This window comes from Bos indicus, chromosome 3, assembly GCF_029378745.1.
Source record: "Bos indicus isolate NIAB-ARS_2022 breed Sahiwal x Tharparkar chromosome 3, NIAB-ARS_B.indTharparkar_mat_pri_1.0, whole genome shotgun sequence".
In the NCBI taxonomy this organism is placed as follows: domain Eukaryota; kingdom Metazoa; phylum Chordata; class Mammalia; order Artiodactyla; family Bovidae; genus Bos; species Bos indicus.
The window spans coordinates 117,713,553-117,849,819 of record NC_091762.1 but is presented as its reverse complement, the minus strand read 5'-3'; the positions used below and the strand labels follow the sequence as shown (position 1 = coordinate 117,849,819).

Sequence of the window (136,267 nt, the reverse complement as noted above, 5' to 3'; positions counted from 1 at the left end):
GGAGCTTATCCTTGACGTCAACGTAGGTGAAGACACAAAAGGCTCTGGGTGTGTGCAAGGTGCAGCTGGGCCTGGATTTGCTCGGCATTTGTGTAGGTTTATTCAGGAGGGGGCAGGGAGTCGTCAAGGCGTCAATATCAGACAAACGGGAGGGGCCATTCTCAGCAAGGAGTGTGCAGCGCGCAGCTGGCCTGCCAGGACTTATGTGGGAAGGACTGTCCTGATCAGCTTGGCGTTGCCCGGCTTTGCATCTGTGTCCGAGGAAGTTGCACACACACTTTGCCGAGGGCAGGGGAAATCCTCAATGTGCGTTTGGCTTCCGGAACTAGCAGCTTAGTCTGCTTCAGGCCACCAGATCATGACTCTTCCTTCCTTCGCCCAGGAAGAAGAATGTACACGTGGAGGGAGATTCCACAGGCCCCTCTGCCCTTCCAAACCCAACCAACCTTGCTTCCCACGTCGGACCCTGCAATTGTAGAGCCGGGTGCAGTTGAGCTGCCTTGGAGCCTGCCTGTGTTTCAGGTCCCACCAGAAAGCCTTGGCCCTCTACCTTGTCTGAGAGGAAGTTCTACTCTCCTGACACTTAAAATTTTATTTTTTGGCTGTGCCATAAAGCCTGTGGGATCTGAGTCCCTGACCAGGCATAGAACTTGAGCCCCATGCATTGGAAGCCAGGAGTCCTAACCACCGGATCACCAGGTAAGTCACTCTCCTGACACTTTATAGACAGAAGGCTGGGGGCTTCTTCACAAGCCCTAAACAGTGCTTACTGAAGAGCAAATTGCCGCAGCCAAGGTGCTCAGAGTACAGAGCTCTCTCCCAGAGCCTGCTATACCGGGCTCATGTCTTTGTGGCTTCTGCCTTCGGTAAACCCTCCTTTTCCAAACGCCACTCTTCAAGTGCTGCCTCCTCCACGGAACCTCTGCGCATAACTCTTGCCCCGGTTAATTTCTGATCCACACTTCCCAGTTTAGTATTTAATCAAGTTCCCTTTTCAGGAGATGGTCCTTTCTCCCGAATGACGCGATTTGAGGGCAGGGACAACATCATTTATTTCTTTTTTGTACATCCCCTGAGTAACAAGGACCCTATTTGCTGAACCAAAAACTTGCGACGCATAATCTGAAAAGTAAGAAAAGGCCATCTGTCCTGACAGATCTGGGCTAGAATCGACCTCGCTTGCCTGGGTGGGCGTGCACCCGAAGCTCCAGCAGAGCCGCCCAGTCTGCAGCAAGCTATGAATGGATACGGAGTAAATGAATGAAAGGGAGTGAATGAAGAGGTTTGCGGGGGGTGGGGGGATGTCTCTGGCCGTGGCTAGAGGTGACGGTCTCTGGGGGTGGGCTTCAGCGAGGATTCGGCTCCGGGGGAGGGCCTGGCAGGGATGCCCTGAAGCCCCTCCCCGACCCGCGCCCAGCCCGCCCCTCGCCCCGCAGTGGTACGCGCCACTCCGAGCTCCCCGGGCCCGTGGATGCCCTTCGTCTTGAATGGAAGTCGCCGAGGCCGGAAGTGGAAGGGACCACTCCAGAGGACGAGGCGGGGGGGGCCACGGGCCCGCCGCGTCTTCATTGAGTAACCGAATCGGGGAACATGGAGTTCCATGTGCGTCTTATGTAAAGAGAGCGACGGACGCTGCGGCCAATGGACGCACAGCACTCCCAGGCCCCGCCCCCCAAGTATGCAGATGAGGCGGCACCGCCGCCAATGGCGGGCGCTGGGGGCGGGCGCGGAGAGCGGTCACGTTTTCCACTATGTGACAGCGGCGAGTCCGCGCCGGCGGCGGCGGCAGCGAGAGGCCCTGCCGAATACGCGCTGCTTTCGGCCGCAGCGGCGGCGGGGTCGGCGGGCCGCGCGCGGATCGTCCAGCGGACTGGTTAGGACGCGGCTCCGGTGAGTGCGCGCGACGCGGCGGGCGTGGCGGGCCGGCCTGGGCGCAGACCGGCTTCTGGCCGCCTAGCTCTCTGGTTACGTAACCGCCGGCGGGACAGCCCTGGCCCCTGCCTCGGGGGGCGGGTGGTGGCCTGGGGTCTCCGTGGGCCGGCTCCGGGCGACGGCAGAGGATCCTCTAGTCCACAGAGATGCAATCGGAGGGTCTGCTGGGCTATTTCACTCATCCTGAAACCGGCCTGGGGCGGGGGGGGGGGGGTCGTTATTCCCATTTGGCAGATCCAGAAACTGAGATCCAGAGAGGTCAGGCCCATGTCTGAGGTCACAGAGCTACTGAGGGGCTGTACAGCGAGCTGTCCTTCTTAGACGATTTTCTTTTAGGAACCCTTCCTCTTTTCCCCTTCTTTCCCCCATCCCCCAAGGAGGGAAGGCTGAGGAAGGCCAAGGCAACCAAGGGTCAGTGCCACAGCCTCTGGGAAGATGGAAGGCCCCTTGGGGAGCTGGCTTCCTGCTCTTGCGGACACAGAGCCAGGTCTCCAGCTCAGGAAAGGCCACTGGTGGCCACTGGTCTAGGAGCCCTAGCTGGACAGCCCATGGGTCCCCTCGAATAGGTGAGCAGAAGGACAAGACGGATGCTGGACCTGAGCACAGATGCTCATCCCCTTTGCCCACCCTGGACTCTGTGTGTTTATTCCCTCTCCTAGGTCGGTAGAAGAAGGGGGAGGGTCCTGTTTTGTGATACAGCCATCACATTATCCTTCTGGGCTGGACTTTGGCTGGCAAGTCCTGGATAGGAACCAGTGTGTGTGGGTGGGGGGTGGGGTGGGGCCTGCTTACCCCTCCAGGAAGGCCAGGGTAAGCGATGACAACTCGGTTGCCAGGGCTTCTGTAACCTACACAGAAGAAACCAGTTGGGAAAGCTGATTCACACTCACAGAAAAACAGAGCCAGAAGGTACCCTGGAAATCATCCAGGGTAACCCCTTAGCTTGGCAGATGAGGAAACTGAGGCCCAACTGTCTGCTGGGCGCAAAGCATGGCAGGGCCAAGCCCAGGCTCAGGGTGCCTGCAGGGTCTTTCCATCATCCTGAGGGTCTTTAGCCGGATCAGGATGAACTTCAGAAGTTCTTCGAAGGCCTGGGATTGGGTGTTGCCGAATCTTGAGTGAACTGGAATTTGGAGGGCAAGGGCCCTCAGGTCCCCCAAACATTAAGAACCCCAGCTCCATGGCAGAAGCCCCTCCACGAATACCTCTCATCACCCACATCCAATACAGCAGGGCCACTGACCTCCTGTCTTGCTGCAAACGGAGTCGCCCAGCCCCTCCCCCAGCCGGGGTTTGTGGTCCTGGGCTGGTGTGGCTAAGGAGGGAAAAGCTCTACCTGAAGGCTTTTCTTCAAAACTGAGTTTTAAATTCAAGGCTAATCACTTTTTGTCACGAAGAAAGTGATTTTTTTTTTCCTCACAAAAAGTGATTAGTGGGTCGGGAAGATCCCCTGGAGAAGGAAAAAGCAACCCCCTCCAGTTTTCTTGCCTGGGAAATCCCACGGACAAAGGAGCCTGAAAGGCTACAGTCCATCAGGTGGCAAAAGAGTCCGCCACGACTCAGCGACTAAACGACAATCACTTTCTGTAAGGCATCTGAGTAAAATGAGGAAAGGGACTCCTGTTTCTTCAGTGGAAGCAACGTGATATGCCAACAGGGATGGTGCCGTGGGTGTTGGCAGTTATCTGTCGCTGTCGTCTCGCTGTGATTCACACTGGCTCAGAACGGACGCAGCCCGGGCTTGCAGCGGGGGCTGGGCGCTGGGGGGAGCGGGGGGCTGTTGCCTGCCCGGCCCTGGGCTGCTGCTTGGTGACCCAGTGCCCGCCACACCCCCGCCTCAAGGGCTCGTCTGTGAGGCTGGGCTCAGGGTAGGTGATCTCTGAGGTCTGTTTCCATCTCTAGCTTTTTTTGTTTTTTCCGTTCTTATTGGAGTATAGTTGCTTGGCAGTGTGTTCATTTCTGCCCTACAGCAAAGTGGATCAGCTGTTGTTGTGTACTCATTGAGTCGTGTCTGACTCTACATATACATATGTCCCCTCTTTCTGAGACCTCCGTCCCCTCTCGGTCACCACAGAACATTTTAGCGGCTTTCCCTCTGCTGTACAGTAGGTTCTCTTTAGTGATCTAGAGACAGCTGTACGTAGCGGTGTATATACGTCAGTCCCTCATCCCTAGCCTTTCGGATTCTGTTCCTCTGCAGACGATTCCCACGGGAGACAGGAGACAGGGAACATGACCCACCTGAGGGCACGTGGTGTTCGTCTGTGAGGCTTAGAAGGGAACAGGGAAAGTTCCTCTCATTTGCACTATTTCTCACCCACACTGAACTTTCAGAAAAATAACTGGTGGGCACGCCTCTGTTTTTAAATGATGATGTAATAACCTCACGGGGCCTCAACAAATCTCAGGCTCTGGCAGGTCCCTGAGTCGCTGGCGGGACCGCTCAGCGTTCTGTCCAGAGAAAGCGAGTCACTGAGAACGACCGCATTCGGCAAAACTGCCTAGAAACGCACCCTGCCGACAGCTCTGCAGACGCTCTGCGCCCTGCGGAAGGCGGGCTGCCTGCCAACCGCGGAGAACCCCGGAGGGGGCCCGGACCCGACCTCTGAGCTCTCCGTAGGCACCTCTGCAACAAGCTGGTTACTGTATTTCCAAGTCTAGAGCGGAGCAGAAGCAGTCAGTGAACAGGCGAGCGGTGCAGGTCACGGACAGGGCCAAGGCCACTGTGTTATCAGAGGCGGGCAGTTCCGAAGATGGAGGGGGCTCCGGGCTGAGTGCTGGGTCTCCCCAGCCCCTGAAGGCCTTGAGAGTCCTCGCCCCCTTCCTGAGAAGAATCGGAACAGCTGGGCTGGTCCCGGGCACCCAGACACTGAAGCCAGCCTTAAGCAAAAAAAGCAACAGAGGCTTTTGCGTTTGTTTTAAATCTTGTGCTTCTTAAAGGTGGTGCAGCTAAGAATGCCTGAGGGGTCTTAGGGAGGAGAACACGCCTCTCCCCAGCCACCTTCTCTTCCATATTTGGATGGCTGCAGTCACATTTTCCTCGGTTACCAGCGGTTTCCATGGAGAGTGCCAGTGTTTATTCAGCAGGACAAACATTTTCTCCAGATTACAGCAGCCTGGCCTGAGGGAATTGGCTCCTGCCAGGAAGTAGCAACCGGGTTATAATATTTGGGGCTGTAAAATACGAGGGCTTTCAGAAACAAAGTACAGGCTGTGAGGTCCCTGTTACGTAAAGTTCAGAAACAGGGGGAGTGAACCAGGCTGTGAGAACTCAGGCTCGTGGGGACCTGGGGTGGAAGTAGGGAGCAGGGGTGGGGATGGGGACCACCCGGGGCCCCTAGGGGCCAGCAGCATCTGCCTCTGGGGCTGGGGCTCAATTTGTGGACACACAGCAAGGTGTCACCATCGGCAGGTGTCTCATCTTCCATTTCAGCTGGTCTTCGGTAATTGAGCCTGCCCTGATTTCTGGTCTCTGCTTTCCACAGAGAAGGGCACGTCCCCCTCAGACCAGGGGTGGTGCGCGCAGGAAGCGTTTACCGTCCTGGCAGCGCTGGGGCTCAGGCTATGTTTTCGTTCCCCGTTTCTTTCTACTGTTTATTGTGGAAGCTGTGAGTGTGTGTGCAAGCAGAGAGGACGGGGAACGAAGGCCCCATCCAGCGTCGGCAGGTTTCTGCTCTCTTCCACCTCCCTGCCAGCTTCCTCCCAGTCCCGAGTGCCGCAAAGCCAGCCCAGACGGTGATCTCACCGTGGACGGCACTTTCTAAGTGTTCCTCTGTCCTGGCCAAGCAGCCCCGGCTACTGAAGACGTGGCCAGGGGCCCGGGTCAAGGGCGTGAGCGCAGCAACTTGCCTTCCGTCTGGCTGTTCCCCAGAGCAGCTCCCACGTGTGGACGTCTCAGAAGTGGCCGTGGCAGGTCTCTGGCAGCAGGCGCCCGCCTGCCTTCCCCTTAGCCCCTCTGCAGCCAGGCGGTCCCTTTCTGCCCCAGGCCCCTGGACTCATGAGGAACGCCACCCCCCCCCCCCGCCCGCCCTGGTGGAAACACAGGCTTCCCGGGGCTCCCACGGAGCCCTGGCACGCTGGCGAGGGCGGGCGCTCAGTGGACGATTGTGGAAGGCAGGAGGCAAAGTCTGCTTTGACAGGCACGTTGGTTTTGCCAACTTGGCAAAATGAGGTCAGTCAGTTAGAGCTGTCGGTGCTGAGCGACGCTTTTTCTGGAATAATGAGGCTCAGACGGTTGGTCTGTTGTCTCCCGTTTCTGCCATGCTTGCCCTACACTCTCAGGGCCTGGGACCCGTGAAAACCAGGGCTTCTCCGAGGATCTGGGTGACAAGCCCCGGGCGTGTGGAAGCACCGTGTGCAGGCCTCCTCCACGGGGCAGCCAGAGACAGCACTCTTGACAACGAGCTATCTCCTTTTTAAAAAAAAAAAAAATTGTTTTCCTCTTACCCTGTCTCTTTTCCTCTAGTGATTGGCTGTGCTATGCTGTGCTTAGTCGCTCAGTTGTGTCCGACTCTTCACAACCCCACGGACTGTAGCCCGCCAGGCTCCTCTGTCCATGGGATTCTCTGGGGAAGAATACTGGAGTGTGTTTCCTTGCCCTCCTCCAGGGGATCTTCCCAACCCAGGGATCAAACCCCAGTCTCCTGCATTTCAGGCGGACTCTTTACCGTCTGAGCCACCAGGGAAGCCCCTAGGGACCGTAAAAGCCAGCCCTTGCTGGAGGCTCGCTGCGTTCCATACACTGAACCACTGTCCTTCAAGCCTCTAAGCAGCCAGTGGGTGGTGGGTGCTGCTGTGGCCCACTTTACAGACGGAGAAGCAGGGCCGCAGGATGTGCAGGAACTTGCCCAGGACCGAGGTCAGGAAGTGGAGGAACCTGCCAGAGGTCCCACTGTCCAGGGTCTGCTCACTTAGCCCTCCACTGCCGCCCCCTCCCCTTCAGAATTGACTCAGCAGAAAGGCCCCACCCCGCTGCTTATCTGGGGAGGGCTGTGGGGGAGACAGGTAGTGTTCAGGGAACCCTGGGAAGCAAGCAAAGCACGGAGAAGCCCCTAACAGGTGTCCCAGCTCCCACCTTGCTCTGCCCTGTAACCCTGCTGGCACGTGAGTCAGACCTTGTTGCACAGGCCCCTACAGCACTTTCCATCTCACGCAGAAAGCAGCCACGGCCTGGCTCTGACCGCACGTCAGCCACCTGCCTTCCACCTGGCCCTCTGCCCCAGACGCATCCATCCTCCTCAGACCCACCAGCCTCAGGACCTTTGCACTTGCCACCCCCCTGGCCCATCCTCTCAGTCTCTTCAGTCTGTCTTGGTTTGGGTTCTCTTAAAAGAGCGTGCAGGCTAAGGCTTAAATGCTGGCCCTGTACTGGGAGGTGTAATCCCAGGGCAGCTGAGGTGAGGGAGTGGGGAGTGCAGAAGAGACGACTGTGACACAGAGACACACACGCACGTGCATGCGCGCGCGCACACACACACACACACACACACACACACACGACGACACCCTGCTTCACAGACACCCAGCTGGCCACTCAGCCCCTTGGGGTCTCATTGAAAAAACTATCCAAAAAAAGATGAAGGAAGGCTGCAGAGAAAAGGACAGTCTGTTCTAGGGAGGGATGGAGAGGCAGCACCGCCCTGGGGGGCAGTGGTCCCAGCTCACCCAGGGGGCCCACGCCCCCTTGGATCCAGCTGCCTCACCCAGCCCTTCGGCTACAGCAGCGGGGGAAGCCGGGGCTCACCCCGTGGTGACCTTGGCGCTTCATCCAAGGTCACACGTGTCCAGCAGAGACTTCTCGTGTGTGGGCCCCCGCAGTGACCAGGCAGGAGCGAGGCCTGCAGGCTTGGGGAGTGCGGCCGCAGGGCTCTGAGTGAGCACGACCGGGGGGCGCAAGTGCAAGGTCGCGCGTCACCTGTCTGTGGGCCTTCCCTGGCCCCCCTTCCTGATTCACACCCAGCTGCTCCCACCCCTGGAGCCCTGCTCTGCTTCTGTCTCAGCTTCCCTCATCTGCACTGCACGCCGTTCCCTCACTGACGGTCTCTTTTCCGCACTAGAAGGTGAGCTCCACGAGGGCAAGAAGGCGGTCCCGTTCTCTGCGCTCACGGGCCCCAGCACTGTAGGCAGAGACGGCTGAGATCAGCCCCGCAGAGCGCCAGCTGTCCTCCTTACGGCGGCTCCTGTTGTTCTGTGGCCATCCGTTTGTGCCCTGGGGTCTTCCCACAGCAGTGCGCCTGGCTTCCGTCTTTTTACTGAGTGCACAGTCTCCCCTCAGCGTAAACGTCCCGGGGCTTGTGCCCTCACACCGTGCGCCAGGCCCTGGGCTGCAGCTGGGAGGGTCTCGAAGCTCCCACGACCCGGCCATCTCGGTGACCCCGGGGGAAAGGCCAGACAGGGGACGCCCAGCCCACGGGGCCGGGAGAAGGCGGAGCTGCTGGTGCGGGCCGCTGGGCCAGCTGCCGGCTGGGTGCTGCAGCAGACGCCAGGCCCCGAGGTCGGAGCCCAGCCTGGGCCCGGGGGGCGGCTGCAGGGAGGTCGGGCCCCGCCGCGCTGGCGACCCCCGTGCAGAGCAGAGCCGTGCTCTGCGCCCCGGGCAGAGAGGAGCTCAGCTGGCCCGCATGGACTGCAGTAGGGCCCGCTGAGGCTGGGCCCAGCCAGGTGGGCCGGGTGGACACGATGCCAGTAGCCTCCTTGCTGGTGGTCCTTTCCGGGTCTTTCTTCCTACATGCCCCACACTCACACGTCTCTGTGTGGACGGAGCAGCTTCCCAGGGGTGAGGAGGGGCCAGGCTGTAAGCGTGGCTGGAGGTGCCCAGAGCCCCCGCTCCAGGAAGACTGTTGGGCCAGCACAGGAGCCCTCCTGTTGGCCAGCCCAGGGTGCTGCCGGTCCGCTCCCCTTCGGAAGCCTCATCCTTTCTTTGCATGGTTCCTCGTGTCTTAACGAGGTGGAGCATCTTCCAGCACGGGAGCCCTCCTGTTGGCCAGCCCAGGGTGCTGCCGGTCCGCTCCCCTTCGGAAGCCTCATCCTTTCTTTGCATGGTTCCTCGTGTCTTAACGAGGTGGAGCATCTTCCAACACAGGAGCCCTCCTGTTGGCCAGCCCAGGGTGCTGCCGGTCCGCTCCCCTTTGGAAACCTCATCCTTTCTTTGCATGGTTCCTCATGTCTTAACGAGGTGGAGCATCTTCCAGCACAGGAGCCCTCCTGTTGGCCAGCCCAGGGTGCTGCCGGTCCGCTCCCCTTCGGAAGCCTCATCCTTTCTTTGCATGGTTCCTCGTGTCTTAACGAGGTGGAGCATCTTCCCAGGTCAATAGCTCTTACCTGGTGCATCTCTGTGTGGAAACAGCTGTTCTTAGTCTTCCGTCTCTCTCTTCCCAGACGTTAGCACCTTTCATTCTCTATCACGTTAGCTAGAACTTCCCTGAATGTTGAAGACCAAGTGGTAGATGTGCTTGTTTGTTCCTGACTTTCGCAGCAGAGAGCTGGCGTTTGAGGTTCTCGTGATTCGGGACCAGTAAACAGCTGGTCTAACACCACAGTGAGATGCTCTAACAGCCTTCCTCTGTGGCCCTGGCTGTCTCCTTTCGGCACGTAGACTTTCTCTTCTGAAGATCTGATATCACAGCAGAGATGTCCAAGAGTAGCGTGACTTAGCGTCCTTCACAGGGAAACTGTTTGCTTTTTCCACGGGTAGAATTTTCATTTTCCTTGAAAACATCAATTCATCAGGACACAGCCAGGCTTCGACCCTTCTCACATGATGTTGTCGGGAGCTCAGGGAGTCAGGCACCTACAGATCTGTCTTCAGGATGGTTTCCTTCTGTGTGTGTCTCTCTCTGTGGTTTCTGTCTCATTGTTATGGTGTCTTTTGCAGAAACAGCTGTTATCTGCAGGTAAAAAAATGTGGCTTTAATATCAGCCCTTTCCCTGGGCATGTTTAAGACGTTTCTCGCTCTCATCCTTTCCACTGCTGAGTCTAAACTGTATCTGTATAATTCTCTGTTCTAACGTGACCCTTCCACCTCAGTTTGCAGCTTTAGCTCATCTGTCGTTACGTGTTTCACTGAATCCGTCATTTCCTGATTTTGTTTGTGGTTAGAACCGGTGCTGTCCTAAACTTGCTTGTTCCCTTGTGCCCTGCAGGTTGTATTTCTCTTGTCTTCATTGCACTTCTTTTCTAAAGCCGCGGTTGGCTCCTTTCTGCTGATTGGTTCGGGAACCACACAGGGTCTGATCAGACCTGCTGTTTTCGTTTTGCAAAGAGTGCTGTGGTTGGGTTCTGCACGGGCCCCATCCTTGGAGAGGAGGGGGCCCTGAATCCAGCGCTGCCTCTTGCTGTGTGTGTGGCCTGGGCAAGTCACCACCTGTTTCCCCTGGAACGGGATCCTGGTGTGCTGTGGACAGCGACCACGGGGGTTACCCAAGCCAGCGCGTGCCACGCCCCCCACCCTGTCTGCAGAGCCACATCCGCCAGAGTCCTGCCCCTGCGGCCTCTGGTCCAGGCCCCCGAGCACGGGAAAGCTGCGGGGGCACATTCTGCCTTCTGGGTGAGGGGGTCCACTGCCTGGGCCCTTCAGCTCTCCTGCCACTGCTCGGGGCCAAGGCTGGCCTCTGGGAACTGCGTCTGTGTGTCCCCCCGCCTTCTGGCTTCCTGACCTCCAAGGCCAGGAGGAGAGTGGAGCGGGGTTTATGCCCCCACCGCCAGGCCGCAGGTTGCCTGGACCCGCTGCTTTGGGGGCCCCTCCTGCCCCTCCAGGCCCAGGGGAGAGAAGCAGGCCCAGACCCCGCCACACACACACACCTGGTCGCCCCAGAGCTGCACATTGTTTGCAGTTTTCTCAACCCTGACCACATCCGCTCGTGCGGGGCCTCCATCCTGCTCTCTATGGGTCCGCAGGAGGGTCTGCGTCCTGCCGGGACCGTGGGGAGGCAGCCTCCAGGGTCCTGCTTTTGCCCCGTGACCTCTTGGTCTCCCGTCCCTAGGCTTCCCGTGCAGCCCTCCTGCCCTGGGTCCTCACTGTCTTTACTCACCCCAGCCTACAACCGGTCAGTCTCTCTCTCCAGCCCCCATCCACCCACCTACCCCCCCAAAGCCCCAAAGTGAAACTTTCTGTCCAAATAAACGAAGTTCCCAGAGTCTGCTGCTTCCGACCTGTCTGTGGCTCTGCATGGACCCCACAAAGTGTGGGCCCCACGCTGGCTTCATATGGACCCCCCCACCCCCCGTCGCCATGAGGGCTCCCACTGCCCTGCCCTCTCCATGCAGTAACCCCCCTGCCTCAGCTTCATTTCCCCCTGAAGCCTCCCCACCCGCAGCCTGCTCTGGGTCTCCCATAACTTGTGATGGCTGAGCTATCTGAACCCTGCTACACCCCCATCCCTGGGAGGGCCATCAGCAAAGGGGTGTCCGGGGCTGTGGCTGCCCTCCCAGTTCAGGGTAGCTGGGGGCCCAGGGCACAGGAGCCACACCGCTGACCCCGCATCCCCCAGCGAACCTGGAGGAGGGCTCCGACAGGGCGTCCCTCCTGACAGGCCGCCTGCCCCCGCACGCCTGACCACAGTCTCTGCTCTGCCAGCTCTGCCCCGGAGCCAGCATGGATGGCTGCGCCGACCACACGCCCAGCCCCAGCGCCCCATTCAAGGAGCCCGCAGAGCCCTGGGCCAGCCAAGCTGCCCTCCAGGAGGACGTGGACATGAGCGGTGGCTCAAGCGGGAACGAGACCAGTGAGAACGGCTCGACGGGGCGGGACTCGCAGGGCAGCGACTGTGGCGACAGCGGCCGGGAGCTGGGGCTGCTGGTGGGGCCACCGGGCTCTCTCCAGGGGTGGGTGCGGCCGAGGCCCCTGAGGCGAGGCCCGGCCTTTGTTTTCTCGGTGTCTCGTTCCGTGGTAGCGTGAGTGCTTTTGCAGTCTTTAAGTCGTGATGACCAAGTGTCTCGAGAGTTTTGAAAATCTTATTAACTTAGTTCAGTTCAGTGCAGTTCAATTGCTCAGTCGTGTCCAACACTTTGCGACCCCACGGACGGCAGCACGCCAGGCCTCCCTGTCCATCACCAACTCCTGGAGCCTGCTCAAACTCACGTCCATTGAGTCAGTGATGCCATCCAGCCATCTCATCCTCTGTCTTATTAACTTATTAACAACTAAACTCTCCTGAGGTCTGTCCTTCCTTATAATGGTGATATGGGTGTAGGATTGTGATAGATGCATGATGAGATGACAAGATCTCGGGAGGCAGAAGAGTCAGGTAACCCTGAACGATGCTGAGTAGTTTACAGAGCATGAACTTGCTACTCTAGGCTAGGGTTTGTATTGCCCAGAACTTCCTTATCTGGTATCCAGAGGTTTTCCGTTCGTTTTCTCTTAACCTCGTGTTTTTCCTGATTGACTTGCCTGTCATCCCTGGGTGGATGGGGAGGACAGGGATGGACACGCTCTTCTGAGTTTTGGATTTATTTTTGTTCTTTTAGTCCAGAAACCTTTGGCCTAATGATGGCGAAGTCTGAACACCACCTGTCCACCAGTGGCTGCAGGTAAGGCCAGTTACCACGGCCTCCATTCAGGGCCTTTGGAGAGAGAGAAAGGTTTGTCATGAGACGAGGTTGTGGGGGTGATGTGACTGTTTTCAAGCTTCTGTTGGAGCCCGTCAGTCTGAGCAGCTGTGCCTTCTGTGAGTCCGGCCTCATCCTTTCAGACAACTGGCCCCTCAGGCTGCTCCAAGCCCCTGACGGTGCCGCAGGCCTGCAGCCCCTCCGGCTCTGACTTGGCAGGCCTTGTCTGCATCTCAGACACGTACCTGGAATGTTCCTGACCTGTTTATTTAGGTGTTTGTGACAAACACGTCCTTAATTCCATATTGACAGATGCTTTCCCATCACCACTGGGGCAAAATTCAGACCTCAGTCTCGGGCCTGGGGGCGCTATGCCATCACCCCTGAGGCCCCATCCTATCACTCTCTGGATCCTCTGTCTAAACAGCCTGTCTCCCTCTGCCAGTGCCCACGTCCCTGTATCCTTGGATTTGAAGATCCTCCATATACACTTGGTCTCCTCACCTCTCCTGTCTGCTCATTGCTCACATCTTTGTCCAGGACGCCACCATGCTGTCCCCTGGGGTCTCCATCACTCACTCCTTCTCTGTCTGAGACCGGAAGGAAGACAGAGCTCAGCAGTGGGGCGGGTTGGTCAGGTGGTGGGTAGGGCCTTGCTGGTAGAGAAGAGCCAGCAGGAAGGACGCTCTCCAGCATTGACCTGGTTAGAGAACTGCTTCTCCCGGCACGGTTCCTCTTCCTACGAGGGACGCAAGGCACGTCTGCAGGCAGCTTTGGTTTCATAGCTGGCGGGGGCACCCCTGCATCCTGCGTGCCCACCAAGAACACGTAGACTGCAGCGTCCTCGCACCCCAGTGGGGAAGTAGGGCCAGAGGCACAGTGAAGGCGGCACCTAGGGTGATCACGTCCTTCTTCAACTCCGCAGCAGCGAGCAGTCCACCAAAGCCGATGCCCACAAAGAGCTCATCAAAACGCTGAAGGAGCTGAAGGTCCACCTCCCCGCGGACAGGAAGGCCAAGGGGAAGGCCAGCACCTTGGCGACCCTCAAGTACGCCCTGAGGAGCGTGAAGCAGGTGAAAGGTAGGTGTTTGTTCCAACCTGTAGCAGTAAGTCTCAGATCTCCCCAGATCAGAGCTTAGACTGGGTTGATTTTCTGAAACTCAGTCCTGAAATAGCAGAAGGAAATCATAGAAGTCTGATGAAATTGCAGCTGGTTGAAAACCTGAGTTCATCTTAAGTTTTCTATTGTATGTGACTTTTAGAGGAAAGGAAAAAAAAGCAGGTAGAAAACCAGCCAATAAGAGAAACATGCTTATTAATACAAGATGGAGCTTTTGTACCCTGGGCTGGGGTCCCGTCACGTTCCGGAGTGTCCAGCGCCTTCCTGGCCAGAGAGGAGTGTCCAGTGCCTCTGGCCAGAGAGTGCTGATGTGCATGTGGGCTGGGGCTGTGAGCAGCCCCCACACCCAACCCAGCCTGAGGCTGAGGGCTTGCCTTTAAAAAATCATGTGAGGGGACACGAGGAGGGTGTCGCCCCAATTTTCTTTGTTTTGCCTCATTTTTCTAAACGTGTGAGTTTCTACTGTGGTAGTCTTTCCACCAGGAAGGCGGGCAGGTAGGCCCAGTGACCTTTTCCATCCCAGGCAGTAACGGCCTGCGTGATCCATATGCCACTTCCCTCTGTGGGTCTGTTTGGATTTTATCATTAGATGGAAGAACACAGAAGAGCTTTCAGAACCATCAGTAGAATCGAAGGGTTTCCCTGGCGGCTCAGCGGTAAACAATCCACTTGCAATGCAGGAGACACAGGGTAGATCCCTGGGTCGGGAAGATCCAGGAGGAGGAAGATCCTCCTGGAGGAGGGCATGGCAACCCACTCCAGTATTCTTGCCTGGAGAATCCCATGGACAGAGGAGCCTGGTGGGCTACAGTCCTTAGGGTCGCAAAGAGTCTGGACATGACTAAAGCGTCTGAGCATGCACACAGCAAAATCAGCTGAGGCCTTTACCTGAGACAGCACGTGCTGGACTCTTCACAGAGGCGGTGCGGGAATCCACGAACAAACACTGCAGGCTCCAGAAGGCTCAGATGCCTTGTGTTTCAGTAAATTCCACATCCCATGAATAACTCCCAGTAGAGCTTAGTCTTCCTTTAGCAGCTCTGTGACCTGGCCTTCCACCGAGCCGGTGCCCCTGCCCTGGGTCTCAGGTAACCACAGGTGCCCCTGTCTCCGGGCAGGTAAGGAAAGCATGACCTGGAAGAGGCACCAGCGTTGCTAGCGCACTGTTCCGCCTGCAGCCCACCCCCAGGAGCCCAGGCCCAGGACGCCGCACCTGGGGTCACCCCTAGATGGCTTAGCTGCGGAAGCCGGTCACCCAGGGCCCCTCTGGACGGCTTGGCCGCGGAAGCCGGTCGCCCGGGGCCCCTCTGGATGGCTTGGCCGCGGAAGCCGGTCGCCCGGGGCCCCTCTGGACGGCTTGGCCGCGGAAGCCGGTCGCCCGGGGCCCCTCGGCAGAGTGGCCTTGCCGCCCTGTGTGGTGCCCCAGCATGAGTGGCCAGCATCTTCAGTTCTTTTGTACACAGTTTGTTCCCTGGGTTGCTTCCGTGCCAGGTGTGTTTCTAAGAGTCGATTCTGTCCAGATGGGAGTGTCCAGCCACCGAGGGGTGGGTACAGGGGGCTGTCCCACTGTCCTGCCTGGAAACAGCAGCGTGTCATAGCATCACAAAGACAGGCCTGTGGGGGACGCGAGCTCAGGTGGACTGTGTGGTCGTGTTCCTGAGAAGCCTGGGAATGTTCCTGAGAGGTTCCTAAGAATGATTTAAAAGCTCTGTCATCAAAGGCCGTCTGACTTTTCAGGGGAAAAACACCCGGACTTCTGTTTGTTCAGCCTTCACACTTCTCTGGTTCTGTGCCCACTTTCTCATGAGAAAGGCATGAGTTAGGCACCGAGCTGAGCCCTCCCCATGGTCTCTCCGCAGCCAATGAGGAGTACTACCAGCTGCTGATGTCCAGCGAGAACCACCCTTGCAGCACCCACGTGCCCTCCTACACCGTGCACGAGATTGAGGGCATCACCTCCGAGTTCATCATGAAGAACGTGGTGAGCGCCTGACCGGAGCCGGGTCTTCTCCCAGAAAGCTCGTGTCCGCTGGCCGAGTCTCCCCGGGGGAGCCGGCCGAGCCCTGGCTTCATAGCAGCAGGGCCGGGACTTTCAGGAAGTGGGTTCCTTCCTTAAGAAAACAGTTTAAGTCAGGGATTCAGAAGCAGCGGCCATGTGCTGGCTTATGCTGCTCTCTGAGCCTGACTCCTCGCAGCCCAAGCGACTCCACCCCACATCAAGGGCGTGAGAGTGAGCCCCCACTGATGGGAGGCCCCACGTGATGGGGGGAAGGGGAGGGACACAAGTAGCCCACAGGTGGGGCCCACCCTGAGGTCTGGGAAGCGGGGTGAGTCGCCCCCAGTTTTCAGTCAAGAGAACAGACTTAAGGGCAGGTGGGGACCCAGAGGTCCCAGAAGCACAGCAGTCCTGGCCTGGAGAAGGAAGGGGCTCCTGACCCTCCCAGCTCACTCCTCCAGTGCCCCTGCTGCAGCTTAACCCCAGGGGAACCCCAGCCCCGAGCTCAGAGGGCCAGTTGGCCAGGAGAGCCTGAGTTTGGGCAGGGATTGAGGCCCCTGCCACCTCCCGCGTCACCTGGGCTAGCCTCCAGCAGTGCCATGCCCAAAGCCAGGGCGGGAGACGGCTGCAGAGGATTCCCGCAGCTGAGGTTCTGCTCGGCAGTGGAACCCCACGTGTTTTTCCAAACAGTATCCCACTGGGACCCCGTATATGTAAGAGAAGAAGTGCGACCACTGTCGTCCGGGCTGGGGAGAGGGGTCCAGAGGCCTCCCCAACCCTTCACTCATCCTGCTCCCTGCCCATGCCTCAGCCCAATTCTGGAGGGACCCCGATTCCAGGGGGTGACCTGTCCAGTCCCCTCATGCCCGGCCTCAACCAGGGTCACGTTCTCCACGTCCCAGGACATGTTCGTGGCCGCTGTGTCCCTGGTGACCGGGAAGACCCTGTACATCTCTGACCAAGTGGCCTCCATCTTTCACTGCAAGAGGGACGCCTTCTACAACGCCAAGTTTGTGGAGTTCTTGGCGCCCCATGACGTGAGCGTGTTCCATAGCTCCACCACACCGTACAAGCTGCCGCCCTGGAGTGACCGCCGCCAAGCAGGTGAGGGTCCTTCTCCCTGGGCAGCACGGGGAGGACTCAGCCCAGCAGGGTGGGGGCCGGGCAGGGCGCCCTCTGATGTGGGGCCACTGCCCACCTCCCCTCCACTGGACTCCGCTGCAGTCCCCCAGTGTGCCCTCCAGAAAGGGCTGGCGTGTCTGTGAAAGATCAAAGGTTGTTTGTTCAGAATAAATTTAGGAAAAAAGTCTTTGTAGATTTCAGAAAGGGAAAACAGCTTCAGAAGATTTTAAGGGAGGTCAGGTGTTTTGGAAAGAAAGGTGATGGAAGCCGAAGTGTGGAGACGAGGCTGCAGGGAGCAGGGAAGGACAGAGGCACATCAGGAAGGCTTCCTGCAGGCGGTGTGCTGATGTCAGCGCGAAGGGGGAGCTCAGCACCTCACAAGGCTGCTCCCTGAACACAGACCACGCCGTCCTCCCAGCTCAGACCAGCTGGCTGTTCCGGGCTCTGCAGGCTCCGGGCTGCTCCATGGCAGCTGCATCCCCAGGCCCCAGGGCTCCCAGCCCGCTCTACTCTTCTCCTGGCCACGGGGCTCTCATGGTCAAGTGTCCTGTGTCCTTGTCCTGCAGTGTGTCCATCTGCACCTAGACGGTCATTAGCCCCTCTTTGGGCTCTGAGTTCTCGAAGCTGAGATGGACCCGAAGAGAAGACCCAGGGAGTCAGGAGAGACGAGCAGGAAATGGACGGGACCGGGAGTGCTCCGGACAAGCTGGACCTCGGTCATGATCTCGACCAAGAGCTCCCACAAAACTGGCTGCGTCCCCCAAAACTGACTCCTGTCCTTGGCCTCTGGATCAGGTCTCCGCTCTCATCAAAATGCTCCTCCGCCCACATCCACCTCCACCTGAATCTCGGGTCCCTCCATGCCGTGGTGCTCCCCTCCCCTGCTTCCAGGCAGCGAGGCCCTTACCATCGCTGTCAGAGCCGCAGTTCAGCAGCTGTTCCTGCCCAAGCCCAGACACCCTGGGCCAGGGCACAGTTTGCTCTAAGGCTGACTTGTAACGAGGGAACACACGTTTCACGCCTCAGGGGTTGAGCCGTCTGCTTCCACCTGAAGCCCCAGCCCAGGAACTGTGCAGCCACATTGCTCAGGCTGCAGCCAGTGTCAGGAGCACCGCTCAGCTCCTGGTCACTGCAGGGAGGGGGCTTGCTCTGTGTGTGGGCTCACAGTGTGAACAGGCTGGCACCGTCCCCCGGGATGCCTGGGACTGCATCGTTATCTAAATAGAAAATAAGGCCTTTCCAGGCCAGTAATTTTATATCATCTTCCCTAACCAGTAATTCTCTACTTTTCCTTGTCTTTTGTTGGTGGTGGTTTCTTTGTTTTGAGTAGAGGAAGCTTTATGAGAAAGACCAAAATCTAAGATATCTTTTCTTAAATTGTGTTTATTATGAAAACACTGTTCTTTCATCTCTAATGAGATCACCCGGTTGAACTCATGTTTTTGCTAGACATTTAAATTTTAAAGTAAGGATTGATGTAAGCTGTGAAATGCCCTGAGTTGCTTCTATTACAAAACAATAGAATGGGAAAGACTAGAGACCTCTTCAAGAAAATGAGAGATACCAAGGGAACATTTCATGCAAAGATGGGCACAATAAAGGACAGAAATGGTATGGACCTAACAGAAGCAGAGAATATTAAGAAGAGGCAGCAGGAATACACAGAAGAACTGTACAAAAAAGGTCTTAATGACGCAGATAACCACGATGGTGTGATCACTCACCTAGAGCCAGACATCCTGGAGTGTGAAGTCAAGTGGGCCTTAGGAAGCATCACTGTGAACAAAGTTAGTGGAGGTGATGGAATTCCAGCTGAGCTATTTCAAATCCTACAAGATGATGCTGTGAAAGTGCTGCACTCAATATGCCAGCAAATTTGGAAAACGCAGCAGTGGCCACAGGACTGGAAAAGGTCAGTTTTCATTCCAATCCCAAAGAAAGGCAATGCCGAAGAATGCTCAGACTACCGCACAGTTGCACTCATTTCGTATACTAGCAAGGTAATGTTCAAAGTACTGCAAGCGAGGCTTCAGAAGTATGTGAACTGATGACTTATAGATGTTCAGGCTGGATTTAGAAAAGGCAGAGAAACCAGAGATCAAATTGCCAGCATCTCTGGAACATCTGCTTTACTGACTACACTAACACCTTTGACTATGTGGATCACAACAAACTGTAGAAAATTCTTCAAGAGAAGGGAATTCCAGCCACCTTACCCGCCTCAGAGAAACGTGTATGCAGGTCAAGAAGTGACAGAACCAGACGTGGAACAATGGACGGGCTCCGAATCGGGAAAGGAGTCCGTCAAGGCTGGATATTGTCACCCTGCTTATTTAACTTCTATGCAGAGTACATCTTGTGAAATGCCAGACGGGATGAAGCACAAGCTGGAATTAAGATTGTTGGAGAAATAGCAATCACCTCAGATATGCAGATGACACCACCCTTATGGCAGAAAGTGAAGAGGAACTAAAGAGCCTCTTGATGAAGGTGAAAGAGGAGAGTGAAAAGCCTGGCTTAAAACTCAACATTCAGAAAACTAAGATCATGCATCTGGTCCCATCCTTTCATGGCAAATAGATGGGGAAACAATGGAAACAGTGACAGACTTATTTTCCTGAGCTCCAGTATCACTTCACATGGTGACAGCAGCCATGAAATCAAAAGACACTTGCTCCTTGGAATAAAAGCTGTGACACACCTAGACAGTGTAATAAAAAGCAGAGTCATCGCTTCGCCAACAAAGGTCCATATAGTCAAAGCTACGGTTTTCCAGTAATCATGCACAGATGTGAGAGTTGGACCATAAAGAAAGCTGAGCACCAAAGAATTGATGTTTTCGTAATGCTGTAGAAGACTCTTGAGAGTCCCTTGGACTGCATGGAGATCAAACCAGTCAATCCTAAAGGAAATTAGTCCTGAATATTCTTTGGAAGGACTGATGCTGAAGCTCCAATACTTTGGCCACCTGAGGTGAAGAACTGACTCATTGGAAAAGACCCTGATGCTGGGAAGGATTGAAGGTGGGAGGAGAAGGGGACTACAGAGGATGAGATGTTTGGATGGCATCACTGACTCAATGGATGTGAGTTTGAGCAAGCTTTGGGAGATGGTGATGGACAGGGAAGCCTGGCGTGCTGCAGTTCATGGGGTTGCAACTGGACTTAGCACCTCAAGAACAGCAGTCCCCCCAAAAATGCTTGGGTTGAGATACTTGGGTGTTTATTTGTAAACACGCTGCCCACGAGCGGGTACACCTCCCAAAGCTAGATCTGTCATTAGCTGGTCTGCTTGTGGCCGTGCTCATAGCATGGCATGGTTCCGTGAGTGCTTGCCCGTGAACTGGACCTCACCTCAGTCAGGACTGCTCAGTGGCAGGTAAACCTGCTTTGCACCCTGACTTTCAGTTCTCCTGCTCCAGCCTCATCCGTGGGAAATAAAAGCACGTTCCGGGGTCAGCCACGTGATGGGTGGAGTAACGGGACTTTCTCTTTCAGACTCTTTTACTCAAGAATGCATGGAGGAGAAGTCTTTCTTCTGCCGAGTCAGGTGAGCCCAGCTCCTGAAGGTGGGGAAGGTGCGGGAGTGCCCTCGCCCTGCCGCCTGCCCAGGCCCCATTCTCTGGGGTGGAGGCTCAGCAGGGGCACCTCTGCCGCATGGCACGCATGTCCTGAAAAGTCCGCGTGAAGACACGTTTCCATAGGCCAAGCCGTTCTGTTTTGTTTCATTTTTGGTCGTGCTGCTCAGCTTGCGCGACCTCAGTTCCCCGCCCAGGGATCGAGCCTGGGCTCGGGCAGTGCGAGCACTAAGTCCTAATCACTGGCCTGCCAGGGAAGTCCCGAGCCACATTTTAAATGTGCCTGGGGAGTTAGGAGAGATGGGTCAACAGTGGGGTGACTGACTTGCTCCTCGTGAAGAACATCAGCCTGGGCAGCCCAGACTTACAGTCCATCACCTGGGAAATTGGCCAGCTCCCCCCCTTTGGAAAGACATGAACCCCAGGTTCTGTGAGGACTCCAGAAGCTTGCGTAGCCTTTGGTCTGAGTGTGTTTTCTCAGGGAGAGCCCATAGCTTTCCCCACAGGTCTGTGAGGACCCCAGAAGCTCATGTAGCCTTTGGTCTGAGTGTGTTTTCTCAGGGAGAGCCCACAGGTCTGTGGCCCTGAATCAAGGGACCTGTTGAACATCCGGCTGCAGTGTCAGGAGTGACCCCAGCCAGAGTTGGGTACCCTCAGGATTTGGGGCTAGGACCCCCGCACTGGAGCAGCAGCCCTTCCCCCACTTAAAATGCAAACTGCCCCAGAGAAGGGCCCCTGAGCGCTCCCATTGCTCAGGCCAGTGGCTGTCTGATGGTCCCCTCACTGTCCCCAGACATCTGAGCGCAAGGGCAGAGGAGCAGGGTGCTGGGTCGCAGACCCTCCTGCAGGCTGGAGGAACAGATCAGAGACCAAGGGAGTGTGCCTGACTCGGCCTGGGTGAGGGGCCCGGCTCGGCTCCGTGGACATCTGTGCAATACGTAAAGGACCGCTGAGACACAGCAGCCGCTGTTGGAGAGGTAACCAGCAGCAGAGGACGAGCCCTTCTGCCCTAATCCCCGGCCTCTCCTCCCGCCCTCCTCTGCAGCGTCGGCAAGAGCCACGAGAGCGAGATCCACTACCACCCGTTCCGCATGACGCCCTACCTGGCCCAGGTGTGCGAGCGGCAGGGCGCCGAGAGCCAGCTGTGCTGCGTGCTGCTGGCAGAGAGAGTGCACTCGGGCTACGAAGGTAAGGCGGGGCCAGCCTGCTCCCGGCTTCCGCCTGAGGCTCAGATACCTGTCTGTAAGGCGAGCTCCCAGCCCCCACCTCTCCCAGCCTCAGGCAGAGTCTCATCCCCCTCCAGACTTGGTCGCCACCCACCTGTGTCACTGTAGCCCCTCCACACCTCCTCCCCTGTCAGCCAGAGGCTCTGGGTCCCGCATCGCTCACTGGGTCCAGGCGTCACTGGACTGTGGGTGCCCTCCTCTTCCCCGGCCACAAATTATGTTCTAATATAACCACATTCGAATCGGAAGTCTGTGCAAAATTCTTTTTTTTCAGCCCCTAGAATCCCTCCTGAAAAGAGAATTTTTACAACCACACATTCGCCAAATTGTCTGTTCCAGGACGTGGACCAAAGGTAAGCCAGGCAGCACCGGCCCCCTCACCCCCCAGCCAGCTCTGCCCTCCCTCTCCCGCGGGCCGGTCCCCCTCACCCCCCAGCCAGCTCTGCCCTCCCTCTCCCGCGGGCCGGTCCCCCTCACCCCCCAGCCAGCTCTGTCCTCCCTCTCCCGCGGGCCGGTCCCCCTCATCCCCCCAGCCAGCTCTGTCCTCCCTCTCCCGCGGGCCGGTCCCCCTCACCCCCCAGCCAGCTCTGTCCTCCCTCTCCCGCGGGCCGGTCCCCCTCATCCCCCCAGCCAGCTCTGTCCTCCCTCTCCCGCGGGCCGGTCCCCCTCACCCCCCAGCCAGCTCTGTCCTCCCTCTCCCGCGGGCCGGTCCCCCTCATCCCCCAGCCAGCTCTGCCCTCCCTCTCCCGCGGGCCGGTCCCCCTCACCCCCCAGCCAGCTCTGCCCTCCCTCTCCCGCGGGCCGGTCCCCCTCACCCCCCAGCCAGCTCTGCCCTCCCTCTCCCGCGGGCCGGTCCCCCTCACCCCCCAGCCAGCTCTGTCCTCCCTTTCCCGCGGGCCGGTCCCCCTCACCCCCCCAGCCAGCTCTGCCCTCCCTCTCCCGCGGGCCGGTCCCCCTCACCACCCCCCCAGCCAGCTCTCCCCTCCCTCTCCCGCGGGCCTTGGAGTCAGTGCAGTGCCCTTCACAGCAGCAGGTTCCCTGCCCCAGATAGTTTCTGTCTCATCACTGTCTTGGCAGTTACTTAAAAACTAAATAAAGCTCAATGAATTTTCGTGATTTTGATGTTGAAGCTATTTAGCTAAAGCTCAGGCTGCACGTTACGTGTAATAATCAATGAAAACACTTGACTATACATAGACAATGAAATAATTATGGAATCACACTAAAACCTCCTAAGATATGGATGCTACATAGATGAGACATGCCGGGGAGCTGGTCATCGTTCTAGTTGAGCCTGTCTTCATACCCTTGTTTAAACCTGGTTCAGAAATCGGGCGCACGCATCAGGGCTGGTGCAGCCAGTGCCAGGACTGAAGCTGAGGCACCTTGGCGGGGCCCCAGCAGAGGTGCGTCTCCAGCCTGTGGGCTACAGGCCGCCGTGGGGAGCGGCCACCACCGCACCTCTGCCCAGAGCCCTCCCGCGCTCCCCGCCTGGGTCCTCTACCCAGGGTGCTGTAGTCGGTGCCCATGGCCCTGCTGGGGTCGGGAGCACTGACCATTCTGAGGGCTCTGGGTTCACAGGCATGGCTCAGGGTCCCTGTGTGACTTCCTGAGCTCCCAGGCATGGGCATGAAGACACAAAGACTGCTGCTGCTGCTGCCAGCAGGGCTCTGGGAGAAGTCTCCTGGGAAGACCCACAGGGAGCTCGCTTGGCTTTCTGCAGGGTGTCTGTGCAGGGTCAGGCCCCCCCACCGCCTGCTCTCTGGCAGCCAGGCCCATCAGCCTCCCCAGCCCCAGGCTGCTCAGGTGTGCATGACCAGCCACCTGCAGCTTCGAGGTGCAGGTTCCAGGCCCCACCTGGCCCTGGGGGATAGGATCCTAGAGGTTGGGGCCTGGGAGCTGCATTTGTGAAACAAGCCCAGAATAGTTTTTATTCCTCCGAAAGCCTAAGCACTTCTGCCTGCAGCTGCCCCAGGCGTCCAGTCATTTGTGTGCAGGAGGCCTGGCGAGTTGGTCACTGTGGGCCAAGAGGCTGCAGACCCTGGCTCAGTAAGCCCAGCGGACAGTCCAGCCCACGGAACCCAGGCCAGCCAGGGCTCCTTTCCCCTCCTCCTCTGCTTTCTCCTCCTCCCCTTCTGGCTAGGCCTTGACCAGGACGTGCTGTACGTCCCGTCCAAAGGAAAATAACAGGCTCAGAACGTGCCCCAGGCAAGGAGGAGGAAATCAAAGAACTCCCATGAGGAAGTTCTCCCCACACAGAACAGGGAGGCTTTGCTCTAAGGAAAGAACAAGCTGCTCCACATGAGCAGAAGTCAGCTTGAGAAACAGCTGCTGGGATGAAAGGGAGACCGGCCTGCTGAGAAGGGAGACTGAGAAGGGAGACATTCCACTCGGAACAGGAGCTGAGCCACCAGAGGGTGCTGGACTCAAGAGTGGGCGGGACACTCAAGGGGACGGGACTCACAGAGGCAGAAGGAGGGACTGCAGTCCAGTGTAAAACGTTGCCCAGAAAGCAAAGCAGCTGCACCCAGGGAAGACCTGATGGGCACAGGGCAGGGTCCCAGCCGGCGACGGCGGCTCCTGGGGACCAGACACAGTGGCCACAGGTAGGGCAGGAGGAGGACGCCTGGAGCTGGGGAGATGCCCACGGGCAGGGCTGCCCTGGTCCAGGCAAACTTGCTTTAGAAAGTCCGTGTCAGGCCATGTCTGGCCAAACTCAGGACACCCTAAAAGGAAAAGCTCTTAGAAGAAAACAAAAACGTCATCATGATCGATTCTTTCAGGAAATCAGCCTCAGGTCTAAGCACTGAGCTTGTGATGGGCCCGGCCCTGTAGGGCCTGGCTTCTGGTCTCAGACCCTCAGCGATGCTCCATCCTTGGTTTGCTAATTAATGAAAAGCCTGACTGTTGCCTCATCAGCACTGGTACCCAGATGTGGTCTTTAGGGAGTTGGGAGCCAGCCTCGTTCCTGGAGATGATGGGCCGGCCGCCACTCCTGGAGGCCGTGTTCTGGCCGGCATCCTGAGCGCGGCTGTAACCCCGTGTCGCTTGCCTTGCAGGGCCGTCCCTCTCCTGGGCTACCTGCCCCAGGACCTGATTGAGACACCTGTGCTCGTGCAGCTGCACCCCAGCGACAGGCCCCTGATGCTCGCCATCCACAAGAAGAGTAGGTCCCCTCCTCGCAGTCCTTCCGGGGGCACAGGCAAAGCTAGTTCAGTCTGGGGGTGTCTTCCCAAGGTCAGCACCCACCAGGACCGGTCCGGGGGGCTGCGGGTGCGGGCTGTCCCACTGCCTGCCTGAGTCCTAGCGGTTGAGAGTAGCCCACCGCTTGAGTCCTCGGGGTCCCGTTTTGACTGTTGGCTGCACCAGCAGGCAGGAAGAGACGAGACAGGGTCAGCTGGTGGCGGGTGGGAGAGTAGGGTGGTCGGCCCAAGCCAGGGGAGTGGACGACCCCGGTCCTACAAGCCCACAGACACAGGCGACACTGAGTGTCCCGCTGAGGAAAGACCAGTGAGGCTCACAGGGACGTGTGTCCTAAAATCCACGAGGACACTGCTGCAGGCAGCCCCATGTGCAGCCTAAAGCAAAACAGAAGATTCAAAGCAGTGGCTTTCAAGAGGTATTGGTGTCTCCGGAGTTTTCAAATGATTCCACAATTAAGTGCGTCTCCACGTGTCTTGTACCGCAAGCACCAGCTGCATCTGTTCACATCCCCAACTCTCTTCTCCCTCTGGTAGTTGTGCAGTCCGGGGGCCAGCCCTTCGACTACTCCCCTCTCCGGTTCCGCGCCCGAAACGGGGAGTACATCACGCTGGACACCAGCTGGTCCAGCTTCATCAATCCCTGGAGCAGGAAGATCTCCTTCATCATTGGGAGGCACAGAGTGAGGCTGTGAGTGCCCCCAGGGCCGGGCCGGGGAGCTGGGAGGGGCCGACCCAGGCCACCTCCCACCACGCACCCGCCCCCAGGGGGTGGGGTCTCCCCCAGGTGGACGGGGAGTGGGAGGAGGGAGTGGGGAGCAGGCAGGTGGCAGCCCAGGGGGTCTGCAGGGAGGCAGAGGCAGGGGCCCAACTCACAGAGACGGATGGAAACCCTACAGGGGGCCTCTGAACGAGGACGTGTTCTCTGCCCCGCCGGGTCTGGAGGAAAAGGCCCCGCAGCCCGGTGTCCAGGAGCTCACAGAGCAGATCCACCGGCTGCTGCTGCAGGTGCGTGCGCTGACCCCGCCCCCCTAGACAGCCCAGAGCCGCCCCCAGGCCGGGGTCCGCCCCCCCTCCCCAGGCCCTTTTCCTGTTTCCAGCACCACCCTGCACCCTCCTGCTGGTGTCCACAACTCGCAGCCCTGGGCCAGCGGCTGGAGGGTGTGGTCCCCAAGGATGGAGGCGCGTGGGGGCGTCCCTCCAGCTCTGGAAGCAGAGCTAGCCCCAGGGGACTGGAGAAGCCTCCGGTCCTTAGGGACACAGCCCTCAGGAAGAATTCCTGTGAGCACATGGGCCCTGGGGGAAAACTTCCTGCTTCTCGGTTCCCAGGGGCTGGGGGTACTGTCAGACACCTTGTTTTGTCTCTGAACCCCGTGGCCATGGATTCCCTGGGGACTGGGATCCAGGCCTGGCCCCATGGCTGGAAGCGGGGAGCCCACCACCGCCAGACCCTGGGTCCAAGCCCGGCCCCACCTGGTGCCCACCGAGGGCCACCCCCGCAGAGCAGGTCTCGGCCTCTCTGAGACTCGGTGGGGGGCCACGCCCCACCTGTCCAGACTCCTCCGGCCACTGTCTCCGCAGCCCGTGCCCCACAGCGGCTCCAGCGGCTACGGGAGCCTGGGCAGCAACGGGTCCCACGAGCATCTCATGAGCCAGACCTCCTCCAGCGACAGCGCCGGCCAGGAGGACCCCCGCCGGAGGAGAGCCGTACGTGCCCCGCGGTCCCCCTCTGCCCATCGCCTGTGCCACGGGTGACTGTGCGCTCTGAGACCAGTCCTCTCTGGGGCCAAGCCTGTCTGACCTCAGCTGCTTCTGGCTGCTCTAAACTTGGCTCACCTGGGACTCACTCTCTAGCCGTGAAAGGGTGGGAGCAGCTGTAAGCTGTGGCTACAGGTTTGGGTGAGAACTAGTTAAAGCAGGCAAACCAGACAAAAGTGAAGATCAAACTGTAGGATTAGGGTTAGAAAGAAAGAGTAGCCTAACGTTCACTTTATTTCTTATAATTCTTCAGAATCGTAAAATCTGCTTTGTTTGGGTCTCAGATCTTGTATAGAACTTGCTTCTCTGTTGCTGGGTTGGTTGGGCTTTTCTCTTTCTCAGCCTGTAGGGCACAGGTTGCAGGGTCTCCTGGGGTGAATAATGTGTTCATTTGTTTTTGTTTTTCTTCAAGGAAACTTGTAAAAATGGTAACAAGGCCAAAAGCAAAAGTCACTACCCTGATGAATCTGGAGAACAAAAGAGCAGCCCTGCTTCAGGTACCAAATGATCCAGCATTTCCTTGGCGAGGCTTCAGTGTGGCGAGACGGGGAGGCGGGTGTGACTCAAACTCTGGACGCAGGGAATTTCCCCTTCAAGTTGGGCTGTTTGCTTCCGTGCTGACACAGGGCTCGGCCTGGGGTCCACAACACAGCCCCTGTCCAGGGGGCCCTGCCCCTGGAGGCCCACGAGGTGTGGCCAGGTGGGCCTCTGCCCCACGACCCCCTGGTCCCGCTCTGCAGAGTGGCCCTGAGTCACGTGAGCAGACACTTGTCCGAGGGCTGCCAGCTGTCCCGTGGACGGTCCAGCCCCAGCTGTCTGAGGTGGGGGTGCCGGCTCTGCTCCGGGCACCCCCCCTGCACCGCAGGCCGGATCCCGCTCACCATGTGGCAAGTCACATTGGAAGAGACCAAGCCTTCCAAGGCCGGGAATGTTGATGGACCACAAAGCTCATGTGATCTTCAGGGGTTCAAGTAGGAACTGGCCTTTCCCACTGCTGAGTCCCTGAACCTGGGGACAGCCCAGACCGAGTGGGGACGAGAGAGCTCCCTCCGCTGGCCCGGTGGGCTGGCCTGACTCCCAGGCTGGCCCCGGGGTCTCTGCACCTGTGAGGCACATGCTGAGCCTGGCCTTACGTTTCAGTAGAATTAAAATGCTCTGTAACCTTACAGTGGGCACTGGGGGAAACGGGTATTAACGGAAAGAAGGATGTTGTCGTTGCTCCAGAAATGCAGAGCAGTTCCCCGACTCCGATGAAAGCTGCTGCGGCTGTGGAGAAGGACAGCTCTGGGGCCAGCCTGCCCGAGGCCACCCCTCCCGAGGAGCTGGCCTGCAGGGACCCGCCGGCCGGCTCCTACCAGCAGATCAGCTGCCTGGACAGCGTCATCAGGTGCGGCCCTTCTGGCCTCCCTCCCCGCCAGCGGCACCCACAGTCGGGCTCTCGGTTACATGAAGCCCTTTGCGACCTGCCCGCAGGTACCTGGAGAGCTGCAGCGAGGCAGCCACCCTGAAGAGGAAGTGTGAGTTCCCTGCGAGCCTCCCCACGCCCCAGGCCAGCGACAAACGCCAGGCCCTCGCGGGCCCTGGGCCACACGCCACAGGTACTGCGTCTGCTTGAGCTGTGACCGCCTGGCCGCTTACCCCTCTCTCAGGACCAGGCCTTACCTGGGAGCCCGGGGCCTCTTCTCCCTCCCACTGTGGTTCTGAGCGGGATCAGGGACACGTGTAGGGGGTCAGCTGTTGATTAAATAACCAAAGTGGCTCAGAACCTTCTCACCAGCGGGAGGTAGAGGTGATTCTGGACTTAGAGGACAGGATGCCCCGGGGCTGCCGGAAGCCAGGGTGTTATCGGGCGGGCCCGTTTCTGAGACGTCTCAGAGGAGGACTGGCCTCTGGGTGTCAGCGGCCCAGGAGTCAGAGGAGATTGGATGTGCAGTTATCTCCAGTGGCCCTCACCAGGACCACAGGCAGGGTCTCCACCGCTGATGGAAGCCCGGGCGACGGGTGGAGCTTACCCTAGCCCACGGGGGGAGCCCAGCTGCTCGCCTGCCCTCAGCAGAGGGGCCCTGGCCGCAGGGGGCAGCTCCCCACAGGCCCCGCCAGAGGCCCCGAGCCCAGGCGCCTGGCTCCTCCCAGAGGACGCGGGGTACCAGGGTGCCATGGTCCCCATTCAGAGTCTCATCTTCTCTGCCGTCCCCTGAGGACACGGCATCCCCTGGCAGGGCGAGTGTGGACTTGAGCCCCCGGGTCCTGGAGTGCCCCTCAGCCGGCCTCCGTGCTTCTTCTCCCAGCAGCTCAGCTTTATCGCGGTTTTGTGTCTGCTTCCTTTTTTCTCCTGTAAAGAGGCAGCATCGCCCTCGCCAGTGAAGAGCCGCACGGACGCGAGCGCACGCCTGCTGTCGCCGCCGCTGCCCGGCAGGGCGCAGAGCGTGGCGTCCCTCGGCAGCCAGTGCAGCTACAGCAGCACCATCGTCCACGTGGGCGACAAGAAGCTGCCGCCGGAGCTCGGTACGCGCGCCGCGTCCGGGGCCTCGGCGGGAGCGGTCTGACTCTGACAGTAGAGATTCGGAGTGTTGCCGCCTGTCCCCGGATGCTCTCTAAGTGTATCTGAGTGCAGAACACCCACGTAGCCCAGTAAGGGGCTGTCCAGGAAGTCCAGGCACGTGCCGTGTAGGGTGGAGGTGGTGACACTTGCCCCCGCCCCCGCCACACTCTGGCTCCCCCTGGGACAGGCGTCCACTCAGGTGTCAACACGGAGGGGCTTCCTGGGACCGAGCAGGGATGCCAGGACTCCCCCTTGCCTGGTGCCGAGAGAACCCCAGGGACGAGGCCCCCCGGCCTCTCGACGCCCATGGGTGGGGTGGCGAGCCTGGCCCTCCCCTGTTGGAGGACAGGAGCCAAAACAGGACAGCCAAGGGCGACACGCTGAGCTGTCCTTCAGGCCCCTAGAGGAGAACCAGCCTGAACTTGTTCTTCGCTTGGAAGAAGGGCGTGATGAGGGGGAGAGTCCACGTCAGAGGGTCAGTGGCCGGCCCCTCTCAGGATGGCCCGCAGACCCACAGCCCCGTCCCGCCTGTCCCCGCGGTTCTGCTGACCACACTGTTGGGCCCATGGTCCTAGGCCAGGACAGGGCCGGGCACGTCCTGTGCTCTGAAAGCCCAAGACAGCCTGGAGTGTCTTCAGCGTCAGAGGCTGAAACCCCAGGTGCCCCCAGGTTGGAGGACGGATCAGTTAGAGGGCGGGTTCCGGAGCCCCCACGTGACGCGGCTGCGTGTCCCCGCCTGTTACCTTTCTTGGTAGCCTTCTCAGAAAGCTGAGCAGACGCGTCTCGAACGTCAGCCCCTGCTGTGGGCGTCATGCGGGAGTCTTCTGTGGGAGACTCTGTCCTTTGTGGGAGCGGTGCGCGTTTTCTCAGCTGTCCTCGGGCAGCAGGGCCCCTGTGGATGAGAGCTCCGCGTCTGCTGTTCCAGAGCCGCTGGGAGATGCTGCTGCAAGCAGGCCCGAGTCTCTGGAGTGCCCGGCGGGCCCCGCGCTGCCCTGCGGCCTCAGCCAGGACCAGGAGGCCTTCCGGAAGCTGGGCCTCACCAAGGAGGTGCTGGCCGCCCACACCCAGAAGGAGGAACAGAGCTTCCTGCTGCGGTTCCGGGAAATCAGGAAACTCCACGTTTTCCAGTCTCGCTGCCATCATTATCTGCAAGAAAGGTCCAAGGGGCACTTGAGCAACAGAAGTGAGTGGTGACGTCTGAACGAAAAGTGGGTTTTGTCGTTGTTGTTTTTAACTTAGTTCTTAACGCTGCTGCATCCCATGCTGCTTTCAGATGGGGAGCACCCCTGGTCAGGACACATGCGTTTGTAAGATGCTGTTGGAGTTTGAGCAGTGACACTCTCGGGGATGTCACCTGCATTCCCAAGGGAACCGTGCTATAAACAGTGGTGACAGGCCCAGTTCACCCCTGTGGAGCACAGGGCCAGGTGACTGCCCTCCTGCCTTGCCAGGCGTTCTCTGCCTGGGTGACCCCAGCCCCCTTCCCTCCCTCAGAGAACCAGGTGGGCGAATTCACCACCCAGGGAAGGAGCATCTGACGTCAGGCTCCTAAGGAAGCAGGGATCCCAGATGATGCTGCAGGAAGAAAGGGTGCCCTTTCTCCCCAGAACGCACACCCTCCTGGCGGGTTGGCCTTGCCACTGGGCTGTAGACTCCAGGGCCAGACAGAGCACGGAGGGTGTGAAGAGCCAACACGGGGCTGCGGTGGAGCAGGCTGGCTTCCTCGCCCCTCATCTGGTCCAGGAGCCGGGCTCCTAACCCCCAACCGCCTTCCTGGGCCCTGTGGTCAGGGCCAAGCTGGTGGGAGATGCCAGCTCTCCCCTGGGCTCCAGGCCCCGAAACAAGGATCAGAGCTATGAGCCCAAGGGGCCCACACCGCAAGGGCCCAGCTCCCCTGGCCTCTGAGCAGATGTGCTGAGACGGGTGTCCCAGGAGTGAGAGGCTGCCCCTGCCCTTGAAGATTATGCCACTCCCGCTCTCCTTTCCTCCTTCCTACCTGGGCCCAGGGTTACTGAAGGCGCGCAGGGAACCTCTGTGGAAATCAGGAGCCAGGGCCCCCACCACCCCCCAGCCCCAGCTTGGTGCAGAGTCCCAGCGCCCTCCAGCCCCGTTGGCCCAGCAGCTTGTGCAGTGCCCATGCTGCCCAGCTGTCCCCAGCAGCCCCGCCCAGACCCGGGGATGGTGCCCCCGGAGCCCAGAACTGTAACTCCTAGTCACAGCGGGAAATAGACTCTTACAGGAAGAACACTAGGCAGACAGGCTGATGGCAGAACCTTCACCCACTTGACCATTAGCGTCAGGCCGGCCCGTCTGCTCTGGCATGTGGCACAGCTGGCAGGGGACGTCCCCACACACCCGCTGCCAGAGCCCCCGAGTTATCCTCTGTGACATTAGAAGAAAACCTGAGGTTCCTGGGGTCCCTCCCACTGCTTGTGCCCCACCCACCAGGCTCGCTGTGACCCCGCCCCCGGCCCACAGCACCCCCAGTCCCGGCCAGTGCCCAGGGGAGGTGGGGGGACATGCCCTGTGTCCCCCACACCACAGGTTGAGTCCCTGCAGCCTCCTGAGGGCGGCCCCTCTAAGCAGGTCTTGTGTCAGAGGAAGACCTGTGTGCCTTCAGCCCTTTGACTTCACAGGCGTGGACCCAGGCTCCTTTGGCAGATGAACCAGGAAACATCTCTTCTTAAAAGCGGTCTCTTAAAAACATCTCTTTTTAAAAGCTTGTAAAGTTGAGATATGAGGTTAGATGAGATCAGTGGTTCTGCCTTTCAGTTCATTTCAGTCCCTCAGTCGTGTCTCTTTGCGACCCCATGAACTGCAGCACGCCAGGCCTCCCTGTCCATCACCAACTCCCAGAGTTTACCCAACCTCATCTCCATTGAGTCAGTGATGCCATCCATCCATCTCATTCTCTGTCGTCCCCTTCTCCTCCTGCCTTCAATCGTTCCCAGCATCAAGGTCTTTTCAAATGAGTCAGCTCTTCACATCAGGTGGCCAAAGTATTGGAGTTTCAGCTTCAGCATCAGTCCTTCCAATGAACACTCAGGACTGATCTCCTTTAGGATGGACTGGTTGGATCTCCTTGCTGTTCAAGGGACTCTCAAGAGTCTTCTCCAGCACCACAGTTCAAAAGCATCAAGTCTTCGGCAGTCAGCTTTCTTTATAGTCCAACTCTCACATCCATATGTGACCACTGGAAAAACCATAGCTTTGACTAGACTGACCTTTGTTGGCCAAGTAATGTCTCTGCTTTTTAATATACTGTCTAGGTTGGTCATAGCTTTTTTTCCAAGAAGCAAAAATCTTTTAATTTCATGGCTGCAGTCACCATCTGCAGTGATTTTGGAATCCAAAAAAAGAAAGTCTGACACTGTTTCCACTGTTTCCCCATCTATTTGCCATGAAGTGATGGGACCAGATGCCATGATCTTAGTTTTCTGAATGTTGAGTTTTAAGCCCACTTTTCACTCTCTTCTTTCACTTTCATCAAGAGGATCTTTAGTTCTTCTTTGCTTTCTGCCATAATAGTGGTGTCATCTGCATATCTGAGGTTGTTGATATTTCTCCTGGCAATCTTGATTCCCGCTTGTGATTCATCCAGCTCAACATTTTGCATGATGTATTCTGCATAGAAGTTAAATAAGCAGGGCGACAATATACAGCCTTGAGGTACTCCTTCCCAATTTGGAGCCAGTCCAATTGTTCCATGTCCAGTTCTGACTGTTGCTTCGTGACCTGCATACAGGTTTCTCAGGAGGCAGGTCAGGTGATCTGGTATTCCGAAGTCTTTAAGGATTTTCCACAGTTTGTTGTGATTCACACAGTCAAAAGTTTTAGTATAGTCAATGAAGTGGATGTTTTTCTGGAATTTCCTTGCCTTCTCTATGATCCAGTGAACATTGGCAATTTGGTTTCTGGTTTCTCTGCCTTTTCTAAACCCAGCTTTTATATTTGGAAATTCTTGGTTCATGTACTGCTGAAGCCTAGCTTGAAGGATTTTAACTCTCATGGTGTCCCTATTATTTTAGCCGCTCCCGGACTAAGAAATACCCCTGGAATAGACTCCTCTTGGAAAAAAAACGGAAAAAACCGAAAACTGAAGTCCAAACGTGTCAAGCCTCGCGACTCCTCTGGCAGCACCGGGTCTGGGGGGCCGGCGCCCCAGCGCCCCCCACTGGTTGGCCTGAACACCACGGCCTGGTCCCTGTCGGACACGTCACAGTCCAGCTGCCCAGCGATGCCCTTCCCTGGCCCGGTGCCAGCCTACTCCCTGCCCTTGTTTCCAGCCCCGGGAATAGTGACCGCACCAGGGACCGTGGCCACAGGGTCCGGGGCTGCCCACACCGACCTCGCGGTGCCTGTGGATGCCCAGCAGGTGCTCAGGGTCCATCCCCCACCGTTCGCCAGCCCCTTGGCCCCGGTCATGGCGTTGGTCTTACCCAGCTGCTCCTTCTCCCCAGTGACCCCAGCCTTGCCCCCAGCCTTCTTCCCAGGCCAGCTGAACTTTGTGTCTGAGATGCCTCCTGCCTCACAGCCTGAGTTCTTCCCCGATCGGACCTCAACCCCCAAACAGCCATGCCCGTGTGCCCCGGCGGAGCGAGGGCCGCCCGCGTTGCGCGTGGCCACCCCAGGAACCCCGCCCCTGGCCGCCGGGCCCCCAGACAGGACCTCCCCGGCGCTCTTCCAGTCCCGTGGAAGCTCACCGCTGCAGCTCAACCTGATGCAGCTGGAGGAGGCCCCTGAGGGCACCGCGGCAGCCACAGGAGCTGTGGGGACCGTGGGTGCAGGCGCCGACTGCAAGCCTGGCTCGTCCTGGGACTGGCAGCCCAAGTCACCTCCGACCGTAAGCACCTCCTGATGCCCTTTGTCTAAAGCAGGTGGCAAACTCGGGTACCTGGGTGGGCTATGCACCCCCTCATGCCTGACGCAAGTGGTCCCCACACCGTGGTTCTGCCAAACCGCTTCAGTTTGGACACAGATCCGTGTGCCAGAAGTGAGCACGTTCCCAAGGCCCCGTCACAGTAGACCTGTGACTCTAACCATCCTGGGACCTTAAGAGAGAGAGATGGCTGGCAGATGTGGTGTCCAGACGGCCACAGGGACTTCATAACGTAGCGTCAGGGGCCTCCGGGTGTTAAGTGGATACTTCGAGGATGAAGCCATCAGGTTAAACGCCAGAGCAGAGGCTCCTCGGAGGGGGGCTGGCAGCAGAGGGCCTCTGGTGGAGGACCGGAGCCAGAGGGAGCTGGGAATCGGTGCTCCCAGTGCCCGTCCTCCCAGGTCTTGAGGACACAGGCGTGCACGCTTCCTTGGTTCATGAAACAGCAGTGTGACTTCCAGCTCACGTGTCTGTGTCCTGAGAGCCGAGGCAGGGCTGTCCGTGAGCCGTCCCCCCACACCCAGCCTGTGTCCAAGGCAGGGCCACCTGGGTTCCCACCCTCCGCCTGTGTCCAAGGCAGGGCCACCTGGGTTCCCACCCCCGGCCTGTGTCCAAGGCAGGGCCACCTGGGTTCCCACCCCCGCCTGTGTCCAAGGCAGGGCCACCTGGGTTCCCACCCCAGCCTGTGTCCAAGGCAAGGCCACGTGGGTTCCCTCCCGCCTGTGCTCTGGGAGAGGAGGTGGGGACAGGGCCCCCCAGCACCTCTGCTGCCCGCCTGGCCTGTAGTCTGGTTCCGAGGATTGGCAGACTGGGCCCTCACAGGCCGGGCCCCTGGTGCCCCCGGCTGGCCCTGCTCTCGGGGTGCAGGAGGCAGAGCCCGCTGCGGGGAGGGGCGCCTTTGGGTGCTATCGAGGCATGCTCCTGCCTCTGTGTCCACTCGGTGGAGAAATAAGTATAAGGCTTGGATCCCCGCCGGGGCTCCAGGAGCCACCATCTCTCAAGGAACTCTCCCAAAATGGAATCTAATCAAACTTCATCCTTTCCATCTCCGAGAAGCAGGTTGGGTTCTGGGAACCCATGGGTCTGTGCCCATGGCCCATGGAGGAGGGGCCAGTGGTCTGAGGAGCCTCCGTCCCCTCCCCCAGCCCCACTTTGCGTGGAGACCTGACTGGATGTCCCCTCCCTGTCCCCCAAAGTGCAAGGAGCCAGCAGATGCCCCAAACAGCGACGCCCTGTCCTCGTCCAGCGGCCTGCTCCGCCTGCTGCTGCATGGGGACCTCTGCTCGGCCACGGGCTCCGCACTCTCCAGGAGCCAGGCCTCTGCCACCTCCTGTTCCCTGGGCTCAGGTTCCCTGGGCTGCGATGCGTCCGGAAGCAGGCCAGGTATGTGGGGGGGTGCCGGGACACCTGAGTGGCGTGGGGGGCGCAGTTGACGTGTGTTTGGAAGACCCCCACGTGACACACCTGGGTATCCTTGGCTTCTGCATCCAAGGGCGCCAGTCACCCCAGAGCCTCAGGCTGCCGCGTTCAGGGCCCAGCGTCAGGGTCCTGACTGGGCAGCTTGCGGCTGCACCCCGAGCGGCTCCTCGGAGCCTCACATGCGCCACGGGGCTCCTCCTCCTGCCCTGTGGCCAGACCTGGTTCCCTCTGTCACCTGTTACTCCCCGTGTCGGTGGGCGCGGCAGGCCCTGCACCCCTGTCCCTGGCTGGGCCTTCCCTGGAGCCCCCCACGTGTGCCGGGAGGGCAGGCAGTGCTGCACTGTCCTGAGTGGCTCCCCTGGCGGGCGCCAGCGTATAACCTCAGGCGGTACTGGCCAGGGTGGTGCAGTGTAGCCCAGAGCTGCCCTGCGGGAGCAACACACAGACATGTCCCCAGGCTGTAAGTGCCCCGCTTCCCTCACCTGGGCAGGGCCCCCTTCCCCTGGGAGGCCAGGGAGGGGAGAGCACGGCCTCTTAGATGGGGGCCCCGCCTGGACTCCCCCGGCTTCGCCAGCAGAGAGTCACCTCCGTGGTTCCTGCTGATACCCGGTCTTTAAATGATTTTTAAATTATCATCCAGACAATTGGACCGTTGGAAAAGCAGAAGGGACAATCCCCCGACACACGCGGTAGCTGCCCTCCCCTTACAGGGCCGACTTGAGTTCGAGGTCGTGACCTGGGCACTCTGTGTTTTAAAGGCAGCAGCCACACGAGTCACACCAGCAGGTATTTCGGAAGCTCGGACTCTTCGGAGAATAACCCCGGAGCAGCAGTGAGGGCAGCAGTGGGCGGGCCTGAGCGCCTGCTCAGGTGTGTCCTGCAGGACCCCGTCTGGCTGCTGGCGGCCGACACGGACGACAGCGTCAGGATGACCTACCAGATGCCCGCACGGTAACCGCTCGCCCCTCCTGGGAGCGTGTGAGGCTGGGCTCGGATCCCCCCTAACTGTGAGGCCTTACCTCAGATGGAGTGGGGGCACCACTAGAAGGGGCCCCTCCAGGTGGCTGGCGGCCGCACGGAGCCCTTCGGAGGCCCTGCTCCCGGCCTCCAGGACCGCTGCTCCAGGGACCCTCCCGGCTGTCACGTGCCGTGTACAGCACTTCTGCCGGTGTCGTCTCTTGTGCTCTGCTGCCAGTAACCCTGTGTGGTCGGTGGTGTGCGTGTGTGTGTGTGTGTCTGTCTGTCTGTCTCAGAGATGCAGAAACCAAGAGTCGAGGTGGGTGACTGTCCCAGGCCACCAGCTGCTCTTTAGGGAGCCTGGTCTGTGCCTCAGCTCTGACCACTCCAAGGAACCGGGAACCCATTAGGGTCCCTGACCCTGTGCAGTGCCCCCTCGGTGGGGGTGATTAACCCCGAGGCTCAGAACAGCCAGGGCTCTGGGCCAGGCCAGCCTGGGGCTCCGTCTCCAGGGCACGCCAGGGTAGCAGGTGGCAGGGACGGCTTGTCTACTCTCCACCTCACTGGTGAGAAGCTCCCAGGTGCAGAAACAAGTGTCTGCAGGTACCCAGCTCCTGTGGCTGATCTAAACTAAAATTAAAACCAGAACTTGGTGTATCATTTTCATAGAAAAACTGCAGATTATTTACTAGAGAGATTGTTACCTCAAATAGGGAAATTTAAGTGGAAAGGAAAGTTAAACAAAATCATCTAAAATTGCATGAGTAGGACTTCCCTGGGGTCCAGTGGTGAAGACCCCACACTTCGCTTGCAGGGGCCACAGGTTCCGTCCCTCATCAGGGAAGATCCTCTATGCTGAGGAGCGTGGCCAAAAAAAAAAAAAAAATTACATTAGGATAAATTAACCAATTAAAATAAAATTATGTGAATAATACTGGACGTGTTGGTAGAAAATGAGCATATACTTTAAAAAGAGATAACCCTTGAGGCATCCTAAAGCTTCCGTGTTTCTCAATCTTTCGTAAAGAGACTTAGATACAGTCCTGCAGGAGGACAGGGAGAAGCTGAAGGCGCTGCAGAGGCTCCAGCCCAGGTTCACGGACGCGCAGAAGCAGGAGCTGCAGGACGTCCACCCATGGATGCGGTTGGGCGGCATGCCCACGGCCATCGACGTGGCGGTAAGCTCTGGGACACAGCACTTCCTGACAAGGCGTTCAGAGGTGCTGTGATGAGAACGCTGGGCACTATCTCTGCATCTGTTTTGTACATTTAAAACTTTGAAGATTAAATAAGAGCATTAAAAGAAAAAAAAAAAAAACCCATGACACTGTTAGATGTCCTTCAAAGAACTTCCTTCCAGTGGCTTTTCAATGCTATTTCCAAAAAGGTCTCCAGAATGTCTAATCTCAAGCACATGCTGAAATTTGAAAATCTTTTGAGTTGTCTTCACAATTAGAACACAGACCACTTCTTCTATCCTAAACCCTCAACATCCATGTAGACCATAAGAAGCAGAGGACAGCAAGCCCTCCTCCCACTCTGAGCGGCTGCCCCCGGCACTGTCTGTTCCTTCTTGAGGGTGTCTCTGTACCCCAGCTCCCTTCCCCTGCTCACTTCCCCAGTATGGACACAGCCAGGCTCCGGGGTGCCCGGCCTTCTCTACGCACACCGCCTTAGCATGGTCAGCTCCCGCCTCCACGTGGGAAGCGGCATCTACACACCAAGCCCTGCCAACATCCACCTCTGAGGAACTTGCCGGGTTTGCCCAGAGACGACCTGCCCAGCCACTCTTCCCGCCCAGTTAGTTCAGTTCAGTCGCTCAGTCTTGTCCGACTCTTTGCAACCCCATGAATCGCAGCACGCCAGGCCTCCCTGTCCATCACCAGCTCCCGGACTTCACCCAGACTCACGTCCATCGAGTCAGTGATGCCATCCAGCCATCTCATCCTCTGTCATCCCCTTCTCCTCCTGCCCTCAATCCCTCCCAGCATCAGAGTCTTTTCCAATGAGTCAACTCTTTGCATGAGGTGGCCAAAGTACTGGAGTTTCAGCTTTAGCATCATTCCTTCCAAAGAAATCCCAGGGCTGATCTCCTTCAGAATGGACTGGTTGGATCTCCTTACAGTCCAAGGGACTCTCAAGAGTCTTCTCCAACACCACAGTTCAAAAGCATCAATTCTTCGGCGCTCAGCCTTCTTCACAGTCCAACTCTCACATCCATACAACCACAGGAAAAACCATAGCCTTGACTAGACGAACATTTGTTGGCAAGGTAATGTCTCTGCTTTTGAATATGCTATCTAGGTTGGTCATAACTTTCCTTCCAAGGAGTAAGCGTCTTTTAATTTCATGGCTGCAGTCACCATCCACAGTGATTTTGGAGCCCAAAAAATAAAGTCTGACACTGTTTCCACTGTTTCCCCATCTATTTCCCATGAAGTGATGGGACCGGATGCCATGATCTTCGTTTTCTGAACGTTGAGCTTTAAGCCAACTTTTTCACTCTCCACTTTCACTTTCATCAAGAGGGTATTTAGTTCCTCTTCACTTTCTGCCATAAGGGTGGTGTCATCTGCACATCTGAGGTGATTGATATTTCTCCCGGCAATCTTGATTCCAGCTTGTGCTTCTTCCAGTCCAGCGTTTCTCATGATGTACTCTGCATATAAGTTAAATAACCAGGGTGACAATATACAGCCTTGACGTACTCCTTTTCCTATTTGGAACCAGTCTGTTGTTCCATGTCCAGTTCTAACTGTTGCTTCCTGACCTGCATGCAGATTTCTCAAGAGGCAGGTCAGGTGGTCTGGTATTCCCATCTCTTTCAGAATTTTCCACAGTTTATTGTGATCCACACAGTCAAAGGCTTTGGCATAGTCAATAAAGCAGAAATAGATGTTTTTCTGGAACTCTCTTGCTTTTTCCATGATCCAGCAGATGTTGGCAATTTGATCTCTGGTTTCTCTGCCTTTTCTAAAACCAGCTTGAACATCAGGAAGTTCACGGTTCACATATTGCTGAAGCCTGGCTTGGAGAATTTTGAGCATCTCTTTACTAGCGTGTGAGATGAGTGCAATTGTGCGATAGTTTGAGCATTCTTCGGCATTGCCTTTCTTTGGGATTGGAATGAAAACTGACCTTTTCCAGTCCTGTGGCCACTGCTGAGTTTTCCAGATTTGCTGGCATATTGAGTGCAGCACTTTCACAGCATCATCTTTCAGGATTTGAAATAGCTCAACTGGAATTCCATCACCTCCACTAGCTTTGTTCGTAGTGATGCTTTCTAAGGCCCACTTGACTTCACATTCCAGGATGTCTGGCTCTAAGTCAGTGATCACACCATCGTGATTATCTGGGTCATGAAGATCTTTTTTGTACAGTTCTTCTGTGTATTCTTGCCACCTCTTCTTAATATCTTCTGCTTCTGTTAGGTCCATACCATTTCTGTCCTTTATTGAGCCCATCTTTGCATGAAATGTTCCCTTGGTATCTCTGATTTTCTTGAAGAGATCCCTAGTCTTTCCCATTCTGTTGTTTTCCTCTATTTCTTTGCATTGATCGCTGAAGAAGGCTTTCTTATCTCTTCTTGCTATTCTTTGGAACTCTGCATTTAGATGCTTATATCTTTCCTTTTCTCCTTTGCTTTTCACTTCTCTCCTTTTCACAGCTATTTGTAAGGCCTCCCCAGACAGCCATTTTGCTTTTTTGCATTTCTTTTCCATAGGGATGGCCTTGATCCCTGTCTCCTGTACAATGTCACGAACCTCAGTCCATAGTTCATCAGGCACTCTTATCTATCAAATCTAGGCCCTTAAATCTATTTCTCACTTCCACTGTATAGTCATAAGGGATTTTATTTAGGTCATACCTGAATGGTCTAGTGGTTTTCCCTACTGTCTTCAATTTAAGTCTGAATTTGGCAATAAGGAGTTCATGGTCTGAGCCACAGTCAGCTCCTGGTCTTGTTTTTGCTGACTGTATAGAGCTTCTCCATCTTTGGCTGCAAAGAATATAATCAATCTGATTTCGGTGTTGACCATCTGGTGATGTCCATGTGTAGAGTCTTCTCTTGTGTTGTTGGAAGAGGGTGTTTGCTATGACCAGTGCATTTTCTTGGCAAAACTCTATTAGTCTTTGCCCTGCTTCATTCCGTATTCCAAGGCCAAATTTGCCTGTTACTCCAGGTGTTTCTTGACTTCCTACTTTTGCATTCCAGTCCCCTATAATGAAAAGGACATCTTTTTTGGGTGTTAGTTCTAAAAGGTCTTGTAGGTCTTCATAGAACCGTTCAACTTCAGCTTCTTCAGCGTTACTGGTTGGGGCATAGACTTGGATTATTGTGATATTGAATGGTTTGCCTTGGAAACGAACAGAGATCATTCTGTCATTTTGAGATTGCATCCAAGTACTGCATTTCGGACTCTTTTGTTGACCATGATGGCTACTCCATTTCTTCTGAGGGATTCTGGCCCGCAGTAGTAGATATAATGGTCATCTGAGTTAAATTCACCCATTCCAGTCCATTTTAGTTCGCTGATTCCTAGAATGTCGACATTCACTCTTGCCATCTCTTGTTTGACCACTTCCAATTTGTCTTGATTCATGGACCTGACATTCCAGGTTCCTATGCAATATTGCTCTTTACAGCATCTTCCCGCCCACTCCAGGGCAACTCCGTGCCACCCCACTTGCTCAGACCATGGGCCTGGACTCCCCTCCTCTCATACCCTCATCCAGTCCACCGGCAGGGCACGCTGGCCTGACCTTCCAGGGGGATGGAAAGCAGCCGCTCCCCATCGCCTCCAGCCGCTGCTTCAGTGGGACTGTCAGCTGCCTTCTGCTCCCCAGCCCTGGGCCCACCCGGGGTCTCCAACCCATGATCACAGGCAGAGGAAAGTGCCATGAAGCCGTTAAACTGTGTCGCCCCCTCCCCACAACCCCCATACCCCTGCGTTCCCTCCTCTCTGGCTATTCCCTGAAGACCACCACGAGGCTCCTGCCCCAGGCCTTTGTGCCTGCCCTGCCCTCTGCTTGGGATCCCCCTCCTCACACTGACACGAGGCTCGCTCTGGCCTCCTTGTCTTTCTGCTCACAGTTGTGTTATTGATCTACCATCACTGTGTGTGTATGTCGCTCAGTCGTGTCCGACTCTTCTGTGACCCTGTGGACTGTAGCCCTTCAGGCTCCTCTGTCCATGGGGTTCTCCAGGCAAGAATCCTGGAGTGGGTGGCCATGCCCTCCTCCAGGGGCTCTTCCCAACCCAGAGATTGAACCTGGGTCTCCTGCATTGCAAGCAGTTTCTTTACCATCTGAGGGACCAGGGAAGCCCCAGTTGATTTACTGCTGCACAACAAATAACCCCCAAACTTAGTAGCTTAGAATAAGAACCGTTTATTTTCTCTACTGTTTCTTTGGGTTGGAATTTAAGAGCCACTTAGCTGGGTGGTTCTGGCTCGGGGCCTCTCCTAAGGGTGGAGGCAAGATAATGGCTGGGCTCCTGCCTCTGGGGGCAGGACCGGAGCTGGGGGATCTGCTTCCGAGGGGGGTCCCTCCCACGATGCTCGTGGGGGCTGGCTATTGGCAGGATGCCTCTGCTTCTTGCCGCGTGGATCTGACCATGGCGCTGCTTATGTGTCCTCGGGACAAGATCCCAGCCTCCCCCGAGGGCATGGGGCCGGGAGGCTGGGGTTCTGTGACCACCTGCATCACCTCTACTTCGTTAGAGGCATGTCAGAGTCCAGGCCTCCACCTTTGGAGGAACGAATGTCAAAAAACTTTTGGGCGCATGTTAAAGCCACCACAGTTGCTGTTGGCGGCCTTTTCTGAACGTCGACTGTAAAATGACACGGGCCTCGTTCCACGTCAGCCCAGCACCTCCTGTCTTATAACACACCTTGGAGCACCTCTCCTCCGGTTACTAGGAGATCTCCAATGGGATATGGATTTTCCTCTCTCTTCACTGATGAATCCTGGTTCTTAGAACGAGCCTGGAACACAACAGATGCTTAACAGATAGGTGTTCAACAGGGAGAGGAACAAATAAGTCGGTAGCTTGTTGGTGTCCCATTTTACAGATTAGAAAACTGAGGTCAGAGAAGGTAAGTGCCACTCCAGGTCACACAGGCAGGAGGAGGAAGAGCTGGGACCAGGGCCTCTGGCTGATGCCCTCTGTCTCACTGTGCAAAGCTGCCTCTCAGATAAGGTTCCCAGGGGACTCGGATCAGGGACTCCTCGGGAAGAAGCAAGCGGGGGTCCCACGGCCCAGCGGCGCCTCCTCGCCTGCCAGCAGCCTCACGGCGGACACCTGGTCACCTGCGCCTCATTCAGACTGAACTGTTTGTACCAAAGATCTCACTTTTATTACTGATTTACATTTTTCTTTTAAGGGATGTGTTTACTGTGAAAACGAGGGAGAGGACAACCTCTGTGTGTCATATGAGGAAGACATCCCGACACCAGGGCTCAGCGAAGTGACAGAGACCAAAGAAGAGGAGAGTAGACCCCCCCGAGGCCCAGAAACGAACAGCAGGCGCAACCCACTTCCCCAGGGCAGCAGCGCTGCCAGTGAGGTCCGCTAGCCCGTGCTCTGAGGAGGGGAAGGCTCTCGCGCGTGTCTCCGGTGAGACGGACAGATACACTTTCGTGGCTTTTTTTGTTTTAGAAAAAAAACCATAGTTTTCTGAAGGGGTGATTTAAAACTATGGAGACATTTGCAAAGAAACGCTATTTTATATTTATGAATAAAATACAAATATAGGGTGTAAGGGGACAGGGGAACGAGACCTTCACTATTTAACTCGAGAAACACTGCCTGCCTCTTTGTGTTGGGAAAGCAGCTGAGCGCCCCCAGGAGTCCTCGGACGGGCTGTCCTGGGTCTGCTGGCTCCCGTGGCCTGTCCCAGGCGTGGCCCAGGCTGCGCCCACCTGCCCGAGGGTCCCAGGGGCTCCGCGCTGAGGAGCAGTGGTCCAGGGCTCGCCCAGCGTTTGTGTTTGTGTTTGGATCAAATCAAATACTGTCCTCTCCGGGGGCGGCTTTTTCTCTGAAATATTTAGTCAGACTAGATGTTTTTGAAACCCACCAAGTGGAGATCACAGCCTCTGCTTATTTTCTTTCAAAAACCTCCTTTTCAAAACGTTTCGCATTAAATGATGTGTAGTTTGACAAACCCGCCGCTTCAGCTCCCAGTGCAGTTGCAGCAAACGTTTCATCTGACAGAGTGTATGTCCAGGGCGAATAAAGTGGAACTGCTCGCTCTGGATGAAAGAAGCCGACAGGTTCCTGTGACCAGCTCCACCACGGAAATTACACATCCTCAGAAACATGACACAGACCCTTCTGGGTGTTGCTGCATCATCCGTGCATCCTGCTCAGACCAGGATGGCCCACCTATCAGTGAAAACGTGCTGCCGCTCATCCCCTTCTTGGCACGTGGCCCTCCTAGCCAGGCCGTGACCGCCACGTTTGGAACTCAACGCATGTTGATCCGTCGTTGGCACTTCCCAGGCGTCAGCTCTGGCCCAGCCGAGCCAGCCACTCCTCCTGGATGAGCTGGGCACCGAGTCTGTGTTTCCCAGGGCGCCCGCACCTTTTCATGAGCCTTGGCTCACTGATGTCGCTTCCGGTCTCTGCGGTGATGTCCCCTGCTGCCGCTGGCGCTTTCAGGTAAACAGGACACCCGGGAAAGAGTGAGACCAGACTGCTCACCTTTTTGCAAAACCTCATATCGCATCGTATATCCCAAAGATAGCTTAGAAAAAATGTTATACTGGTCCCTGGAGTGAATGAGAAGCTGCCTGTGATGAAATGATTGACTTACAGTTGCAGAGTCTGTAGCAACTTCAAAGAAAGCAGCTTTTCCCCCTCTGCCCATCCTTTGATGGAGAAGCAGCTCCTAGAATAGGTGAAGCCTCCTTGTAATCCAGTTGGTTTTCTTAGTGAAATTATTTTATGCCTGAATATCAATCTTACTTTTCATAAACGCAAAAAGTTTAATTATTTTTTTAAACATAAAAGCTTCAGATCCCCAAGGCGAGGTGTAGTCTGTGTGTGTGGAGATCAGATGCTACAAACTGCTTCTTGCCTGAGTCAGATCATCAAGGGACAGTCAAGGTTGCATTGACTTTACCTGAACTGCCAAAAGGTTCTCTCCTGTTACTGAATGTTTACCATCAGCATTATCTTACTGTTTCTGTCTGTTCGTTGATTAAGTGCCGCGTAGCTTCGGCGTGTGCTGAGGAGTGGACAGCACGAGCCGCGTAGCTTCGGCGTGTGCTGAGGAGTGGACAGCACGAGCAGCTTGTGAAACCGTTTACATGGCGCCAACACGCACCCGGTCTTGTTTTCTCTAGTGTGTGTGCTTCCGTGGGTGTTATCAAGACTTCTTCTCAATTTTAAACTGAGCCTTCTTTTTAATATATTCCTGAAAAGGTATGTAAATAAGCTCTCAGAGTCTGTGTAACAGTATGTCAAGCCTTGCCGGACAAGTGGTTTGTTTATGCTCAAGCCAGACTTTCTTCACCCAGTGCGGTATGTTTGTTGGACTGCTTGTGTCTTTTTATGACTTTTTTGCTTTTTAGAAAATTGGTAAATAAAGCAAGTATATTTTTATTTTGTATATTCTTAATATAGCACAGAGAAATAGGAGCCTGAGTTCTGTTTATTTATTTTCTGCACGGTGTGTGAGATCTTGCTTAGTTCCTGGACCAGGGATCAAACCTGTGCCCCCTGCAATGGAAGCAGATTCTCAACCACTGGGTCACAGGGAAGTCCCTATTTTTACTTCTGTATTTTTAATAGAGCACAGAGGAATAGGAACCTGAATAGAGGCAAAGATTATCAGGTGGTTTTTCTAAGACGAACCCTAGAAATTCTGCTTTAGGAACTATGCTGTCTCCAAGGCACCCTCACCTCTTCCCACGCAGTGTGCCTCTTGCCGACCCCCTCCGGTCGTGTGTGTGTGTGTGTGTGTGTGTGTGTGTGTGTGTGTGTGTGACACGCAGCCCCTACCCCAGTGAACTCCCTGTAGTGTAGTGTCAGTCGCTCAGTCGTGTCTGACTCTTGCGACCCCGTGGACTGTAGCCCGCCAGGCTCCTCTGTCCATGGGATTCTCCAGGCAAGAACCCTGGAGTGGGCTGCCACGCCCTCCTCCAGGGGATCTTCCCGACCCAGGGCTCAAACCTGGGTCTCCTGCATTGCAGGCGGACTCTACCGCCTGAGCTGTAGGGGACTCCCTGCTGTAGATCTAATCCTGGAGTCCAGCCCCTCCGTGGTCTCTCACTCACAGATGGGGAGTAGGGCTACTCAGCTCGGCCCCTGGTACTCGCACCCACTCTGCGGTGAACCCGGGCACCTGCTCCTCTCTCTCCCCGCCTGCTCTGGGTAATCTGTCCCACGGGGGCTGGCTGCCTGCGCACTGGCCCAGGGCTGAAGGCAGCAAGGTCAGAAGGATCTGAGGCCAGACGGGCCTCGTGTCTCCACCAGAGGTGACACAGGAGGCGCGGCACAGTCTCCTCCTACCCCGCCCCACCCCAGTGCTTCCTCCCACCGCAGCGAGACCTTGCAGGGCCTGGTCAAAACAGCGGGGGCTGCTTCTCCCTACCTCCCACTTCATACCAGACCATGTCATGGGTCCCAGACCTGGTGCCTAGCGTTCCCAAAGCTCCCTGAGCAGGAGGAAGGCTCGACTCTCACCTCCCGTCCTGGCTGCCTGGATCCAGGTGGTGATTGGGGGTGGGGAGGCTAAGTCCTCCCAGTGGACCTAGAGGCCTCTGCAGACCCCCTCAGTGGCCAGATGTGGAGATCTGCCTGCTTCACTGAAATTCTGAGAGACTTCAGGGTATTTAGCTGCGTTTTTATCCACCGTTTAACCCCAAGGGCACCCCTCCCCTTTATTTCCAAACCAAAAGGAGCTTCTCCAAGCCGCTGGGCTGATTGCCCGCCAGGGGCCTGGACATCCATAGGCTGGCCACCGCCTTTGTTCCCTGCAGATTTTATGGCTTGCCACCCCTGCCGCTAACTGGTCCCCCTGTGGCCACTGCTGCCCTGCCCAGCCTCTGTTGGGCTCTGTCTTTGGATATGGGGATCAAAGAGCCCAAATGCTCAGGAAGTCTGTGCTCAGGCAACCTTTGAAGGTGGGCTCAGTCCAAGCAACAAATGGCAGGAAGTGGGTCTGCTAGGGGAGGCCATGTACAGGGAGAGAGAAAGGGCGTGCTGGTCCTGAGATGGAGCAGTCGGGTTTCTGGGAGGGAGAGGCCAGGCCCACCAGCCAGTGGACCCACTAAAGGAAACTGAGGCTGGCTTCAAAGATGAGGCCTTGGGCAACTTCTGGTCTAACCGGAAGGATTTTGCTGGAGGAGGATTTTGCTGACTCACACATCACACCCTACTCTATGGTGGTGGTTTAGTCGCTCAGTTGTGTCCAGCTCTTTGCAACCCCATGAACTGTAGCCTGCCAGGCTCCTCTGTCCAGGGGATTCTCCAGGCCAGAATCCTGGAGTGGGTTGTCGTTTCCTTCTCCAACCCTACTCTATACTTCTGCTTTTTGTCCCAAGGTGACTCAGACTGAGGCATGTCCCAGGGCTGAATTCTCCTTCCTTCAATTCTAGACAGCATTCCTCAAGGCCCCCGACCCCATGTAGGATCAGGCTTTGGAGATCCTTAGCCCTTGCTCAGCCGTCTTCTCCTGATAGCTGTCACCTGTCCTTTTGTATTTACAAAGTTAGCTTTATATCCCACAACCACCATTGAGCTTTTTTGATCAATCTATAGAAAGACACGACTTAGTGACCTTCACTCACTCGTAGATTGACTCTAAATCTTGAAACGCTGTGAGCCATATTACTGTGAGCCGAGTTGCCTTTCACTTCTCGTTTGCACCGTTGGCCTTTATCACTCTTCCTGCACTTCCAGTTCCCCATCGAATCAGGAAAAGACAGTCTTTTTCCAGAGCCCTTCCCCAGAATCCCCATCATCTTGTTCCAATATAAAGTGCCTATCCTGGAGAGCATTCTAAAATACTTGTTTGATCTTATTCAAACAATACAATCAATAATGGGAGGGCTAAGAGTCAAGAGTGTAAGAAATACCATGGAGTTGGTTTTTCCATATCTGAGTTCCTCAAAGTAGGGCTAACTTAACTGCCGTTCCTGGGCGTGGGGGTGGGATCTTGCTCCCTGGGGTGCTGTCTAAATGGTGAAGAAAAGTGAAGTTCCAGGCCAGCTATGGGCTCTCTCGGGTTCCACTACTCAAGCCCCTCCTGTGCTCTGTCTGGCCCTCCACTAGGAGGGGGAAGGGCAGTCAAGTTTCTGATCAGGCAGGGGAGGATGGGAGAACAAGAGCTAAGCTTTCTCCCCCGTAGCTTATGAGGGAGACCGGAAAGCACTCAGGGCATTTGGAGGAGAGGAGCAGGTTCCTGCCTGGGTGAGCAGTGCAGGGCTGGGGGTGCATCAGCACCCTGCTCACAGAAAAGCAAAGAGACAGCCAAGTGAGGACCAGCAGAACAGGTGCCCAGGGAGGCCCCGAGTCCCAGAGTCCCTACCTACCTGGGGCTCACAGAGGTGAGCCGGCCTTGCTTGTGCTTAGTCGCTCAGTCGTGTCCAGCTCCTTGTACCGATCCCACGGACTGTAGCCCACCAGGCTCCTCTGTCCATGGAATTCTCCAGGCAAGAGTATTGGAGTGGGTTGTGGGTTGCCATTCCCTTCCCCAGGGGATCTTTCAGACCGGGGGATCAAACCTGAGTCTTCTGTGTCTCCTGCATTGGCAGGAGGGTTCTTTACCTGCCAAGCCACCTTTGGGAACCATCAGAACTCTCATCAAGCCTGTCCTATTGTGGAGATCCCTCTGACGGGGAACCTGAAGTGAAGTAGACACCAGAAGGGCTGCCAGAACCATCTTCAGATAGTGGGGGCCCAGGTGGGCGTCTGTAGCCCAGTCCTGCCACCTGGCCACCTGCCGTCCCTGGATGTTTCTTTCCCCTGCTTCCTCCAGCTAGGCTCCGGATGCTCTATCTTCCCTCCCCACCCAAGGGCTTCTGCTTCACCAGGCTCTGTGCTGGGGGTTGTGACGGGGTCCTGCTTAGAGTACCCCTAGCCAAGTATGCTTATAACCTGGAGGGGCACAGAACCAGACCCTGACAGTCCCAGTCCCGGGAGGGAAGCAGCAGATCCGGCAAGGGTGCAGGTCCTTCCACCGGGAAGATGGAAACGGAGCTTCGGCCTGAACAGCAGGGAAGGAGCCCTTTAAGGGAGATTCCAGGCGCTCCAGGTATAAGGCTCTCTGTGTGCCCGGTATAAGCCCTGACCGCCTGAAGGCAAATCGGTGTCCCGGCTTTGCCAGGAGAGGGCGTGGACCTAGGCATTCGGCACTGGGGCCAGGCTGGGGTCCCCAGGGTGCCACCCCACCGCCCACGCACCCCACCCTCAAAGAGGCCGGGCCGGCAGATGGGCGGCCGGCCCTGGGGGTGGCGGTCGTCTGGCGGACACAGGCGCACCCACCCCCGCGCCCGCCCTGGTGACAAAGCGGCCGAGACAAAGGCGCGGCCAACACCTGTCGCTCTTGGCTGGGCTGCCGCTTTTCTCTGCCGAAGCGGCTGCAGCTGCCAACTGTCACGGGCATCAAGTTACGGGGACCAGACGGCGGCCTCCGCCAGCCCGGCGAGGGGCGGGGGAGGGAGGGGGAGGACTGGGGGGAGAGGGAGCCCAGGGGCTGGGGAGGGGAGCCGGGCCGAACGGAAAGGGGTGTGGGAACAGGGAAGGGTGGGTGGGCAGGGAGGGCAGGATGGGGCAGGGCGAGCTTGGGTTGGGGACGGGGGGTGGGAGGGGGTAGGTGGTGAAAACCAGATAAGGTGGGGGAGGGGCGGGGGAGGGAAGGCCGGGCGGCGGTTGGTATATTGAGGGAGGAGAGGGAGGGGGAAAGAAGGTGAAAGGGGGTCGGGGAGCGAAGGGGCCGAGAAGGAGATGGGAGGGCGATGAGGACCGGGAAAGGACCAATGACCAGAGAGGTCCAAGAGATGGAGCTGTTGAGGGCGGGCCTGCGGACCCCGCCCCACTAGGATCCCCGAGCAGGCTGCAGGCGGCGTTGAGACCCTGGTATGAGGGCCCACAAGTCCGCTAGAAACGAGAGGGTCCAGGGGCTCGCTCCCACCCCTGCTGCCCTTAAGGCCCTCACCTCCCTGGGACTCTACAGCCTCCCCAGACCGGACCTGTGGCCCCCTCCAGCTTCGGAGACCTCGGTCTTTGCTGTGGCTCTAGCCTCCAGGACCCCAGCACGCGCGCTGAAGGGTCCCCCTCCCGTGGCATCTTAGGTGAAGGAAGTCAAGCGCGAATGGATGGATGAACGGATGGGTGCGCTCCTGCTCGCGCGCGCAGCAGACCTGTTCAGGGTCGGGAGGTAAACAAGCGCACCCGGGGCCACAGCCCTCGTGGTCATCGCCCCCTCGGGTGCCCACAGCCCCCGCCAACGCGGGGGTCGCTCGGAGGCCCAGCTGGGCTTCCCCCCCGCCCACCCCGCTAGTCCCCGGCTGCAGGCCACGCCCCGCCAGCTGCTGGCGGACCCCGGCGGCAGGGCCGGACAAAGGGGCCTCTGCCATTGGCCCGCACAAGCAATTGGCGTATTGAGATGCAAATAAGGCGCTATAAAAGGAGCGGGATCGGCGGCTGGTGCGAGGACGCCTCGGCAGACGCGAGTGGACGAGGGCGGCGGCTGTGGGCCTTGCGCGGCGAGGGGCGCGCTCGCTTCTAGCGCTCGCCGGGCTCCCGGCGGTGCGCGTCATGGCCCCGCTCCTGGCGCCGGGCCGGGACCGCGCGGGCAGGGAGGATGAGGACGGCTGCGAGGCGCGCGGGGACCGCAAGGTGCTGGCTGTATCCGCGGATGGGCGAGGGAGAGAGAGGGCTCGGGGGGCTACGCAGGGCCGGGACTCAGTTGCTTGTTTCCCGCAGGCCCGGAAGCCCCTGGTGGAGAAGAAGCGGCGTGCACGGATCAACGAGAGCCTGCAGGAGCTGCGGCTGCTGCTGGCGGGCGCCGAGGTGAGGCCAGCGGGGTCGGGAATGGGGGATGCCTAGAGTCTGCGGGCCCGCGGGCCGGCCTCGCCTCACCTCCCCTCCCCGGCGGCGCAGGTGCAGGCCAAGCTAGAGAACGCCGAGGTGCTGGAGCTCACGGTGCGGCGCGTGCAAGGCGCGCTGCGGGGCCGGGCGCGCGGTGAGTGGCGGCCGCTAGCGCGGCGGGCGGGGGTGCGTGGGGAGCGTTCGCCCGGCCTGCCGCGGCGCGGCTCCACCGAGGACTTCCCCGGCCCGGGGCAGGGGGCGCCCCTCGCGTCTACTGGGTGAGCTTCGTCCCCGCGGGGCGGGCGGGCCGGGCCACAGAGTTCGCCGCTCACTGGACCCGGCGCGGCTCTCTCCCCTCCCATCTCGGAGCGCAGAGCGCGAGCAGCTGCAAGCGGAAGCCAGCGAGCGCTTCGCCGCCGGCTACATCCAGTGCATGCACGAAGTGCACACGTTCGTGTCCACGTGCCAGGCCATTGACGCTACCGTCGCCGCCGAGCTCCTGAACCACCTGCTCGAGTCCATGCCGCTGCGCGAGGGCAGCAGCTTCCGCGATCTGCTGGGGGACGCCCTGTCCGCGCCGCCCGCAGCTCCCGGGCGGAGCAACTGGCTCGTAGGAGGCGCCCTGGAGTCCCCGCTGCCCAGCCCTCGGGGCTCCGGGGACGACCAGTCCTCAGACCTGGAGGAGGTCCCCGAGGCTGAACTGAGCCGGGCCCCGCCTGCCGAGGGGACTGACTCGGTGCCCGCAGCCCTGGGCAGCCTGACCTCTGCCCGCTTGGCCCAGAGTGTCTGGAGGCCTTGGTGACCAACGCCAACCTGGGGCCCGCGGGGTGGGCCCTGCCTTCCCAGGTTCCGTTCCCTCCTCCCTGGGGTCCAGATGTGGCGGGCAGGGTTCTGGATATTTCCCCGTCCTGCTGTTCAGTCCCGCATAACCAGTCCAGCCAGGCCCCTTTTTACTTGCAGGAAGAATGTTTATGCATTCCCCCGCCCCAGCCCTCTGGTGGGTGGAGGGAGGAGGAATCTTGTAGGGCTCCCAGGATTCTCTGGGATTCGCCTGCCCCAGACTTCTCAGGCACCCTGTGGGTCTGGGGACAGAGGTGATGGAATGGAGCTGAGCCTCTCCTCGGTGCTGGGCACTAGTGTCCTGGCAGAAGGAGACCTCAGGCCCTGGCAGCCCTGGCCATTCAGCCAGGACACGCGGGAGGCGTTCTGCAGGATTGCCCAGAGCTGCCACAGAGAACAGTGTTCTCGGTATGTCTTGCATTTAGCACACTTGAGCTTGTGTATTAGGTTGTCATCGATGGTTACAATTGTGTTAAATAAAGCCTTCTGGAGACTTAGTTACCCTTCTGAAGTATTGCTGAATGCTGTGGTGTTATTAAGGTGTCAGTCAAATGCATAAATACAAAGCCAAGCACATTTTCCCCACATCTAATGCCGTGAGTGGTTTTAAAACTTCTCACTGCCAACAAACAACGAAGTGTAGAGGCAGTGGTGATGGACGCCCCATGGTCCATCTCGTGGTGGACAGTGCTTCCACTTCGCTGAGGCCAGGCCATTCCACGTGGGTTTCCCCTGCAGGTCCTTGGACCTGGCCTGCTCTCCCTGGGAACTGTGTGTGTTCTGGTGATGGAAACTCAAGCATGGAGTTTGTCTCCAGAGTCACTAAGGACAAGGGAAACGGCTGGTTCCCAGACCATTCTCTTGTTTGTGAACTTCCGGGAATAAAACTGATGCCTGACTGCTAGCCACGTGGTGTGGAAGTTTCTTTCAGAAGCCTGCTGGGTCCATGAGCGTGGTGCAGACATCTGTCCACTTAGGTGGTTACTTTTCTCTACTGAAGAGCGAGCTCCCCCATTGCCGTTGACCTCAGGGACACAGAGACTCACCCAGTTCATGGCCCAGGCAGTTTGGACTTTAGGCCAAGTTGAGCCCAGGAGGTCAGCAACCCTGGAAGGAGGGATACAGGCAACTGGGGTGTAGGGAGCCCACCCTCTTGGGCTGGGTCAGGGCCTGCAGGTCATGCGGTCAGCTGATTGCAGTCCCTGCCACAAGGAGCCCAGCCCCCACATCTCCTGCTCCAGAACCCCAAGCTTATTCTTGTTTTCTCTTAGGGTTGGCAGGGCCCATGCCTAGTCAAGGGGTGACAGTTTAGGACTCACACCTAGGTCTCCTGTCCAGTGTGTACCTTTGCTTTTAAACGTCTCTCCCTGGAGTTCCCCTGGTGGTCCAGTGGTTAAGACTCTGTGCTTGCAACTCTCGGGGCACAGGTTCAATCCTTGGTTAGGGAACTAAGATCCCACATGATGTGTGTCATCAAAAATAATAATAAAAATCAGTTCAGTTCAGTCACTCAGTCATGTCCGACTTTGTGACCCCATGGACTGCAGCACGCCAGACCTCCCTGTCCATCACCAACTCCTGTCCATTGAGTTGGTGATGCCATCCAACCATTTCATCCTCTGTCGTCCCTGTCTCCTCCTGCCTTCAATCTTTCCCACCATCAGGGTCTTTTCAAATGAGTCAGTTCTTCACATCAGGTGGCCAAAGGATTGGAGTTTCGGCATCAGCCCTTCCAATGAATATTCAGGACTGATTTCCTTTAGGATAGACTGGTTGGATCTCCTTGCAGTCCGAGGGACTCTCAAGAGTCTTCTCCAACACCACAGTTTAAAAGCATCAATTCTTCAGCTCCTAGCTTCCTTTATAGTCCAACTCTCACATCCATATATGACCACTGGAAAAACCATAGCTTTGACTAGATGGACCTTTGTTGGCAAAGTAATGTCTCTGCTTTTTAATATGCTGTCTAGGTTGGTCGTAAGGACCAACTTTTCTTCCAAGGAGCAAGCATCTTTTAATTTCATGGCTGCAGTCACCATCTGCAGTGATTTTGAAGTGCCCGCAAAATAAAGTCTGTCACTGTTTCCATTGTTTCCCCATCTATTTGCCATGAAGTGATGGGACCAGATGCCATGATCTTAGCTTTCTGAATGTTGAGTTCAGAAATGTTCCCTGTCACCCCTGCCCAGTAAGCCCATCTGGTCCATTTATTTGGTTACATCCAAGTGCCCTCACGGAGAAGGCAATGGCACTCCACTCCAGTACTCTTGCCTGGAAAATCCCATGGATGGAGGAGCCTGGTAGGCTTCGGTCCATGGGGTCGCTGAGGGTTGGACACGACTGAGCGACTTCACTTTCACTTTTCACTCTCATGCATTGGAGAAGGAAATGGCAACCCACTCCAGTGTTCTTGCCTAGAGAATCCCAGGGACGGGGGAGCCTGGTGGGCTGCCGTCTATGGGGTCACACAGAGTCGGACACGACTGAAGTGACTTAGCAATAGCAAGTGCCCTCGAGCTCAAGTCCATTTCCATCCTGTTGATCTCCCTGCATTCTCCTGTCTACTCAGTGTTGACATTTAGACGTGAGATGGGCATCACAAACCACCGCCAAAGAACAACTGATTTTCGTCCGTCCGCGCCCCTCACCCCACCTCGCTCAGAAACGCGTTCGGAGGCGCCCTGCTGTCGGACGCTGGAGCTCAGAGATGTTCGAAGGCCCTCGAGGCGCTCGTAGGTATTGGAAGCACCCGGAGGCTCTCGGAGGCGCTCGGAGGTATTCGGGAAGCACCCAGAGGCGCTCGGACACTTTCGGAGCTTTCGGAGGCGACAGACTCTTGGCCACGCCCCCGCCACGCCCTCACGCTCACGCGGTGAGTTCTGGACAATGTAGTTCCAGCCCTTTGATCTCCCTTTCCCTGAGGACGCTGCAGGCAGTGTCAGAACTACGACTCCCAGGGGCCTCTGCGGCTTGGTGGCTCCTCCCCCCGCTGCCTGGAGCTCCAACAGGAGCCCAACGAACCCAACGGCGCCCGGGGGTCTCGCGCGGTCGGTTAAGCGGCTCTGCGATCAGTAGAGGCCGGGCTGCAGTCCCTTACGCATCCTCGGGACCAGGAAAGGGAGCGATGAAGGCGCCGGCGCCCAGCCGCTCTGGCCTTCCGCCCGCGGCTCCAGCTCAGGGCCCCCGACCACTTCGGGCCACCTGGAGACCTGGCCGTCGGGAGTATTAAAAGCGCCCCGGCCTCTCGGGAAGTGCGACCAAAGCCGACAGCGACTGGTGTCTAGGAAGAAGGGGGTCGTTTCAGGCTGTGACATGGAAGCAGTTTTCTCGAGGAGGAAAGACGAGTTTTACAGACCGTTTGGTGACCGCGCCTCAGCTCTGCCCAGCGTTCACTCTACAATTGCAGTGAGCACCTGTTATGTGCAGCGATCACAGAGATGAGACCGACCAGAGCCTTACTGTCGAGGAACTGGACAAACAAGAACCCACAGAGGCCCCAGGCTGCTAAAATACATCCCAGAGGTCGACAATCCAGGAGGTGCTTAGCAAAGGACAAGCCAGAGACACGCGGAGCTCATCAGGTAATTAAAGACAGTTCCTGGGCTTAAGTGGGTCTGAAAGGAGGAGGGATAAGATTTTAAAACGGATGACCCAGAGCCTTTTAGCTCCTCTTGGGAGCTCCCAGGCTGTTTTGCTTTTCCATCCCGGTATAAAAAGTTGACCCCCGCCCCGCCCAAAGATGGTAACTCTGGCCGTATCTGTTCTGCTCCTAGTTGCTGTCATTCTACCCCTCCATTGTCGACAGATGACACTCAGGCACCATCTTCCTCTCCCCTCCAGATCCCACCCCAGCTTAATCTGGGGAAATTGTGTATGTCTCTTAGACATCTCAGTCAATCGCCAGCCCATGGTCTCTGTCACCCCGACAGCTCCATCCCAGGAAACTTGTTCAGACTTAATCGGGTCTCTCCTAGTTAACTGTCTGCCTGTTTCTTCCTTCACAGGTTTCTTGAGAATAGTCTCCATTCTTAAACTTTTTTCATTTCCTCACCTGCTTGCCCCTAACAAAATTTCACCATTTTCCATTTCCCACCATTCTACTGGAAGCTTCTGGCAGTCTCTGGTGAAGTCCTAAATGTTAGAGCATCCGACACTATCAAGACTGTCATTCTTAAGACACTGTTCTCTGTCCAGTTTTCTTGCTTCCTCTTCCCCCATTCCTTCTCAAGTTGTAGACAGGGCTGTTCTCTGCAGCCCACCCTGGACATCTTGCTGCAGCCCACATCTTCCTTAGACTTACTGCTCTGTGGTCTCCCTGGCTTCTCCCAGTCCTCTCTGGAGCTCCGGTCACGTGGGGTCACAGAGACAGACACGACTGAGCACAGCGCACAGCATTCTAGTGGCTAAAGTTTCTTCTCAAGTTTATACTGTAATGAGGGAGACAGACAAGAAATACATGCTCTGGCAGATGGTATGTTCGTGCCAAGAAAAATTATAAATCAGGTCATGGGGACAGGGCGTTATGGTGTGGAAGCAGGGTGCAGATTTCAGTAAGTTGATTATAGAGGACAACTCTCTCTGTAGGTTGTGTTTTGGGCGGAGAATGGATGATGTTCATGGATGGGGACAAAAGCCAGTGGCTGTCCTGGGAAGGAGTGGGTTAGGGTTCAGATGGCCTTAACAATAGCACTGGCTTTGCTTTGCGCATGAAGTGCGACTGTGGGAGCAAAGAAAGAAAGTGAAGTTCCTCAGTCATGTCTGACTCTTTGTGACCCCATGGACTGTAACCTCCCAGCCTCCTCCGTCCATGGGATTTTCCAGGCAAGAGTACTGGAGTGGGTTGCCATTTCCTTCTGCAGGGTATCTTCCCAACCCAGGGATCCAACCCGAGTCTCCCACATTGCAGGCAGATGCTTTACCGTCTGAGCCACCAGGAAGCCCTGGTGGGAGTAAAGCCCTTCCAAATCCCCTTTCTGTACCCACTCACCCCTCTGCCCCTCCCACTGTTTTGTCTCCTTCATTCTTTCTTTTCCTGCCTCTTCCGTCATCCTCTTCCCTCTTGTCCTCCCCATTCTTTGGACTCTCCCAGCCTCTCCTCTGCTCTGGCCTCTCCTGTAGCCTTCCTTCTCCTCCCAGCGTGGGGTGGGCTTGACTGGGGGCGGCCATGCGCCTCCAGTCCACGTGACGCCCCCTCCCTGCCCCTCCGCCGCAGGCTCTGAGCGCCTGGCTTCCCAGGAAGGTGTCCAGGCTGCCACAGTCCCCCTGCCTAGAGGGCTTCGGGGGCACCGAGGACACGTGCCGATTGTACCAGGTGAGCCCTGGGGAGGCAGGAGGAGAGCCGCAGGAGGCACAGTGGTCCGCACCCCGTTTCTTCCCCGCTGCGCACAGACCGGCCTGCTGGTCCTGACTCGGATGGGTAAGCAGGGGCCGCCCCGTGGACACCGCTGAGGGGCAGGGGAGCCCCTAGTGCAGGAGCACAGGGTCTGCCGGTTATGCTTGGCCCAGGTCAGGAGGGAGAGGCACCCTTCTCGTGCGAGCTGGCACGTGGGCACAGATGGCCCCTCACCGCTGCAGGTGGGCCGCGAGCCCAGAAACCCCGGTGGAGCCCAGCTCTGCGCGTTTCCCCGCAGACTTTCCTGTGGACCCGGTCTGTAGCCAGGCCTCCCCACCAGGCCCCTCTGCAGGCCGAGGAGGGTCCGGGGTGGAGGAGCAGGAGGCACCCCTGCTTTGGAGAAGCTGAGAACAAGTCTCAGGGGGCAGCCTGCACCCTGTAAGCAGGAGGAGGGCAGACGATTGTACCATGTGCGGGGGAGCGGGGCCTTGCCCTTAAGGAAAATGTGATTTTAGAGGAGCAGACAGTTCCTGAGCATTCGTGTCTGAGGAACAAAGGCCATGGGAGAAGAACAGGAGAGCTGGGGGTTTGAGAAAAGGTGTGGTGGCCTCTGACAGCAGGCTCCTGAAGGAAGGCTTCCTGGAGGAGGTGGCCTGGGAGCCCTGCAGGACAGATGGAGGAGGACTTTCCTGTGGGAATCTAGTCCCCATGGCTGGAGAACCAGGAGGGTCCGAGGAGGGGGGCTGGAATAGAGCACAAGGGCCCATCCCGTTGAGGGCTAGGCTTGGGGGCGCCCTCCTGGAGCCTCCTCACCTCCCTCCTGCCTCCTGTCGGCCTCCCTGCATCACCTCTCCTCCTCCAACAGCTTCCCGGACCAGCTCCCTGGCAGTTGGAAGGCTGGGCAGACTCCCACGCGGTCCAGTCCCCACGCGCCCCCTGCCTTCCCTGGGCCCTAGAGCAGGGAGCTCACAGCGCAGAGGATGAGACGGCGGTCTGTTGTCCCAGCGCGTGGCAGGGCCACGCAGCTCTGTTATCTCAGTTTCTGAGGGTCGGGGATCCAGCCAAGACCGGCAGGGGCTTCTGCCTCGAGGTCTTGCGAGGCTGTACCCGGGTGTCGGCGGGGACTGTGGCCCGTGCACAGGCTCCACCTGGAGGGTCCAGGCTCACTCACGTTGGCGGGATTCGGCTCCTCACGAGCTACTAGGGGAACGTCATCCTTTTCTCCATGTTGCCGGAGGGCTCAATCCGTTGGCCACGTGGGCCTCTTCAGAGCGCACCTCCCCGGGGGGACAGGCCCCCCGTGACCCCCGTCTGCAATGGCAGCTTGTCCCTCTGTGCTGTTAGATTCTGCTCACCCTGGGGGGCCTCGCAGGGTGCTCATTCAGTGGGGGCCCCTGGGGGCCAAACCCCCGCCCCACTCTGTGCTCTTCCTACCATCCCCCAGGCCTGGGTCTCCAGAGACGGTCATACTGTGTCCAGTGTGACAATTGTGTGTTTTTCTCTCGTTTTAGAAACTGTAGCCTGGGCTGTCGCACCCTGAGATAGATGTACCCAGAGAGTTGTAGGGTGCGCTGTGGACACTGTTCTGTCCATGCCGCCCCTGCGTCAGCCCTCCCCGGGCCTCTGCTTACTAGGTTTTCCCGCCTCCTCCGGGAGACAGAGCCGCTTTCCTTAAGCTCAGGAGCTGTTTGCATTTTTATCAGAGCAGGATCAGGCCCCCAGTCTCCGCGGAGTGGAGGAGCAACAGGGGAAATCCGAGAAGGAAGCATAGGGGCCCGCACAAGCCACACAGTCAAGGCTTGAACCACAGCTAAATCTCGGTGTTGGTGAGAGCCTGGGAAGAGCCTCCGCCAAGGCCTGGGCGCCCCGGGTGCCCCAGGAGGCCGAGCCAGAGGGGCTGGGTGAGGCAGGGCAGCCCCAGCCGCATGGTGTCCCGAAGCTGCATGGTGTCCCTGTCTGGTGTCCCCTGCCCAGGGCCCGCCAGGAGCTGGCACCTCATGCTGTTTTTCTGTTTGTGGGCTGTGTAAGTTAAAAAGGACTGGCTCTTTCTTTACCGGCAAACCTGCCAACCTTGACTGCCCTGGCTTGACAAGATGGAAGGAAGGGGGGAGGGAAGGCGGGAAGAAGGGCCCCAGGCCCCGCCCCTCGCCACCCCTCCCCTGGGCCAGCCCTGGGTCCTGCTTTCTGGTCCTGCTTATCCTCCCGGGCTCCATCCAGCCCCTTGGCATTTGACCACTCCACTCTGGGGACACTGTGCCCCAGCACTGACCCCTGGAGACACTCGGGCAAGGGGAGCCAGGCTCAGTCCCGGACCGGAGCAGCCCTCAGGTGGGCCAGCACTGGGAGCAAAAAGGAGAGGACTCAGCCCCTTTTTCCTCGACACGTTATGGAAATTTGCAAGCACAAAGTGGAAGGGATTTTTCACTACACACCTGCACGCCCACTGCCGATGATCCCACTCACGTTTTACTAGACTGTTATATCTAGGCAACCATCTTTTAATTCATTTTATTTTTGATGCATTCAAAATCAATTTTAGCCTCAAATGTGCTTGCCCCTACATACTTAAGCATGTACATTAACTAGAGTTCATTAGTGATAGTCTTTTAATATAAAACAATGAAATGCCCGGCTTGTAAGTGAACATTCACTCTTTTGACAAGTGTATGCATTCTTGTAACTCAGACCCTTATCGAGATACTGAGTGTTCCCATTACCCCAGACTGGTTGACCCCCAGTCCACTCAGAGGCAACCACTCTGTGACCTCCTTGTGATACTGGCACAAAGGTGCTAAGTGAAGTCGCTCAGCCCTGCTCGCCTCTTTGTGATCCCGTGGACTGTAGCCCACCAGTCTCCTCGTCCATGGAATTTTCCAGGCGAGAGTACTGGAGTGGGTTGCCATTTTCTTCTCCAGGGGATCTTCCCAACCCAGGGATTGAACTCAGGTCTTCCCCATTGCATGCAGATGGTTTACCATCTGAGCTACCACAGATTTAATACTGGAGCCTAAAGCAAAAGGGAATTATTTTTAATGGCTAATATTTTTTTTCCCAGAACACCGAAGTAGTTAACAACCTGTTGAAAAATGAAAAGTAGATATATCAAAATAGTTTATTTATACAAAAACCAACCAATAATCTTGCTTTCCTGGTTTTAGTGGAAATGAACTCATCAATATTTCCGAAGTCTACTACTTACCTTGTTTTGAAAGGAGAGAATTGCCATGCTAATTTCTTTTGATGAAGTGATCTTAATTTTTCATTTACTGCAGCTTACTGAAGTGTCTTATAGGATGACATGGTGACTGGGAATGCTAACAACCTTCTCAAGGCCATGTTCAAATTGGAAAGTATTGCACTAAACAAATTTGTGAATCAGCCTTAGAAGATGCAAACACTATTTAATAACTGATGCTGCATGCTGCTTAAAACTATATCAGATGGATATATAGGATTTAGGATATTTGAGTCAAGTAAGTGACTGCTTTGTGTAAGAGTTATCCGTAGAAAACTTTTCTCCATTTAAAAATTCAAAATGTAAGACACTTTTTCATATAATCATTTACAATGTGAAAATTAAGGCATCTATAGTTTCTTTAATTTCTATTTGATATGCAGTTTTATAATAATTGACACTCATCTAGTGATTCATTTCCAATTTTTATACTTTAATTTTAAAATTCAAGTGCAGCATTGGTAAGATAGTGGTGAGCATAGCTGCCTTTCATAAAGTTCAAACAGTAGCCCATATCTTTTGCTAAGATATCACATTAATCAAACATTGAAAGTCTCTGTTATTTCTAAGCAAAGGTAAAGGCCTTCTGCTAAGAGTACAACAATGTATAGTCTTTTTTTTTAATTGTATAAACATTAACTTTTACACTGGTTTATAATAACATCCTACACAGATTGTATAAAATAATGCATTTGTGCCAAGATGCTTTTGATGTATGCTTTTCATTTAATATATATTTCAGTATAAGTGCCTTTGTATATGAAATACCTTGTTTACATTTAATCTTGATCCTCACGGGATATCTGGATGTGTTTTTAATGTAGATTTTAGAACAGACATAAGAATATCCCATCTGTGCATCCATTTTTAAAACTTCACACACAAAATATATATGTATATTATATGTATCCATATACATATATATAAATGCTAAAAAATGGTTAACATTTGATTTCCCAGGGCAGCATTTATGCATATTTTTATGAGCTGAGGAAGCACAAATTTGGCATAATCATATTTGGGGGCAAAATGTCTTATAAACTCTTGTATAACAGGCTATATTTTCTCCATTAGACTATACCTGGCCACAGGCATTTTAAATTTTATTTCCAACCTCTAATTTCATAAGCTAGACTTAGAAAGTTTCATCTTTCATTTCAATGAAGTCAGTACAACTTACTTTATTGTTATGACATTGTTCTTCATGTGAGCAGATCTCGTGGTCAGACATGCTTGTTCACGATGGGCTACATCTTGTGTACAAGCAAAAAATAAAAAGTACTTGCTCCATTATTGACAGTATTTCAGAACTCATGTGATTTGCTTGTAACATGGTATACTTGTTTTGAATTTTATTAGACCAGGCACATGGATTTCCAACAATTTCCTGTGATTCTCTTAAGATTTAAATTGTTTTCTTCAAAGTGTAACATCTAAAACCACTCAATATATTGTGATTTTTGTTTCTTTGATTTTGTCATCTTCTGCAAAACATCATCTATTAAACTGTCAGTTTGAATATTTTTCAGAAACACTTCCCATTTTAGACAGCATCACAATGAGACATCAAATTTTCAAGGTCACAGCTTCTGTCTAAATTTTTCTAATATTTGAAACCTTTTTCATGGTTACAAAAATTTGATTCTGTTGTATTATTGTGGGGAAACATGCACAAAAAATAAAGACACTTGTGAATAAATGAACCAGTCACAGTGAATTTATTTGCCATTATAATAGTAAAAAAAAAATTTGGAAGAATCTTTGGCCATCATGTGAAATAGCTTCTTTAAAATAGCTTCTCTAAAATATACCCTTTTCCTTTGTTGGGTCGGTGTTGTATTAAAATCATTTTTATTATCACAAAGTAGCAACCATAATATAAAACTGTTAAAAATGTATTTCAAAATGGCATCTTCTTTCTTTTGCTCACACTCACTGAAATTTCTAATATTTCTCTTTATTTCCCAAATAAGAATCTTTAACTCTGAATTTGATGGTAGTTCTGTTCTAATAATGTCAGTGTTAAGAAACCCTCATTTTTAGTTGCTGGAATGCTGTTTTTCTACTCCAATCTGTAATTGTCCCCTATTATTTTGATGCATTTCTGCATATATTTTTCTTCTTTTCTGAAGTATTACACCATTTGACTTTGTAGATACTACAGATACCATATTTGTCTAAAACAATTTAGTATACATTTAAAATATGTATTTAATGAATTATATAATTATTACAAATATATTTAAATTAATATGAACTTTAACATTTCACAGGTAGGTATACATAAAGTTTTGTTTCAAATATAGAGAAATCAATTGTTGTTTAGAATGTAAAATTCTATAGTCACTGTGGGAAACAGTTTGATAGTTTCCAGAAAGTTATATACTCCTGCCTGAAGAATCCCAGGGACGGGGGAGCCTGGTGGGCTGCAGTCCATGGGGTCGTGAAGAGTCGGACATGACTGAGCCACTTCACTCTCACTTTCCACTTTCATGCATTGGAGAAGGAAATGGCAACCCACTCCAGTGTTCTTGCCTGGAGAATCCCAGGGATGGGGGAGCCTGGTGAGCTGCTGTCTATGGGGTCACACAGAGTCAGACACAACTGAAGCGACTTAGTAGTAGTAGTAGTAGTAGTAGTAGTAGACAGTTATACTAAAACTATTTTATGACCTAGCAAGTCCACTCCTAGGCAAAAACCCAAAAGAACTGAAAATAAGGACTCAAACCAATTCAGTTCAGTTCAGTCGCTCAGTCATGTCCGACACTTTGCAACCCCATGGACTGCAGCACACCAGGCTTCCCTGTCCATCACCAACTCCTAGAGCCTATTCAAACTCATGTCCATCACGTCTGTGATGCTGTCCAATCATCTCATCCTCTGTTGTCCCCTTCTCCTGCCTTCAATCTTTCCCAGCATCAGGGTCTTTTCAAAAATGAGTCAGTTCTTCCCATCATGTGGCCAAAGTATTGGAGTTTCAGCTTCAGCATCCGTCCTTCCAATGAATATTCAGAACTGATTTCCTTTTGGATGGACTGGTTGGATCTCCTTGCAGCCCAAGGGACTCTCAAGAGTCTTTTCCAACACCACAGTCCAAAAGCATCAATTCTTGGCGCTCAGTTTTCTTTATAGTCCAACTCTCACATCCATACACGACTACTGGAAAAACCACAGCTTTGACTAGACAGACCTTTGTTGGCAAAGTAATGTCTCTGCTTTTTAATATGCTGTCTAGGTTGGTCATAACTTTTCTTCCAAGGAGCAAGCACTTTTTATTTCATGGCTGCAGTCACCATCTGTAGTGATTATGGAGCCCCTAAATATAGTCTCTCACTGTTTCCACTGTTTTCCCATCTATTTGCCATGAAGTGATGGGACCAAATGCCATGATCTTAGTTTTCTGAATGTTGTTTTAAGCCAACGTCTTCACTTTCCTCTTTCATTTTCATCAGGAGGCTCTTTAGTTCTTTTTCACTTTCTGCCATAAGGGTGGTGTCATCTGCATATCTGAGGTTATTGATATTTCTCCCAGCAATCTTGATTCCAGCTTGTGTTTCATCCAGCCCAGCATTTTGCATTATGTACTCTGCATATAAGTTAAATAAGTAGGGTGACAATATACAACCTTCATGTACTCCTTTCCTGATCTGGAGCCAATCTGTTGTTCCAGGTCCAGTGCTAACTGTTGCTTCTTGATCTGTATACAGATTTCTCAGGAGGCAGGTCAGGTGGTCTGGTATTCCCATCTCTTTTAAGAATTTTCCACCACAGTTTGTTGTGATCTACACAGTCAAGGCTATGGTTTTTCCAGTGGTCATGTATCAATGTGAGAGATGGACTATAAAGAAAGCTGAGTGCCAAAGAATTGATGCTTTTGAACTGTGGTGTTGGAGACGACTCTTGAGAGTCCCTTGGACTGCAAGGAGATGCAACCAGTTCATCCTAAAGGAGATCAGTTCTGGGTGTTCATTGGAGGGACTGATGTTGAAGCTGAAACTCCAATACTTTGGCCACCTGATGTGAAGAGCTGACTCATTTGAAAAGACCCTGATGCTGGGAAAGATTGAAGGCAGGAGGAGAAGAGGACGACAGAGGATGGGATGGCTGGATGGCATTACCGACTTGATGAATGTGGGTCTGGGTGAACTCCGGGAGTTGGTGCTGGACAGGGGGGCCTGGCATGCTGTGGATCATGGGGTTGCAAAGAGTCGGACGCAACTGAGCAACTGAACTGAACTGACACAGTCAAGGGCTTTGGCGTAGTCAATAAAGCAGAAGTAGATGGTTTTCTGGAGCTCTCTGTTTTGATGATCCAACGGAAGTTGGCAATTTGACCTCTGGTTCCTCTGCCTTTTCTAAATCCAGTTTGAACATCTGGTAGTTCTCAGTTCATGTACTGTTGAAGCCTGGCTTGGAGAATTTTGAGCATTACTTTGCTAGCGTGTGAGATGAGTGCAATTGTGCAGTAGTCTGAACATTCTTTGGCATTGCCTTTCTTTGGGAATACACAATACACAATAGAGAAAAGGTGAAAACAATGCATGTCCCTCAGTAGATGAATGTTAAAATGTGGTATATTTATACAATAGGACACTATTTAGTAAAAAAAAAAAAAAATTAATGAAATTCTAATACATTCTACAACAAGGATGAATCTTAGAAACATTTTGCTAGGTGAAATAAGCCAAACATGAAAGAACTAATGATCTATGATTCCATTTATGTGAGCACCTAGAGCAGGCAGATCCACAGAAACAGCAGAACTGGGTTACCAGGGCTCGGGGGAGGGAGGGATAAGGAGCAGTCATTTAACGGGCACAGGGTTTCTGTTTGGGATGAAAAAGTTCTGGAAATAGATGGCGATGGTGGCACAGTATTGTGAGTGTGCTAAACGCCACTGACTTGTGCACTTAAAAATGGTGAAACCATGCTTCCCTGGCAGCCAGTGGTTAGGACCACGCACTCCCACTGCAGGGGGCCCGAGTTCAGTCCCACATGCCACATGATGTGGCAAAAAAGAAAGAAAGAAAATGGCTGAAATGGTAAATCTTCTATTATGTATGGTGGTGGTTGGTGGTTTAGTTGCTCAGTCGTGTCCAAGTCTTGAAATCCCATGGACTGTGGCCCACCAGGCTCCTCTGTCCATGGGATTCTCCAGGCGAGAATACTGGAGTGATTTGCCATTTCCTTCTCCTGGGGATCTTCCTGACCCTGGGATCAAACCCAGGTCTCCTGCATTACAGGCAGATTCTTTACTGACTGAGCTACAAAGGAAGCTCCTTAAGCTCTGTTATGTATCAGTTCAGTTCAGTAGCTCAGTCGTGTCCGACTCTTTGAGACCCATGGACTGCAGCACGCCAGGCCTCCCCATCCATCACCAACTTCTGGAGTTTACCCAAACTCATGTCCATTGAGTCAGTGATGCCATCCAGCCATCTCATCCTCTGTCGTCCCCTTCTCCTCCCACGTTCAATCTTTTCCAGCATCAGGGTCTTTTCAAATGAGTCAGTTCTTTGCATCAGGAGGCCAACATATTGGAGTTTCAGCTTCAGCATTGGTTTTTCCAATGCATATTCAGGACAGGCTTCCTTTGGGATGGACCGGTTGGATCTCCTTGCAGTCCAAGGGACTGTCAACAGTCTTCCTCAACACCACAGTTCAGAAGCATCAGTTCTTTGGCGTAATGACCTACATGGGAAAAGAATCTTAAAAAGAGGGGATGTGTGTACATGTATGACTGATGCACTTTGCTATACAACAGAAACTAATACAATACAGTAAATCAATTATACTCCAATGATCGTTTTTCAAAAACCCACAGAAATTAATTACTCAAAATAGCATAAAATTATGTACCTAATGGAGATAAAGTAGTAAAAACTTTTTTTATATAAGAAGTAAATAATGATGAGTTTTTTTTTTTTTTTTTAGCTATTTCTCATAGTATTAAGTGAATAGAGGATGAAAGTTTCATGGTAAATCTATTTTTCTAGTTAAAAAATTTCAGAAAATGTTTGACCAAGTCTCATTTATGGAAAGTCAAATTATATTCACAAATATAAAATTGCTATTGTTCACCTAAATGCCCACGATGAGGGTCTTGCAATTGGAAGACTTAGAGCCAGGAGAGCAATGGACTGAGTCATGTTTTCAAAGATTTCTCTCCTTTTCTGGGAAATCGGGAGGGCAAGGAGTCTAAGAGAAGACAATCTCATTCATCCAGGGAAGAAATAGCAGGGCTTGGTGTGTGCCATCACAGTGGCAGAAATGGGATGTCCAAGCTTCCCAAGGACAGGCAAGACCTCCCACTGCACTGGACACGGGTGTGAAAGAAGGTGGGAATGGAGGACGACACGTGGGTTTCCACAGGATCCTCTGGGTGGGTGGTGAGATGCCAAGATTGGAGAGGACACGTTTTGGGAAAAGAGCAGGGGTTGTATTTGGAACGTGTTTAATCCAGATGTCTGTTAGCCGTCCAGGCGGGGATGGTGAGCAGATGGCTGGGGGTGTATGTTGTATGCATGTATGCAGAGTTCCAAGAAGAGGTCAGGACAAGAGTCCTGCGTGGACAGGTCATCAGAATATTGGGGTCTTTAAAGCCACAGAACGAATGAAGATGACTTCTGAAGACAGGAAACTGAAGCGAAGAGAGGGCCAGGCCCTTGGGCACCCCAACATTCAGATCAAGAGAAGCCAATAAGTTGAATCTGAAAAAAGGGGGTCTCAGAGTGGGCCACATTTCCTGTCTAATGTGGAGTGGTGGGATTACAAGGCCTCCGGGGCTCTTTCTGGCCTAATAACAGGGTTTTGTAGTTCTGAGTGGCTACAGATTGAAGATGGCGCAGGGGTCGGGGAAAGCAGGTAGGTAGAGGCAGGAGAGGCTGCACACACCCATCACCTTGCTGAGATTTTGCTAATGGTAAAAATGTCTAGGATTCCATAGAGCTTCACTCACCCTCTTGGCATTGAGGACCCTTATGAAGTGATCCCAAGTTAACTGTCCCACCTGCCAACCCAAGTCCTCTCTACCCCCTGTGGAGGCCTAGCTGCCCTACACCCATGCCTTCCAGCTCTGCCCTTTGCCCACAGGGAATTTATTTTGGCATCTCAACATCACAGCCAGTTTTCAAAGAAGACTTTCCACTCTGACTAGTGGATACAGGAACTACTTCTGGCCCTGTGTGAACTGCAAGAATTCAGCAATAATAATTGCACAACTGTTATTCAGGCTTGTTTTGTGCACTGTGAGAAAGGACTGGAAAAGCAAACAAAACAAGACAAATAACTGTTCTGTCTTCTGTGGCAATGCAGAAAGGTAACAGCAGCTTTTCCTTCCTGGTTGTTCCTTCTTCAGCCTTAGGTCAATTTTTCACACACCTGCTATTTGGCTCTCACCTGAAGACTCGAGGGACACCTTGTGCGCCCTGTCCACCGCCAATATGACTTTGCTTACAAAGCTGTTGAGAGCCCAGTGCCTGGTCCCAGATAGGCACGTGGTGTTCTCAGTTCTCTGCCCCCCTCCCACTTTGCTTTGGCTGTATTGTGTGCCAGGCACGTGGGACCTTAGTTCCTTGACCAGGAACGGAACCCACATCCGCTTTTTAATTAATGAATTAATTTGGTTGCATCAGGTCTTAAGTCTCAGTGTACAGGATCTTCACCACACCATCTTTCATTGGGGCACACGGCCACTCTAGTTGCAGTGTGTGGGCTTAGTTACCCCACGGCATGTGGGATCTTAGTTACCCAACCAGGGATTGCAAGGTGGAGTCTTATTAGGCACTGGATGACCAGGGAGGTCCTTCTCCCCCTTTCTTAAAGGACACGTTTCACAATAAAAATAGCACTGCCAATTAAATTTGCACAGTGTGAGAGATTTTCTGACACTTACTCAAATTTCCCCAAACCAGAGTCACTATAAAATTCCTTTCCCCATTGCCACAGAAAACAGGAGTTATTTGTCATTTTCTTCCTTTTCCAGTCCTTGCTCACAGTGCACAAAACAAGGCTGAATAACCAGCTATCGGTGTGGCCTCCTGTGGGCCCCAAACCGGCAGTTTATGACAACCTCTTCATTTGTGCTTGGCCTGGTCCTGCTTGCTTCAGACCTGTCACTCAGGCGCAGCTGGAACTTCCAGTATTTTTCCTGGAAATCTTCTATGCCAGAACCATGAAGTTCACTGGGCACAGTTTCCTATTTCCTACACTATTGCACGCAACAGTTTGCTAAGCTTTCCATCAGTGTCTAGTGGTAATTTTCCTCCATCTTCCAGCGGCATTTTCTCACTCTGAGCATCATCCAGGCCCATCAGGGCTCCGCCAAGAGTCTTCTCAGCTCCTTCCAGGTGCCTGCTGCCCAGTCCCAGGACGGTACTGTACATTTTGAGTTTTTGGTGTATTAAGACCCCACTCTGGGTACAGAATTGCTCTTCATGCTACTACTGTTATGTAACAAGTCACCTCCAAACTTAGCAGCTTAAAAAAACTTATTTTGCTGGAGAGGGTATGGAGAAAAGGAACCTTCCTACACTGTTGTTGGAGGTGTAAATTGGTGCAGCCACTATGGAAAACAGAATGGAAGTTCCTTTAAAAACTAAAGACAGAACTACCATATGATCCAGCATTCCCACTCCTAGGCATATATCTGGAAAATATGAAAACTCTAATTAAAAAAGATACTAACCACCATGAGGTACCATTTCACGCCAATCAGAATGGCTGTGATCCAAAAGTCTACAAGCAATAAATGCTGGAGAGGGTGTGGAGAAAAGGGAATGCAAACTAGTACAGCCACTATGGAGAACAGTGTGGAGATTCCTTAAAAAACTGGAAATAGAACTGCCTTATGATCCAGCAATAGGATCTGCCTTATGATCCAGCAATTCCACTGCTGGGCATACACACTGAGAAAACCAGAATTGAAAGAGACACATGTACCCCAGTATTCATCACAGCACTGTTTATAATAGCCAGGACATGGAAGCAACCTAGATGTCCATCAGCAGATGAATGGATAAGAAAGCTGTGGTACATATACACAATGGAGTATTACTCAGCCATTAAAAAGAATACATTTGAATCAGTTCTAATGAGGTGGATGAAACTGGAGCCTATTATACAGAGTGAAGTAAGCCAGAAAGAAAAACACTAACACATATATATGGAATTTAGAAAGGTGGTAACAATAACCCTGTATACGAGACAGCAAAAGAGACACTGATGTATAGAACAGTCTTTTGGACTCTGTGGGAGAGGGAGAGGGTGGGATGATTTGGGAGAATGGCATTGAAATATGTATAATATCATATATGAAACGAATCACCAGTCCAGGTTCGATGCACGATACTGGATGCTTGGGGCTGGTGCACTGGGACGACCCAGAGGAATGGTATGAGGAGGGATGAGGGAGGAGGCTTCAGGATGGGGAACACATGTATACCTGTGGCAGATTCATTTTGATATATGGAAAAACCAGTACAATATTGTAAAGTTAAATAAAATAAAATTTAAAAAAGAAAAAAAATGTAAAAAAAAAAGAATAAAATAGAAATCTATTAAACACAAAATAAACACATACACACACACAAAAGTAAAGGAAAAAAAAGGAATCATTTGCAAGGTGTTTTATTCATCCAGTTAAAAAGAGGGTGAAGATTTGGCTTCAGAGAATAAGAGACAGGTTCCAGCATTATTCAGGAGGAAGCATGGATGGGAATATCAACTCCATTAGAAGGTGAGCTCAATAAAATCTCTGTAGATTTTGAAAAAAAAAAAAGATACATGCATCCCAGCATTCACAACAGCACTATTTATAATAGCTGAGATATGGAAACAACCCAAGTGCTCATCAGTAGACGATCTGCTTAAAAAGATGTGGTATATATACATGGTGGAATATTACTCAGCCGTATAAAGAATGACATATTGCCATTTGCAGACGGACTCAGAGAGTATTCTACTCGGTGCGTGCGTGTGTGCTGAGTCGCTTCAGTCCTGTCTGACTGTGACCCCATGGACTGTAGCCCACCAGGCTCCTCTGTCCATGGGATTCTCCAGGCAAGAACACTGGAGTGGCTGGTCATGCCCTCCTCCAGGGGATCTTCCCAGCCCAGGGATGGAGCTCACATCTCCTGTGTCTCCTGCGCTGGCAGGCGGGTTCTCTACCACTAGCGACACTTGACCCATTATACTCAGTGAATTAACTCAAATGACTTACTTTCTCAGTGAAGAAAGACAAATGTTAAATGATATCACTTATATGTAGAGCCTAAAAAATAATCCATGTGAATCTATATACAAAACAGACTCACAGATGTGGAAAACAAACATGGTCACCAAAGGGGAGAGGAAGGGGGAGGGATAAATTAGTAGTATGGGATTGGTTTGTATCTACAAACTACTATACATAAGATAGATAAGCAACATGGATTTACTGCATAACAGGGAGTTAACTGAGTGTCTTGTAATAAACTATAATGGAAATTAATCTGAAAACTCTCTCTATATATGTTCAAACTACCACACAACTGCATTCATTTCACATGCTAGCAAGGTAATCCTCAAAATTCTTGAAGCTAGGCTTCAACAATACGTGAACTGCAAACTTCCCGATGTACAAGCTGAATTTAGAAAAGGCAGAGGAACCAGAGATCAAATTGCCAACAGCTACTGGATCATAGAAAAAGCAAAGGAATTCCAGAAAAACATCTACTTCTGCATTGACTACACTAAAGCCTTTGGCTGTGTGGATCACAACAAACTGGAAAATTCTTCAAGAGATGGGAATACCAGACCACTTTACCTGCCTCCTGAGAAACCTGTATGCAGATGAAGAAGCAACAGTTAGAACAGGACATGGAAAAATGGATGGGTTCCAAACTGGGAAAGGAGTACATCAAGGCTGTATATTGTCACCCTGATTATTTAACTTATTTGCAAAGTATATCACGTGAAATGCCGGGCTGGATGAAGCTCAAGATGGAATCAACACTGCCAGGAGAAATGTCAATAACCTCAGATATGCAGATGACACCACCCTTATGGGAGAAAGCTAAGAGGAACTAAAGAGCCTCTTGATGAAGGTGAAAGAGGAGAGTGAAAAAGCTGGCTTAAAACTCAACATTCAAAAAACGAAGATCGTGGCATAAGGTCCCATCCCTTCATGGCAAATAGTTGGGGAAAAAATGGAAACAGTAACAGATTTTATTTTCTTGGGCTACAAAATCACTGCAGATGGTGACTGCAGCCATGAAATTAAAAGATGCTTGCTCCTTGGAAGAAAAGCTATGACAAACCTAGACAGCATATTAAAAAATAGAGACATCACTTGGCCAACAAAATTCTGTAGTCAAAGCTATGGTTTTTCCAGTAGTCATGTACAGATGTGAGAGTTGGACCATAAAGAAAGCTGAGTGTCAAAGGATTGATGCTTTCGAACTGTGGCGCTGGAAAAGACTCTTGAGAGTCCCTTGGACAGCAAGGAGATCCAACCAGACAATCCTAAAAGAAATCAATCCTGAATACTCATTGGAAGGACTGATGCTGAAGCTGGAGCTCCAGTACTTTGGCCACCTGATGCGAAGAGCTGAATCATTTGAAAAGACCCTGATGCTGGGAAAGATGGAGGGCAGGAGGAGAAGGGGGCAACAGAGGATGAGATGGTTGGATGGCATCACCGACACAATGGACATGGGTTTGAGCAAACTCTGGGAGATACTGAAGGACAGGGAAGCCTGGCGTGCTGCAGTCCACGGGGTCGCAAAGAGACACAGCTGAGTGACCACCAACACGTCTATGTATATACATGTATACATATATGAAACTCAATCACTCAGCAAAGTGAGACTGATGCGTTATGGTCAAATCAACTATACTTCACTTTTAAAAAAGAAACCTTATTTAGCTTGTGATTTTGTGGGTCAGAATTCATGAAGGGCTTAGCCAGGCAGTCCTTGCTCAGGGTCTCTCATAAGGTTATAGTCAGATGTTGGCTGGGGCTCAGAATCCTAGTGTGAGGGTCCCCTGGAATGGATGTCCAAGATGACTCACTGAACTGGGCTGGCACTCACTGATGGCTGTTGGCCATGCCAGCTCATCAGGGTGTCGTTGAATGCAGTGCTTATGTGTGTGGCTTTTCCAGCCAAGCAGCCTCAGAGTAGCTGGACTTCTTACTTGGTGAATGACTTCCCCAAGAGCAAGCATTTCAGAGAAGCAGGCAGAAGTTGTGTGGTCTTTTATGACCTAAACTTGGAAAACATGTAATGTGCATCGTCCACTCTCTCTGTTGGTCAAAGTAGGCACAGCTCACCCAGCTTGGAGGGGAGGAGGCTCAGAGCCTGCCTCTTGATGGCAGCAGTGGCAGAATCCTATTTAGAGGAGCACAGGGAACAGGAACAAACTCTGGAAAATAGCATCTGCTGCTCAGGCAGCTGAACATGTCCAGGACATCAGGCACCTTTCTTATTGCTAGACAGTTTAAGGTCTCAAAATCAGAAATTAACCATCTTTTTCCAAGAGCAAAACTGAACTTAGTTTGGGTCGTCCTGAGTGAGGCACAGGAGGCAGCACTTTTGGCTCCAAAATTCCCAACGTTCTGGAGGTAGGAAGGTTTGTATCCTAAACCCCGAGCATCAAAAACGGACATACTGGACTTCCCTAGTCGGCCACTGGCTAAGACTCTGTGATCCCATTGCAGGGGACCTGGTTTGCATCCCTGGTCAGGGCACTAGATTCCACTTGCTGCAACTAAAGACACTTCGTGCTGCAAAGGAAGATCGAAGATCCCGGGCGCCGCAACTAAGACCCGTGGCAGTCAAATGAATAAAATGTTCCTTAAAAAATAAACAAATTACACTCCTTTAAAAAATAGACACGCGTATCCATCCATTCATTTGTCCATTTGATCATTCATTCATCTAGCCAGTGTATCTACTGTTTGCCAGGTGCTGGGGGTACAGTAATGTGCAAAACTAAGCATAGTTCCTGACCCCTACAGCTTACATTCTGATGGAAGATGCAGTCACTAAGGACAAAAGGACATAAATAACTGTAAAACTGCAACCATGACAAAACCCACTGAGGAGAGGTGTCAAGTGGGCGTTGTACTTAGGACACTCAAGAAAGGTTTTCCTGAGTAACTGATGACCAAAGTTTGAGGAATACATCAGATTTCCCAGAAGCAGCAGGGACAGAAGAAGATTCCAAGCCAAAGGACCCACATGAGAAAATGTGCTGGGACAAGACAGAGAAAGATGAGTTCAGGAAAGGCCTGAAGCGGAAGCCAAAAAGGAGGCTGTCATTTGGTGACACAGACTTGCTGGGCATGGGGGTCAGGGGATAAAGCTGGTAGGACTTGGTGATGGAGGGTGTATTTGTTATCCACTGCTGTGTAACACTGGAGGAGGCGATGGCACCCCACTCCAGTCCTCTTGCCTGGAAAATCCCTTGGACAGAGGAGCCTGGAAGGCTGCAGTCCATGGGGTCGCTGAGGGTCGGACACGACTGAGCGACTTCACTTTCACTTTTCACTTTCCTGCGTTGGAGAAGGAAATGGCAACCCACTCCAGTGTTCTTGCCTGGAGAATCCCAGGGACGGGGGAGCCCGGTGGGCTGCCGTCTACGGGGTCGCACAGAGTCGGACACGACTGACGTGACTTAGCAGCAGCAGCAGCAGCAGCTGTGTAACAAATTACCACAAATTCAGTAGCTTAAAACCACATCCACTTGTTATTGCAGTTTTCATGGGTCAGGAGTCCTCTGCAAGGCTGCAACTGAGGTGTTGGCCTGGACTGGAGTCTCATCTGAGGCTTGACTGGAAGGACCCATTTCCACGCTTATGTAGCTGTTCGCAGCACTCATTTCTTCACGTGCTCTCGGATTGAAGGCCTCCCTCCATTCCTTGCTGTGGCCCTCTTCATACTGCAGTTCACAATTTCAACTGAGACATGTGGAGCATGAGTGACTTTTGAGACACCCCTGAGATATCATGTGAATGATACATGAACATGTGGATCTAGAGCTGGTAGGAAACACAAATGAACAAACCACCTTTAGATAAATGGAAATTCAAGCCACGTGTGGATGAGATTTGCTGAAGGAGGGAGTGTGGGGTGAGGAGGACCCAGGATCAAGTATTAAAGAATTCTCTCAATGAATAACCAGGCAGAAGAAGTGGGCCTGCAAAGCAGACAGGGAACGCTTTCAGAGTGACGTGTCCCACAAACCAAATGGAAAGAGAGGCTGACGTGTCAATACTGCTGGGATTCATGTACGCTGAGGGCTAAAAAACCCAGTTCCCTTTAGCATCACAGTGGGAATTCACTGATGAGCTGAGCAGGAGAAGTGACAAAGAGAAGCAAGGTTGGGGTGGGCCGAAAGTGGAAGAGAGGTGAAGAAATGGGGCTTTGTTATTCCTTTAGAGCGCGCCTGCAGGGAGGAGGCAGTTCATCTGCCAAAGGGAGAGGAAAGAGCCTGAGGGTTTCAGACAGTAGTGTAGATGTGCAGCATGAAGGCTTGCTGGGCCAACAATGTCCTTAGCCAGAGATCACCAGAAATCAGTAATCTGTAGTCCACGGAGCTGAGTTTGTGCTTCATCCCAGCGAGGGAGACCATCACCACTGGAAACCGAAGTAAAGGGATGTAGATATATCTCTGGACCGTAAAGGCAAAATGCCAAAGAATTGATGCCTTTGAACTGTGGTGCTGGATAAGACTCCTGAAAAACCCCTGGACAGCAAGATCAAAACAGTCAATCTTAAGGGAGGTCAACCCTGAATATTCACTGGAAGGACTGCTGCTGAAGCTCCAGTATTTTGGTCATCTGATGTGAAAAGCCAACTCATTGGAAAAGACCCTGATGCTGGCAAAGATTGAGGGCAGGAGGAGAAGAGGGCGTCACAGGATGTGATGGCTGGAGGGCATCACCAATGCAAGGAACGTGAACTTGGGCAGACCCCAGGAGATGGTGAGGGACAGGGAGGCTGGTGTGCTGCAGTCCATGGGGTCGCAGTGGGACACAACTGGGCGACTGCAGAGCAACTACTGATATTTACAACATTTCAGTTGTGTTAGTTGATGTGGGGGAAACGTTTAAGGAAGCCAGTCCACTCTGGATGGGATGTCAGGAAAAGGAAGCAATTCCTTGACCAGATGTCTTCACAGATTGCATCACAAAGACAAGACTAGAGAAAAGTTAAACCTGTAACTGGTAAAGAATGAGCAGTCACTCTGATTGGCCGAGACAGAAGGAAGTTTGGTCATTTTCGTGGCTTGAACAATGTTCTTCTGTCTGTGTTCAGACAAGTATGGAGGGGCCTCGTTTTTGCCGTGGATCTAACATCAGAGCCTGATGTCTAACGTTTCATGGAACTCTGCATATTCAGTAGAACACCGAGGCCAGCTGTGAGTGCCAGGCCAGCTCCCCGATGTCACTGCCATGGACGCTCGTTTTACCCTCTTCCCCACGTGTCCGGATGGGAGCAGACAAGTCCAGAGATGCCTCCTCTCCACCCTGCATCTCAAGGGCTCGCTCCAGCAGGATTCTGCTTCTCAACCTCAAATTGGCCAGGGATGGCAGGACGGAACCGACGTGAAAACCCCATAAAGTCTTCTGGGTCACCAGGGCTCACTACAGCTGCCCTTGAGCGCAGACTTGTCTCTCTGGAAGGGGCCTTCTCGGAATCCAACGCGTATGCCCAGAGAAAACTGGAGGAGGCCAGGACAGGCGTGCGCGGGGAACATGGCGCTATCAGCCTCACGTCAGCAAGCCAACCGGGTTACCAGCTCCCTCTCGCGGCGGAAGCTAGACCCAGTGCGCTTGCGCGCCGTCGCCCCGCCCCCGCACAGCCCCGCCCGCGCGCAGGTCTCTGGGGCTGCAGGGCCACGCCGTGCGCCGATTGGTGGCGTTCCGGGCCCGCCCTCGGGTGATTGACGGCTCCCGGGCCGCCGCCGCTGCCGCCGCCGCCGCTGCCGCCGCCGCCGCTGCCCCCGCCGCCGCAGGGTGTGGAGCCCGCCGCCGGTCGCGGGCTGCGCGTGTGCCGCAGCCGCCGCCCAGCCTCCGTCATGGACCTGTTCGGGGACCTGCCGGAGCCCGAGCGCTCGCCGCGGCCGGCTGCTGGTAAGCGGGCGGCCGCCGGGCTGGTGAGGGCCAAGGAGGGCGGGCGGGCGCGCGGGAGGGCGAGCGCGGCCTGCACCGGCGCGGGGAGCCGGGCCTCCGCCATGTTCGCTGCGCAGGAGGAAAGGCCGCGCGCGGCCCGGCGCCCTTTGTGCGCGGCCGCTTTCCCTCACGGGAGCCCCGCGCCGCCGGCCTGCGTCCGGACCGGCCGCCTGGGGAGCTGGTAGTCCCGGGCGCGCTCCCGGTTCAGCGTTTTCCTCGCTTTGTGTTCCGTGTGTACCCCGGCGACTGAGATGGTCCCCGGCTCGGTTGCTCGTGATTCTGAGGCCCAGAAGAGAGGATTCGTTCTCTCTGCAGCCTCCGATCTTGTGTCATGACTCGGAGTAGTTTTTTGTTGTTGTTGTTCCCTCTGGGCCCCGGGAAGTCCCCTCTCCCCAAAGGGAAGACCATTCGCCCGGTCCGCTCCCCACCCCGGCTGCCCCCTGACCTCGGCCGCCGTGCGCGTCCCGGAGGCCGGGGATCGGAGCTCCACGGGGTAGCCGTGCGGGGACCACCACGCCTGGTCCTCTGTCCGGCGGGTTACAGCGGCGCCCAGGCTGAATTTGGCAAGACTTATTCACGTTTTCAGGTGCAAGACATTCAGCTGGATGCTGTGCTTTAGGACCCCCCCCCCCACACCCCCGCCCCAGTCTAACTCGGTGGCAGAAAACGTGAAAAACTTAAGAACACTTTTCAGATTCCAGGCCCAGCTCAGCCCCACTCAGCTTGCAAGCCCGGAAGGTGGGGCCCGGCCTCTGTGTTACGAAATCCGCAGCGGATTTTGTTGGACAGCCCGGGAGGGGGTCTGGAGACCCTGGTTCGGCAACTGCTGTTGTCCTAGGGGCATACGAAGGTGACTGACACCCAGCGTTTGCTTGCTTTCAGAGAAGCCGAATTCTGAATGCGAGTGGTTGACATCGAAAAGGGACAAAGTTAATGACTGGGAAATGCTGAATGTCCCGGAAAAGGGATGTTTGTGGTCCGTGAACGGAGAAGTTGGGTGGGAGGTGGTGCTGGACTCGGGCCTCCAAAGATGGATAGACGTGTAATTTGCCGAGATTCTAGGCGAGGGAACAGTGTGCTTGCTCTTTGGGGAACGTTTGGCTCTCGGGTTTGCCTGCGCATCCAACGTGGAGGAGTTGCGACTTGAGACTCGGATCCATGAAGAAGGCTCCCAAGAAGGGGTGGTTCTGCCCCGTAGGGCCTGGGTTCTGGCATGTGACGTGTGGACGCCAGGCCAGTCTTAGGAGGCCGTCAGTCACAAGAACGGCGCTGCTAGTTTTCTCGGCAGAACATCTCATTTTGTAGATTGTTCCCTAGATTTCTTTTCTAGATTGTTCTCGTTGTGGGTGAAAACGCTGGCTTGTGTATGCAGTCTTTTTGACTCTGTTGGTGAAGGATAGCTTCTGTCTGAATATATTTGGGGCAGAGTTTGCGTTTGCAGATGCGCCTGTAAGCCTGTCATTTTCTTTAATCGCCATCACTTTCTACCCGAAATTAATTTGGGTCCACTCAGGCGGAACGGACCCCTGAATGATACAAAACTTGACGAGTCTTTAAGTTGGTCCCTGGAAGGACATATCCAACCCTGGCTGAGACGACAGGGTGGCAGAGGTGCTGTGTGCTATTTAAACCCGGGTTCCCTCAAGAGTGGATCACGACCTGCCTCCTGCCTGTGAGGAGGGTGCTGGCACTGCCGCAGGTTCTCCTTGACCGAGTGTGTTTTCTGTAATAGCTTTAAAAGCAAAGAAGGCATGCTTTCTGAATTTGTTGATGACAGAACACTGACAGGGATAAGTACTAAAGTGAGTACAAAATCAGAACTCAAAGTTATCTTGACAGGCATTTCGTGAAAACCAGTAAGATTAAACTTAACAGGTTAAAAAGAAACTCATTTGAACAAGAACAGAAACTGATTTCACGGTTTTGTAAAAGTACTTGGATTTTTGAGAATTTAACTCAAATGTCATACTTTTTGTTTCTGAAAAATTGTTGATAACATTGAATCTAGAGTGAATGAGAGGAAAGTTAAGTTGGCTTCTTAAAGTAGATGGAGCGAGGAGGCTGGATTGCCACCGTCATAGCCCTCAAAGGATGTGCAGGTGTCACAGATTTCTGAGCTAACGCAGGAACGATAAAAGACCTAGTCATTTTCACAGACCCTAGAAGAGTTGTTTGGGGCATGTACTCAGACTGGTTTCAAATCCAAATTCTGCTCTTAGTGTCTTCTGTGGCTGTTCCTGCATCTGAAAAATTAGTGTTGCCTCCTACTGTTACCCACGGGTTAGAGAGAGTACTGTGTGTAGGGGGAGCAGAGGCTCTGTGCCCAGTACTGATAGGTGCTGGTGCTTTGTAGATGTTACTCTGTGAGCTAACTTTCACAGCTGTTCCAAAGAGGGGGAAATGCACTCTTAAATGGATTCTGTGAAAATGCCAAGTGTCCAAAGGGAAGAAGTGTCCACTCCTCTGATCATGTCCAGTGTGTTTTATTTAGTGTTTTGATTTTTGCTTTGAACATCACATCTCATGTTCCTATACCAAGCCTCTTACTTTTTGTGATCTGAAGAAAAATATGAAAAGAATACAGTAAATGTTTTCACATTTTGTGCTGAATTAAGGGTTTTCATCCCAACCCTTAACAGATTTTGCTTGCTGAGTACAATCAAGTTTCTAATGTATAGTATACATACTTATTTAAAGACGACGTGTATTTATTCATATCAGATGGAAATGGAATTTCTTTGCTTGTTGTTCAGTCTCTAAGTCATGTCAGACTCTGCAGTATCATAGTCATTAAAGTGCTGATTGATGTCTTTGAAGATTGACAGCTTGTATTTGGTAGTCTGAACAAGTTAAAGGTGTCTTGGTTTAAAGTCATCTGTGTAGTAATCTGGTTTCAGTTTTATAGGGTGGTTCTTTCACTACACCAGTACGCTTTAAAACTGATGGTCTGCTGTTGATGACTAAATAAATACTTGCTTTGCAAGGCATCCTCAAAATATTTCTTTTTTTTTTTTAAATATTTCTTTTTATGAATTTGTTGAGCTAAATATAAAATAAAGGCTAAGGTATTAGAAAAAACTTGAACTAATGGTAAAACCTCAGGGTTAGTAAGAAAAAACTCAAGTCATAAAAAATTAAAATGGATTTAGCTATGTAAAAATAAAAAAGTTTTTGGAGCCAAAGTAGCACAAAGGCAAAAGCCAAATTGAGAGAAAATAGTTGCGGTACCGTTACTAAAGGTTACTACCCCTCGTAAGGGAAAAGCTCAGACAAAGTAACAGGAAAAAGAGGTGACCCATTAGAAAAATGGTCAAAGGATGTATCCTGACAGTTTACAGAAGAAACGCAGGCGACCCATCGCTGGGAACTGGTGCGCAGCTTCCTCAGTCACTGGGAAGGACAGGAGGTCACTGGTGTACTGTGGTTCTCACTCGTCAGATTTAGAAATTGGGATGATGATAATGAGATTTAGAGAAATGGACATTTTCATAAAGTATGTTGAGAGTGAAAGTTACCACAACTTTTTTGGGAACACATTTCGGCATTTGTCAAATTTGTTTTCTTTCTGACCAGCAGTCTGGCAGATAAAATGAGGTTATAAGTCTTGGGTTGTCATTATGGCATTATTTGTCATGTAATAAACCAGAATCACCCCACATGCCCATCAGTAAAGGACCTGGACAAGCGAGTGGCAGTGCTTCCTGTATATTGTAGGATAGTGGGCGACTGCTGGAAAGAATCCTGAGACCCAGTGTGCATGAACAATGATATATGTAGAGTATCGTATATAGTGGTGGCAGTGGCTCATGGTAAAGAATCTGCCTGCAGTGCAGGAGCCGCAGGAAACACAGGTTCGATCCCTGGGTTGACATGATCCCCTGGAGCAGGAAATGGCACCCCACTCCAGTATTCTTGCCTGGAGAATCCCATGGACAGAGGAGCCTGGCGGGCTACAGTCCACGGGGTCGCAAAGAGCTGGACAGCACTAAAGTGACCTAGCAGCAGCATCATTGTATATAGTGTACTTCTGCCTTTTAAAAATGAACATCTACAATTCAATACATGAGCTTAAAGGGAAATGGAAGGTATACACCAAGGTGTTATTCTGGTGGGATAGGCGGGGAAGTGGGCCTTTTTCTAATACATCCGTGGTATTTGGTAAACATACACAGTTGTCCGTCACTCTCTGCAGGGTATCGAGTCTGAAGCCCTCTTCAGATCCCAAGATCTGAGGAGGCTTAAGTCACTTATATAAAATGGTGTGGTACAGCTGGCCCTTTGTATCCACGGGTGGCCCTTTGTATCCACAGGTCAACTGTATCGCATTTATAGTTAAAAAGGAAATTCAGGTACAAAAAGCAATTTAGGCAAAATATTTAAGCTTTCTGTTGCTATAAGTAGCAACTTTTTGCTAACCTGAATATGATCAGCCTGAATATTTTTGTCAGCATGATATGTAACTTTCAGTAGACTTAGCTTCAGAATGTAAATAACTTAAAAAAAAAATCTAGATGAGATTAACTGTCATGGAAAACCTGTTTTCTGTCTTGTTTCTTTCTTTATGAGAGTTCTTGTATTTAGAACTCAGGGACTACTTCTAAAGTTAAGGTCAAGGTCACACATGGTCCAATGATTGCAGCCCCAGATACTTTGAATTACTATTTATCCAACACAGAATGTAAGGTTCTGGCTAACCAGAAGTTCCCTTTATAGCATCTGTGATGTACAGATTGTTTTTAAAGATACAAACTATTCTAACTTTGATCCTTATGATGATGCAAAAAGGTACTCCAGAGATCTTATAGAGCCTTAGGATTATCTTTGGGGGGTTGTATAAAGGTTAAATGATCCTTGTGAAGTTCCAGTAACAGCGAGGAGGCAGTATGTAACACCTCCCCAAGAGCATGTGCTGGGAAAGCAGGCTGCCTGCATTTCAACCTCCGCTTCTCACTGGCTCGTCTCTTGGACAGTTACTTAAACAGGTGCATCAGTTTCCTCATCAGTAAGTAACCATAATAATAGTACCCACTTCATTAGGTTATTGTAAGAATTCAATCCATGAAAATATGTAGAGCATTAGAGTAGTTCCTGGCAGGCAGTGAATGCTTATTATCATTTGCATAAGCCATTCTCAGTTGTGGCCAACAAAACTCTGAGCTGATCTCACTGTGTTTAATTGCAGTACCACTCAGAATATTCTAGAGTGACAGAGAGCAGTTGAGGTTCACTCTGTTCAGCAGGGAAAGAGAGGCTGTTCTTTGGGGCTGGTAGTAGGTTTGAGGCACTCTCTTAACTAATTCAACAAAGGAGAGCGGCCGGGCTAGTGCTGAGCTGGAAACTCTCTTATGAGGAATGCTTGCCAGGACCAAAAATGTATTACCTGGGTAAAAGAGGACTCCCCGCCCCCCCGCGCGCCCCATTGGACACTGGATTTGGAAAGACCTGATATAGAGAGGTAGTTTAATTCAGAAATTAAAATGTGGCCCCGCATAAGTGGAAGGGTTGGTTGCTCTTCAGGTCGGCTCCTCCCTGCAATGTCCCTCTGTCCCAAGATGCCTGGTGCTCTGACCCCACTGAATATAGTGCTACTGTTCTGGGTCATCCTGTTCAGTTTGGAGTCTGTTAGAATATGATAGATATGTTGATGCTTAGACTAGTACGGTTTGAGTTCCTCTTGGAAGTGGCCTGCTGAAATATTAGTGATTCTTGTAGGAGGAATAGTACAGTGAGTAAGTGGTTGTTCTAAATGCCCTTTAATGTTCTAATGCTGTTTTTGGAATACTTCCCATAGAGTATGTCACTTGTGAGAAAAGTGAAACTACTTGTAATTACTTAATGTCTTTATGATAATCCTAAGGGAGAAAATGGTAATTTAATGAAATAGCCATTTCCTATTTGTGTTACAGGTATAAAGCAAAAGAGTTACTTTTTGTTAAATTAGGAATTTATCAGGCATTTAATGTACTTCTGACCTAAAGACTCCTGAAGAAATTTCTTTCCTTGGAGTTTAAATTTTACTTAAAATTTTTAGTTTTTAAAAAAGTAGAGTTGATACCCAGCTCGTTTCTAGGCAGAAAGACAATATGGATGAAACTTTCGGGGCACACATGTTGAGTTGGTTTTTAAATGGGTGCATTTCTGCACTTGAGCTCTGAGGAACAAGATCAGTGTGTTCAGTCTCAGAGGACGTGGACATCCACGCCTTCGTCTTTAGCCGGTTGTTTCCCCCACATTCCTGTGGGCTGGTTCGTATATTTCATAACTTCAGTAGAAATTTTGAGGAAAGCTGGAGAAGGAATAATGATTAAATTTTATGTGGAAAGGGATAATTGAGTATAAAACATTAAGACAAGTACTTTTGTTAGGTAAATCTTTAGGTTTTTAAATAGAAAGATTTCTTAGCTTTTTCCTGAGTTTATCTTGGAGTATCTAAAATTCCTCATTTTCTTCATAGATATTTATTGAATTGGGCTCTGTGCTGGAGATACCAGGTTAAGACAGATTCGGGCCTCTCACCATCTCTCTGCTTATGTGTTTAAAATTCTACTTGGTAATTAGTTCAGAATGTTATTGAAATAGGATTTTTTAAGATCGGTAGATCTTTGAAGAGTCCTTTTATCGAGGTACCCAGATAGAATTATTGTTTTGCTCTAGAATCAGTTTTTTCTTCTCAGGATTCACTCTTAAAGAAAGGTTTTTTAAAATGTGTTCCTTTCAGTACTGAAATTAGCAAGAAAAATACTTGTTTTCCTCAAACCACTCAGTAGCCCTTAAAATTCCTGTTGGATTGTCCTTCATTGCTTGTATATTGACTGTAACTGTTGGAAAAAATGTCCATATTAAATGACTGTTGAGAAAGTATTTTGGGAAACAGTTACTCTGTCCAGTAGAGAGGAGAAGATTTGAATTTACTAGCTGACTTATCTCAGAAGATTCGAGCCCCACCTGGCCAGTGTCCACGTGCTTTCTAAGCAGGTGTTCCGTGTTCTAGGGAAAGAAGCTCAGAAAGCATCTCTGCCCTTTGACCGTCTCCCTCCGGCCAGCAGTACTGACTCAGGTACAGTCTCCAGGCTCTCCCAGGTGTGTGTCAACGTGTCATCCTGGGATTGTAGTTGTCTCAATCTTTTTCCCTTTCCCCCATTTTCAACACACAGATGTTTTAGGTGTTGGACTGTCTTAAGTTTTGAATCCATGGCATCAGGTAAGGCAGAAAAATCCACTAGTTGCTAGCCCTGAGGAGCTGCGTGAAGATGTTGAGCGGTGTTCTCTGGTTCATCTGAGTGTCTGTTTTACTAGTGAAATAAGACTGGACTCTGAGGCAGGTCTTCCGTCTCCTTTGAGATGATGAGACTCAACAGTAGGCTCGGGACGCTGTGTGCACGGCATGCGTTGCCACTGGATGGACACGAGGGCTCTGAGTCTATGTCAGTGGCCTGTGTAGGCATCCTGGTGGGATGGATTCTGAAACGTGAGCCCCACTCTGGCTTTGGGGGCTCACTCAGTGTTTTGCTGTGTTTCAGGCTCTGGGGGACCTTTGCTTTTTGACGATCTCCCGCCAGCCAGCAGTGGCGATTCAGGTAAGTGGTAGGGAAACTAGTCCAATGTGCCGATGGAAATAATATATGATGTTCTGCTCTTACATAAAGTGTGCTTATTTATAGCTGTAAAAAGCTTAGGATGACGAATCGTAATACTACGTAAGGTTTATTAAAACTAACAGATACCGGGAATGCCCTGGCGGCCCAGTGGTTAGGACTCATTGCATTCATTGCTGGGGTCCAGGTTTGATCCCTGGCTGGCGAACGAGGTTCCTGCCAAAACGAATAAACAATCAAACTAAACTCAGTAGATACCCTCAGTTGGGAAGCAAAAATATACATAAATACTACATCCCTTTTTGGTGATTATTTTCTACTCCTTAGAATTATGAGAATTCAGTCATTTACTTTGACCTTTGTTATTAATGTTCTTTAAAAAAAAAAACCTGAGTCTGTCATTGTAGTTTTGCCTTGTTATGTTCCTGACAGATCCAGATGTATCCAGCAGAAAAGTATCTGAATATGTGAAGTACTTTCCGCTTTTCACACTGAAAAAATATTTTCAGTGTCCCTGATAAATTAGTCTTCTGTTTTATGCCACTTACAAAATAAAAAGAATGCTGATCCTTAACTGCAGTTGGAGTGGCACTGCTTTACCGACTGGTGCAGGCGGCGTGCAGGAGTTTGAATTCTTGAAGTTTAAGACCTTAGTCAGTCAGTTTCCAGTCAGAGCTTTTATGTGTGTTCTCAGCATTCTTTTTGTTGATTCCATTTTTGTCAAGCCTATTAACCGGGGCTCTGCTTGTTTCTCTAGATGTTTACCTTTTCCTTTTACGTCCCAGTGGGACAGAAGGGGGAAACAGAGCAGACTCCTGTAGGTTGTCATACATGATGAGTCTGTTATTCCACTGAGGACTTCTCACATGGAGCTCCCCCAGAGGGGATGGGGCAGGGCGCAGGGGGGGCAGGGCGGATGCAGGCTGTCCTTTCATATGTGAGTATCTTCCAGTGTGAAAAGACCTTCCTTACGTTGTCAGATAGAACACGCTGCTTTTTCAAGTATATTTTTCTGTATTATTAATTAATTACTGCTAAGTCATTGGAATTAGTCTAACCAAGTATGGATTAAATTCGTATTGTTCCTATATTTGGACTTCCCAGGTGGCACTAGTGGTAAAGAACCCACCTGCCAATGCAGGAGATGTAAGAGATGTAGGTTCGATCCCTGGGTCGGGAAGATCCCCTGGAGGGGAGCACAGCAACCCACTCCAGTATTCTTGCCTGGAGAATCCCATGGACAGAGGAGCCTGGCGGGCTACCGTCCCTAGAATTGCAGAGTCAGACACGACTGAAGTGACTTAGCGCACACACATTTCTGTATTTAGAAAAAGTATCACAGTCATCTTTCACAAGAATTCTCAGATTTTCAGGCTATGTGTCCATACGAAAAAATCACAACATTCTCATCCAATTTACCCTTAAACCTTCCTAATAAAGACAGTACTCTCAGTTATAGTGAAAGTTAAACGTGTGTAGCTGGGGCTCCTAACAGATTTAAAGGCGGGGTCAGGGTAGTTATGTCTTAGTTATCCTCAGGGCAGAAGGCGATAAACTAATAGTAACTTAGAGGACTTCCAACAGCATTATTAACAGGGTTTGTGTTTTTTTTTGGATGTAAAATCCAATCTTGTATCCAATATTTAGGGTTTCCTGAGAAGGCATACTCTTCTTCTCAAGCAGGCAGGAGCCGTTTACAAAAGCGGACTGCGCTCTAGGCCATGAAGCCCTAGCACAGAGTCAGTACCATATGTAGACCGCATTCTCCGATTACAGTGTGATTGACTTGGAAGGCAATAACAGTTTAAACAGTTTCTGTTTTCCAACTTAAAAGAAAGGAAGATTTTTTTTCATACACATTTGGAAAACTGGAACACAAACAGTAAGTGGCAGGAGGCTAATGGAGAGACCATTGAGAGATCCATGAGTTGTCCCAGTTAACTTTCCTTACCATGTGGGGTAGGATGTGTGTGTTACACTGTTGCAGAAATCTGTCCTTTGCAAGTAACTGATTATTCTTGAGGGCAAGAATGTTTCCTTTTCCCCCTCAGTACTCAGAAAGGTCTGTCAAAGAGTAGTTGAATGAATAGTAAATGGTTGTATGCTTTTATGCCTACATGCAGAGAATACGTAGGGCCATTCATTGGACACTTGATGGACCAGGGACTGTGATGAAAGCTTTACATACGTTTTCCCCATCAGTTTTAAACAGCCTTCTGAGAGGACAGTTTTCTCCCTGTCCTGGATGAAGAAGCTGAGGCCTGCAGGTTAAGTAACTTGCCTTAAGGGCACGCCCCTTGCAAATGGCAGAACTGAGACTTAAAACTAGACTTGTTCCACAGTGCATACTCACTGCAGGTGCCCCTAGCTCTTAACTTTGAATAGACATCCATCCCTTTGCAAGTGGGAGTGGCTTTAGCAGTCCTGTTCTGCCTTTCAGGATACACACGGTTCTTATAGCCTGATATTGGTCTCAGTTTAAGCCTTTGTTAGTGTTTTGGGGCTGGTTCAGGATGTTTTACTTTGCAGGTTTTGGAAAATGTATACGTAAGGGCTTGTGGATATAAAATACCATGTGTGTGACATAGCCCCAAAGTATGAATATGTGTTTTTACCACTGAGAAGCCTCTCACATAACCTCTCAAGGCCATCTGAGCAGGGCCTGGATTTTAATTTGTGGTCTCCCACTGTGGGCACCCAGGGTACTGCACCACCCCTCAGAGTCATGGCTATGACCACTGAGCATCCCTCTCTGCCAGGCCTCTCTCGAATGTCCTTTCATCTCCGAGGGCTGGGAGGGAGCCAGGTCTGCTCGGGACTTTTAACAGTCTATAGCTGTGTTTCTGTCTGGTTTTTACTTTATATTTCCAGGTTCTCTTGACACTTCGTTATCCGAGGAGGTAAAGAATGAAGGGAAAGGAGCAAAGAGAAAAGCCTCTGATGAAGAGAAGAATGGGAGTGAAGAGCTTGTGGAAAAGAAAGTTTGTAAAGGTTTTCAGACAGTTTGAAAACAAATGTATTAGACTTCATATTGTAAGACAACCCAGAGCAAAAACCAGCTTAGCTTTCCAATGATAACACTTCCTTTCTGAGTCTGTGTTTAAGAAGTGGATAGGGTTCCCTGTTTGTACACGGATTTCCGAGTTCACGCTGCTTCCTCACCCTTTGCTCTCCATGTGCTCCATCTCTTACTCACCTTCGGTCAGGTAGGAAGCCTGCCTTGGTCCTTCAGGGGTTAGAGACAGGTTTACTCGGCCTTGGTTAGCGTGTGGGCCCCCGTCTCTCTCTGACTACATGTCCTTGGCCTCCGCCTGTCTATTAGCACTTGGAATTCTGTGACGAGCTCGCAGGCAGCGCTCCAAGAGACGACCTGAGGCTGGAAAGAGCGATTGAAATTCGTCGTCAGCTTTGTAACGTGTCACAGTGCATGAGGAATGAGTGAGGAGTGTCAGCTGGAGAGAAAGCTGTGGGTTTTACTGACTGTGCCCGCCAGGCCGCTTTGTCGCGTGCCGTCAGTGACCTCCGGCGGAGGCTGGAGGCCCCGCGGAGGACGTGAAGATGCAGGCTTCAGCGTGGCTTGTCACTGCCTGGAGCCTGCAGAGCGCTGTGCCTGCCAGCGGGTGCCCTTCAGGAAGGGCATCTGTCACTGACGTGGCTCTCTGTGTCAGAAAATGAGCTCAAACCAGCCCTTAAAGAGAAATTTCTACACCTCCAGTGGACTCCTTTTTCCTTTTCCTTCTTCAGTTAAAGTAAAAGCAGCTGATCTTTCTGTTTGTTCAGTCTTCCAGCCTCAAGCGTGGAAACATGTATTCCAGTGTATCTAACAGGGCCCTTGGGGTAAACTGCTTACTTGCATTTCTCTAAACTAGAGATTTTTCTGTCCTCATGAAGTTACTGACAGACAAGATTTGCAAGGAGCTCCTTGCCGCGGTCCCAGCCTCACTTCTGTGGGGCGGCAGCGCGCTCCTTACTCTGGTGCTTTGAGCAAGTGCTCTCTTTGGAAGAGCCTCTCTGCACCGACTTGCCGTCGCCTGCTGTCTCCTCTCTGCTGCTCAGCCTTGCAGAGGCCGCCCCGTTCAGCAGTGCTCTGCTTTCTGTAGCAGACTTGCCACCTGGGAGATGCCTGGCAGGGCAGCTCTCGGACACTGCTGGGTAGAACAGCTGCAGGTCCCTCTCGCTTGCTCTGGGACTAGGGCGTCTGGAGAGAAGGGCGCAGTTTTGTATTGGCTTTTTGTTCTCTTTCCCGTAGCCTCTTCGGTGATCTTCAGCCTGAAAGGCTACGTGGCTGAGCGGAAGGGCGAGCGGGAAGAGATGCAGGATGCCCACGTCATCCTGAACGACATCACCGCGGAGTGCCAGCCCCCGTCCGCTCTCGTGTGAGTGTCCTGCCCCGGCAGCCCGCGTGGCGTGGGAGTCTGTTCTGATGCTGGTGTGGTAGTGAGGGCCCAGAGGAACCCAAAACAGCAGAAGGCAGACTGTGGAATTTTTCCTGCAGTTGCATAAAATAAAGGTGAAGGGAAAGGTATGGAGGAAAAGCCCTTGTCACCAAGAGCAGGAGTGTGCTTAGAGTTGCTTTTAGAGCCAGGAAAGGGGCTTTGGAGAAGCCCCAGCAGGCATATTTTTTAGGAACAGATTTAATTGGGGGACACCAAGCCATACCTAGTAGCTGCCACACTGTAAGATTCTGAGTTATAAACCACGTGTGAGAGGTATATATACACATATATCACATTATGTATGATGTTATATATTGAAATATATGTACACATAGAATATCAAGCAGCCATTAAAAAACAAAATTTGCCATTTGCACCAACATGGATGGGCCTCAAGAGCATGCTCAGCAAAATAAGTTTATTGTTTCATGGCTCATGATGTCCCACATTGAGAAGGGATTCTAGAAATGTTTGAGGACAAGAGCAGCTCTGCAGAGTAAATGTCATTTCTCACAAGCATATTTGTTCTTTGCTTCTTGAAACAGTTTTTAATGCTGTTTATCTGTGTGTGTGAGTTTCCGGCAACCCTGAAAGGGGACTAGGAACGGGGGTGGGGCGGGCTTTAAGGGTTTGGTGTCAGTCAGGGTTTGAGCAGCAGCTCCGAAACTCCCTGTTCTCTCACAGATGTTTTTGACGGTCGGTACTTTGTCTGTGTTTATCTGTGTATTAGTGTTTAAAACTAAATCTGCTGTAAGTAGAAAACTGAATCTGCTCTAAATAGAAAAGCGTTCTGAATATTAGTGAAAAATCAGAGTTAACAGGTCTTGATTTTTGAAGCAAGGGTGAGTTTTTAATTTTAAAATGTCATGGATGTTACTTCAGCATTGTCTTAGGTACTGTTACTGCTTGCTGTTCGGGTTAAAAGCTTTAATGGAGAGGAGTAATCTTTGCCTGAGGATCTTGCTGACTCTCAATTCATTATTCCAGCACCCGGGTTTCATACTTTGCTGTTTTTGATGGACATGGAGGAATTCGAGCCTCAAAATTCGCCGCACAGAATTTGCATCAGAACTTAATCAGGAAATTTCCTAAAGGTGAGGCTCAGAGCTCAATCGGTTCATGTTCGCCTTGGGGTTGGCTCTTTGTGCTGATAAGTGAGGTGTCACTGGCTTTAGTGAAGAGTCCTTGATGGCCGTAAGAGCCTGGTTTAGAGGAGGCCGTGCGGAGGGGAGCAGGGGCTGTGCGGCGGGCCCACCGTGGAGCTTGTTGTGTCTCTGGGTGATGGCGCCTCTTGTCTCTGCACTTGGGAGGATACTCAGGCCCCCACTTACAGTGGAGGAAGCACAGCTGGTTCTCGGCCGTAACAGAGCAGCGGTGGCCGGAGGGCCGTCTCCCTCCTTAAGACTTCGCTTTCTTTCCTGGCTGCTGCAACAGGAGATGGAATCAGCGTAGAGAAAACGGTGAAAAGGTGCCTTCTGGACACCTTCAAGCATACTGATGAAGAGTTCCTTAAGCAAGCCTCAAGCCAGTAAGTGTGACCACGTGAAGACCTGTGAGCGGAGGGTGTGTGTGGTTTTCCTAAACGCATTTCAGGCCTTCCGATACTGTGTAATGCGAACGCTTGTTATCTGAAAAACTCCTAGCACCAAGTAAGCGCTTACAGCTTAATGAAATCTGAATTAAAAAAAAAAACACACGTATCAAAGAAACCATCCATTCTAAAAGTATGACACTTCCCTTTCAGCTCTGGAAATTCAGTCTCAGAGCTGGCATGTTGGTGGTGACTGTGTCTCTGATGTGTCTCCCCTGCCAGGAAACCTGCCTGGAAAGATGGGTCCACTGCCACGTGTGTGCTGGCCGTAGACAACACTCTTTACATCGCCAACCTGGGGGACAGTCGGGTATGTGGCTGTGGCGCCGCCCACTGAGACCGCGGCGCATCTGAGGGGGCCAACCGTAGGCAGCACTGTCGAATGAGGTTACGGCCACGATGGTGGGGTTGCAGCCTTCATTCTTGGCGGGTGCTGCAAGGGGCTCTGTTGCAGAGTTAGAAGCTCTGGTTCAAGGAGTGGCTGCTAAACTGGAGGCTGTTTGTTCTGGGAAGACTTACACCCTGTCTGTACACAGGTACAGAGCTGCGAGTTGGAATTTAATTGGCCCTCAAGTAAAACTACTTATATTTAAACAAATATTTGTCTTCATTTCTTTGACCTCAGATAGTAATGAATGAAAAGTATTAACCCCTGCCTCTCCAAATTATGTAATTCCAAAATAATTCAAAAGCTGTGACTAGAAGAGTGCTCGGTGATGGGATGAATGTCCGCTGAGCCCAGGACTCAGAGCTGAGGGAGAAAACCCAGCTGCTTCCCTCTGATGACGGCCTGTGTCACGTCCCAGCTGTAGGGGCTGACTTGGACCTGGGGGGAGGGCTCCGTAGGGCCTCTGCAGTCCCTGCTGTCTCCCCCCTGCCGCCCACTCGCCAGCCAGCCTCCGTGCTTGTGCGGCAGTCACTGGACAGAGTGGCCTTCCCACCCTGTTGCTTTTAGGGTGACTTGGGATACGGGGCACTGGGAGCCGGGAGCGCCCCAGATGAAAGCCCTGCCCCAGTGGGGTCTGTGTTGGGGTGACCCTCCAGTGGGTCTCTCTGGTGGGACTGCCTCTTGTACATGGGCGTTCAGACCAGAGGACTTCAAGAACATGTGTACGAATTAGCCAAAAAGAGAGACTTTGGAGTCAGACCCAGTTTCAGTCCTGGCCCTGTTCTGTGACTCCAGGCGTGATGCTTGTCCTCTGGGCCTCAGGCTTCCCCCTCTGTAGAGCAAGAGGTTTGTCCGGAAGTGACCACTCAGTAATCACGGTGACGGGAACATTCGGACGTGTACTTGATCAGCCCACCGAGTGGGCCAGTGTAGACTCGGGGAACAGTGGCGCCTGAAGGGGCCTCGGTACTTTAAGGGACCTGCCTTCACGTCACAGGTGGGAAGACAGTGGCCTGGTGAGAGGAGCAGGGGGCTGTGGTCGCCTGGTGCTTCTCCCCCTTAGTGTTTGCGTGTGTGTGACTCCACTTTGCCACTTGAGGCTTTTGACGCTGGATCCTCTGAACTCAAGTTTGTCAGCAGGAGGCTGAATCTGAAAGTCAGTTGTTGACCTTGCTCTTCCCCTGTTAGCATTAGGCACTGGGCTTGTTCGGTTTCACACCTGTTGTACTCTCATCTTCCCAGGCAATCCTTTGTCGTTACAATGAGGAGAGTCAAAAACACGCGGCCTTAAGCCTCAGCAAGGAGCATAATCCAACCCAGTATGAAGAACGAATGAGAATACAGAAGGCTGGAGGGAATGTCAGGTAACCAGAGGGTGGCAGGGGCTCTGGGAAGGGGGCCACTGTGGAGCGAGCCGAGAGGCCTCCACGGGTGGGGCCTTTGCCTGTGCAGTCTTCAGCATGAGGAGACTGTCTGAGGTCTAACTTGGTGAACACGTGTCGTGGGGTTTCACGTGTGTCCAAGTGGGAGTAAACCATGTGTGTGCAGGAAACGTGCTTCCCTCCATCTGCAAAAGGAGGATTCCTGTCTCAAATTCAAGCTTACCATTTCCAGCATTTTCTGTGGTCCTAGGAACTTTCCTAAAATTTATTATTTGTCACAACTGGATAAGCTACACTTTGGGCAGTTTCTCCAGAGAGAACACCTAGAGTGGTTAAGCATGAGCTCTGGGCTTCTGGGGAGCAGCTTCTCAGGCCCAGGGGCCGCGCTAGCCTGGCTTGGCCTGCCTCGGTCGTTTCATCTCTCTTCACGTCTTTGGAGACGGTGCCAGCTCTAGTTTGTCATCTGCCACCTCTCAGGTAGTTAAGCAGGGCTAAGGACGCGGCATTAGGAACATCCCCAGAGGTGTTTTCTGGTTCATCTTAGGTTTGAGCTGTTTAAGATTCCGTTGCCTGTTGGAAGAAGTGAGATGCCAGTGTGAGGCGGTGGTTGCTCATCCTTGGAGGTGTCGCTTCTCTTGTGTTGTTGACTTGGCCAGTTTCTGTTGTCGCTCCAGGCCGTTTCTGGCCAGTGGTGCAGGGAGGTCTCTGGAGAGGAGTCAGAATTCTTAGGGTTGGTTAAAAAACTCCAGGGTTAGTAAAAGGTGATTTTGGTCTGGGTTGTGGCTGTGTGCGTGAGCAAAGACGGAATTACAGCCTGGGTTCTGACCTTGGCCAGTGCCGTGACTGACTGAGCCTCCGTGACTGCTTGTGGGAGTTGATGCCCGAGAATGCGACCCAGCGTTGCTGTTAGTAGCATCATCTTTTCTGTCCTTTCTTATAACTTTAAAATTCTGCTGTCGTCTGATCTACTTGAAAAGATTTTGACATTAACATTCCTATGGCTGCAAGTAAGACCAGCTGTATTGCCTTTACTTCCCGTTTCCCAGTCCCCATTTATTAAGACCTGTGTGGACTTACAGTGCACCCCTCAACTTGAAGAAGAGAGTGGGGGTGCTCAGAGACAGGAGGGGTGACTTGCTCCCGAGCCAAGGGCTGGGCCGTGGCCCATCTCCTGCGTGAGGCTGGGGCTGGCGTGCTTTTTCTTTTCGTCCATGCCCTCTCACTTTCATTAAGATTTTCAAACATGCAGAAAAAATTTTAAAATAGTAAGCATTTAAATATCTACTACCTAGATTCAGTAGTTAACATTTTGCCATATTTGCTTTGTCTGTTTATGTGTGTGTGTGTGGCTGAACTATTTAAAAGTTAGTTGCAGACATAATATCTAAGAAAATAATCGTTCCTTAGTCTGTATTAGGTTACTTAACATTCCGTGTGTGGCCTCATCTCCCCAGTTGTCCCCAGAGTGTCTGTGTTGGAAACCAGGGTCTGGCCAGCACTGGACTTGCGTGTTTCCGTGAAGAGTCATCCCTGCTCTGGCTTGGATCGCGGCCCCGGTCAGCCCTTGTACAGGGTCACCAGCACCGTTTACAGTGCCTGTATGTTACGTCTTATAAAGCAGAATTTAGGTCTATGGGCTGCTTTAGATTCAGGTTACACGTCTTCAGTAAACGTGAAAACGTGTACTGACGGGATGCCAGGCACCTCTGACTGCCCCCACGTCAGTAGCCGAGCGCGATCACCGCTGGAGATGCGGGCTCTGAGCTGGCCACCGTTGGCCGCAGACGGCTCCAGGGTGGAGGCGTGCTTCCGTGTGTGGCCTGCCGGCAGTCTGGGGAGGCCTACTTGGGCACCTTGGGACTGTTGCCGTCAGCCTCTCAGCTGACGATTTTAGTGGCCCTCGGCGACCTTGCATGAGTCAGCTTGTTCACAGGGCCAGCAAAGAGGACCATCGACTGGCTTCTTCTGCTCGTGGTAGCAGGCATCCTGTTAGGAAAGGCTTTCCTTCATCAACAGGGGGCAAACCAGTTTTTCCCTGAAAGCAAGGTATGTGTTGAATTCTTCCATCACCATTTGCAGAGTGGGAGCACCCACAGCTGTGGAAACTCGTGGTTTTTCTTTCCCTTCTCTGCTGCTTCCGTCCCCCTTCCTTGCTCCAGGAGTCACTGCAGATGGGTTTCTGTATCCAGGGCGCTGACTGTAGCCATAGAGGCAGGGTGTTCTTGCTGCTCACATGTCCTCTGTGGCCAGCGGGAGGGAGCACCTTCCACACGTCTGCTTGTCTTAAAACAGCTCCATGTGCTGGGGCTGCTGGGGTCAACTGCAGTGTCATCAGTTCACACCTGTTCCAGGACAGAACCAGGAAACACACACACACGTGTGCTCTCTGTAGCCTGTGAGTTTAGACTGCCGCTTCTCATGCAGATGGAGCATCTACAGGGTTTTCTCTTAACTTCTTGGACTCAGTAGTTGTAGTGTCTTCTTTTATCCTGAAGATCTTGGTTCCTAATAACATTGCATGTTTATTTGCCAGAATAGCTTTTTCACACTTGTAACATCAGCAGCATCGCTGTTACTGGGCGTGAGTTCCTGGTGGTTCTCTTCAGTCTGCGTCTCACTGAGGATGTGCCGAGTGTTGTATGTAAACATGGAGTAGTTATTTTCACTGTGGTTTTGTTACACTCTGGTTATCATGATCATTAGTTTCATTTTGTTTTCAATTTCAGGGCTCTTTTACCCTCTATTATGAAGCATTTACACGGTGAGATAGGAGCCCTGGTGCACTGTTGGCGGGAATGTGAAATGGCACCGCCATTGTGGAACACGGCATGGCAGTTCCTTACAAATTAAAAATAGATCTCCCACCACAACATTGTAAATCAGTACTTTAATAAAGAATAAAGATAAAAGTACATAGACCTGCCGTGTGAGCCAGCAGGCCCAGTCCTGGGTCTGTGTGCCCCAGAATTCAAAGCAGTGGATTTGAACCGATACGCACGTGCCCACGTGCACAGCAGCATTTTCCACGGTGGCCACAGGTGGGAGCAACCCAAGCGTCCATCGTTAGATGAAGAGACAGACAAAACATGGCCCTCCGCAAAATGGAAGCACTGTGCAGCCTTGATAGGAAACCCTGTCACATGGACGAACCTTGAGGACAGTTTGCTAAGTGGAGTAAGCCAGACACAGAAGAGCAAACACTGCGTGATTCCACTTATATGAGTCCCCGAGTGGCCAGCGTCCTCCTCGGGACAGAAGGCAGGACGGGGTGGTGGGGCGGGGAGGGGAGGTTAGTGGTCGCAGAGTCCCGGTGGGGGATGGGAAGGCTTGGAGGTGAAGGTTGCACAACAGTGTGAGTGTCCCTGACGCCACTCAGCCGTTGGCTTCAAAGTAAAAGTGAAGATGACAAACATGTTATAATTCTTACCATGATTTTAAAAGTGAGTAAGACCCACGTTTGCCTGGTTAGCTGTCTAAAATACAAAGCAGAGGCTTGCTTTCACGTCTTGCTCTCTTCACCCTCATGGCCTGAATCTTTCCAGCGTGTCTTCCGTGTGTTCATTTCCCTCCTTGTTACACTGAAGGCAGTGGAGTGTGCGCGCGTTACGCTGCTTCAGGAGAACTCCCGGAGAAGGTGAGGACGGTGTGGTGTTTATTTTACGAGGAAGGGAAGCTTACACCTGTAGCATCTGCCTTCGGGTCTAGAGCGCTGCGTGTCTGGTGCGGTCTCTGATGACAGGGAGACAGTTCTGGAATCATAGGTGCAGTCCTGCCCTGTCGTACCCATCCTGCTGAAACTCCGGACCTTGGCATCTGCCATCCTGGGATGGTCAGAGGAAGATGGAGCTTCCACCTCCCAGCCTCAGCTTTGCGAGCCCGTCAAGACCACTGTGTCCCTGGGCCAGAGCAGCTGCAGTCAGAGCAGGGTTCAGCTTGTCCTGGCAGCCAGGGTGTTGGTCTCTGTGCCCCTCCCCTGCTGTGAAGGGGAAACCGGAACAAAACACCAGCAGAAGGCGCTGCGGTCAGGACACTGGTGACAGACTTGGCACTAGCGGGACAGCCGCTGTCTGACTGATGGGTGGACGGAAGGCAGGCAGGAAGGATGCTGCGTGGAGCACAAGCCACAAATGCTGGAGGGCAGGAGGCCAGGCCTGTGAGCGGCAGGTCCCCGGGGAAGGCAGGTTGGCTCAGGGGCTGGGACTTCAAAACCCAGTCCCTGCCCAGCACAGTGGGGGAAGAGTGGATTCTCGCGGATTGCCGGGGCGAGGCCGGCGCAGAGCACCCAGAGTCCTGTGCTGCGTGGGGGAAGCTGGCTGTGTGTGGAGGGGCTGCCGAGGAGGCTTGGGGCCGGCGCAGTCCATGACCCAGGTGGCTGGTTCCAGGCAGCCCTTGCCGGGAGCAGTCCTGCTGGGCTTGCTGGGCACAGAGGGCAGGTGGTGTGGCTGTGCTCCTGTGACACACAGCCTGCGTGGGCCCGGGCCTCTGCAGCTGGCTGGCGCCCGCACCACACATCCCATGCAGCCTGTTGTGCTGAGTGCAGGCAGAGCAGCAGCCCGCTGGGTTGGCTTCCGAAGCGTGAGTGGACTCTGTTGTCCTGGTGGTACCTGGGTCTTCGGCCCCGCCTCTGCGCACAGTCTTGTTGAAACAAGCTGGGTCTGTGACGGGAGGAGGCCGCGTGGGTACCCTGGCCCTTGGTCCCAAAGACGCACTCTGGACCGCGGGCTCCGAGCTGCCGCCTCTGGCATGCTGAGGGCTGAGGGTCCCCCATGCACTTCTTCACCCTCAGCTCAGCGCTGGCGCCCTTTGCTCCCTCTTGCCTTTTGTTCTGCTGTTCGTACCTGAGAAGATTGCTCAGCTGCTCACAGATACCAGCACAAGTCTTAGCTGCTGGTGGTTTGTCTGTGACCACCAGGAGGGTGACCCTGAGGGCCAGCGAAGGGCCGGGAGCCAGGCGGGATCCTGACTCCGAGAGCGGCCCCGGCCCAGGTGGGTGGTTCCGGCCCCTGCGCCGGTGGCTCAGCTTCCAGGGCGCGTCCCCGTTGGGAGCCCGTGGTGATGCGGCACCTCCGCGCACAGCTCTGCGGTTGGCTGAGCTCTCTGGCACCCCTTGTCAAGTGTGTCGTCTCCTCTGGTCTCACTACTGAGAGCCTGGGTGTTAGGGCGTTGTAGCTGCCCGAGTGGCAGAGCAAGCGGCCACCAGGATTGTCCTTGGGAGCGGCAGGCATGGGGCTGCTCTCCCTGCTGACAGGACCAGCTGTCCTAGGCCCTGCAGTCACCTTTCCCTCTCCTGGAAGCAGAATGAGCAAAGGTGTAATTCTGTCCAGAGTTCTCCTGTTTGTATTTAAGTCATTAAAGCATGTTCATACCCAAGGTAAAGAACACTTGCTTCTGAATCAGAGGATAGTCACTTTCAGGTATTTTCCAAATCTAATTAGAGTGAAATGCAAAATATCCCTCTATCCCAGCTGTTTGTAACCCTGGTGGCTTGAAAGTGAAAGAAAGTGAAAGTCACTCAGTTGTGTCCAACTCCTTGCAACCCCATGGACTATACAGTCCACGGAATTCTCCAGGCCAGAATACTGGAGTGGGTAGCCTTTCCCTTCTCCAGGGGATCTTTCCAACCCAAGGATCGAACCCAGGTCTCCCACATTGCAGGCGGATTTTTTACCAGCTGAGCCACCAGGGAAGCCCAGGAATACTGGAGTGGGTAGCCTTTCCCTTCTCCAGGAGATCTTCCCAACCCAGGGATCGAACCCAGGTCTCCCACATTGCAGGCGGATTTTTTTTACCAGCTGAGCCAGCAGGGAAGCCCAGGAATACTGGAGTGGGTAGCCTTTCCCTTCTCCAGATCTTTCCAACCCAGGGATCGAACCCAGGTCTCCCACATTGCAGGCGGATTCTTTACCAGCTGAGCCAGCAGGGAAGCCCAGGAATACTGGAGTGGGTAGCCTATCCCTTCTCAAATCAAACCGGGGTCTCCTGCATTGCAGGCGGATTCTTTACCAACTGAGCTATCAGGGAAGCCCATGGTGGCTTTAAGGTAAAAACAAAACAGAGACAAAGCCAGGTCCAGTCCCAGTCAGGCTTGACTCTGGGCTTTGGGCAGACCAGTGGGGCTAGGCCTGGCACGGCCACGAGCCAGGTTGAGGGGCGCTGGTGCCACCCGTGTGTGGGGCAGCAGGCCGGTAATGACCCGGGAGAGGGAGGCTCCGCCCAGTGGTGCGGTGCTGTGTGTCACTGGCAGCTGAGGGACGTGGATGCCACAGGTCGCGTCTCACCCTGTCCCACTCCTCTGCTTTTGAGGCCAGAGTCTGGGCCCTGGGAGCCTGGCCTCAGGTAGAGTCTGATGTGCCTCCCCCCGCTGCAGGGACGGGCGTGTCCTGGGTGTGCTGGAGGTGTCCCGCTCCATCGGGGACGGGCAGTACAAGCGCTGCGGGGTCACTTCGGTGCCGGACATCAGACGCTGCCAGCTGACCCCCAACGACAGGTAGGCTTGGCGCGGGGCACGGGGCGGCCGCCTCCCTTGTTTCTCTGCTGACTTCTTCCAGTTCGCGTACTGAACCTGGGGTGGCGAGTGGGCGGCCGGCCATGTCTTAGGCATCATGCTGGGCCCTCCAGGTGCAGGGATAAATAAAATCCCATTCTGCTCTCGTGGGTCCAGTCTGACCACACGTGAACAGGCGTGTCCAGTCCCGTGTGTCTTAGGAGTGCCAGTGCTCCGGGAGCCTTTGGCCTTGGCAGGAGGGAGACATGCATGTTGGAGAAAGCAGGGCTTTCCCGCAGGGAACAGAGCCCAGGGTGGTGAAGTGGGATGAGGTGAAGGTGTGGCCAGCCGATGCCACAGGACGGGGCGGGGGGGGGTGTCAGGAAACGGTGGCAGGCACTCGAGGGCAGGTTGCAGAGGTCTGGGTTCTCTGCTGAGCAGTCTGGGTTTTAGCTCATAATGGGAGAATCGTGGGAGGTTTTTAAGCGGAGCTGAAGTAGTTTGAAGAAAGATACCTCTTGTCCACCTGTTTCTGAGCTACTTGAGAATAAGGCCCTGTGCCTGGCGGGAGAAGGACGGGGCCCATGGGGTCCAGGGGCATGCGTCGAGGGTGTGGGCACTGAGGTGGCAGCGAGGGCCCGGGAGGCCAGTGCTGCTGGGGGTGCCTTTCCACACCCTCCGTGCCTGCCTCAGAGCACGTTTCCACCCGCTCCTCCAGCTCCCCAGCTGACGCCTCAGGAGAGTCTTGTTGCCACATGAGAGCAGGCCCCGTGTTGTCCCTGCTGTGCAGCAGAGCAGAGCCCCCCTCCGGGGTCTTTCACCTCCGCGGAAGGGGCTGGCGGGCCCTCACAGGCCCCAGGCACAAACCACGTACCTGCAAATGCTCGCTGAGTGAGTGCCCAGTCAGAGGAGGAAAACCAGGATGCGGGTGTTAAAACGGGGAAAGAGACGAGCAGGAGAACTGGAACTGTCCCACCCTCTCCATCCCTGTCAGAGAGACTCCCCTTGGGAAGTCTGGGGGGACTTTGAAAGGGACGGAGGCCTCTTCTCCAGCAGTGAAAGTGGGTGGCTGTCCTCCCTTCACGTAGGCAGTGAGCACTTGACGTTCCTGAAGTCCAAGCATCCGTCCAGTTTGGGGAACGGATTGAGGCCTGCGGTGCCTGACACTTACCGTGTATTTATCGTACCACCTGATAGATCTCCTCGGTGATCTTCCTGGAGTTTGTCTGAGAAGCTGGGATTGGGTTCATCCGTAGCTTAGGTGAACAGTGCAGTCTCAGCTCTGATGTGTACCGTCTCACTCAAGATATTTTTAAGTAGCTTTAACCTTGATCTTGTAGACGTTAAATTGGTTTTAAAATGTTTAGGTTTTGACTAGTTGGCTAAATATATTTTACCTCCATTGCCAGGCTATTTTGTAAAGTTTGCTGCTAAAACCCATTTATGTTTTTCTCCATGTTGTAGGTTTATTTTGCTGGCCTGTGATGGCCTCTTCAAGGTCTTTACCCCAGAAGAAGCCGTGAACTTCATCTTGTCCTGCCTGGAGGTGAGCACTCTCAGAAGGAGTGGGTGCCTGTTGTTCCGGCTGCCCTTGGGCTTCAGAGAAGTCCTGGGCCCCCTTCCCGCCTTGTCCCTGTGCAGCCCGGGGCCCCTTCCCCCCGTGTCCCCGTGCAGCCCCGGGCCCCTTCCCCCCGTGTCCCCGTGCAGCCCCGGGCCCCTTCCCCCCGTGTCCCCGTGCAGCCCCGGGCCCCTTCGCCCCGTGTCCCCGTGCAGCCCCGGGCCCCTTCGCCCCGTGTCCCCGTGCAGCCCCGGGCCCCTTCCCCCCGTGTCCCCGTGCAGTTCCAGGCCCCCTACCTCCCATGTCCCCAGAGGGGAGTGGGACCTCCATCCAGGGCACTCACCGCTCAGTTTCTCCCATGCCCCCGCCACGGGGACTGGGAGCAGTCGTCCCTTGTGGGGGGGCATCTCAGGAGCGGTGGGGCGCGGGGTCCCTGTTCACCAGCACCCCTTTCCCACCCTGTAGGACGAGAAGATCCAAAGGCGGGAAGGGAAGCCCACTGTGGATGCCCGCTACGAAGCCGCCTGCAACAGGCTGGCCAACAAGGCGGTGCAGCGGGGCTCGGCGGACAACGTCACCGTGATGGTGGTGCGGATAGGGCTCTGAGGCGGGCGCGGCGGCGCGGCCTTGACTCCGAGGTTCGTTTTTTGTGTTGTGCACATTATGTGTTTCGTGTACTCCTGTGGGATGCTCATGGCTGTAAATAAAGGTGTTTTTTCTAGACTTCTAGTTATTACATTTGAGCCACACCTTGGCCTTCCGGGGTGGTATGTGCTCTTGAACGTGTTTCGGGTCTTTCTTGTGAAAAGCGTTGCGGGCCTCTTGGACTGGCCAGTAGCCGTGGCCGTCAGCTGCTCACCGCGCAGGACTTCGTAGTTCAGGGCACCTTTCCCGCGCTGCCGCCCCCCAATAACTGGCTGGGGAAGCGGCGTTTCACAGAGGGGAGTGTGAGGCGGTGACTGGCTTCGACAGGCCAGCGCCAGAACCCAGGGCTGCTGGAGGAGCTGGCTGCTTCCATCTCTGCAGACGAAAATAAGGTGACAAAGTGTTAAGGCGGCGTGAGCCCAGGCTCAGCCAGGAGGTCAGGCTGATAGCTGAGCAGTGCCCCACTGGGCCCTCCAAAACACCCGAGTGCCGCTCATTTCCGGTCCTGTGATGCCAGACTGCTGCTGGATGCCCAGGTGTGGAACGCGCACGTCTCCAGGGCTGGGCAGTCCCACTGCGGCCCCGTGTGGCCTGAGGCCCGGCCTCCTGGCTCAGGGGCGCGCGTACTGGGCTCTGGGCTGGGCTTAAGTCAGGCTTCACAGCAACACTTCTGTCCAAGATGCTAAAATCGTGTGATGAGCCTCCCCAGGAAAACAAACTCGAAAATTCTTTTCACGCCCTTCTTCACACAGAGAGCAGGACACTGGTATTGCTGGTAAAGCTCCGTAGTGAGACGGCTTTCAGGTCTTTCTGTGTGAATGCTGGCCTCGGGATGATGTAAGATTCTGAAGACGGGCTTTTGAAGCTGTTCTGTCATCTTTGTGGGCCTCGCCCAGCCTGCACACAGGCCTTATCACTTCGTCAGCTCCGTTAGAAGGACTGGCCTCCCTGCTGCAAGTACCTCGGGAATGCTTCCAGCATACCCCTTCCCAGCGCGGACAGCCAGGCTCCCTCTTTGCGGAGGCAGTGTGCCATCACAGGAGGAGAGAGCCTCGGCGTCTCAGACATGGGAAACCGCGCAAGTTGCTCAGCCAAACGTTTTCTTACAGCCGACAAGGCACCAGTCTGTGAGCACGTGTCCCTAATTCCCAGAGTGCCGCTTCCTGGAGTGGGGAGAGGCTTGGCGTGGGGCTTCCCTGGCCAAACCCACGCTCCCCCTCCAACCCCTGGAGAACGCCCCTTGTCCTCAGGAGCCTGGCCTAAAGGACTCCGATTCTGTATTTTTAAGGTCGGCCCTTTGCTTCTGTAACTTTGTATAACCACATAAAAAAATACTCAAACAGGCAGTTTTTATACATAAATATATTCCACCTGACAACGTTATACAATAAATACTTCAATTAATTGCTGCATAACACACTTATATTGAGAAAAAGGACCGTGCGTCTCCCCAGGGTGAAAGCTCTTCTAAAGTATCTGTGCCTGCTGGGTACAGAGAAGTGCAGGAGAGGGCGTGGCCGTGCCACCCTTATCTAGGAGCGGGGGTGGGCAGGCAGGACGCCAGCCGGCTGGCGCTTCCTGGTAGGGTGGGGGCGAGTCCTACTGAGAACTGTGCCCAGCCCCCCAAAGGGCACCCAGCGGTCGGTCTGTGCACATGGTGCCTGGGGCTCCCGTTAGTCAGACTGTGGGGTGGAAGCTGAGGGCTCCTGGGGACCAGTCACCTGCTCACCCCAGGCCAGCTAGAAAGTCAAGGAGCAGGGTGACTGCAGTCGTCGCCCCTGCCTCTCCCAGGCCTGGAGGCACCCTTGCCAGACCATCTTGGCCCCCAGGAGCTCCTGTGGTACCGGTGTTCCTATGGCCTGTTTTCTTTCCATGCAGGAATGGGGGTGGGGTAACTTCTTCAGCAGGCCAAAGGGGCCCTGCATCAAGAAATGGCAGGAACTCTCAGACACCATCTGTCCACGGGAATAGCCGCCATCCCCCCACCCCGAATCCCATCACCACTGCAGCAGGCACTTGTTCCCCAGCCTGCCCACAACGCCCATCTGAACTTGGGGCCACAGTGCCACCCGAGTGGGGAAGACACTCTGAAGAGCCCAGAGCTGGATGGACCCAGCGGGGCTGGACCGTGGTGACTGGGCACCCAGAGCTGTCAGCCTGCGGGGCCACAGCTTCACCCATCCAGATGAGGGCACAGGGCCTGGCCGCCCCTAATCTGCAGGGACATTCCAGCTCTCTCATCTGGCAGGTGGGCCCGAGCAGCGTGCCAGGGCCTCAAGGGGACAGGCAAGACTACCTCGTCTGGGAGGGGGTTTGCAACGGAGGGGATGGTGGGAAGGCCAGGTGAGCTCATGAGTGTGGACTCGCACACACACGTGAGAACAGCTCTGGACTCACTGTCTCCGGCAGCCCCTATCCCATGTCCCTGGTGCCCAAGGCTGCTGTGCCCAGAGGCCACAAGGACAGGCTCGGGCCCTGTGGTCCCTGCAGGCCAAGCAGTGCCCTGAGGTCCATGGCAGCCAAAGGCGCAGCTGGGAGAGGGGCAGGTGGGCACCAGGCAGGCTGGGCGGCCTCTCCCCTCGGCATGCCCAGTGGGCAGCCCACGAGAGCCCTAGGGAAGATGGGAAAGGTGCGGCCGGACCTCAGCCACGGAGCAAGCTGCCCAGGAGGAGTCCACGTCTACAGCAGAGGGGGAGGGAGGGGCACGGACAAAAACGCCCGCACCTGGGCATGCTGAAACCCCTCCCTGGAAAAGACGGCGTCCCGGGATCACCCGGAGTTCCGGGACCGCCAGTGTGCGTGTGGCCTCCGCTGGCTGCCTGTCGTGGCGTCTCTGGCTTCAGCTGCGGTGGCCAGGGTGGGCAGTCTGGCGGGCTCCCTCCTGCCCACGGCCTCTGCCACTCCGACAGTGCCCCCGGGGTTGTTCACACTCAGGCATGGCGCTCACACACCGAGGAGGACGGCGCTGAAGTGGGAGCCGCTGCGCACCGTGAGGGCGGAGCCACTGGCATTGTCCAAGAAGACGGAGGTGTACTGCCCGGCCTGCAGGGAGGCTCCGCGGTCAGCCCGGACGCTGCGGCCCGCAGGCACGCCGACTGCTCGCCCTGCCCCGCCAGCCCAGACACCTCACCATCAAACCCAGCACCTCCGACCCCTGTTCTCATGCCTTCTCCCCAGCTCCATCAGCCTCTTGGCTGGCGGGCTCCCTTAGCTCGTGCATGTGGGGGCGAGCCTCCAGTCGGGGCCAGAGTCAAGCTTTCTTTGCAAAACTCAGGCGAGAGGGCGCCCCTTCCACCACGGGCCTGGCCACTGAGCCCTCTGGTAGAGCCATCATGAGGCCAGTAGTAGGGCCTGGCTACTCCAGATGTGGTCCAGACACCCCAGGGTCACGTCACCAGATGTGAAGCGGGAGCTCCCAGAAACGCAGAAGCTGGGCACTCCATCTCAGGACCCCAGGCCCACCATGCCGCCTGAGGTCATCATGCAGGGACCAGACCTTTCAGCAAACAGCCACAGCGCCTGCAGCCACAGCCTGGCCCCCAGTTCTGGCGTTGCTGGCTGAGCCTGGGCGAGCTACTTAACCCTTCCGTGCCACAGTTCCCTGACCCGCTTCACATCACGGTGGGTTAATAAGTAATTTATGTGAAGCGCTCAGAACAGGCCTGGCCTACTTAGGACCGTTTGCATGTAAGCTGTTATTCAACACATCTGCAACTAGACTTTTGTTTCCAGGAAATCCTTTTCATCCATTTCTCGACCACCTGCCCTAAATCCTCACAGTCTAGAAAGAGACTGCTGCTCGGGGTTTTGTGCGGAAATAACCTCGTCTGCTTCCCGCGGTCTCAGTGGGCCAGCGGGCCGTGATGTCCTCCCTGGGACAGCTGACCTCTGTCACTGTCCTCCACCGCTCCCCTGCCCAATTGAGTTCTCTCTGAAGGGCCGGTTCAGGCCAGCCCTCAACATGGGAGGCCTGGGAGGTCAGAAAACAGACAGAGGAGCAGAGCAGAGGACAGGTGTCGGGGGCAGGCCAGATGCGGGGAAGGGAGACCCAGTAACAGCTTGCTTCTGCCAGGACCAGTGAGAGTGCTCCATGCTGCCCTGACCCTCATCAGGGCTTGGAGGCGGGGGGCACTGCACCCACAGCTCCCGAGCCCACCAGCACGTCTCCCTGCCAGCGGTGGTCCCCCACGGTGGATCCTGCCCCACATACCTGCAGATAGAGAACGCCGTTGACCGAGATGGTAAAGAGCTCGCTGCTGCCCTCCAGCCCCACGACGGCCTCCAGGGAGCTGTGGCCAAAGGAGACAGAGGGGGCGCCTGAGACCCCGGCCCCAGACCCCGCACACCACCTGCAATGTGTCCCCCATCACCCAGCACCCGGCCAGGCACCACGGAAACGGCAGCCTTGGCCAGGCTTCTGGGGGGGCGTTGGGGATCTGGGCTGGGTCCCCAACAGGAGTGAGTACAGGACTGAAGCGCACAGGACGGAGTGTGTGCCGCCAGGGCCGCAAGTCCAGGCTCCGACGGGGCAGCTGGAGGTGCGAGGCGGGCCGCTGGGAGTCTGGGTTCAGGCCAAGCCCTGCGCAGCTTCCCAAACTGGAGTGAGATGTGAACTTCACTCCTGCACGCCTTCTGCCACTACTGTGGCACACCTGCTCTCCGCCCGGGCTGTCTGGGCGCAGGGGTACAGAAAGGGCAGCCCAGCCCTTCTGAACCGACATCAACCGGAGGATGGATGGGTCGGCAGAGTGATGGGGAGGGGCCCTGCGCACAGACCGGGCAGGGGAGGCCTCTGAGGACTCGACGCTGGCATCTCGATCGCGGGATGGGCTGCTGCTGCTGAGCTCCTTCAGTTGTGTCCGACTCTGTGCGACCCCATAGACGGCAGCCCACCAGGCTCCCCCGTCCCTGGGATTCTCCAGGCAAGAACACTGGAGTGGGTTGCCATTTCCTTCTCCAATGCATGAAAGTGAAAAGTGAAAGTGAAGTCGCTCAGTCCTGTCCGACCCTCAGCGACCCCATGGACTGCAGCCCACCAGGCTCCTCCGTCCATGGGATTTTCCAGGCAAGAGTACTGGAGTGGGGTGCCATTGCCTTCTCCTCAAGGGATGGTATAGTCAGCCCCTTTTGGGTTCAGGTGGGATGGAGGAGGTGGGGAGACCGGGGTGGCGGGTGCGGGCTGCGGAGGGTCGGTTTGAGGCAGCGGGCGGGCGCCAGGAGGCTGGAGGAACCTTGCCAGCAGGCGGGGGAAAGCCCCGAGGGAAGAGGCAGGCGCCCACTCACGCATGGTGCTGGCACCGGGACTCCAGGCAGATGAGCAGACGCAGGCGGTCCCGGGGGCGCAGAGGCCCCCGCCTCGGCGCCTCGGCCAGCGCTGCAGGGGAGGCGCGGGGGCAGTGATCACCGGGTGGCGGGGCGCGAGGGCGGCGGGGCGACCCCCACCCCTCCCCAAGCCCGGGTCCGGGCCTCACCCACGTGCAGCGTGGCGGCGAGCGCGTAGAAGCCAGCGACGGGCGCCGTGTACTGGCCGCTGGTCAGGTTCAGGCCTGGGCCGCGGCGGAAGGCGCCCTCGGCGTCGGGCTGCAGGCGCACAGACGGTCACCCCGGGCCCGCCGCGCCGCGCCCGCCCGGCCCCGGCCCGGCCCGGCCCGGCCCGGACTCACCACGTAGTAGAGGCCGAGCTCGTGCAGCGCGCGCCGCTCCACCGACGCGTCCCGGCGCAGGCGGCAGTGGAAGGCGGCCTCGACGCGCTGCGCCCGCGGGCCGGGGGCCAGGGGCGCGGCCAGCAGCGCCAGCACGCCCGCGCCCCCCGCCGCCGCCTCCTCGTCGTCCTCCGGGCGCGCGGCCGGCACCGCGGCGGGAACGCGCGGGCCGGGCTCGGGCTCCGCGCACTCCCGCGTGCGCACCGCGCCTGGCACAGAGCGGGCGGTGGTCGCGCCGGGACCCCTACCCCCTCGCGGCCCGCCCCGCCGTGTCCCTCCCGAACACCTGCCCCAAAACTGGGCGCCGCTGAGATCGCGGGCACCGTTACCGGTGACCCCCGGAACCGCGAGCCGGGCGCCGCGCTCGGGATTCCACGGGAGACCTGCTCTGGGCTGCATGGTCTTAGGAACCGGCTTCCCGATCCCGCGGCTGCTCGCGTTTCCTTTCACGCTTTGGCTACCGGGAAGCTCAGGGCTGGTGCACCCAGGACCCCGTTCTCCTGCTTCACCTGTTTATCCTACCGCTTCTCATCCCAGGGCTGCTGCTGCTTTTTCTCTGTTTACATTATTATTGAATCAGGAAATACAGTAGGATAAGCCAGACCCGTCATTTGGGGAAAGAAGCTGAGTGTAAAGAAATTATTGCAGAGAACGTGGAGGTTCTTCAGCCGCTGAAGCTGGTCTAGTTAAATGAAGGGTAGTTGTTAGTCACTCAAGTCGTCTCCGACTCTTGGCGACCCCGTGGACTGTAGCCCACCAGGCTCCTCTGTCCATGGGATTCTCCAGGCGAGAACACTGGAGTGGGTTGCCAAGCCCTCCTCCAGGGGATCTTCATGACCCAGGAATCGAACCTGGGTCTCCTGCATCGCAGACAGATTCTTTACCATCTGAGCCACCAAGGAAGCCCCAGTACATTAAATAGAAGTTCGAAAAGACTCAAGAGCTCTTCACAGTGAAATGAACTCTAGTCGGTACTCAGAGCCCACGCCTGGCAGCTGGCCGCAGTGCAGGGATACCGCCCTGGGTGCTAGAGCCCCCTCAGCTCTGCTCTCACCCTCTGCGGCCTCCGGCCCCAGCCTGCTCCTCTCTGTGCTCCCGGGACTGTCCTCCCTGCCCCATGAGGGCAGCTTCCTCGGGCCTGCCCGTTGGGCTCTGCAGCCAGCAGCAGAGATATGTCAGGGGAAGAGGCGGGGTACAGGTGAGGGGAAGAAAGAGGCCTGAGATCTCCCTGGTGTCCCTGCAGGGCTCACTGTGCAAGCTTAAGGAGCTCTGACTTCTCCCTAACAGTCCCCACTTGGGGAACGCGGGCTTGGATCTCTCAGCTTTTGCAAGCCTAGAGGCCTCCCAGGTGGGGCATGGAGGCTGGTCCCCAGGCACCTACTGAACACAGAGGCCAAGTCCATCCTCCTCTGTGAAGCTGCCTCCTCACCCACTCCTCCCCGACCTCCACCTGGCCCCGACCCACACACAGCCCTGACCCGGGCCAGCACCAGAGCCATGGCCTCCCGGATACAGGTCGACAAGACCAAGGTCCAGCCGATCTTGGCTCCCCTGCCCCCGTTCTCCCCAGTGGGGTGTGTATCCCCACCCCGCCCTCCCCAGTGGGGTGTATACCCCCACCACGTTCTCCCCAGTGGGGTGTGTATCTCCGCCCTGCCCTCCCCCGTGGGGTGTGTATTCCCACCCCTCCCCAGTGGGGTGTGTATCTGTGTGGTACCCACCCCCTACCTTTCAGCAGCAGCTGGAACTCCTTCAGTAGGACCTCAGGTGGGGTGATGGGGCCTGGGGGACCCTGGGGGCCAGGAGGCCCCGGGGGTCCTGGTAGACCAAGCTGAAAGAGAAGGCTGACAGTGAGGACTTCTGAACAGGCAGGACGGGGCGGGGGGGTGGGCACCGTGGGCACCCCCTCGATGAGCTCTTGCCAGAAAGGCTGGTAACAGGGGAGCGGGGAGACTCCTGCTTTGACCCCTGAGGGAGGTCAGCCTCCAGTTCCCCTGAAGAGGCAGTGAAAGCTGCAGGCATAGGGCTGGGGTTGGCGGGCCGCTGGGGGCCAGGCTGGGAAGAAGGAGGCCACAGCCCAGCCCTGGGGCTGAGGGAGGCAGAGGAGGGCAGGGGGCACTCCAGGCCGCCTGTGAGTCTCAGGTATGTCACCACCCCAGTCGGCAAGTCCCCCTGTGCCTGGCCACCCCGAGGGGGGCGGTCCTCAAGGAGCCCTCACTGGACTGGGCTGGGACTCTGCTGGGAGGAGCCTGGGGAGCCCCCAGCTCAGCTTGGGGGTGACGGGTCAGGTCCCGGTGGCAGCCCAGCCAGTGGGCTGCCCCAGGCTCAGAGCCCAGCACACCATCGCTGGGGCGGCCCTGGGGAGCAGGGAGGCCAGGGCTCAGCAGGGCGGCACAGCGCTGCCTGGCGTGCCCCACCACAGGGGAATCGGCCCTCACTGGGGCCCAGGTCAGGGTCAGCCGTCAGAAGCAGGGCCCAGGCCCCGCCCAGGCTGAAGGACGGTGGGCACCAGTGGCTGCCCAGGCCCCCGCTGGCCCCTGGACTGTGTCACTCCGGCGCACCCGCAGGCCCCTCCTGCTCAGTCCCTGACTGCCCTGCAGCCCAGCCCAGGCCTCCCAGGATACAGAGAGGGAAGAGAAAGCAGCGAGCCTGGCATTCTAGGGGTGCAGGTAAATGGCCGGAACAGGCACCCCGACCTCAGGGTCATACAGGCCCCGACTTGACACTTCTGTGCTCTCCGGCCGGAGGCAGAGGGTCTGTGCTCGTTGGGAGTGCTCAGGGTGGGGCCGGGGAAAGGCTCGTGGGCGGAGGCGCGCACACGCGTGCACACACCGCCTGGGCCCCAGTGCTCACCTTCGGCTTCTTGGCCTTGCCCCTGCCGCCCCTCTTGCTGTTGATGCCCTTGTCACTCTGCCTGACGAAGAGCATCCAGGCGTCCCGGGGGTCGCTGAGGCCGTGCGCCCGCTCCACAGGGGGCTCCTGGAACACAGCCGCCAGTGGGTTGTTTTGCCTCCCAGACAGGGCTGCCGGCCAAGCAGACCGAATGCTTGGCAAGAGGTCGCTGCACAGGGCTGGCCTCCAGCCCCCTGGGCCCCCGTCACTGTCAACAGTGCTGGCCCCCAAGCCAGCACAGCCCCAGCCCCTGGCCCTTCCTCCCGGCCGCGGAGGGCAATCCCTGGGGAACAGCCTCTCCTCAGCCTGGATCCTGCAGGGGAAGACCCTGGGCATGGGCGGAGGAAGGCGGGGTGCCGAGCTTCAGGGCAAGAGGAAGCTGGCACTGCCGGGCCCCTCCCGCCTCCCTCCAGGGGAGCTGCAGTGCGTGCGCCTCCCTGAGGATCGGACCACCGGCCTCCCTGGGGGCTCAGGCAGGGCCGCCAACGGCCAGCAGGCACCCCAACCAACCCCTGGGGAGTTCTCGGGAGGCCAATTTCCACCCTCAGTGCTGCGAGGCCTCCCTTCCCGGGCTGCTGCGGGCACCGCGGGTGGGGTGTCCCGCACTGAGATATGGTGATGCAACCCCTCCCTGTCCTTAGGGCTTGAGTCACATGCCCCGAGCTGGGACAGTGACAGGCCCAGAAACGCCCCCCGCCCCCAGCAGGCTGCGTGCTGACCAGTCCTGACGTGGTGGAGCTCCAGGAGGCAACTTCCAGGGAGAGGCCTCCGGCCCTGTGGGCGGCAGGCCCCGGACAGTCTGGGCTCCGGGCAAGGCTGCCAGCTGGAAAGGAAACTGGCTCAAGAGGGCTTGGATGAGGTCATGGGCACTGACTCGGGCAGCTGATGGAAGGACCCTGGGATCTTGGAGCCGGCCAGGCTCACGGGTCTCGCGGCCACTCTGCAGGGACCCAGGGCCTTCTTTCAGGAGCCGGTGTGGTGTGATGGGGATGGGGCTTCTGTGACGGAGGGACGTGGGTCGGAGGGAGAGGCCTCAGAGTGCCCAGGGCATCCCCACACCTCCCTGGGTGCTGGACCCTGCAAGGCCTCCCCCAGTGGTTCCTCTCCACGAGTACTGGTGACCCCAGTTCACTGTCCCACGCCGCCTTCGTGGGAACACCCGGCAGGAGGACTCTGTCCAGGGTGGACTGTGTGCTGGGCCAGCCCTCCCACTGGCCCAGGAGTCTGTGGAGGGACTCAGACCCCAGTTTGGCTTGAAACAGAAACAGGTGGAACCACATTGATCTGGGGGCCTGGGAGATGGGCTGCGGCAGTGTGGGTGGGCGTCGGGCCACTGCCCTGGCTGATGGAGGTCTCCAGCCTCCAGCAGCTCTCAAAAAGAGCCCTGCCTCCAAGGCCAGAACCCATCCCTGGAAGCGCCTGAAGCCCCTCTGTTTCCTGACCATCACAGCCCAGCCTCTGGAAACCCTGCCCCCTGGCGTCCCCCCGGGGGCTGAGGTAATAGGCTTTGCCTTCAGCCCACGGGAAATGGCAGGGGGCGACGGGAACAAGGGCTCTGGGGAGGCCCCTCCTGGGGAGTGATCGGGGCTGGCTGCCACTGTGACTTGTCTTCAGTGGGGGCATCCCCAAGCGGGGCGTCGTGGTTCCCAAAGTGATGCTGAGAGCAGAGGTGCAGGCCTGAGCCTCCAGGCACCGCCCACAGGCATCTTCAGAGAAAAGAAACTCCAAGCACCCTCCCCAGAGCCCTCCCCTCCCTGCCTGGAGGCCCCACCCACACTGAGGGCAGCTCTGAAGGCCCCAACCCCCTGGTAACCCCCAACTGGACCACCCGCTTCTGCAGCCAGAAAGGAAGGAGCAGGGCAGAGCTAAGTGTCGGCCAGAAATCACACATCGGAGCCTGGCACCCCATCCAGACACTTTCTCCCTCCCCTCCCCAGTTGGCAGAAAGGCAGTTGTTTATTTCCAGAGAACAGGCACCAAGAAGATAGGGGGCAGGGGTGGGGTGGGTAGGTGTGGGGGTCAGGGACTTGCTCAAACTTTTACAGATACCCTCTTCCCAACTTCAGGAGGATGGAGTTATTTACACTTTACGAGTTTCCCAACCTGGAAGTCTCCAGAAAACAGGCATCTCCCCCCAATCCAGTAGAACTTTGCTTTTCATGACAACCCCAAAAGCCAAGGTCAGGGCTGGCCCTTAAGGCGCCGGGCTGTACAGGGGGCCAGCGCCCAGACCTCCGGCGCCAAGCCCTCAAGCTAAGCGCTTTCCCGTCCCCTGTAGAGAGGGGGACACCCGGGTCAGCCCCGGTCCCCGCGGGCTCGCGACGCCCCACTCCCCGCCGCCGCGGAAGCGAGCGCGCTGCGCCCGAGAGGCGCCCGGGGACCCAGGGGCGCGCGCTGCTGGCGGGGCGGCTGAGGCCCGAGGTCTCCAGGGCCCGGGCGGGCCGGGCGGTCTCTTACCGGCGGGCGGGCGGCCGGTCCCGCGGGCAGTTCGTTCCCGGGCGGCGTCTCCTCGCGGGCGCGGCTCTCCGAGGGCGCACCGGGCTCCGGGGAGCCCAGGCCCACGGCGGCGGCCAGCAGGCTGGCGTAGGCGAGCAACAGGGCCCGCGCCGGGCAGCGGGAGGGGGCCATGCGGGCGGCGGGTGCCTCTGGCCTGCGATCGCAGCTTCTGGACTCCTCGGCCCCGGGCTCCGCGCCTTATAACGCGCTTGAATCCCCCGCCTAGCCCGGGGCGCGCCTCCCCGCCGGGCGCCGCCTCCCGGCTCCTGCGCGCGCTGCAGTCGTCGGGGGTTGGCGGGGGGCGGTGCGGGGAGGTGGCCCGCCCCACCGGGAGGGTGCAGGGAGGGGCGTGTACGCTGCCGGGCGGTGCGGGCGGGCCGCGAGTGGGGACCGGGGGCGCGGGGTCAGCAGGGGCTGCGAGGAGGGCCGCGCAGGGGAGGCAGGGGCTTGGGGAGCCGCGGCTGGCGGGGGCCGGAGCGCCCCCTCCTGTTGGGCGCGTTTTCTCTCCGCTCCGGTCCGTCCTGCGCGCTGTCCAGCGTCTGCTTCGCGGGCACCCGGACGCCCTTCTCCAGGCCACGGGGTATCCCGTTTCTCCTCTCTGTCCCGCTCACCTCCTGCGGGGATCCCGAGACGCCTCTCCGTGACCGCGCGCTGGGTCTTACTAGATGGATCACATCTGAGCCCGAAGACTGTCAGAGCCCCTCTTTGGCGCCCCTTTCCCAGGCGGCGACCCCTCCCTGCTTCCCACGGCCGCGGACCCCCCTGAGCTCAGAGACTCGCTATTCTTCCCCGCCAGGCTCACCTGCAGGAGCCTCGGGGGGCACGGGGCGAGGGGCACGGAGGAGATCTACCGCCTGGGAGCCCTGCCTCGAACTCGCTGGGGGTCGGGGGCAGATCCGACCGGGGACCGGGGACCAGATACCCGCAGGCCCCCCAAGATCAGGGCAGCCCACTGGTGGACCCAAGTGGCCGGCCTGAGCTCCAGGCTCCTCCCTGAAGAGAGCTAGCCGCTCACTGCTCCCTGCGCTGTTTGTTCTGTGACCCGCGCGTGGCCTCTCTACCTGACCCCCAACTCTCCCCCGACGCCCCCGACTCCCACTCCCGTCCCCCCCCCCCCCCCCAGGCTGGCACTCCAGGCTCAGGCTCTCCTGTGCCTCCCTGAGGCGCCTGCACCTGGTAGGGAAACTGTATCTTATCTAGGGGGCTAGGGGGAAGGGCACTTCTGAGGAGCGCACCTTACCAGGGCCTGCCGCCCTCACCAGGGATGCCTTCCACCTCTTCTGAGAAGAGGGGAGACCCCCCCCCCTACCCCGTCCTGTTTCAGGGAGTGGCAGCCAGGGCCTGGGGGAGGAGCCGAGGGTCACCCTCAACCCCACCGCACCACCTGCGGTCCCCACCATCCTTGGACTGTTTCCAGGGGACGGGAAACTCTGCACTTTAGGAAAAGCCTTAAATATGATGTTAATGCTCCCTCTGGTTCTGCCTCTTTCCCTGTAGGATGGTAGGGGTGATGGTAGTTTTAGATTTCTTAAAGGAAAAAAATGCCCTTCCCACCCTGAGAATGTGTTCCCCCCCACCCAGGGATCTGTGTCCCATAGACTCACTCTATGAGACTTAGAGTCTGCAAATTAGAACTGCACAGGAATTCCATCTTTGTACATGTTTGGGAGTGGGCAAAGGTATCAGTGGAATAAAAAAATAGAAATTCCTATAGAAATTGCAGCTTTGCTGTGGTACATATACACAGTGGAATATTACTCAGCTATTTAAAGGAATGCATTTGAATCAGTTCTAATGAGGTGGATGAAACTGGAGCCTATTATACAGAGTGAAGTAAGTCAGAAAGAAAAACACCAATACAGTATAATAATGCATATATGTGGAATTTAGAAAGATGATGACCTTATATGCGAGACAGCAAAAGAGACACAGATGTAAAGAACAGACTTTTGGACTCTGTGGGAGAAGGCGAGGGTGGGATGATTCGAGAGAATAACATTGAAACATGTATATTACCATATGTGAAATAGATTGCCAGTCCAGGTTCAATGCATGAGACAGGGCGCTCAGGGCCGGTGCACTGGGATGACCCTGAGGGATGGGATGGGGAGGGAGGTGGGAGGGGGGTTCAGGATGGGGAACACATGTACACTCATTGCTGATTCATGCCAATGTATGGCAAAAACCACCACAGTATTGTAATTAACCTCCAATTAAAATAAATTAATTTACAAAAAGAAAAAGAAATTGCAGCTTTGCAAGAAGACATGTGAGAAATACTGGTTTATATTATATGCATTCAATAAAGTATATGAACTTATTCCATTGACAACCATTCAGTAGTTTTGTTACAAACAAAGGCATTTGCTCCAATATTTGTAGATGGTGTTGCTGGAAGGCCTTCAGAGAATTCAGGATTTCTTGGGTGGCTTCTCACTTCTGGCCTCCCAGACACATCTATTACAAAGCCAGGCACTGAAACTTTGTACTGACATGCGAGTGTGCTGGGTGTGTGCTTCAGCATTAAATATTAACAGTTTTGTTCTGTTTCATTTTGGGGGGGAGACTTTGAGACCGTGAGATGCCGAGTGTGGGGTGTTTTCATTGATGAAACCCGCAGTCTGGGGGCAGAGAGGGGCATCTGTCCTCAGCCTGTGCAGCTCTGTGAGTGGTACCTTCATGATTCTGAAGAGGCTTGTCCTTACCCAGCATCACATTCACTTCCCATGGTCCAGCTGGTCAGCCTGTGCGGCTGGGGGCTCACCAGGCACTCACAGCCTGGGCTTAGGGCCGGGCTGGACCCCTTTCCCCCTGGGCACGGTGCCATCTTCACAGCCACACGTTTTGCATCGAGGTCCTTCCTGTTTCTGATGATTAGCTGGAAGGGTACTGAGCTATGGCTCTGTCTTTTCCCTGAGATGGGCGCCCCTTAGGCATTTCCTGCGGGGGTCTGGCTGTGAGCGAAGCCCGGGGCAATGCGCGCAGCTGCCTCTCTTGAACCAGGAGCTCATCACAGAGCTCTCCCTTCCCTGGATGGCGGCAGGGGCCCGAAGGCGGCTGGGCTGTCCAGGAGCTTCTGGGAGCCTCAGCCTCCTTGGCTGAGAGCTGGGGTGAATGCACGAGTGTCCTCAGGGCCTGCTGTGAGTGAGGTGCAGCCCCAGAGGGTGCTACACAGAGCTGTGAGCGAGGCCGGCTGGCCTGCCTTCCGGGTCATCATGTCGTCGGGGGGAGGGGCCCTCAGACCTGCCTGAAGACAGAGGCCCTGGGCTGTTGAGGCCATGACCGAGCACAGTCAGAGCCCCAGCCAGACCCAGCCGCACGTCTGCTTGGCAAAGATGGTCCTCACACAGCCCGCTGTGGCTCTGGAGGAGGCCCATCTCGGGGCCTTTAGACACGCATCCCTCAGAGCCTCAGTTTGCTGCTCTGTACAATGGGCACAATGACAGCTGCCAGCCCCGAGCCCTCGTCTGGGATCCCACTTGTTAGGGGTTCGGTGGCGGGTAAGGGCCACCCCAGAGGGAGGCCTGCTGCCTGGGACCTCCACTTCTGGGTTGCTGGCCTGTGCCCTGCTCAGGTGAGGCCGGCTGCTCCCAGGACCACATCTGCTGTTAGTCGCGTCCTGCGCCCTGGGAAGGTGAGCCTCAGGCTCTGTCACCTTAGGGGATACCGGGGACAGCGGGGACAGAGGGACCAGGTTTGGGTCACACGATCCTTCGGATAGTCTCGTGATACGGTTCCAGCTCACAGTAGGGAGCCTTGGCCCTTGTGCGGTCAGCAGTGAGGACCAGAGCCTTTGCCATGTGAAAAACAGTTATTTTCCCAAGCAGTGAGCAATCCTCATGATGTCACGGACCCGCCAGAGGACCCAAATCGGATCTGTTCCGCTGCTGAGTGGCCTCTGTACACTCTCTGGAGGTGACGACTCGGCCCAGCCCCAGGGCGGGAGCATGCAGAGAGCTGGGGCCTCCATGTGGGGCTCCCTGTGTGCTTCTGGGGGGTTCACAGCTCCACAAGAGCCCCAAAGGAGGGGAGGGGAGCTTAGTAAAGCGTTACACAGGCCAAGGACCCCCCCACATAGGGCTCTGGGGGCCCTGTGTGCCCCTCCCTGGCAGCAGTGTCCTGTGGGTACAGAAAGGGGGGCGGCGTCTGTGGGCAAGGTAACGGATCCCAGGGCTGAGGCACTGGGGTGGCCGCAGGCGGGGGCCGGGCGGTGTGTGGGGTGGCCCCCAACCCACCCTGTGCCTTCAGGCCTGGTGGAAATCCAAGCCTCATTCCTGGGCCCTCAGGTCACGGCCTTGGCCCTGGCTTCCCGGTGGTCTGATGCAGCCAAGCTGTTCCCACTCGCTTCTCTTCCTGCAGAGGAAGGACCTCTGCCGATGAAGTCATGGGAAGCCCAGCTCCCTCTGCCCCCAGAACCGCGGGAGCCTCAGCAGCCTGTGGAGCGGCCTCCGGGGGGGGGGGGGGCGGGGTTGGTGGGCAGCCTGCCTTTGCCATATGCCCAACATCACCCGGCTCTCAAATCATGTAGTTGCCCCCACTGTGCAGATGAGGAAACAGACTAAGCCTTGGGGTTGGCCTGAGGTCATGGAGCCCCCAGGTGCCCTCTCCCTCCCCAGCTCCATCTCTGGGCTCTGCCTCTGCTCTGCTTGGTCCTGGAGGCAGAGGGGTGCTAACTCCCCCCTGTTGGTCCTGGGAGCCCCTTGAGCCCCCCGTTCAGTCGCCTCAGCCAGCCCACACCTCAGATGCAGCCCCCCGTCAAGTTCTTCCATCATTGAATTTGAGGGGCCAGATCCAGGCACCCTGAGGCAGCTCAGGCAGTCCGGCCCCCCAAAGTGGAGCCCCAGGCCCTGCAGGGGGGTGTGCTCCCCCACCCCAGGTACTGAGCCCCGTGCAGGCGGGCGGAGCAGAGAGCAGGCGTTCACCTGGGACATTTTCAACTACGTGTATTTGATCAGAAAAAAACTCCAGTGTGACATGCTGAGTCTTTGAAATAGCACCTTTGATCAGCATCTAAAAAATATTCCAGGTGATTTTCTTACAGAAAGCGGGGAGGATCCCAGAGACCTCCGTCTTCAGTTTCACCCACCCCATCCACCATCTGACTGACCAAGTGTCCTGAGGGCTGCGGCTCGTATTCTTCTGGGACCAGACCCTCAGCACGTCCCACTCTGTCTGGATCCTGGGACCCACTCAGGTCTCTCAGAAGAGATGGGCAGGAGTCAGTCTGGGAGCAAAGTGGCCCTGGGTCTATGGGAGCCAGAGGGACCCGGAACCCGATGCTCAGGATCAGCAATGTCGGGGGCCCTGCGGTCCCCGAGGGACTCTTGGAGGAGCCCATGGGCTGGCCCTGGAGAGGAAACCCAGGTTTGGAGGGTGTCGGGAGCTGCCCGAGGGCTCAGCAGGTCGGCGCCGGGGATACAGCCAGGCTGGGCACCCCCACCGAGCCTGTTTCGAGGCGGGAGGGCCCGGTGAGGGGCCTCCATCATCCCAGTGGCCACAGACGCGGTGCCTCATTCAGGATGGGTGAGGAGGGGCAGGGGCCTGAACCTGCCCTGCAAGGGGCCCCAGTGCTTCCTGAGGGACTCTGGGCAGTCCACGTGCTGGGCCTCCTTGCCCAGCAGGCCGCCTGAGGGCAAGTCACTGGAGCACCCAGGAGCTATCCCCAGAACACCAGGACACCAGCCCCGCCAGCTCCCCTCTGGGGACCTTCCTCCTGACGAAGCGCCTTCATTTAGGTCCTGGTGATAAAGAACCTGCCTGCCAACGCAGAAGATGTAAGAGACAAGGGTTCGATCCCTGGGTCGGGAAGATCCCCCAGAGGAGGAGATGGCCACCCACTCCAATATTCTCGCCTGGAGGAGCCTATGGACGGAGGAACCTGGCAGGCTAGTCCAGGGGGTGGCAAACAGTCGGACATGACTTAAGCAACTTAGCACACACCCCAAGAAAGGGGGGAGCCCAGGCCCTTCTTGACCCCCTCTCTGGGCAGCCTTGCCGCCCTCTCTGCCCCCCGCGCCCCAGCAAGCAGAAGGCCTGTCTCTCCCAGCCCCCACACCTCACCTCCTTCCTTCTTTGTTTCTGCGGGCATTGGCCTCCTGGGGGGCTGACCCGGAACAAGCTGGGCCTTCTATTTCCCCAGAAGCAGCCTTTGGAAACCAGGTGCCAGTGTGAGCCTGGGGGCCGGGAGACCCCTCCCAAGCCAACCCTGTGTGCCTGAGACTGGGGCGGGGGGGGTGGCCGGGCAGGTCACACAGCTGTGAGATAGCAGCAGGCCCCCCACGGCGGGCGCTGACCCCACCTCAGGGCCCTCTGTTTGGTGCCACCCGCCCTCGGCAGCCTCCCAGCTTCCAGGGCCCCTGCTGGCCCCCTCATCTGTGTGGCTCCCTCCGACCGCCACCCGAGGGACACACGGAGCGGCCGGTCCTCAGACAGATCACGAGTTCTCACGCTGCTCCCCGGGGCCCGGCTCCCTGCTCTGAGGTCTCGGACGCCCCACGGCAGGAGCACAGCTTCTCCCCATCCTTCCAGGCCTGCAGAGGCCCAGCCCCTGTCGCTGGTCAGCTCTGAGTTTGGAGTGGTGGCTGCGGAGACGAAGACTCTGCCCCTGTCGTCCCCGGTGGCCCCAGCCCAGCCTGGACCCAGAGGGGCCGGTGACGCTGAGCCGTCAGACAAACCAGACTGGAAGGGGGCCATGCCCCTGGGGTGGGGGCACCACCAGCCTGCTCCAGGGGCGCCGCGGGGTGGCTCAGGGCTCGGCGGCAGGCCCGAAGGGCTGGGTCCACTTGGAGACATCCAGGAAGATGGCGGACGCGCCGTGGTAGAGCCAGAGGCGGGGCATGGCGCCGAGGCGGACCCAGGCGTCCCGGCCACGGTCGTAGGCCTCCATCTCCACGCGGTAGTCCCCAGCCATGCCCTGCCAGCGGCCGCCCGTGGCGTAGAGCGCGTCCCCCAGCGGCACCAGCGCCCCGTTCTCGTGCAGGCTGTGCAGGGGCTGCACCTGCAGACGGTCTGCTCTCAGCGCCCGGGCCTCAGGGTGGGGGCACCTCGCCCCACCCCCCATCCAGGTGCCCCACCTGCCTCCTGGGGCCTCAGCCCTGACCCCGCTGCCCCTGGGGGACCCCTGAGATTCTTCCTTCACAGGGAGACCCCGCTCCTCCGGGGATAACGTTCCCAGCCGCCCCTTGCTCTCCGGGTTTGCCCACATCTGAGCCTAGGGCATCGAGGGGGGCCCGGGCCTCGCTCCCAAGATGCAGGCTGGGCTTCTGACTCTCTGTCTGTCTCGAGGACACAGTGTGGCCTCTGCCCTGACGGATGCCCCGGGGGACTCATCGCTCTGCCCTCAACTCAGCCCGGGTCCTCAGGGGTGCCCTGGCCGGGGGCTAGCAGGCTGAGGGCTCATAGCTTTCCCCAGGCCAGGGGGAGAGAGGTGTGCGCCCGTCCCGAAGAGCCTGGGAGGGCAGGAAGGGGAGGGCCCCCCCAGGTGGAGACGGGAACAGGCGGCAGACCTCCAGGCCTGCAGAGGACAACGTCCAGCCCTGCGGCCGGAGCCCGGGCCAGCCCCAGGCGGCGGGCCCCAGGGACAGAGCCTGGCAGCGCCGGCCCTGCACCTGCTGTGCTGCTGTCATGGGGGCCTCCGGTCAGCTGAGCACTGACGCCAGGGGACAGCTGCGGTCAGCGGATCACAGAGGCCCCCTGTTGCCCGGCTGGCCCAGCTAGCAGAGGCCGCTGTGGGCTCTGGGCACTGTCCCTCCTCCTCGGGAAGAAATGCAGAGAGAGGCCAGGGCTTTGGTGCCCCCACAAGCCCCCGGCCCCTGCCCTGGAATGGTGGAGGAGGGGACAGTAGAAGGAATGGGGGTGCGTTTGGGGGGCCAAGGGCTGGCTCCTTGCCCCTGAAACAGCTCAAGAACCCCCTCCCTGGCTTGATCATCCCAGGGGTAGGGGACTCAGTCCTCGTGGGCCTGGTCTGCAGCAGGGAGGAGGAGCTCTCTCTGAGCTCACCGGCCCTGGAGCGCCCCTGGCCGAGCCTGGTTCTGCCCCCTTGAGGAGGAGGACAGGTTTCTCTGTGTGTTGGGGACAGAGCATCCGCAGTGACCAGCGGCCCCAGGTCCTCGGGAGGGGGGTGCTCTGGGCCCTTGCGTCTGCAGGCCCCGTCCCCTGCCCCTGCCCCAGGGGGGCCCACAGCCCAGGCCTGCTCTCTCCGGGGTGGGGGTGGCTCACCTTCTGCCACAGGTTGGCCCCGGGGTCATACACGTAGACCTTCTTGGTGTTGTCCCCTACCAGGTAGAGTGCCCCATGCAGGGCGGCGCAGCGTGGAGACGACAGGTACTTGGGGAGGAAGGGTGAGGCGATCACGCTCCAGGCGTCTGCGGACACACGCCCGCCCGCGTCACTGGGGAGGCCCTCTGAGCCTCCTGCCCTGCCGTGCGGGTGGGGGCGCCCCACTGAGCCCCACTCCTGCTCGGGGGGAGGGCAGGGTCCCCAGGAGCCTCATTCTCGGGTCCTCAGGAGGGGCTACGAGGCATCCAGAGGCCTTGGCCTGAGTGGGCGCCCCGGGCCTCTGCCTCCATCCTGCTGGCCCCTCGGTCCGGTACCCGGGGCCCCCACCCGACCCTGGGCCTGGTCCGTCTCATGGGATCCTCAGCCTCACTGTCCAGAGGATGGACCGGAGGGGCTGCCCCAAGGGAGAGACAGAGAGTTGGCTCCTTCCCCCTGAAACAGCTCAAGAACCCCATCCCCGGCTTGATCACCCCCAGAGGCCAGGGACTCACTCCCTCTCGACTCACTCCCTCTCAGGCCTGGCCCACGCCAGGAAGGAGGTGCTTTGTGCGAGCCCTGTATCCTCAGATCGGGGCCCAAGCTCTGACCCCGACCCTAGAGCCTGAGCTGGTGTCCGCCAGGCCTTGGGGGTCCAGGCCCGCTGCCCCTCCCCACAAGGCTGGCTCCAGGCAGAGCCAGCAGCCAGACAGGTTTAGGACCTGGGGCAGGGCTTCCTGGTCCCCCCACCTGCCACTGTGCCCCCAGCCCCCACACCTCTAGACTGTGGGGGGCTGTGGCTCTGTGCCGGTGAACCCTGTGGGCCCCTGCCTTCCTCCACCGCCCCATCCATCACTGGGGTAAGGGGGGCCGTGACCCTTTGTAAGAGGCCTGCGGCTGCCCGCTCCCTGACCCTGTTGGCCACACCTATCCCCGGGGCCCCCCAACCCACCCAGCGGCTGAGACGGGGTCACAGCCTTGCAGAGGGGCCCTGAGGCCACCTGTGCCCACCCTCTTGGCCCCGCGGGCCGCCCCCAGCCCCAGCCACACCCCCTGTCCCCCTCCACACCTGTGACCGGGTTGTAGCATTGCAGAGCCAGGGCATTGTACTTGCAAGCACTGGAGCCCACCAGGTAGAGCCGGCCCCCGCAGCCAGCCGCGGAGAAGTTGCTGACGTACTTGAGGGCTGGGCGGATGGGCGTCCAGGTGTCCGTGAAGGGGTCATAGCTCTCCACCTCCACCACATCCAGAGTGGTGCCTGCGGGGCCAAGGGCAGCGTTAGGGCTGCAGGGGCCTAGGACGAGGAAGGTTCCTGAAAACACAGGGTCTGAGGCTCTGCAGAGGCTGCAGGGGCTGCCCTGGGTGCCCAGGGGAACAAGGGCAGGGGGAGGTGGGCACAGCTCGGAGAGGCAGGTACATGCGGGCATGCGTGTGTGGTCCATGGCTTCAGTTGTGCCCGACTCTTTGAGACCCCACGGACTGCAGCACACCAGGCTTCCCTGTTTATGCGGTTTTCCAGGCAAGAATACTCAAGCGAGTTGTCATGCCCTCCTCCAGGGGATGTTTCTGACCCAGGGTTCAAACCAGCATCTCCTGCCTTGCAGGCAGATGCTCTGCCCACCGAGCCACCTGGGAAGCCTGAGAGGCAGGGATGTGCCCCATTTTACAGAGAGGGCAGCAGAGCTCAGAGAAGGGAGAGTGTCTGTCCAAGGCCACTCGCCAAGAAGTGGCATGGGAGTGGGCTCCTGGACCAGGGATGCCTGACTTCAGAGTGGGTGATGGGGCCTCCCGGTGAGGCCCAGCTGCTCTGAGCCCTTCAGAGCCCAGGGTGACTGGAGAGGTGCCTGTGGGGGTCCCGGGAGGCTGCCATCTCCAGGCCCTTCACACGGCGGAGGCCCTTCCTGGGATGGAGAAAGTCATTCTCGGGGGGACTTCTAGGCAGCCCCTCACCCAGCCCCTCCATATGGTGCTAGTGGAAAAGAACCCGCCTGCCAATGCAAAGAGACGGGGGCTCCATCCCTGGGTTGGGAAGATCCCCTGGAGGAGGGCATGGCAACCCACTCCAGCATTCTTGCTTGGAGAGTTCCATGAACAGAGGAACCTGGCGGGCTGCAGTCCTTGGGGTCGCAGAGTCGGACACGACCGAGCGACTTAGCACGCACGCAGTGTCCCAGCCCTGGACCGCCTGGGTGTGATGGTGACGCACACCAGCGTGGGTGGGCACCCACCTGGAACCCACCTCGGGCTCTTAGAGCCTGGGCCCCAAGCTGCCTTGTACCCTGTGCAAGCCCTCTGTCCTCGGGTGGGGGACATGGAAGCCACTGAGGGAAAGGGGGTCCCCGGGACAGGTGGGGCTCCGGGGATGGCGCTAGGGCCAGCTGTCACCTCCGGAGGCCGTGGGACACTCGCTCAGCCGCCTGCTGCGTCGTTCACTATTCATCTGTCAGCATCCCCGGGGCGACTCCTCGCAGTGCCTCTGGGGTGCAGGGGGGACACGGTGGGCCCTGAGCTCAGGCCGGGGGTGTCTGGAGGCCAGGTGACAGCGAAAGGGTGCCCCGTGGGTCCCCTCGCCCCAGGGACGTCACCGAGGAGGTGACCCCGAGCTGAGGGCCGAGCCCTGGTCCTGGGATGAGCGTGGCCATCCCCATCGGCAGCTGAGACCCTGGCTCTTCACGGGGTTGGGGGACTGACTCCTTGTCCTGTTCTCTGCGTCCCAGAAAACATGGAAGCAGCCTGGAGCTGGGCCCTGAGACTCCTGCCTGAGCCGCACCCGAGGATGCCCGGGGGCGGGGCGCGGCGGCAGGGGGTGGGGCGCGGGGAGGGGCCTTACCGCCGACCGCGTAGATTTCCCCGTTGAGCGCGGCGCTGGCGTGGTTGGTGCGGGCCTTCAGCATGGGCGCCACCGGCCTCCAGGCGGCCTCCTTCAGGGGGAAGCACCAGGCCTGCGTGGTGGACCACGCGTCCGTCCTGGAACCCCGAGAGCCCCCTACGAGAGAGGCTCTGTCTACGCGGGCGCCCACTGGCCTGGGACCTCCGGGCGGGCGGGGAGTGAGCACCAGGGCTCCTGCCCCTTCCTCGGTGCCAGGCCTCCGTCCTGCGGGACCCTGGGTAGGGGGGTGGTGACCGCGGTGGCACAGTCTAGCCCTGTGACCTGCAGAGACCCCTCCACACCACATAAACAAGCGGGACAGCCTCTCAGACCTCCATCAGTGAAAGCTTTTTTCTCAACCAATCCTCCTGAGGACTGCACCCCCCCCCCCAACTTCCAAGATATAAGAGCAGAGGGACACCCCCCTCCTTCACATGCTTCCTCCTGGGGAGACCCTGGCTGCAGGACAGAGCCCGTGACGCTCCCCTGTGCCCGCGTGTGGACCCGTGGACTTGACATGACATTTCCTTGTTTCTGTAGGATGGAAAGGTCTGGGAGAGTCTTGACCAAACGGCCAGTGATCCGAGCATGGCATTCAGGGCTCAGCCTCGGGGCTCAGGACACGGCCCCCCCCCCCCCACCCCCCCCCCACCCCCCCCCCACCCACCCCCCCCCCCCCCCCCCCCCCCACCCACCCCCCCCCACCGCCCTCCCACCCACCCCCCCCCCACCGCCCTCCCACCCACCCCCCCCCACCGCCCTCCCACCCACCCCCCCCCGCCCTCCCACGCCCGCCCACCCCCCCCCCCGCCCTCCCACCCACCCCACCCCCCCCCCCGCCGCCCTCCCCCCCCCCACCCCCCCCCCCACCTGTCACGTAGACGTCGTTGTTGAGCGCCGCCAGCGAGAAGCCCCACTTGTGGTGGTCTGGGAAGTCTGGGAGGGCCATCCACCTCTCTGGCAGAAGACAGGGGAGTGTCAGGGTGGCGGGGCTTACTGTGGGGGCCCCCTTCCTGCTCTGCGCCTTTCCGCTTGAGGGGGGCAGAAATGTCCCCTCACCGGTGGGGGGCAGAGGCTGGACTCAGCTGGGTGCAGAGGTGGGGAAGGATACCCAGTGGTGTGGGTTCAAAGTGGCCCCGGATGCCCCAGCTGCCCCGGGCTTGGCTCCAGGGGGTCCCTGGCTCCCCATGTCACCCTTGGGGCCTGGCACCCTGGGTGTGCAGAGAAGGGGTCCAGGCTCTAGGAGCTGGCTCTCACCCTGACCCTGCAGCTGATCCTACCAACCCCGATGGACTTTTTGGCCCCTAGTCAGCTCCCACCCCAATCAGGTGGAGGAGGGGTTAAGGGGCCTGATCACTAAGCCACAGGTGGGTTATAACACAAGCATCTTTCACTCACTCGATTCTTGTCTTTTCGCTCACCCCGAGCACCTTCTGGGCCCACGGGCAGCAGGGAGGGGACCAGACGCGGCCATGCAGCTGGCAGAGTGGGTCCCAACCCCCGTGCCCCTGCTCCAGTGCCGTGGCCTCAGACAAAGCCCAGCCTCAGTTTCCTCATCTGTAGAATGGGGCTAATCTCTCTCCTGGTGGGTGGGGACTGTGGGAGATGCGGCCGTCACACGGCAGCTGCCCAGCTGACGGTGGCTGTGAGAATTAATGCCCCTGAGGTGAGACAGAGCAATGCCCACACCACTGCATGAGGCAGCAATGGATCTGCCTTCACGAAGCTACAAGAGCAAGAGACTGACTTTGAAAAAAACCAAAATGAGCAATAAAAATGGGAATGTTTAGTCCTCTCTATGGACACATTTTGGGTGTTTGTGGAAGGCTGTGGGAGAGACCGGCCTCTGGGATGTCCCCAGGAGGATTCCTGTTTACTGTTTACAGCTGTACAGTGGTTTTCAGGACATGCAGAACCCCCGCTAGGCAGGGACTGTGTGTCCCCCTGACTCACGTCTGTGTCACCCCAGGGTGGGGACACCAGGCCTTTGCCTGCCAGCCTCCCTGCCGCCGCCCTCCCCCCACCCCCGGGGTCTCAGGGACAGCTGCTCCCAATTCATCTGCTGACGTCAGCCCACAAATCCCCCCCGTCAGCCCTGGCTTCCTGGAGCCTGCCAGCCGCTGACGCCACAGGGTGGTGGCCCCCTGCCCAGCAGCCCCAGGACGGCTGCCAGCAAACCAGTGCTTTCCGAAGAATTTCCCGGGGCTGGCGTGGCGCCCCTCCCCCCAGAGCCCTGCTGCCCTCTCACCCCTCCTTTCCGGTGGGGGGGGACCTGTGAAGGGGCTCCTGGGCAGGAGAGGCAGGCCTGGCCCCCTTTCTTCACACTGACTCCTCATTACAAAGGCCATTTCACAGATGAGGAAACTGAGGCTCAAGGAGGCAAAGTGACCTGCTCAAAGGCGGGAATCGGGACCCCACTGGGCCCACCCTGATCCTGAGCTGTTGCACCCCAGGCTGTCCGCACCCCCAGCTCCCTGTGCTCCTCAGGACTGAGGCCCCGTTAGGCAGACAGAGGAAAAGCGCCAAGGGGAAGCAGCTGCCAGCTGGCCCTCCCGCCCAGGCCAGTGGCCACTTTGCCACACCAGGCAGTCTGGGCAGGGGACGCTTTCCCCAGGCCCCAGCGCGTGGAACCCCAGAGTTAGGGCTGCGGCTGGAGGCAGAGGGGTTCGCAGGGCCCCCCCGCAGTCCACCTCCCTCCCCTGCTGGGGCCTGGGCTCCTCTGCAACCTCCCCACCTCAAGGACGGAGGGCGCCCTGCGTCGGGGCTGTGGGGCCCTCAGGGTACTCACTGGCCTTGGTGTGGTAGAAGGCGAAGTTCCCGGCCAGGGGGGCGAGCTCCTCAGCTCCCTCCTCCTCCTCCTCCAGCGCCCGCCCGCCCACCACCACCAGGACCTCCTCCAGCTTCTGCGGGAGGGCCAGCAGTGCCTGTGGGGCCAGGGGGCTGGGGTTAGGGGCAGGCCCTATCCTTGGTCAGAGGGGCCCGGGTGCGGAGGCTGGCCGTGGCCTGGGCATTTGGGAGCTGCTGTGGGTCCACAGTGTGGCCCTGCGTCAGTGCACATGCGTGGGGTGGGGCGAGCTGCAGCGTGTGCGTGTCTGTGTGGGCTTGTGCATGAGTGTGTGTGCATACACGTCCACATGCAATGGCTGCCATGGGCTGGTGATGGCAAGCGCTCTGAACCTGGACAGGTGGCAGCCGGGTCCTCATGGGCCTGAGCGCGAGGCCTGCTCCCTCCCAGCCACTCTCCAGCCCCTGCCCCGCCGAACAGAGTTGTTTCTGCACCACCTTTGGAACCAACCCCCAGACCCTGTCCCCAGACCCCCAGGTAGGCTCCCCACCCCCTGGGAGCCCAGCTCCCCTGTGCCAGCCGGGGTGGCCACATAGGATGGCCCTGGATGGCAGGAAATGCTGGAATGTTTCTTGCTGGGTGAGAGCTCCCTGGATCCCAGAGTCCCACTGCCTCTCTGACCCACCCTCAAGTGTCCTGACGTCCCACCTCCAGCACCTACAGGGTGACCACCTCGTGTGCGGGTGGCCAGCGGCTGCACCCTGTACCCGGCAGGCCGGTGGTGTGGATGCAGAGTGGCCAGTATTTTCCACCACACCCCCCACCGCTGGCCTGAGCCACATCTTTGTCCCCAGAGTTGGCTCCTAACAGGTTCTTCTGAGCAAAGCCCTGAGCCAGCTGCCTGGGAGCAGACAGACTTCAGCTCCTTGCCTCAGTCACACCCTGGCCTGTCAATTAAGAACTTGCCCTCTCACCAGGCCCACCGCCAGCCCAGATAGGAAATTGCATCCCATAAACGCTTGAGCAGCTTCCGAAGGTCAGGTCGTGGCCGGCTGCCACGCCTGTCCGTGCTCCTCGCCTCTGTACAAGCTGTGCGCTCTTCCTGGCTTACTTAACCCTGCCGGGCTCCTATCTTTCCTCTAAAGCCCAGCTCAGATGCTGCCTCCTCCAGGCAGCTTTCCCTGACTGCCTGCCCCTGTGAGGACACCCAAAGTCCAGCATGGCCTTTCTCATGTGCCTTGGGTGTGTTTCCAGGGGGTTTTCCCGCCAAGCTGTGGGCTAGGGATGACCACTTCTGGGTCCCCTGTCCTCGCGGGCAGGAAGTGGCACACACAGGGGCGCAGTCTGTACTTGGGAAGTGAACCGACCCCAGGGAGGTGGGGTTGCACACTCCATCCCGTCTGTCCCCGTGCGGGTGGGGTTTCGGGGCTCCTCTCCCTGCTCCCCACCTGTCACTCACCCCCTCGTGGCCCTGGGCCAAGGCCTCCCGACAGGCCTCCGACTCCCGGATCAGCGGCTCCGAGGCCAGCAGCTGCTGCACGTGGGGCCTGGGCACGGCGTCCAGGTGCACCAGGCCGAGCAGCTCGGGCAGGTGGGCGGCCCGGACCTGGGGGTCATGGCGTACCCAGCGCAGCAGCGCCTCCAGCCGGCTCTGCTCCGGCTGCACCTGCAGCAGGTCGCTGGCCAGGCAGGCGGCCAGCCGCTCCTGGGACAGCTGCAGGAACTCGTCCTCCCGGGCCACGGCCTCGAAGTTCTCCCGCAGGAAGGCCCAGGCCTTGGCGGCCACGCCCAGCAGCCCCTGCTGTTCCCCAAACTCGCAGATGCCCAGACAGTTGGAGGCGTCGAGCTGCTGCTGCAGGTAGCGGCCGCAGACCTTCTGCACCGCGGGGAAGTGCAGGCGTGCGGCCGTGCGGGTCAGCGCCTCCACGTTGCCCTGGGTGACGGTCAGCCGGCCCGTGTACACGAAGTCCACCAGCTGCGCCACCACAGCGGGCTCCACGTCCCGCAACTCCACGCGCGCCGAGAAGCTCTCCGCGAAGTCTCCCGCGAACATGGCGTGGAAGTAGGGGCTGCTCAGGGCCAGGAGCCCGCGGTGGCAGGGCAGCTCCCGGCCGCCCACCAGCAGCGTGAGGTCCACCAGCTTGGGCTGGGAGCGCAGCCGCTGCAGACCGTCCAGCACGTCCTGGGCATGCGAGGGCAGGTGGAAGTCCAGGTCGTCCACGTTCCGCACCATGACAGTGAGGTTCACCTACTCACGGGCGTCCGCGCGCGGGCTCCTGGGGAGAGGAACCAGCACGGTCAGCCAGGGGGACTGTCTCGTCGGCCCGAGTCACCTGTCAGGCTGACCGGTCTGAGCATCAACCACACGTGAAGTGCTTCGCCCAGCCTCTCACCTAAACCAGCCCGGAGGCCCTGGGAGCCGGAGGCGTTGTCTTTCCCAGGTGAGGCGGTTGAGGCTCAGAGAGCCTAGGCAATCAGGGCAGGATGGGCCAGCAAGAGAACCAAGCCTCAGCCCCTCTCTGCACCTCTGGACTGTGTGAAACAGAGCCACCCCCAACCCTCCTAGTGGCCTCCTCTACTCCCAGATCCCCCCTTGCTGGGAAGGGCATCCGCATCTGAATAGTTTCAGCCCCAAGGGTCCTTACTGGCCTGCGGTTACAGGGAACCTCAGCTGCCATGACCTTTCTGGGTGACCTTGAGTGAGCCACGCCCCTCTCTGGTCCCAGCCTCGTCATCTGCAGACTGAGAGGCTGGAGGTGAAAGGGCTGGGGGATCAGCCGTGCCCTCACGGTGCCCCCCTCAGACCAGGCCATCCTGGATTTTGCACAAACACTCGTCATTCAGCCCTCATCGGAACCCTGCCAGCCGTCGGTCGCTGTGCCTGCCCCTTTAAAGGTGGGGAAACACAGGCAAAAAGAGGCTCAAGGCCCTCGTCCAAGACTACACAGCTCGGGGGTCCCGGGCCCCCGGACCCCCCAGGTTATGACACTGGATGTAGGTTGGCGAAGACAAGCAACCACAAGAGAGCAATCTCAGTTCGAATCGCCTGATCCAGCGAACGCACTTCTGGGCTAATTTAATTATGCACGTATTTCCTTACGATCTTCTGATATTTTTGCCCTAAGAAAACCGCCCCAGAAAAAAGAAAGTTCTGCACAGCTTGTCTTCCCCTGAGTGACCACAGAGCAAGAAGCTGCACCCTGAGACGCTGTGGGTCCACCAGGGGGCGCCTTAGCAGCCAACAAAGCGAAGGCCAGTGCAAAATGCCGGGTCCACCCAGTGCCATCGAAACGACAAAGCCCCAAAGCTCCCATAAGGAGAACTTGCCCTGTGGACGCCCCAGGTCCTGTGCCGGTGGCGGGAACTTGAGCAGGGAGGCACACAGAGAACCCACCCGGAGGCCCAAGAACCTGCCTGGGCTCCGCTGGGTCAGGATGGGTCCAGGGCCCTGGTGGGCGTCCAGCCTGGGGCGTCCACGCCCTCCCTGCAAGGCCCTCTGGCTCGGGGGAAGGCAGCACGTCCCTCTCAGGGGAGCGCAGGAGATTAGCCAGGCGGCCACTGCCCCAGGCAGCCGGAGGCCAGTGGGCGGGAGCGCCTGGCACCTTCCCGGGGAGCCTCAGGTCATCTGCTGACACCTGCCGCCCTGCAGTCCTCACCGGGGGCCGAGGCTTCCAGGGGGCTCAGAGCCCCCTGCCCAGTGCCTGCCAGGCCAGGAGTGAGGAGGGCAGAGCGGACAGGACAACAAAGGGCCTCAGTCCAGCCCTGGCTGGGGCTGGACACCGAAGCCCTGGCTGCAGGCAGAGGTGTGGTCCAGCCTGCCCCCTGCTTCTCCAGAAAGACCTGAAGGGAAGCAGCCCCGCTGAGCCCCCACCCCAGCCCCCCGGGGCTGGGTCTAGGCTGTGTGCGGGTCTCTCCGCAAAGCACTCAGGGCTGGGATCTCCAGGCCCACTGGGCTGTCCACTGTAACTCCCCTTCCCCTGCTGGTCCCAGCCCCGGTCCTCACCTCCCCCTTCCGGCTGCCCCCAATCCTACCTCTCAGTGGGTCTTTGAGACCTTGTCTCAGAACTCAGGCTGGAGAACACGACTGCCCAGCCGGCCAAGGGGCATGGAGGATCTGCTGGGATATGACGGGGCCAGGCTGGGCTGGGCTGGGCTGGCAGCCACGTGGGGACAGAAGGGTATTTTTAGTCTCTGTCAGCATCTGGTGGGAGGGGGGTGGCCAGTAAGGGAAGGAGAGGAGTGACAGCTCCTCTCTGCTTGTCCTCTCTGAATGACCATGCTGGCCGGGAGCCTCCTGTGACCCCTGGGCCAGGACAGACGGCAGCAAGCACCCGGGGAGCGGCACGTCTGGGCTTACCCCTTACTCCCAGTGAGGAGTGTTGGGTCTCTCACTTCTGTGTTTTCTCATTGGCAAGAGGGGCACAGTGAAGCCCGAGCTGGGGACTCAGGGGCCACACAGAGCCCTCAGTTCAGGGCCAGGGTGTCATAAGGGCCCGGCACATAGCAGCTTTCCTGTGGTTACTGACAGGGGTGCACGTGGCCTCTTATTTTCCATCACGTGGGAAAAAGTGACCGTGGTGAGGAAATGGGGGTTGCTCAGCAAAGACTTTCAAGACCTGGGGTCCCTGGTGCTGGGAAGTCTTGGTGGTAAAGGAGGGGCTCAGAGAGGCGCCTCCCAGGCTGGTGACGGGGGTGCGCGGTCCCGAGGCTCTGTGTTTGTATCGTGGCCTTGGCCTTGGGCCTGCCCTGATGTCTTCGTTAGTAGTGATGCCCAGGAAGGCTAAGAAATGGGATGGTCTAAAAATACAGCTGCAGAGGCTCGTGGCCTCCTGGGAGGCCTGGTTCACGGCAGTCACAGGGGAACTCCTGACACCTGGATCTCTGCAGGTTCTGGAGTCACAGGCCCCGACTGAGTCTGGGGTGAGTGGAGGGCATGCAAGGGGCATCTCTGCCAGGGGCAGAGAGGGCCATCTCTCATGCCAGGGGCAGAGGGGGCATCTCTCATGCCAGGGAGCATAGGGGGGCATCTCTCATGCCAGGGGGCAGAGGGATGTTTCCAGCCCCAGGCCTACAGGCACCAGGGAGGCCCGCTGGGGGGCTCTGCCTGTCAGCCCCTCCGTCTTGTACCCGCTTGGGCCTCACCAGTACAACCAGTTTCAAGGTGTGCTGGGACGTGGAGGAGTCAGGTGGCCAAGGCTGACCGGCCTCCCAAAGCCCACTGGGGACTGGCTGGTGCTCTTACAGGACAGAGGGGCCTGGGGGCACCAGGGTGACAGGCCCCACTCCTGGCAAGGTAAGGGAATTTCCTCAGGGTGTCTGGGTGTCAGGACAGCGCGGGTTTGGGACAGCTGTCTCCTCCCGGGGACGTGGCAGCTGGCCCAGCTTCCTGCTGAGGCGCTGGTTGTGAGCCGGCCCCAGTCTCTGCTCTAATGTGGGAGTGTGGTCATCACACAGACACTGCAGGGATCACCTGCCCGACCACACGCTCTCGGGGCCTCCCACACGCTGCTCACTCACAGGTGTCCTGAGTCCGAGCTTCCCTCCCCAGCCCAGTCCAGCCAGATCAGTCATATCCTAGCCCAGCTCAGCCCAGTCATAGCCCAGCTCAGCCCAGTCCAGTCATACCCCAGTTTAGCCCAGTCCAGGCCAGCCCAGCCATATCCCAGTTCAGTCCAGCCCAGCTCAGCCCAGTCCAACCCAGTCATAACCCACTTCAGTCCAGCCCAGTCACATCACAGTTCAGTCCAGCCCAGTCATATCCCAATTCAGTCTAGCCCAGTTCAGCCCAGCCCAGCCCAGCCCAGTCCAGTCATATCCTAGTTCAGTCCAGCCCAGCTCAGCCCAGTCCAGTCATATCCCAATTTAGCCCAGCCCAGGCCAGCCCAGTCATAGCCCAACCCAGCTCAGCCCAGTCCAGCCCAGTCATAGCCCAGTTCAGCCTAGCCCAGTCGTAGCCCAGTCCAGCCCAAGGTCCTGCCCCTTCCCCAGAGCCCCAGGACTTCCCCCTAGGCTTCCTTAGCATCAGCCTTACTCCCGGGGCTTCATGGATGTCTCCAGCTCTTGCTGTGTCCAGGGCCATCCCATTCCCCCTAGGCTTCCTCAGCATCAGCCTTCCTCCCGGGGCTTCATGGATGTCTCCAGCTCTTGCTGTGTCCAGGGCCGTCCCGTTCCCCCTAGGCTTCCTCAGCATCAGCCTTCCTCCCGGGGGCTTCATGGATGTCTCCAGCTCTTGCTGTGTCCAGGGCCATCCCGTTCCCCCTAGGCTTCCTCAGCGTCAGCCTTCCTCCCGGGGGCTTCATGGATGTCTCCAGCTCTTGCTGTGTCCAGGGCCATCCCGTTCCCCCTAGGCTTCCTCAGCGTCAGCCTTCCTCCCGGGGGCTTCATGGATGTCTCCAGCTCTTGCTGTGTCCAGGGCCATCCCGTTCCCCCTAGGCTTCCTCAGCGTCAGCCTTCCTCCTGGGGGCTTCATGGATGTCTCCAGCTCTTGCTGTGTCCAGGGCCATCCCGTTCCCCCTAGGCTTCCTCAGCATCAGCCTTCCTCCCGGGGGCTTCATGGATGTCTCCAGCTCTTGCTGTGTCCAGGGCCGTCCCGTTCCCCCTAGGCTTCCTCAGCATCAGCCTTCCTCCCGGGGGCTTCATGGATGTCTCCAGCTCTTGCTGTGTCCAGGGCCGTCCCGTTCCCCCTAGGCTTCCTCAGCGTCAGCCTTCCTCCCGGGGGCTTCATGGATGTCTCCAGCTCTTGCTGTGTCCAGGGCCATCCCGTTCCCCCTAGGCTTCCTCAGCATCAGCCTTCCTCCCGGGGGCTTCATGGATGTCTCCAGCTCTTGCTGTGTCCAGGGCCGTCCCGTTCCCCCTAGGCTTCCTCAGCGTCAGCCTTCCTCCCGGGGGCTTCATGGATGTCTCCAGCTCTTGCTGTGTCCAGGGCCATCCCGTTCCCCCTAGGCTTCCTCAGCATCAGCCTTCCTCCCGGGGGCTTCATGGATGTCTCCAGCTCTTGCTGTGTCCAGGGCCATCCCGTTCCCCCTAGGCTTCCTCAGCGTCAGCCTTCCTCCCGGGGGCTTCATGGATGTCTCCAGCTCTTGCTGTGTCCAGGGCCATCCCGTTCCCCCTAGGCTTCCTCAGCATCAGCCTTCCTCCCGGGGCTTCATGGATGTCTCCAGCTCTTGCTGTGTCCAGGGCCATCCCGTTCCCCCTAGGCTTCCTCAGCATCAGCCTTCCTCCCGGGGCTTCATGGATGTCTCCAGCTCTTGCTGTGTCCAGGGCCATCCCGTTCCCCCTAGGCTTCCTCAGCGTCAGCCTTCCTCCTGGGGGCTTCATGGATGTCTCCAGCTCTTGCTGTGTCCAGGGCCATCCTGTTCCCCCTAGGCTTCCTCAGCATCAGCCTTCCTCCCGGGGGCTTCATGGATGTCTCCAGCTCTTGCTGTGTCCAGGGCCGTCCCGTTCCCCCTAGGCTTCCTCAGCATCAGCCTTCCTCCCGGGGGCTTCATGGATGTCTCCAGCTCTTGCTGTGTCCAGGGCCGTCCCGTTCCCCCTAGGCTTCCTCAGCATCAGCCTTCCTCCCGGGGCTTCATGGATGTCTCCAGCTCTTGCTGTGTCCAGGGCCGTCCCGTTCCCCCTAGGCTTCCTCAGCGTCAGCCTTCCTCCCGGGGGCTTCATGGATGTCTCCAACTCTTGCTGTGTCCAGGGCCGTCCCGTTCCCCCTAGGCTTCCTCAGCGTCAGCCTTCCTCCCGGGGCTTCATGGATGTCTCCAGCTCTTGCTGTGTCCAGGGCCATCCCGTTCCCCCTAGGCTTCCTCAGCGTCAGCCTTCCTCCCGGGGCTTCATGGATGTCTCCAGCTCTTGCTGTGTCCAGGGCCGTCCCGTTCCCCCTAGGCTTCCTCAGCGTCAGCCTTCCTCCCGGGGGCTTCATGGATGTCTCCAGCTCTTGCTGTGTCCAGGGCCGTCCCGTTCCCCCTAGGCTTCCTCAGCATCAGCCTTCCTCCCGGGGGCTTCATGGATGTCTCCAGCTCTTGCTGTGTCCAGGGCCGTCCCGTTCCCCCTAGGCTTCCTCAGCATCAGCCTTCCTCCCGGGGGCTTCATGGATGTCTCCAGCTCTTGCTGTGTCCAGGGCCGTCCCGTTCCCCCTAGGCTTCCTCAGCATCAGCCTTCCTCCCGGGGGCTTCATGGATGTCTCCAGCTCTTGCTGTGTCCAGGGCCCTCCCGGAGAAGGCGCTGGAGGGGAAACAGAGGCATTGGTTGTGCCTCCCGACCCCAGCCCCCACTTTGTTTGCAGGCAGAGCACGAAGGGTTAATGCACCCCTGACTTGGGCCGCAGGAGACAGGACAGGCGATGCTGATGACAGGCCAGGGTCACGGGCAGCTCCCCGCCCGCCGTCTTGTGTACAGCACAGGGCGCCAAGAATGGACGCCCTACGGGGACCCAGCGCCTCAGATGACAGGTCAGTTTGGGAAACTCGAAACCAGGGGCTCAACAGATCCTCATCGTCGGATTGCTCCCCAGTGGGGCAATTTTTAAAAATACACTGCCTGTTTCTTTTTAGGATGATAAAAATAACATATGTTCATGGTGGGAGGTTTGGAAAACACAGAAAGACACGAAGCAGAAAACTGGCAACAGACAATCCCCACGAGCACACGGGTGTCAGGACCGTGGCGAGGCCTGTGTTCTGTTTCATCACAGTACTCTGTGGCAAGCATTTCTGATGTGATGAGGCATTTCTGATGTGATGAGTCTTTGGACCATGTGATTTTTAATTCCACCATAATGGGGACACATCATGCTTTAAGAAGGTGAAAGTGACACCCGATCACTTCTAGTAATGGACATGCAGGTTGGGAGCCATGCGGACTGTGGTGACAGAGGCGTCACCTCTGTGCCTTGCCCCGGAACAGATGGGGAGTGTGAGCTGACCGCGGTAAAGCACACAATCATCTTTACAGCCTGATGCGTGGACAGAGGGTCGTCCAGCTCGGGTGACCGAGGCACTTACCTGCAGGAGGTAAGACTGCCCCCTACGCTCAGCCTGGCCCCGTCATGCTGTGGGGTCCTGCACAACCAGACCCGCCCACCCCCTCAGCGGGTGTTTCATGGATTTACTTGCTCAAAGCATCTCTTATTCCATCTGGGATTTATCTGGGGCATAGGGTGCCGTAAGGTCATACATATTCTTCCCCAAATAGTTTCCAACACTCTCAGTACTATTATTAACAATCCCTTCTTTCCCCCACAGATTTGCTGCAGCATCTCTATTGCAAAAGGGCAATGTTTTCTGTGTGAAGTGTCTCTTCTGCTGATTTGAATGACCATATTCTAGGGTCAGAACAACCCTAGTTCCATCAATGGACTCAGTTCAGTTCAGTCGCTCACTCGCGTCCGACTCTTTGCGACCCCATGAACCGCAGCACGCCAGGCCTCCCTGTCCATCACCAACTCCCGGAGTCCACCCAAACCCACGTCCACTGAGTCAGTGATGCCATCCAACCATCTCATCTTCTGTCGTCCCCTTCTCCTCCTACCCTCAATCTTTCCCAGCATCAGGGTCTTTTCAAATGAGTCAGCTTTCCACATCAGGTGGCCACAGTATTGGAGTTTCAGCTTCAGCATCAGTCTTACCAGTTGACACCCAGGACTGATCTTTAGGATGGACTGGTTGGATCCCCTTGCAGTCCAAGGGACTCTCAAGAGTCTTCTCCAACACCACAGTTCAAAAGCATCAATTCTTCGGCGCTCAACTTTCTTTATAGTCCAACTCTCACATCCACACATGACCACTGGGAAAACCATAACCTTGACTAGATGGACTTTTGTTGACAAAATAATGTCTCTGCTTTTTAATATGCTGTCTAGGTTGGTCATAACTTTCCTTCCAAGGAGTAAGTGTCTTTTAATTTCATGGCTGTAGTCACCATCTGCGGTGATCTTGGAGCCCAGAAAAATAGTCAGCCACTGTTTCCCCATCTATTTCCCATGAAGTGATGGGACAGGAAGCCATGATCTTAGTTTTCTGAATGTTGAGCTTAAGCTAACTTTTTCACTCTCCTCTTTCACTTTCATCAAGAGGCTCTTTAGTTCTTCTTCACTTTCTGCCATAAGGGTGGTGTCATCTGCACATCTGAGGTTATTGATATTTCTCCTGGCAATCTTGATTACAGCTTGTGCTTCATCCAGCCCAGTGTTACTCATGATGTACTCTGCATATAAGTTAATAAGCAGGGTGACAATATACAGCCTTGATGTACTCCTTTTCCTATTTGGAACCAGTCTGTTGTTCCATGTCCAGTTCTAACTATTGCTTCTGAGAGAGTCATTTCCTAGGCAGGTTGATAGGGAGTCTAGGGGTCCCCAAAGAGAGAGGGGTCTGGAATTCTCAAGGAGGAAAAAAGGACAAACTTTTTTTCTTTCTCCACATTCCTTAGGATTATATACCAATAATGTATCCTGCCTAAGGACAGTCTTTGGATTCAACCTTCTGTTATTTTAAAAAGTTAATTATGGGAGTATACCTGGTCTTTACAAGGATGTATCTTGCCTGAGGACAGTGTTATCTTAAAATGTGAATTATGGGAGTAGGTCGGAGGAGGTCTTTACAACCTCCAGACATTCTTTGGATTATATAACCTCATTATTAACACTAGCAAGCGGGTACTCTTTCTGCCCCCTTCTGATGCCTATGTCAGAAGTTTTCTCTATCTCCTTTATACTTTAATAAAACTTTATTACACAAAAGCTCCGAGCGATCAAGCCTTGTCTCTGGCCCCGGATTGAATTCTTCTCCTCCGGGGGCCAAGAATCCCGGTGTATTCGCATGGTTCAACAACAACCTTTCACTTCCTGACCTGCATATAGGTTTCTCAAGAGGCAGGTCAGGTGGTCTGGTATTCCCATCTCTTTCAGAATTTTCCACAGTTGATTGTGATCCACACAGTCAAAGGCTTTGGCATAGTCAATAAAGCAGAAATAGATGTTTTTCTGGAACTCTCTTGCCTTTTCAATGATCCAGCAGATGTTGGCAATTTGATCTCTGGTTCCTCTGCTTTTTCTAAAACCAGCTTGAGCATTCGGAAGTTCACGGTTCACATATTGCTGAAGCCTGGCTTGGAGAATTTTGAGCATCTCTTTACTAGCGTGTGAGATGAGTGCAATTGTGCGATAGTTTGAGCATTCTTTGGCATTGCCTTTCTTTGGGATTGGAATGAAAACTGATTGGAATGAAAACTTTTCCAGTCCTGTGGCCACTGCTGAGTTTTCCAAATTTGCTGGCATATTGAGTGTAGCACTTTCACAGCATCATCTTTCAGGATTTGAAATTGCTCCAC

At 55.8% G+C, this 136,267-nt stretch overlaps 5 protein-coding genes and 2 long non-coding RNA genes across 17 annotated transcripts; 4 read left to right on the top strand and 3 right to left on the bottom strand.

Moving 5' to 3' along the window:
- The first annotated feature begins 1,663 nt into the window (after positions 1–1,663).
- Positions 1,664–44,918, top strand: PER2 (period circadian regulator 2). 3 transcript variants are annotated; one of them, XR_011565968.1, is made up of 23 exons: positions 1,664–1,890; positions 12,398–12,460; positions 13,404–13,558; positions 15,458–15,579; positions 16,497–16,698; positions 20,214–20,265; positions 21,339–21,481; positions 21,794–21,872; positions 24,579–24,685; positions 25,257–25,410; positions 25,619–25,727; positions 26,301–26,426; positions 26,890–26,974; positions 27,702–27,864; positions 27,951–28,075; positions 28,818–28,982; positions 29,945–30,202; positions 33,048–33,862; positions 35,095–35,281; positions 36,076–36,268; positions 37,302–37,452; positions 42,661–43,937; positions 44,484–44,918. XR_011565968.1 is itself a non-coding variant. In XM_070786998.1 (23 exons), exons 2-23 carry the CDS (start codon positions 11,523–11,525, stop codon positions 42,850–42,852), a joined length of 3,876 nt encoding a protein of 1,291 aa, XP_070643099.1. In that variant the 5' UTR covers positions 1,743–1,890; positions 11,505–11,522; the 3' UTR covers positions 42,853–44,918. The 3 variants fall into 3 exon arrangements, 2 of the variants coding, with proteins under 2 accessions (XP_070643098.1, XP_070643099.1); XM_070786998.1 differs by adding an exon at positions 11,505–11,752 and having other exon boundaries at positions 1,743–1,890; positions 42,661–44,918; XM_070786997.1 differs by having other exon boundaries at positions 42,661–44,918.
- On the bottom strand, positions 4,291–6,001 carry LOC109556583 (uncharacterized). Its single transcript, XR_002180431.2, has 2 exons — positions 5,678–6,001; positions 4,291–5,069 (listed from the first exon to the last, which is right to left on the bottom strand). It is a non-coding gene; the product is annotated as an uncharacterized lncRNA (long non-coding RNA).
- Positions 44,919–49,206: 4,288 nt separating the features above from the next.
- Positions 49,207–51,652, top strand: HES6 (hes family bHLH transcription factor 6). 4 transcript variants are annotated; one of them, XM_070786996.1, is made up of 5 exons: positions 49,218–49,361; positions 49,577–50,123; positions 50,211–50,297; positions 50,388–50,469; positions 50,690–51,652. In XM_070786996.1, exons 2-5 carry the CDS (start codon positions 50,043–50,045, stop codon positions 51,115–51,117), a joined length of 678 nt encoding a protein of 225 aa, XP_070643097.1. In that variant the 5' UTR covers positions 49,218–49,361; positions 49,577–50,042; the 3' UTR covers positions 51,118–51,652. The 4 variants fall into 4 exon arrangements, with proteins under 4 accessions (XP_019813576.1, XP_019813574.1, XP_070643097.1 ...); XM_070786995.1 differs by having other exon boundaries at positions 49,459–50,123; XM_019958017.2 differs by having other exon boundaries at positions 49,207–50,123; positions 50,388–50,429; positions 50,690–51,040.
- Positions 51,653–54,134: 2,482 nt separating this feature from the next.
- On the top strand, positions 54,135–61,425 carry LOC109556580 (uncharacterized). Its single transcript, XR_002180430.2, has 3 exons — positions 54,135–54,736; positions 56,368–56,571; positions 57,353–61,425. It is a non-coding gene; the product is annotated as an uncharacterized lncRNA (long non-coding RNA).
- Positions 61,426–75,680: 14,255 nt separating this feature from the next.
- Positions 75,681–100,032, top strand: ILKAP (ILK associated serine/threonine phosphatase). 4 transcript variants are annotated; one of them, XM_070786988.1, is made up of 13 exons: positions 75,682–75,836; positions 82,867–82,932; positions 83,396–83,452; positions 86,342–86,461; positions 87,720–87,846; positions 88,894–89,000; positions 89,341–89,434; positions 89,720–89,807; positions 91,128–91,249; positions 97,635–97,754; positions 98,470–98,642; positions 99,216–99,297; positions 99,775–100,032. In XM_070786988.1, the coding sequence occupies exons 1-12, from the start codon at positions 75,782–75,784 to the stop codon at positions 99,272–99,274; spliced, it is 1,188 nt and encodes a 395-aa protein (XP_070643089.1). In that variant the 5' UTR covers positions 75,682–75,781; the 3' UTR covers positions 99,275–99,297; positions 99,775–100,032. The 4 variants fall into 4 exon arrangements, with proteins under 4 accessions (XP_070643091.1, XP_070643089.1, XP_070643092.1 ...); XM_070786990.1 differs by lacking the exon at positions 82,867–82,932 and having other exon boundaries at positions 75,681–75,836; XM_070786989.1 differs by lacking the exon at positions 98,470–98,642 and having other exon boundaries at positions 75,684–75,836.
- Positions 100,033–101,002: 970 nt separating this feature from the next.
- On the bottom strand, positions 101,003–111,243 carry ERFE (erythroferrone). Of its 2 annotated transcripts, XM_070786993.1 has the most exons (8): positions 111,006–111,243; positions 108,510–108,635; positions 107,385–107,487; positions 105,618–105,865; positions 105,426–105,534; positions 105,238–105,328; positions 104,165–104,243; positions 101,003–102,996 (listed from the first exon to the last, which is right to left on the bottom strand). In XM_070786993.1, the coding sequence occupies exons 1-8, from the start codon at positions 111,174–111,176 to the stop codon at positions 102,898–102,900; spliced, it is 1,026 nt and encodes a 341-aa protein (XP_070643094.1). In that variant the 5' UTR covers positions 111,177–111,243; the 3' UTR covers positions 101,003–102,897. The 2 variants fall into 2 exon arrangements, with proteins under 2 accessions (XP_070643094.1, XP_070643093.1); XM_070786992.1 differs by lacking the exon at positions 111,006–111,243 and having other exon boundaries at positions 108,510–110,284.
- Positions 111,244–115,970: 4,727 nt separating this feature from the next.
- Positions 115,971–129,118, bottom strand: KLHL30 (kelch like family member 30). 2 transcript variants are annotated; one of them, XM_019958013.2, is made up of 8 exons: positions 128,984–129,118; positions 126,411–127,227; positions 124,955–125,090; positions 123,037–123,123; positions 122,128–122,283; positions 120,367–120,555; positions 119,262–119,407; positions 115,971–118,041 (listed from the first exon to the last, which is right to left on the bottom strand). In XM_019958013.2, the coding sequence occupies exons 2-8, from the start codon at positions 127,182–127,184 to the stop codon at positions 117,790–117,792; spliced, it is 1,740 nt and encodes a 579-aa protein (XP_019813572.2). In that variant the 5' UTR covers positions 127,185–127,227; positions 128,984–129,118; the 3' UTR covers positions 115,971–117,789. The 2 variants fall into 2 exon arrangements, with proteins under 2 accessions (XP_019813572.2, XP_070643088.1); XM_070786987.1 differs by lacking the exon at positions 115,971–118,041 and having other exon boundaries at positions 118,052–119,407.
- Between the last annotated feature and the right edge of the window lie 7,149 nt (positions 129,119–136,267).

Bases quoted from the DNA above. Each gene is read 5' to 3' on its own strand.
- PER2 (XM_070786998.1), top strand. From the start codon at position 11,523: ATGGATGGCTGCGCCGACCACACGCCCAGCCCCAGCGCCCCATTCAAG. The intron at 12,461-13,403 runs GTAAGGCCAGTT...TCAACTCCGCAG, and splicing joins CTGTCCACCAGTGGCTGCAG to CAGCGAGCAGTCCACCAAAG. The intron at 26,975-27,701 runs GTACCAAATGAT...TCGTTGCTCCAG, and splicing joins AAAGAGCAGCCCTGCTTCAG to AAATGCAGAGCAGTTCCCCG.
- ERFE (XM_070786992.1), bottom strand. From the start codon at position 108,884: ATGCCCAGGGTCTTCCCCTGCAGGATCCAGGCTGAGGAGAGGCTGTTC. The intron at 105,866-107,384 runs GTAGGGGGTGGG...GCTCTGTGCCAG, and splicing joins GTTCCAGCTGCTGCTGAAAG to GCGCGGTGCGCACGCGGGAG. The intron at 104,244-105,237 runs GTGAGTGGGCGC...CTTTGGCCACAG, and splicing joins TCCCGGTGCCAGCACCATGC to CTCCCTGGAGGCCGTCGTGG.
- KLHL30 (XM_070786987.1), bottom strand. From the start codon at position 127,184: ATGGTGCGGAACGTGGACGACCTGGACTTCCACCTGCCCTCGCATGCC. The intron at 125,091-126,410 runs GTGAGTGACAGG...CTGGCCCCACAG, and splicing joins TGGCCCAGGGCCACGAGGGG to GCACTGCTGGCCCTCCCGCA. The intron at 122,284-123,036 runs GTGGGGGGGGGG...CCTCTCTCGTAG, and splicing joins CAACGACGTCTACGTGACAG to GGGGCTCTCGGGGTTCCAGG.
- HES6 (XM_019958015.2), top strand. From the start codon at position 50,043: ATGGCCCCGCTCCTGGCGCCGGGCCGGGACCGCGCGGGCAGGGAGGAT. The intron at 50,124-50,210 runs GTGCTGGCTGTA...TGTTTCCCGCAG, and splicing joins AGGCGCGCGGGGACCGCAAG to GCCCGGAAGCCCCTGGTGGA. The intron at 50,298-50,387 runs GTGAGGCCAGCG...CCGGCGGCGCAG, and splicing joins TGCTGCTGGCGGGCGCCGAG to GTGCAGGCCAAGCTAGAGAA.
- ILKAP (XM_070786988.1), top strand. From the start codon at position 75,782: ATGGACCTGTTCGGGGACCTGCCGGAGCCCGAGCGCTCGCCGCGGCCG. The intron at 89,435-89,719 runs GTAAGTGTGACC...CTCCCCTGCCAG, and splicing joins CTTAAGCAAGCCTCAAGCCA to GAAACCTGCCTGGAAAGATG. The intron at 91,250-97,634 runs GTAACCAGAGGG...CCCCCGCTGCAG, and splicing joins AAGGCTGGAGGGAATGTCAG to GGACGGGCGTGTCCTGGGTG.